We start from the raw sequence: 144,179 nt of genomic DNA, 5'->3' as shown, positions 1-144,179 counted from the left end.
CTCCATCTCTCTCTCTCCCTCCATCTCTCTATCTCCCTCTCTCACTCCCCTCTCCCACAGTGTGGGCCCACGAGTCCCCTGCCATTGGTCACAGGATCTGGCCAGACAGCCTGTAAACTGTTAACACTTTTATTTTTCCCCTCTCTTCTTTTCCAGACTGGTGGGCCTGGTGTCCCCACTTAGATCTAGAGATAATTGTGACAGTGAAGGATGTTAAAAACAACAAGAGGGGATTCTATGAGTATATAGGTCGGAAGAGAGAGGCTGAAGAGAGGATACCTTCTTTGTTAAATGGAAAAACAGGCTTCTCTGTATCTGGCTACAACAGATACAGAGAAGCGTGAAGTACTCCATGAGTTCTTTGCCTCCATCTTCACTGGCAGCTAGAATTCTCACATCTCTGAACATAAACCTCTCAGTGTGAATTTGAAGAGCAAACTCTCTCCCACTGTAAGGGCAGTGCAAGTTCAAGACTGATTCATGAGACTGAATGTGTACAAGTCCATGGGGCCAGGTGACATGCACCTCAGCATCCTGAGAAAGCTGGCTGATGTCATTGCCAAGCCACTGTCTATCATATTTGAAAAGTCATGGCTGTCAGGCAAAGTCCCCAGGAACTGGAAAAAGGGAAACATTGATCCCATGAAGGGGAGGAAGGAGGACCTGGAGAACTACAGGCCAGTGAGCATGAGGCTCTGTGCCCAGGAAGGTTATGGTACAGATCCTCTTGGAAGATGTTTTAATGCACACGAGGGACAAGCAGGTGACCCAAGACAGCCAGCATGGCTTCACCAAGGGAAGGTCATGCCTAACCAATCTGGTGGCCTTCTATGGTGGAACGACAGCATGGGTGGACAAAGGGAAGTCAACTGGTGTCATCCACCTGGATTTCTGCAAGGCCTCTGACATGGTCCCTCACCACACCCTGTCATTGTTTTATGTTTGTTTTTTTTTAATCGGTATTCCGCATCATAACATCATGTAGAGCACAGGGACTGGAGTTAATGCTCCAGTTCCATGGATTGTTGATATTTCCGTGTATCTGGTTCTCAGAAGAGAAAAACTACACATCCCAGAGGACTTTCACTGTTCTGTTTCCGTTTTCCATTTAGAGGGAAAGATAAAACTGCTAAAACTGCTTGCAAGTCACAAGATAGTCCCTTCTTTTCTTTTATTGCTCGTCACTGTGATTGTGGAACAACTCTCTTATGAAGACAGGCTAAAGAAACTGGGCTTGTTCATCCTGGAAAAAAGAATGCTTTGGGAGACCTAATTGCAGCCTTCCAAAATTTAAAGGGAGTTTATAAGCATGAGGAAAATCAACTTTTTACATGGGTAGATAGTGATAGGACAAGTCAGAATGGCTTTAAACTAAATGGGAAGAGACTTCAATTAGATGTCAGGGGGAAGTTCTTTACAGAGAGATTGGTGAGGAACAGATTGCCTGGAGATGTAGTGGATGCCCCATGCCTGGAGGCCAGGTTGGATGGGGCCCTGGGCAACCTGATCTAGTACTCCATCTAGCAGCTGGCAACCCTGCTTTTGACAGGGGGTTGTTAGACCTTGATGATCCTTGAGGTCCCTTCCAAACCAAGTCATTCTATGATGCTATGAACGCAGCAGGCACACCATTAATTCAAGCAGATAGATCCAGGTGGACGTTTATGAAAGCTGCACTGTAATTAATGCACAGCCGTCATGCCATGAAAATGAAGAGTTGTTCAGCCAGCTTATCTGTGTGAATCATCAGATTATGACAAGGGAACTGGGTACAGAGCTGAATATTGGCTCCAGTGCTTTGGAAACAGTTGTGTCAATGCTGGAATATTACAAATTTTTCACTGTGTGGGTCCCACAAATGCTTACACAGGAGCAGAAAGAACACTGCAGGAAAGCTTGTCAGGACCCACTGAACCAATACAGGGCTGAGGGTGACAGTTTTCTGGATCATGTCATTACCAGTGATGAGACATGGTGTCACCTCTGCAAACCAAAGGGTTATAGTGGGTGAAATGATGTGCACTGTCTTTTGGGATAGGAAGGAGGTGATCCTTCTGGACTTCCTGGGACCTGGACAAACCATCAGCTCTGACCACTACATCGCAATGCAGATGAAGCTGAAAGCTTGAATGGAAATTCAATCAGAATCAGGCTCATGAAAAAAGAGACACTTTCTCTGGCAACATGGTAATGCCAGGTACCATACCAGTTTGAAGACCATGGTGCATATTGTCAATCTTGCCTGGGCTGTTCCACAAAACCCACTGTATATTCTGGATTTATTCCCTTTTGGCTTCCTCCTGTTCAGACCAAAGAAAGGTGGACTATGTGGGCAACATTTTTCTAGCAGCAACATCATAAGATCTGTGAAACAGTGGGTCATCTCCACTGGCCTGTTTTTTTATGAGCATGGAATGCAGGCTCTCGTTCATCACTGGTGAAAATACATAGCTAATGTTGGTAACTACATTGAAAAATAGCATCATGTAGCTGAAAATTTGCTCTATCAAACAGTGTTGTTACACTTTTTGCATTTGTTATAGTTTCCATGAAGATAAATAGGAGGCATTACTTGTGGAGCAACCTACATAGAAGACATTAATCTTATTAACAAAACTGATTTAGATGGAATCTTCTATTCAGCACTCACAAATAAACAGTCCGAAAACAGATGTAAGGAGATGTGAAAGTATAAAAAATCTAATTTTACATGAAATAAAAAAGGGTTAAATTAAGGCTAATAATCAGTATGCTATAAATATAAAACATCTGATAAAACAATTTTGATGAGGCCTCTAATATAAATATTTACTCATGTTGTCCTATGGGTTATTGAAATGTTGAATAAGACAGAAAATAAAGATGAAAGAACGTACAGAGTAAGTTATGCACAATGTAATTGGTCATCACTCACTGACCAATGCCCAGCCAGTTCTCAAGCACTGGCAACCCTCCTGCCAACCCTCCTCAATTTTATAGTTCAATGTGATGTCATATGTTATGGAATGATACTTTTGGCCAATTTGGAGTAGCTGTCCTGATTTTGTCCCCTCTCAGCTTTTTGTGCACATTCAGTCTCCTGGGTGGCGAGAGCAATTTGAGAAGCTGTGAAGTCCTTCAATTAGTCGAAGTACTTACCAGTAACAACAAAATATCAGTGCTTTATCAACATTATTTACATCCTAAATTTAAAAAGCTGCACCATACCAGACACTAGGAAGAAAGTTAATCCCACCTAAAACCGGGACAATGATAATCATGTTTTGAAGGAAAGACAATCTTGACATTTAAGTTTTGCAGAACATGATTATACGTCTCAATGGTTATTCTAGTATTACAGCCCTTTTGATTTGGTTTGGTATCAAATTCAAATTAGGATTTGCTCTGACACTTTTATTTTTGGACTTTTATAGTAAAGGCTGTGAGTGACAAAGATTGCAATAATAGGTGATGGAGGAAATGTTTATAATTGGAATGACACATACAGGCACGCTGCCATAAGTACATCAGAAGGATCAGGACTGCAGGAAACAAACATTTATTTTGATAGAGCGTTGGAAGGAAAGGGGACCCAAGAGAGTTAGTTGACATTTTAAGTACCACTTGGATGGTATCCTGGTGTATCAGCGTGTTTGGAATCGAGGATGAGGCACAAAACACATGTTCATGCACATTATCAGCCAAAGTGAGCATTTAAGTGTTTTATTGCATATATACCAATCCACCAGAGATTGGTGCGATTAGCCATAAGGTATGGGATCAGTAGGCTCAGGACCTTGCAGGCATCCCTGCAGAGGCAATGGTCATTACCACCATTCCTGAGTTCTTTCGTCATTTCAGTGTGATTTCCATATACCATACAGTTTGTTCTGCATGTAGGTCTTTGGATAGTTACCAAAGTTAACTATCTTCAGTATGATTACTGCAACTGCAGCCTTGCACGTGACACCAAGGATCATTTCAGTTCAGACATGTAGGTCAGAAGGTACCTTTGGGTGGTCAGACAGTCCATTCACACCTGGGAAGCCTGATCTAGAGGCTGGCAACTCTGCCCATTGGAGAAGGGGTGGAACTAGATGATCTTTAAGGTCATAGAGCCATTCTATGGTTCTATGATTCTTCCAAGCTCATTTAAGCATTTATTCCACCCTCCGCAACTTTGCTGAAGATATGTAGCTGAGTCAAATGGCTGACATACAACAGGATTATGGTACTGCTCAACAGGACTTGGATAGACTGGTGAGTTGGGTGGAGAGGAACCTTATGAAGTTCAACAAATGTAGTGTCCTACACCTGGGGAGGAATAACTGCATGCATCAGTACAGGTTAGGGGGATGGCCTGCTGGAAAGGAAGATGGCCTATGGAGAAGGACTCGTGGGTCCTGGTGGACAACAGCTTGGCCATGAGCCAGCAGTTTTCCCCTTGTGGCCAAGTAGGCCAACGATATTCTGAGGTGCATTAAAAAACTGTGGCTAGCAAGTCAAGGAAGGTTCTCCTACCCCTCAACTCTGCCTTGGTGAGACCCCATCTGGAGTACTGTGTCCAGTTCTGGGCTACTTGCTTAAAAAGACAGGGATCTTCTAAAGAGAATCCAGCAGAGAGCTGTAAAGGTGATGAGGGGCCTGGAGCATCTCTCTTGTAAGTAAAAGCTGAGAGACCTGGTCTCTCCAGTCTGGAGAAGAGAAATCTGAGAGGTGATCTCGTAACTTTAAAAACATATAAAGTGGTGGAGACAAGTGGATGGGACAGACTCTTCAGTGGTGTGCAGTGACAGGACAAGGGACAACAGGCAAAAACTCTAACACAAGAAATTCCATGCAAACATGAGGAAGAACTTCTTTATAGTGGGTGTTACTGAGCACAGGAACAGGTTTCCTAGTGAGGATGTAGAGTCTCCTTATCTAGAGATACTCAAGACCTGACTGAACACCTTCCTATGCACTTACTGTAGGGAACCTACTTTAGCAGAGCTTTTGTCTTGATTCCCAGAGGTCACTTCCAATCTCTGCAATTCTGCGATCTTGGAGAACAATAACTCTAAAAACAGTGCAGTGTAGTTCAAGTTTACTATTACACTTTTCCAATCTGACAGTTGACTTCTAATGAGAAGGCTAAACCTTCTCATCCTGTGGCTAACTTGAAAGCCAGCTATTGTGCTTTTTATTTCCTGAGTTGACAACTCTTTTATGAGGAGGAACATCACACTGCCATCAGCCAATTCTTTATGGTCTTTTAACTCTGTAATCATGCAGTTCAGTTTAGCACTTAGAATACAGTTCAATTTAGCACTTCACAACAGACATCTAGAGAGTCAGTGTTTCCATTGCCCAGGTGTTCATACTAATGGTGTCTGTGGAGATGCTGCAGTAGCTTTCTGTATCTGAAGCAAGGCTTCAGAGGCAATTGGACTGTGCCTCTGCCTTGCAGTCAGAACACATGAAAACAGAAGCTTATGACAACTGTTGCAGATAGTCACTGCCAACAGTGCAGTGTTCTTCATGTGGAATTCTCTGACATTGGAGCCTGGTATAGGGATTGTCCTTTTCTACTCACAGTAACTGAGATTGGTCAGTACAGAAGTTTCCAAAGTGCAAGTCATGTCAGCCAGAGGAGGAGAAGCAGGCTGAGAAACTTCCTAAATGAGATCTGATTATCCTAAGATCTAGTCTCAACAGTTAGAAGTTACAAAGAAACATGGAAAGAAAAAACATATTGTGTTTTAATTTGAGGAATTCTGCATAAAGCTGCTGAATTGTTCAGTACGATAGTTGAAAAAGCCACAGTAGGCAACTTTGAGACTCAGCTTAATTTGTTTCAGCCAGCAAAGCTGGCTGTTTGAGAAGTGATCTTGTTCTAACGTAACAATTAATTTATGAGGAAACACGACAAAGAAATCTACTGCTTCCATCCTTCTCCATCTTGAGTGATACCCAAAACTTTCTGCACGAACCTGAGTGCATTAATAGGCTGTAATTGCTTTGACCCACAACACCTGGGTTGCAACCATGCACGTGCCATTGGTCCAGGGTCTCCAATTAAGTTCAGGTCTGGACTTTTGATACCTACCTGATCTATGTCAGAGGTGTATTTTCTTACAGTTCCATCACAGCTATGCTTGGCTATGGACTTCACTGATTTAAGTTTGCCTCACTTGCACATTGTGAAATCAGGCCCTGGCTAGGAAGTTCTTCACCCTGCCAGTCTTGTTACAGTACTTTGCTTTCTGCCCAAAGGGGGAAATCGCTATTCCCTGATTCTTGCCTGGACAAGGCCCTTGGAAACGTGATTTACCTGTGGAGTTTTTCACTAGTATAGAAAGCTACACCGCCAGAGGACCTTCCCAAACTAAATTTGTTTCTTTTTATTTCTGATTCTGTACTAGCCCAAATTAGAGAATTTGATCTGTAAAAAAAAAAAAACGGGGGAATTAAAAGCTTAGTATATTATTTCTTGCCTTCAGCCTCTACATCCGCTCTTTTCCCTTCTACATTTGCCTGTCTTTATCAGTATGGTGTGTTGTGTGGACACCATGGTACAAGTTCCAATAGTTCATTGTGTTCTACACGAAACACTAAAGGAATGTGAATTGTAACACGTCCCATCTTTTCTGATGATGAAACTGAATGAGATCAACCCCTCCTATGAAAAAGGCCAACTCGTGTTCTGGTGAGTCGAACACTGCTGACTTGGAGCTTTCAGAGTCTTAATTTTTGTTCTTCCTTGTATTGTTTCACATCTCTTGCAGAACTAAATTTTCCATTCTTTCCTTCTCTATAAATTCTTTAATAACAGCCCCATTCTATTTTTCATGCTATTGTTTTCTTTCTCTTTTTTTATCTGGGTAACTTTTACTCTACAGAGAAACAAAGTCACACAGTGCATCTTAAAACCACTCTTGTAAAAGAAAAAGTGTGGAACAAACTTGTCTGTAAGATGAAGGTAGCAATACCAATGTTTGCTCAGTACAGTGGCTTAACTTTTGCATATGTCCCTTCCTCTTTGCCATTGCTAAATCTCTGCACTGTGGGAAACACTAGCTTTCACTCATCATTCAAGTCTTTAAAGCAATTGTGCCCCCAGCCTCTGACAAAATGAATAGCCTCTGTGCTCTGTCAGTAGCTTCTGTCAGGGGAGACAGTACTATAGACTTTAAGCAGTGATATTGCAGATTAATCATTGCCAGGTTGCAAGGTTTAAATTTGTTGTAAAAGTTCTGTTATGTTCAATATGTGTGGAGAACATTTTAGAAACTCATACTGAGTTATTCAAGGAGCAATACCCAGTCAAATGAATAGCAGGTAAAATCATTACAATAGTACAATAGACTGATAGACTTACAATAATACTTTCCTACTATATACTACTTTGCTTTAACTGTGTTTTATTGTTTTGCTGACACAGAGTGCTTAGCAGAAGAAAAAAAAAAAAGAAAGAAAGAAAGAACAAAACAATGCATAATGTGCAATTGTTTTTCCTCTGAAGGAAGGAATGCTTAATGCTGGCAGCCGTTCCTGCCCATTAAGAACCACTTATTGTTGAGCAGCAGTACTGTCTGGTTTCCTTATATACACCCTTCCTGAACGACTCCTGACTTCCCTACTGCACAGTACTGTAGTTACAGTAGAAAGAATAGGGCCTAGCTTCTATCATATTCATGTAGGTTACTATTTTGGGATATGAGAACAGCACAGCTGAATCCCCTCAAGCAAGGAATGTTTAGAATCAGCCTGAAGAAGTACAGTAAGTACTAAGTCAAAAGTTGTTATGCTAAAAGTAAGCATGCTCCTTCTGTTTCTAATTAAAAAACTTTTGACAGTTACATGCCATATTGTTCAATCTGTCTTCTAGATGAGGACACTCAGTGGATGTGCAAAATCAGGGTTTTCTCAGCTTTGTCTGAATTGCAGTTTGCCTGTGCAAACAGTCTGATTCTTCATGTGTCAAGTATCCTAAACACCAGCATTAAGGAAATTTTGCGAACTGAAATCAGGTATGGATTGAATCAAACAATATGCTTGTGTTGTTAACAAGAAAGTAAGTGTGCTTCCTCTATTCTGGCCATGCGTGTGTGTGTGTGTGTGCATAATGTCAAGGATTCCTCTGGGTTGAACATTACTTTATCTTGTAAATTGTCCATCACCATCAGATGAGACTATTTCATCTGTCTGTAGACTCCACAGTGGTTTAGGAGTGACACATAAATCTATCAATTTTACAGCTTCTGTAGATTACAGAACTAATGTCTGAGAATTCAAAAACTAATAAAAACAAAGAAGGAGAAAAAAAGAGTTTCTTCCAAAATGCTGATCATAAAATCCTGAGATGTCTGTTACAGTTCATCTCTCTTCCATTAATTACTGTTATGCTTCTCTGTCAATAGCTGTGATGCAGACAAGTTGAAAACACACACAAAGATAACTGTAAATATATGTGTCTGCTTATAAAGAGATTCTGGGAGGTTCACTTTTATGTATGTGAGTGAGAGACCTCGTTCTGCAGTCTTTTTCCTTGGGCGCTGTCTTTCTTTTCAGTCGAGGAGTTGTAAAACAAAGTCGGAAACAACAATGAAGTTCTATGAACTACACTTTTTCTGTGACAAACTGTCCAATTATTTCTCAATAAAGGGAGGAAATATCTTCTGTGTGTTAGGAAAGTTGGTCAAATTCAATTTGCAAACTGATACGGAACGCCTAATGTAAATGAAACCTCCCTATAACCTAGAGCAGTGTCTACAATTACAACCTCAAATTTGATTATTTACTAAAATTATGTTATATCATGCTTAGATACTAAGTATTTTTATTTCATATATTAAACCAGCCAAATAAATATAAAAACTTATATCTATATTAGATTTACTTTAAAAAAAGCCCCATAATTTTCACAACAGTTGAGAATGCATAGTCACAGTGGATTATTTTTTTTTTTTAACATAAATAGCGTATACCTGACCCTTTTTTGCCATACTATCCTCCAGTAAACTATAGTTGGACAGCTTGATTGCGTATGGTCTGGTGGCATGGTGGTAGTGGGCTGACAGTTGACTTGATAATCTTAGGAGTCCTTTCCAACATTACTGATTCTATGATTCTAAGAAATAAATGGAATTGTTCAGCTGTGGAAGAAGTACAGAGGCAACTGATTCCAGAACGACATCTTCTGGCCATCAAAGAGCATGGAGACAAGAACCAGGTTTCAGTTTATTAAAAAAATAATAATAGTAACTGTAAATCAGTAGCAAATGTAGCTGTGGTGGGTTCCAGGAAAACATAATATGCTGTGGCTGTTTCCTGCTATATAGACTTTGATCACACTTTTACACAGATATTGTATGCTGCAAACTTACTGGCTGAGAAATACTGGTTTGTTTTAGAATTGTTGCCTACACATCTACTAGCACTTGTTTGCACAGCTTTTCTTCAATACTGGCTGATTTTGCCCTACAGGAATAAATGTGCTGTAATGCAGAAGTGAGTGCCGATTTGTGCTGCACACTCATTACACCCTCAGCTGTTTCCTAAACAGTGTGGGATACTGTTTGCAAAGGTTGGGTGCTGAGCATAGCCTTGTAAATCTTCATGGAATATCACCTATTTTGCAACAAGGAAGATGGCCTGAACCAAGGAAATTTGCTTAATTTTACTTTAAACATGTAGAGCATAAACAAGAGGGCACTGTTTTCCCTAGCAGCTCATGTGGCAATGATTTTCTGAAGTCAGACTCAGTAATCCATGGATATAGACATGGTCCCTCAGTGCATACACCCAGAAGTGTTTCAGATTATTAATTCTTAGCAGAGAACTAGAATGATCATGTATTTATCTTTTCTAAATGTAGGTAACTAGAAAACAACTGTTATTTATTGCTGGAAATATTTTGTCACACTGGAATAGAAGTTTTCTCTATTTTTTCCGATATTCATGAGTGCATCGTGTCTACAGTGAAACTAATAAAGTTGTTTTTGTATCTTTGCTTGGTGGTGATCTCTTAAAAATAGTTGGCCATGAAAAGAAAAAGTGTGTATTTTTCTTTAGTTTATTGGCTTAGCTCTCAAATCTTAGTAAATATTTCCAGAAGAACTTGTCAGTACTGACAAAGATAGAAAAAAAGGTGATGCTGCAGAAGTTATATTTGAGTTGCCAAGGTATGTTATTATTTTCTGTCCCTCGAAATAGGTGTTATGGCCAAACTGCAACCTCATAAAGAACTCAACTTTCCTTATATTTTGAAAAAAATGATGAAAACTATAGTTCTGTCACTGATGTGAAGGGGTAACTGTGGCATTACTACTTCTCCTCTCTCTTTTCTTAATGAAAAAGAAATAAATCATCTCTCACAATGACCAACAAACTTTTAACAGGACAGCTTTGTAACATTAAGAGGCCTTTCTTGATGCTAAGATGATCAGAGGGCTGGAGCAGCTCTTCTGTGAGGAAAGGCTGAGGGAACTGGGCTTGTTTAGCTTGGAGAAGAGAAGGCTGTGGAGAGACCTCATGGTGGCCTTCCAGTGCTTGGAGGGAGCGTAGAAACAGGAGGGGGAACGGCTGTTTGTGAGGGTGGATGGTGACAGGACAAGGGGAATGGTTTTAAACTGAGACAGGGGAGGTTTGGGTTGGATATTAGGAGGAAGTTTTTCACCCAGAGGTGGTGAGGCACTGGCACAGGTTGCCCACGGAGGCTGTGGATGCCCCATCCCTGCAGGCATTCAAAGCCAGGCTGGATGTGGCTCTGGGCAGCCTGGGCTACTGGTTGGAGACCCTGCACACAGCAGGGGTTGGAACTGGGTGAGCATGGAGCTCCTTTGCAACCCAGGCCATTCTATGACTCTATGATGATTCTATGACAGAGTGAGGGACTCATTTAAATATTTCACAGTTTTAAGGTATGCAAAATAATGTGTTTTGCCTTCCCACTTCATGTTTGCATAAACTTTCTATTACCTAGATCAACTTAGTATACACTTTCTACTGAAATTGTCTTATATCTATCAGGCTAGGATCTATATCTATCAGCCAGGACATTTTGGCAACCCTCCTGGACATATTGAGTACAGAGTTGGAGACCTATCATGGTGTCCTGGATCTGGCCAATGCATTCTTTGGCAATGCAATTGCTGATGAATTGCAAGACCCATTTGCCTTTAATGGGAGGGTAGGCAGTAGGCCTTCCAGGTCTTACCATAAGGGTACGTGCATTCTCCAAACTTCTGCTACAATTGGGTGGCACATGATTTGGCAGAATGGGATAAATCTAATGATGTAAAACTACATCATTATATTGTTTATTCCTCTTCTTTTTCAGAAGTGCTGGAGAAAGCGGTAGGCTCCTTGTTGCTTACCTGCAGGAGAAAGGATGGTTTACCAGTGCATAGAAAGTCCAAGGGCCTGAACTGTCAGTAAAATTCTTCGGAGTTATTTGGTAAGACTAAAGTCTTACCCAATGCTATTATTGATAAAATTCAAGTATTCCCTGTATCAACCACAGTGAAACAATTAGAGGAATTTCTGGGCATACTGGGATACTGGAGAACCACACTACCTTGTGCAGATCTTAAGACCTCTATATCGATTAACCAAGAAAGGCCAGTTGTGGCATCGGAAATGAGCAGAAAAGGATGCTTTTCGTCAGGCAAAGTTAGTTGTTAAACAAGCAGAGGTGCTTAATATATTTGGTCCAATTCTCCCTGCAAAACTGGATGTACATGTGACTCAGGAAGGGTTTGGTTGGGGATTGTGGCAGCACCGGGTTCTGTTCATACCCCTCTTAGTTTTTGGTCTCAGTTATGGCAAGGAGCAGAAGAGAAATATAGTATGACTGAGTAGCATTTATTGGCTACCTATTCCACACTGCAGGCGGCAGAACCAATAACACAAACAGCAGAGGTAATAGTAAAAACAACACTCCTTAGTCAGGAGTGGGTGAAAGATCTGGCCCATATTGCTAAGAGTGGCCCAGGTTCAAATGGTGGCATGCTGGGTTGCCTATCTGGGGCAACACAGCTGTTTGTCCTCTTTGCCACTGAAGGAAGAACTGCAGAAAACACTTGGCCCAGTGACATACCCCTCCACTCCAGAAGGTTTCCATCATTCCACCAGAGAAGAGTCCCCTACAAAAGGGGAAATATCTGATTCCAGAGAAAGCCTCGTACATGGATGAGCCCAGCAGATGAAATCCAAGTAAATGGTGTGTAGCTGCATATCATTCCTCAACTGAGACAATCTGGTTTGAAGAAGGGGATGGGCAAAGCAGGTCGGCTGAATTATGAGCAGCATGGATGATTTTAACCCAAGAGCCAGGTGATGGTGCGTTGAACATCTGCACAGACAGCTGGGCAGTCTATTGAGGGCCTTGTAGTAACCTGGAAATGAGGAAGTGGCTTGGGTCAGGTGACTAGAAGATTCACCTGCAGAGAACTTTGCTTGCTGGTTGCACAAGAAGTTGTGACATGCCAGACAAAAAGACAATGCAGACAACAGTAAAAGCATGGAGACTGCCTGTCCAAATGTCAGGTATCGTCCAGGTATGTCACAACTGTGAAGTTTGTGCCAGAATGCAACCAAAGCCACTACTGGAGATGATGGACACATTGCCAGAGGACACAAACCCTTGCAGAGATGGCAGATTGACTATATAAATCACCTCCTTCAGCCTGAAGGGGCCAGGTATGCAGAGGGTTGGAGATTCACGATCCTTGAAGTCCCTTCCAACCCAGGTCATTCTGTGATTCTGTGATACAGTAAGTGGACTACTGCAGGGCTAGCCTGTACCTTGAGCAAATCAACCCTACACTGTCAAAGCATACACACCAAGCCTGTGGCAATACATGGTACTCCTCTGGTCATTGAGAGCAACCAAGTGTAACAAAAAGGCAAGTCACAGCCTGAAACAGTGATTGAGCACCTGGTGGGAAGGCAGGGCCAACCCAGGGGAGCTCAGGTGTTTGCAATATCCCTAAATGACTGGAAGGGGTGGAGTCAGCATCTGTCCTTTCCCAGACCTCATTTAAAGGCTGGCAGTGGAGATAAAGGTATCTTAAGCTGGCGATTCTCCCCTACTTGGGGTCTTCAAAAAGGTAAGTAACTCTTTTGTTTCATTTCTGTAGCTGCTGTATTTGGGCCAGGTTGATGCTATACAGGGATTGCCTAGAAAGAAAAGATTACGTGTTGGATGGTCGTTGGGACCCTAAATATGCTGAAAGAAAATCCCCTGGGGGAAAGCCTGGTTTCCCTGTGGTTAAGTGCTGTTCAGGTTGTTGAAGAATGGTGACCTGTAAGGTACAGCAGTCTCATTATTAAACACTCTGCAAAAATTGGCTGTCTTCTTGAACAAATTTAGGACAAGATTTTTGGCAACCAAAGGAAGGATAATAGCAGCATCTGGCAGCTGCTTCTCATTATTAGTGCATATCATTGCTTAGAGGGGGAATTAAAAGATGAAAATGAACTTCTGAAACCTTGCATTAGATGACTGGAAAATAAGATTACATCTTTGACAGAGCAAACTGTGCTACGTTCAAACGGAACTTCCCTTTTGAAATTAAGATCCATATCCTTAGAAGGAAAAGGACTTGGATCAGCAGGATCCTTGGGTCCTACTTGAAAGTTGAACCCAAAAACAAAAAAAAGGCCAAGCAAACTAAAATTTAACTAGAGGATCTGGGAACCTGAGCTCCTCTAGAAATAAGGACAGTGATAACACAAAAGACAAAGAAAATCCAGGACAGAAAGTAGGGTTGGCACCCAAAGAATGGTCTCCTGCACATATGTTACTATGTGTAACAGTATTCCCATGCATCTGTTACAACAACTTAAGCAAAGACCACGAGAGAGCATACTAACTTGGCTGTTGAGACTGTGGGATGTGGGAGCTGAAAGTCTGGTAATTATGTGCCTGAGATTTCCAAACTGCTACCACGCATCTCAGGCAAAGACTATATGTGGCTGTGGTATGCAATGGCAAAACCATTCTCTAATTTGGTGGATAATGGCTGCATATGGAATCACATGGCTGAACAAAAGTAACATTTTGATAAATACTGGTCTATGGACCTCAATGGAAGAACTTCAAAATTATATTAGAGAACTGAGAATGAGTGAGTTAACTTACGATGATGCATTCAGGAGTCCTGACCTTGTCAAATTCTCAGCAGTGATGAGAGATCTCATACTATAACAAGTCCTTCCTCACCAGTATGGCACACTGGTGTCCTTAGAGGCCATCTTCCAGCATGCAGCCCAATTGGTGGCTGAGCTGGGGGAAACAGAGCACCTTGGACACAGACACAATATCTGAACATTGGAAGGGGCCGAGATCTTCCCCATAACTAAAACTAGGAGACCCGCTCTACAGACTCCTCAACTGGGAGTCCAGAAAGCGAATGTTCAATGACCTAATCCAGTCTGGGGTTCAATTTGCTAAAATTGGTTGCCAGCCCAATCATGTCCTCCTTTAGCTATTGAGGCAGTTGGAGGACAAGCAGAAGTTTCAAAAAAAACTCCTAAAAAAGCAGGGGTGAGGATTATTGAACAAGTACCAATAAGAAAATAGAACCTGAAAGATTTCGTACTTACCAATAAATGGAAAAAGCCTCCTCAAGTGACCAGGGTCACTATGCCTGAGCCACCTGAGGAAAAAGAACTGGCAATTGCTCAGTTATTTGCATGACGCAGGATGCCAGCTCCCCTGCACTTAGGGCCTTTGGTCCTGCCAGGGGCTTTTTGTTGAACTATTTTTTGGTCCTGAAAGAATATACAGTGAGTTATGGCAGCTGGTATGGGAGCAGAAATGTCAATTTTACGGTGATCCAACCAAATTCCAGGGAAATAGGGTGATGACTGAGTTTGGTGGACAGACCATCCCTGTAATCCAGACACGGTTGAGGTTGGGGCTTGGGCATCTCCCACCCCTGGGGTATAAGTTATCCGTTGCTCTGGTCTCAGAGTATATCCTGAGCATAGACATACTATGGGGTGTTACTTTCCAGATAACTGTGGGAGAGTTCAGACTGAGAGAGAGATATATTAGTATATGGATGGTGCAGGTGATATTAAGAGGCCATGTGAAACACGAGCTATTTGCTTGCCCAATCCATGCAGGATTGCTAATACTAAACAGTATAGACTCCTGGGGGCAAGAGGAAAGCTCTGGAATGGTGCAGAAGCTAGAAAAAGCAGGGATCATAGGATTTGCACATAGACCATATAATTCCCCCATATGGACAGTACAGAAGTCAGCACATAGAAAGGCAATGGATTTACAGAGAGTTAAATTCAGCCCATTCATGCAGCCATACCTGATATTGCCTCCCTGATGGACACATTGAGTAGGGAGATAGAAACCAACCACTGTGTCCTAGACTCAGTATTCCCATTCATGAAGAATGAAGACCAGTTTGCATTTATGTGGGGAGGCAGGCAGTGGACCTTTCAGGTCCTACCCTATGGCTACGTGCATTCATCAACCTATTGTCATAACTTAGTGGCACACAACCTAGAAGAATGGGAAAATCCTGATAGGTTAAAACATACCACTATACTGATGATCCCATGTTGACAACTGACTCGCATTAGAAGACAGTAGACTCGTTAACTGCTCATTTACAAGAGAAAGGGTGGGCTATAAACCCACAAGAAGCGTGAGGACCAGGTTTGTGGTGAAATTCCTGGGTCAGGAAAGACCAAAATACTCCCCAGTGCAGTGATAGACAAGGTTCAGATGTTCCCAGTCCCTATTGTGCCAAGGCAGCTGCAAGAACTTCTGGGTATGTTGTGGTACTGGTGTTCCTTTATACCTCACTTAGCACAGCTGCTGAGGCCTTTGTATTGACTCACAAAGAAAGGCCAAAGATGGGACAGGGGGAGAATGGAAGGAGAGGCATTCCAGCAAGCAAAATTAGCTGCTAAATAGGACCAGGCACAGGGTATATTCGATCCTACTCTTCCAGCCACACTAGATGTCCATGTAACTCAGGATGGCTTTGGCTGGGACCTATGGCAGTGCCAAAATATCATTTGAACCCCAGTTGGGTTCTGGTTTCAGGTTTGGCATGGAGCAGAATAGAGATACCCCTACATTCACTGGGAAGTTATTGGCTGCCTACTCTGTGCTGTAGCACAGAGGCAGTAAGGCAGTAGAGCCAATAACCGAAACATCTGAAGTCAGTTTACCAATTCATGGGTAGGTGAAAGATCTGACCCACCTTCCTAAGACAGGAGTGGCTCAAACACAGATAGTGGCACAATGGGTCGCCTATCTCAGCCAGAGGAGTAGTCTGCCTTCATCACCATTGAAAGAGCTCCAAAAGATCCTGGGCCCAGTGGCTTATCACAGCAATGCACCAGAAGAGACAATGGCTGTTCCACCAGAGAAGAGTCTGGTTCAGAAAGGAAAATATCCCATTCCTGAAGATGCGTGGTATATGGATGGGTCCAGCAGGGGTAACCCAAGGAGCAGTGGCATACCATATCTGCACTGATACAGCCTTGTTTGAAGAAAGGGATGGTCAGAGTGGCAATGGGCAGAACTGCGAGCCGTGTGGATGGAACCATCAAGGAACCTGGCAATGGTATCCTGAACATCTGCACAGATAGTTGGGCTGTGTACCGGGGTTCACTCTTTGGATTGCACAGTGGGCCTCCTAGAACTGGAGTATTCATGCCTGACCAATCTGGGGCAGAGATATGTGGTTGGATGGACAGAATGTGGTTAAACATGGGACTGGCCACCAACTCCTACATTCACTGGGAAATGATGAATCCAACACATTCATCCAAGTTTGATGGACTGAGGACTCACCATCTGAGAACATCACCAACTGGTTGCATCAGATGTTGCAGCATGCTAAACAAAAGATAGTGTGGGCAGCTGCATGGAGACTGCCCATACAACTATCTGATATTGTCCAGGTATGCTGAGTCTGCAATGCTTGCTCCAAGATGAGACAGACCTTTGCCTGAAACAACAGCCCACCTTGCTAGAGAACACAATCCTCTCCAGCGATGGCAGGTCAATTACATTGGGCCTCTCCCTTGGTCTGATTGGGTGAGATATGCCCCGATCTGCATCGACACTGCAAGTGGGCTACTGCACACCTATCCAGTGCTGAGAGTGAACCAGGCATATACCATCAAGGCACTCATCAAGCTGACGGCTGCCTGTGGGACACCTCAGGTCATTGAGAGCGACCAAGGGACTCATTTTACTGGCACAGTGGTACTACACAGGGTCACAGGCACAACACAATATTGAGCAGTGATTCCACCTGCCATATAATCTGGAGGGATTACTGAATGTTATAATGTTGTAATGATATTCCTAAGGCTGCCATGAAGGCAGACTCTCAGACCTGAATGAAAGGCCTAGAGATGGCAGACCCAGTGCCCTGAAGATGCTACAGACAATGTGGGCCTCCTTGTTTATGATCCCAATTACGGGCACCAGTAATTAGGTAAGATCCCAAACTGACAATGAAAATAATCTTCTGCTCCCTTCTCCCAGAACCTAGAACCAGGTACACATTGAATAGAATGGCTTTGGAAGGTGCAAGTAGCACCTCAATGGTGTGGCCTACTTGCACCTTGGGGAAGATTACTGGAAGTTGGGGGATCGGTAGTCTCCCCATTAATAGGTATACAGCCTGCAGACATTGTGGGCAATGCTCTGGTTTTCATTGTTAAGGGGACCTTAATTATGTCTTATGTCCCTGTGGCAAATCATGATACCTTCCCCTTCTGGTACCCAGTATAGTCATGCAGCTCCATATCAGGCCAAAGGGTATAGTACAGATGGCCAGGACATGCCCCAGTGCAAGCTGAAGTTGACCCAGGACAGGAGCACAGCCTGTATTGTGCTGTGGAAAGCAGACCTACCCCTTCTGGTACCTCTGAAACATCTAAGCTACTCTCTGTGAGTCTCTTTGAGTCCACAGGATCACCAGGAAGAGTGAGGCGACATGAAGATGCTCCAGTTCACTGTAAGATCAGTGTGACACCTGGTGGTGGACTGAATGGGACTGATGGAGTGAGCCAAGCCTTCCCTGGTCTGAGAACTACATGCCTTCAGGAGAACCATTGAACACTGACCCACAAATGAATCTCAACCAAGAACCAATCATCAATCGTCTTATATTTCGTCAATCTACACCACAACAATTGTGACAAAGGATCATGGTGTACTGGATCATGGTGTACTGGAAAGGGCTTACCTTCAATCATTGGTTCATGCCATGAAAGGGTGGAGTGTAGCAGAAATGCAAAGTCATGGCCTGAGGCAGTGATTGAACACCTTGTGGGAAGGCAGGGCCAACTGAATGATTGGAAGGGGTGGAGCCAGGATCCACCCCTTCCCAGATCTCAGTTAAGAGTTGGCAGTGGAGGTGAGGGCATCTCTACCCGAGGCCTTCATTTCCTTCTGTGGCTGCTGTGTTTGGGCTTGTTCTTGTTTGCTGTAGCTGAAGACTTTGCCACAGTGCTACTATCGCAGTACTTTCCATCGCATTATAGCATTACACCGAAGAATATGTTCTATGGGTGTAGCGGTACAGAAGTGGGCTGAGGAAAATCACCAAATGGTGGTACCATCTGCTCCATAATCTGACAGGAGCAGGGCCTGGTGGAGTGGCATAATGGCATTCTAACGGCTGCTCTGAAGATTAACCCCCAGTCCCTGCAGGGTGGACCAAATCACTGCATGAGATGCTGAGAGATTTAAATGGAAGAGCTGACGGCTGAGCCAGTGCCCTGCATGTATTATAAACAACTTGGGCCTTCCCACCTAGGATCTAAATTAAGGGAAACAATGTATGCTTGAAACCCCAAGTTGGTTTGCTGAATAATACTCTGCTCCCTCACCTTGAGCCTGGGAACCGCAAGGTTAAGTGACCGTGGGAGGTGCAGGTAGGACCAAAGAGGAGCAGCCTACTTGCATTGTGAGGGAGGTGACTAGAAAGGAGGGGGGGTCAGTACCTCCACAAGTATTTGGCACATGGACCCCAGAGAAGAAACAGCGATTGTACTGTTTTGGCAGGTCCAAACTCCCTCTCTGGTGCCTGATAGAGTCATCCAACTCTCAGTAGCAGGCCAAAGGGAGTGGTTTGAATGGCCTGGGCATGCCCTGTTCAGGCAGAAATATTGATCTAGGGCAGTACTACCGCTTGTGTTTTTACCTTTGGAGGGTGGACTTCCCAATTTGTACTGGTTAAACATTTGTTTTACTCCCAAGATCTGTGGCCCACAAAACCATCAGCAGGAGCGTATCACTGACCTCTGATATGCTCTGGTCCCACTGCAGAGTCGTCATAGTGTTCTGCATTGCAGTGGTACCTGGTGGTGGAATTCCTTGAGGGGAAAAAAATGGGAAACATCTAATGAATAAACCCTGTAACAACTCTGAGCCTTGTCTGCGATTCTGCAACAACTATGAAGCCTGTGCACACAAGTGAACTGATTTACAGACCTATGTGTATTACACACAGGAATTGTTTATATTGTAATTGCGGTGCATGGGCTTATCTCCAAATGTGCCCAATAGCTGTTCGTGCTGTGAAGGGGTGGAGTGTAGGGGAGCCGTCAGATCACGGTATGAGCTGGTGGCTGAGCACCTGGTGAACAGGTGTGTCTGGCTCGGGGAGCACAGGCAAACTGTTTGTACTGCGCTCTTCCTGTGACCAGAAGGGCTGCACCCAGGGTGGAGGCACCCTGTGCTCATGAAAGGGCCAGCCACTAAAGGAAACGCATCTCTTGGGCCTGCCTTGCTTCCTGAGGAATGTTGTGTAGCCAGAGAGCCCCTTTTACCAGCTGAATGAGTTCAGCTCTTCTTTCTACATACGAGCACTGGCCTGCCTGCGAGTACTTTGTCTGCTATTACCAAGAACCTGTCAGAAGCAATTTGCTTCTTTGTAAACAGAACAACCATACAGCTAACTTAGCTATCTCCAGACTTTATTTATCTGCAAACTAACTGGAAATAACTTTATCAGCAAAACAAAAGCTGCAAGTTTTGTCACATGTTACAAAGTTTAATAGTTCAAGTCTTAATACAGTTACTGATGAAAGCGAAGTTTATTGGCTACTTATTCCTGCCTAGAACAACTGCAGGGGGACAATTGATATTTCTCAGTAAACAAAAGCAAGTCAAGTTTCTTAGATTAACACAGCGATTTAGAGGAATAATTACATGAAGTTGTAGTGGGTCTTGCAAATAAGCTTTTGATGTAGCAATATTCCAATTTCCAATGCAGGAACTGATGCCTGGGTATTTAAGCAGTTACAGAAATAACCCCAAAAACTGTTCAGTCCAGGAATGAAAAAAATGGCTCAGAATAAGAAGGTTAGAATAAATGTTTTCTATTACTAAAAAAATGAAATGTCTGGAATGATGAGTTCTGCAAGTAGATTATATAGGGTGCTAAAGGTAATTAACATAGTAGAAAACCAGGTAAGTTTATCTATCAGTTTAGTCCTGGGGGAAATTAAAGGTATCGTAAGTACATCAGCCTGGTCAAAATTCCATAATTTTCCCCGTAAGCTTAAACTTAATGAATTTAAAAATCATTACAGCCATCTCCAGTCCTGCTTTTCCTGTTCTTGTAAGTCTGCAGCAATTACTGACCACAAGAAGAAACTATGATGTTCTGGGGTAGATGCAGTCTGTGATGGCAATTGAGTAGGACAGCATCCACACAGGTCGTGCCAAACTTGCAAAATATTCTTTCTTTTAGTACGTTATGCCTTTAGATAAGAGTGCAGTGGGAAGAAGCCACATTCCTTCCAACTGGCACTGCAGATTAAAGGCACAGGTAATGTACTTAGAACTATAAAGTCTTAAGGTTCTGTAGAGATGTAGACTGTTCTCTGAAAGAACACTTTTCATTCTTTCAGCTCATCACTGCTACGTAAAAGATCCTTAGCTGGAAAGTACAAATATCTTAAGTGTCACTCCCATTCTAGAAATTCTGTTTTCTCTAAAAATACATCTTTTGATACTAAGGCCTTAAATATGTTAGGATTTATTTCCTGTGTTTATAGATGTAGTGCATTTGTATATTTATATTTAATCATATATTTACATTTAATTGTATATTTATATATACACTCCCAGACATGTGGCCCATATGTCTCACTATAATTCCTGTTAGAACAAGGGATTTTAAAGCTGGGACAAAGTTGATTGTTTATCCTCTCAAAATCAGGAAAGCAGAGGCAAGTAATCTCAGAGAAAGGCGCCAGAAATTACTCAGACTGCTACAGATCTATCCTTTAAACACAGTCTTTGTGAGCCAGACCTACCCTCACAGTTGGACAGGACAAAAAAGCAACATGGGTGGACTAAGCTTCTTATGGAAAAGACTGCACAGAATAAGACTGGGAGGAATGATACAATATCTCTGGCTTGAATGGGCAGAATGAGTGACTTATGGGCTGTGAGAATAGGAAACCTGAGAAAGCAGAAGGAATATCTGAAACCTTAATCTGACTGGGACAGGGAAGCAAGGGAGAAGAGTTGCAGCTGTGACTGTCACATAGACTCTCCCGAGTTCATTTACCTCTACACCCTTCTGTTGGTATTTCTGCAGCACGTAGATTCCACCACTAGCCTTCCAGCTAGGCTAAGTATCTGCCATTTCTCAGTGTCATTTGACCACTGGACACAGCTTATCCTCTGGAATTTATCCTTATATTTCCCTTCCTCACAGGGTCAGTTGGGTTTTGATCAAAAACAAAAGAGTAAAGGTGGTGCACACAATAGACTGCAACCAGAAGAGCTCACTGCCCACATCTGGGTGACCTCCATCTTCTTTCTGCTAGCCTATTCTCTATTCCTATCTGTTTCTGGATCATCCAATTGCTCCAAAAGTTAAAAACAAACTATATGTAATATAATGACACATGTAATCTCTCAGGTCAGCCTTAGGACATTTTTGCTGTTTAACTTTCCCACAGCCATAAAAACCTTTCCAATTTATCAGATCATGCCAACTTCACCAAAAGTATTCTTAGTTATAACTGAAAAACTGTCTCTCTGTCCATCTTTTTTTTTTGTTTTTATTGTTGACTGTAATCTATCCAGATGGCTGATGGCCAGATGGTTTCTGACCTTGTTCTAGTTGCTGGACCAAATCAAGACGCTGTTATTCTCTTCCTTCCTAAACCACTGAATTGCAAACACATTCTGTGTCTTCATTACTCTTATTTGATGCTTGTAAGGCCACTATATTTGTAAGCCCACCATTTAGTTGATGTAATGCCTTCCAGCTTAAGAACTGCTATCCTAGGAACTAGGCCTGTGAACAAGGAATATTCTTGAAGTCACAGATGACTTCTTTGAAGTACTTGTGAGTCCCTAAAAACCAGGGACATCCTGAATGTACCATCCAAAGTTTTCTGACTCAGGTGGTTAGAAGGGATCTCAAGAGTTGATCTGGTCTGCTTACCTGCTAAAAGAATGTCCGCTTATAACGGATTGCTCAGGACCTTGACGGACTAGAACATTTCTGGGCTAACTCTGTGTTTTACCATCTTCATGGTAAAAAAGACTTTGCAGTTATTTCTTGTGTTTCAGCTTGTGCCCATTTCCTTCCATTCTTCTACAGTGGAGTCTTGCTTTATCTTCTCACTCCCCTCTGCTCAGGCACTAGCGGTCACAGTAAGATCTCCCCTGAGTCTCCTGAGGCTGAACAAACCCAGTGCCATCACCTCTCCACGAACGTCATGTGATCAATCTCCTGACCACCTGGTGACTCAGTTTGACCCGGTCTATACAGTACTGGGAAACCTACAGCTATCTATACCCAACACCAGAAAGATCACAAGTGCTGAATAAAAGAGAGCAATCACTTAGGCTCCTACAACAAGGCATCCTACAACAGCAGGATGTTATCTGCCTTTGCCACAAGGGTGCACTGCTAGCTTAAGTTCAACCTGCTAACCACCTGGCACAACTTCCTTTGCCTCCAGTTCTTTTTATACTACATTGACTTCTAGACAACTTGCATAATTTTGTGTTCATTCCCAGGCTTTAACTACATTTATGGTAAAAACTAGAATAATTCCTCTTAGTCTTAGTCCTCTTAGTCCTCTTAGAAAAAAATGGGAGAGCTACAAGATAATAATAACAATAAAATCATTGTTTCAGCCATCAGTCATCATTCTTAAGATCTAGATGTCAGCAAGTAAGATGTAGCATGCCTTCAATAAAGTTATCAGAAATAACAATTAATAATCTACTTCAATGAGATTTCAATGGTGTCAATCTAATACTTGCTTAATTATTGCCTACTTCAATAGAAAATTATTAGAATTGCATAAACTTTTGACTGAAGTTGTTGAATAATCCCTCCTAGGCAATCACACAGACTTAATTAGAAACTTATTTGGTATCTATTTATTTGACACAAAAATACTGAATTTAAGCACCAGCCTAAATCAGTACTTACCCAGGAGTTATGGAGCTAAGACTTTAATTTACACTTCCTGAAATAGCATTTATTAATATCTGTGAGGAGGTACCTAACTTACCAGGTAAGCAGTAAAGTCTGAGACTCCCTGAATTGCTTGTTAAAGACAACAAGACCTTTAAGTGCCTTGAATGGAAAGCACAATCCTTACTACATTGTTTGACAGGGAACTATCCATTACATTCAAACACCAGTTTTCACCACAGACTTTTATTTGCCACCACAACTTAGATTTCTTCAAAAATGTTCCCTAGTAAAACACGTAAACTTATCTTAAGTGTGATTTTTAAACAGAGACAATTCTTTTGTTCTCACCTCCTACAGGAAAATGTCAGATTAATACACATTTTTTCTTAAATGGTTATTAGTTTTGTTTATTACAGCTTCTCATAAAAGAAGCCCTCCAGCTCCTGAATTAGAACAAATTTTCTACACTTCCAGAGAATAAAAGGCGGATACATCAAAAGACTGGACTTTAGAAGCTGAATCATTTACTAGGTGGCAGTTCCTGAACACAATTTCACAAAAGGATACGAGGGCAAGCAAAGCAGATATCCATGCAGGAGACATCTGTTGCCCCTCCTTTATCTCACCAGCGCAAGCAGCAGCAGGTTTGGGATTTTCACACAGAGTATTAAAAATGCTGATGCCTGCTTATCTTCGTGTACAACTTGGTGATGGAAGTCCTTGAGACTGGCATAAAAAGCAGCAGGTGGAGGAGTCTTGTGGCAGCAGAACAATCCTGTTTTGGCTGAAGGCTGTGGGAATGAGCAGAAAAACTGCTCCAGAGCAGAATCTTGAAGGCCACAGTGCCTGGAGTGAGACTTTGCTTCATTAGCCATGAGATTAATACTAAAGTTAACACCCCACTTGTATGACAATGACCTCTTAGAAGAACATGCTAAATAGATATGACTGTAGTGCTCAACTCTCTGCCAGATCATGTTAAACATCACCCAATACGGGAAACAAAGAAGGTTTAGGATATAAGGGGAAGTATGTCATGGGTTGCACAGTGGAGAAGAGGAAGAGAAAGAAGAAACTGAAGGAGAGAAGAGAGCTAAGAGAGGGGAAGCTGTGTTCCTCTTCTTCCACCAAGACAGGGACACTTTCTTTCTAAGCATTACATCTCACCTCTTGGAGAAGACTACCTGAGATATCATGTGTTTTGCTAGCATTATGATTATATATTCACACTATTGGCAGCTAGTGCATTTATCAGCTGCAATACCCAATGTGTTATGTCTACCCCTTACATAAATCTGTTCTTTTTGAACGTTTGTGAAACTGCCCAGTGAAAGTCCTGAGGAGACTCTGTCAGACAGACTTTTGTTCATCTGTCCCATTAAAGTCCTGAAGGGACTCTGACAACTCTGAAATACCAAAACAGAGATTGCAAACAATTTAAAGCACAGAACTTTCAATTTACTTTTATTTCAGCTTTATAAAGAAGGTCATTTGACACCAATAACTTCAAAAAATAAACAAAAACCCAACCAAGTCAAATAAGAATCTTTCAACAAATAACTTACAATTGTTCTAAAACACTTTTCTTATTTTGCTTATTTCATTAGGTGGCAGATATTGTACAGAAGTGCCACAGAAACCGTGGTACTGAGGTCCACTTAAGCATCCTACACAATTTTAGGTTAAACCCAAGCAGTTAATACTCAGAGCACTTTAAACACATTAAACAATATAGGTAATATCACAGCCAAAATGCAAAAATATCTGTTTTATACACAATTTTCAAAGCGCTTCATGAAGTTGCATGAATTCTAACTTACAGCACAAGTTATTTCGAAGGATGCTTACTGCAGAACACCTGCACCAAGTAAGTTTGCAAGAAACAACATCACTCTGCGGGCTGTGGAAAATGGTTAGTATATTCAAGCTCAAGTCTTGGTTACAGTGACATCAGTAAAGATTTTGCTACTGACTTCACTGATCAATGATTGCTGTTATCCATCATTTTTCTGCCAGACAAAGGTGTAAAGGTCTGCTGAAGGAGTTACAAAATAGCTAATTGAAAATTATTTCCATGAGGCACGCGTGCAGTAAGAAGTTCAAAACTACCGGCTTTAGTACTATTCCATGTGAAAGTCACAGACACTGCAGCCAAAGCACATGAGAACAGAGCAAACACCTCTGTTATACATTGCTGAGCTCCTTTTTAAGGCCATGTTACTGTATTCTAGGAAGAAAGACATCCACACTTATTCCTTTTGGTATCATCTCCCTAGATGTACGGTAGATATGTAGTATCATGTTTCAACCAAGTTATTGAAACGCATTGCAAACCAAATGTTTTTCCACGTGTGACTTGATGCATAACTACAGATAAGCTCCAACAGCCATGATTTAAGATGCTTAATATACATATCTACATAAAATTTTTGATATTCATGCAGTTAGATGTATAGTGATGAGTATGACTTCTCAGTATGAACAGATTCAGTGTAGTTACTAGTTTCAACTTGAGAAGCTAAAGATACCTGGGCTTTAGTAAGAACAGTAGCAGAATACTTGACTGCTGAAGTGCATCTCACCAAGTTCATATTTTTATGCCAGATGTAATTTGATTTTTAAAAAAAGGAGTATAATGTTATGGAAGCCTTTTAAGTTTTGTATTTCAAATCAGAAGTACAGATGAGAAGCATCAGCTGCATTCACTTCAGTGTGGGTGAAAAGTTAACACGCTTCAGCCTTATGCTGTTTAATATCAACCAAATCAATTAGGTGTGGTTTTGTTTTTGATGATGCTTTCTTCATACCTACGGTATGCCAACTGCACTGGAGGGATGTGATACACCTTCAGCTCACCAGACATGTGACAGCTCCTGTCCAGAACAAACCTCTGCAGTGTAACTACGTACATTCCCCCTATTGGCAGTTACTAGCTTGGAAATACTAACATAGCTCTGAATTTCTAGACCAAAATTACCCTTTGTCTAGCCATGGTGAGCTGTCACTGCAAGTACTGGGAACAGATACACTCCTCATAATGATGGGATTTGAAGAAATAAATTACTGAAAAGATGCCAAGCAACTTACTTCTTTCACTGAATATAGCAAAGTGCTACACTTTGTAGGATCAAACACTAATTTGCTTAAAAAAATAAGGGCACTATAGGCTTTGTCAATTTATCTTTCATTTCTGTTCACTAAATGTAATACAAAAAATGTGAAAATAGATTTAAACCACTACATGCACATTAAAAGCTCAAGAACTGAGAATCCTTCTGGTAACTGTTCTTATAACAGAAGCATATGCATTTGAGGCATTTAGAAAAACATTTAAGTCGTCTTATGCAAAATAATTAGCACAAAAATTTGCAGTAACATGCATTTTAATTCTGAAAAGGTTTTGGAGGCAGATGAGGTGAATTTGCCGCTGTTTCATATTTCACAATCTCATATCACTGAGAATGAAACGTAGCCACAGAATTCTTCACACTTAAGGTTCGCAGTTTCATGACTGACTCTGTGAATTTAAGCACGGGTTGCTGCCTTGCATTGTCTTGGCAACAAAAGTTAGAGCTGTGCCACTTCTGATCAGACTTACAGTTTTCTCATCCACCCCACCTCATAATCTGGAACAAATCCACCCTCTGTGAAATTGCTTCTTACACCAGACACTCATGGCCTTTTGTTCATGGCATTTCCATGCAAGAAATATCTCCCACTGGCAAAGAGCTAAGACAAATGTTCTTAGAAATTTTACAAATATTGCTCTGACTCTAAACACACTTAGCTCAAACTTCACATATTCCCTTGAGCTCTCACAGTACAGAAGAATATTACAAATAATGAACAAAACCATGCAAAAAAAAAAAAACCCAAGTCCACCAAACTAACTTATCTAAATAAAACATGAACCAAATAGAACACTAAAATAATAATATTAAATATTATCTTGTTTGGTGTCTCAAATAACAGCATCAGCAATTTTCTTTTTCTTGTCTATTTTTTTAATGTCAAATTTGAGATACAACAGAATAAACCTTAATTTTCCACCTTCCTCAAATCTTTTTTCTTCAGATCCAAAAGAAGTCTGTGCTCTTGTGACGTCTAGAGTGTACACTCATAGTTAGTGAATAAGTTTCATATTTCCTTGCACACAGAAGAGTAACTCAAATCCCCAGATTCACCACAGTAACATGGAAGTGAATTAATAACATCAGAAAATGCTTTTTGAATATTCCCATTAATGTTTTTAACAGGTTATTCCTGGTTCATTTTAAACTGCATGAGATACATCAAAATAAATCTGTAAGAATTATTATTCCTATTACCCAAAATAATCTGTTTGATAATTTTCTTTCACTTTCAAGGCATTGATGAAAATTCACATCATTCTGAAAGCATATTAGATTAAAAAAAAGTGCAGACAACCCAGCTTTCAAAAAAAAAAAAAAAAGGTACAACTGTTAGGTACAATGCACTTAGGTAAAGTATTGCAATCCAGCCTCAGATGTTAAACCATGGATATGTTGGACAAGCACTCATTTGACAAGTAACCAAAAGCACCTTCTGCAGTAATTTAGTATCTTCACCTGTGAGCTTCTGTGCCGTAATTCTACATCAATGACTTCAGTCCTGGACATCAAAGTAGTCAATTACTGGCTCTTCTTTTAGTGGTTTGGACAAACCGCTGCTTCCACTATTCCTGAAGTTATAAGAATAGTAGATATTACTCACTGCGCACGAGAAACGAGACAGAAGTAAACTGAAATCACAAATTCTCATAATGTCTCAGGGTGCACTTGCACACTGCATTGGTAGATGGCTGTTCTAAATTATATTCTAATAATTCTGTCGGAAGGGCTGGAGCCTGCCTTCACCTCTCCTAGATCCCATTGAAGTGCTGACTACCAATGGGGAAGGATCTCTTCTGAGATCGCTCCTCTTGGAGTCTTCTCAGCGAGCCCAGGACAAGGGTAAGCTTTCCATCCATTGTTCTTTGGTGTGATCAACTGTTCAGCCTAACTTTCTTGTACATTTCTAAATTATAACGTCCATATATTCATTGATTACACAACTGACCACAGCCCATTTCCTCATGCCAAGAGGGAGGAGGTAGAAGAAAGTGGATAGAAGGAAGAAGATGGTTTTAGTTTCCTTTAACTTCCACTGCTCCAGTCTGTTATCAACAGACAAGTTAATCTACCCTGACATATTTTGCATGCCATTGTAATCGGTGAGTGATCTCCATGTCCTTATCTCAGTCCACAAGCTTTTTTCCCCCATCATATTTTCTCCTCCCATCTTTCTGAGGACGGGGAGTGAGAGAGCAGGATGATGATGCTTAGCTGCTGTCAGTGTTAAACCACAATATGTTAACACGAAATCTAAACACTGTGAAGACTTTTGCCCTAAGACAGTACGAAGTCCTACAGCAGATTTTGTTACATAATTCTAAAGAAGTTTTCTTTCTATTTAAAATAAATGGTGAAAGTCCTTTGCAATTTTGTTACATAATTCACTTTGACTAAGGTCACTGAAGACAGAAATCCTGCAGAATTAAGTGGAAATGAAAGGTAACAAACTGTAGAAAATTCATATTAAGTTACACAGTGAAACAGTTTTTTTCAGACATGTGGCTTGCTCTGATGCTGAATTTTAAAGCAATTTACATCTTTCTCAAAACAGTCTACTACGTATTTCAGCAGCATCTATTTAAGATGCTACTTAATAGCTCCTGCAATAGTTAGTGCAGAATTAACTTGTCCCTTTCTCCAAATAGTTTTTCAGAGGACAAGGATTCAAGTGCTATTGTGGAAATAACTTGGGGAAGATCCCTTAAGAACAAGTATGCACAAAGAATAAGCCACCTACTGAAAATTTTCCTAACTATGAGATGCCTACAGGTGCCCGAAGCTGGCAGGTCATACAAATTAAAGACTGTTCTATTAGACTATTCACCAAGAAGCCCTACATTATATATATTTTATATATATTATTATTATATTATATATACTCCATCTTAAGTAGTTTTCAGTATCTGAGAAAAACACAGTTCCCATTTAGCCACCTGTGGGACTACTATATCCACTAGAGGAAAAATACACATACTCACTGTTCAAATACATAGCCTCTGAAACATCCATACCTTCTTAACTGCCTAGTATTTATATAAAGATTAGATCCACATTTGTTTTATTACTGCTTTTATGTCACATGGTCAACTCTACATTTTGTTAACGCTTCATTTCATGTTCACTTCTTATAGAAAGAATATATTAGTGCAGGCTGAAAGCTCCAAAGTATCACATGGCTTGGGAAAAACGAAGACCCAGGGATTATAAAGTTGAAATCAACACCCTTTCAAATAACTGAGCACAGAATTTTTGAAATAAATTTCTTACTTATCTGTTTGTTTGTAATGAGGAATAGGAGGTGGAGGCCTGCTCTTCATTTCTTTATCCAGCACAGAAGTTAAGGTATTGCTTGGACAAATGGATTTCCCTCTAGAGAAACAATAGAAAAGGTTACTTTGTTAAGTAGGAAGTTACATGCATTAAGAAATTAGGGCAAAAATGTTACATTTTAAAGTAGTGGTTGTGATGTCAGTGTTTATATCTGCATTTAATCTATAAAAATATTTAATTTTCATAGAATCACAAAATATTCTCAGTTGGAAAGGACCCCGAAGGATCACTGAGTCTAACTCCTGGCTCCACACAGTAACACCTAAAAATTAAACCATATACCCAAGAGCGTTCTGCAATGCAAGGGCCACCCTTTTTGAACTGCAAGACTCACAAACCTTCTACTACTGGCATGTTTCCCATTCACAGACTCTTATTCATCATTTGGGGGGGGGAAGTAAACTGAATAAACTGAAATTTTTAAACCTTGTCTAGGTCAGTTTTTTACCCTTTCTGCAGCTTCCTCCTAACCCACACTACTGGCATTTTAAGACCAAACTATTTAGCAGCCATGGTACACTAAACTACAATGCTTTCCTGTTTCTATATGAATGCCTCCTCCTCTAAGGAATGTTTGACTGCCTTCTGTGATGTAGAATCTCCTCTAAATACTATCTGCTAATTACCTTTTAGATGGAGAGTAAATTAGCTTGGCCTCTCCATTTCAGAATAGGTGAATAAATGCTACTTCCTGTCTATTTACATTACATTCTATTCAAACTATTTACATTACATTCATAACTTAATCAAAATCATAGAATCGCAGAATTGCTCAGGTTGGAAAAGACCTTCAAGATCATCAAGTCCAACCACAACCTGACCATACTACCCTAACTCTGACAACCCTCCACTAATTTATGCCCCTGAGCACCACATGAAACGGTTTTTGAACACATCCAGGGATGGTGACTCAGCCACTGCCCTGGGGAGCCTATTCCAGTGCTTAACAACCCTTTCTGTATAGAAGTTTGTCCTGATATCCAACCTAAACCTCCCTCAGGGGCAACTTAAGGCCATTTCCCCTCGTCCTGTCAGCAGTGAGAAGAGACCAGCCTCACTCTTGTTGCAATCACCTTTCAGGAATCTGAAGAGAGCAATAAGGCTTTCCCTCAGCCTCCTCTTTCCCACTGGGAAGAAACATTTGTTTGAATGCCTACTTATGACTTTATCATTTAAAGTAACGTTAGCCTTCCCCATACTTCCATTCTCAAAAATACCATTGCATTTGAAACCACTAGCATACACACAAATAAAATAGAGGATTAATAATGATATTTTCAATTAACATATATACCCTCTAAGGTTGTTTACTTTCATATATAGTAAGTCACTGACTTTCTGGGAAACCCAATCCACAGTTGTTATATATTGTATGAACCTTCTTCCTGGTAATTTTATTTGCACCTGTTATCTTTTCTGGCAAGAGAAGAAAGAGAGAGGATGCATTCTGTACTTGGGCTAAGATTTCAGACACCTTAGTGATAACTCTCCAGTACTATTCCCAAAAAGTTATCTCTTACTACTCTTAACAGTCTTATATAAAGACTGCTCCAAAAGTAGTGTTTCCTATTTTATTATGCTGTCCCATGATATTAGAGGCAGATGTTGGTGGGATAGCAATAGAGGTTGAACCTTCCTGCCAATATTCCACTACGTTTTGTTGTTGTGTGACAGATGGTAGGCAAAGGGGCAGTCTGACAAAATGGCATCTGACACGGATGTGCACATGAAGCAAAGGGGTGGAAATCAATTCCTCGGTGAGGATAAAATGCACCCACTGACATTCACTGATGCTAGCTGAACGTGTATGAAGATCAAATTGTGGATGTTAGCACAGTAAGGTGGTGGATGGTGTGTTTCAGCAGTGGTGACAGTGGGTTACTGCCACTGGTACAGTCTTTACGGTGCAAGCAAGCTCTTGTTCATTGCTGGAAAAAATGCATAGCTAATGGTGGTGACCATGCTGAAAAACAGTGTTTTGTAGCTGAGAATTTGCTCTATCAAGTAGCATTACTGTGCCCTTTGTATCTTTAGTAGTTTCCATGGAAATAAATAAGGCAGAGAAGCCATGGGTAATGGAAGAATACTAAGCACAACATGTAACAAATTGAATAAAACCAGTTGAGCTTTCTGTTAGCCCTGCAGAAGAAGCTGTTGTGAAATACTTAAATTTGAAATCTGAGCTATCGCTTATCTGAGGTGTCAATGACTTTTAATGTCTTGAAGAGAACAAAGGAAAAGACAGTGAAAATAACTTTTGGATGAATACACTGAAGAAACATTGCTAGGCAGCTGAAAAATGTTCCCAGTAGAGCACTCACTGTCATTAAGAACATGAGAAGTAAAACTGTAGCATGTTCGTTCTGCACTGCATGCTCTTCCCTAATAACACATGGGAAGGACCAAGTGTGCAGCTTCTCCTAACACCACAGAAGTCTTCCCATGCTAAATTTGCAGCACATGACACCTTTGCTTTTAAAGCATCGTCATCTATCCCATTCCTTTCTCAACGCTTCATCCGTTTCTGCATTAATTTCTCATCATCCCCCAGCCTCCTTCCTTCTTCTTAAGTAAGCTTTTTCAAAAGTGATTCATCTTATCAACCTCCGTTAGCAGAAATGTGGGTTCATGGAGGGAAATCTTACAGAAATGTCCCAACTCCATCACAAGTACTCAAGATTCTAGCTATGCTTCCAAACCAGCAACAGCCTCAGAAGCAAATAATGGCACTCTCATAGCAGGAAAGGTAAAAAAATATTATTGTTTTTATTATTAACTATAGTCAATATCTATAGTTAGAAACTAGTTAAACTGGTTGTTAAAGAACCACAGTTTGACAGTTCTAAACTAAAAACTGATATGTTAAACTAAATAAACCACTCAGTGATAAACAGAATCAAGAAAGTCATGCTTTCTCCAATACAATAATCTTGCTTCACTTCTTCTACTACGAACTTCCTTTTACAGGCCCTCTCCAAGTATCTCCAGTTTTGCTTAGAAATCTCTTGCAGTAACTCCATCTCCCTTTTTGTCTTTTGTCTTGAGAGAGGATAGGAATTCCTGTGGCAGATTCAGATGGAGCAAATAAGTTCCAATAGCAAGCTTCTGCAAAGAAGGTGCAAATTTGGAAGTGAATTCTCTATCCAGCCGTTAATCTCCATGAAAATTTATCACATTTACTATCTTTGACACTTCTCTCAAATTTAGCTCATGACAAAAAGAAAGTAAGTTAGTGCTGAGGCAAGCTTTCAAAAATGTTGTTTTCCTTGCTTTCTTATTTTTAAACTGGGTTTTCCAGAAGATGTACTCGATGATGAGAAATAGAAGTCTATCAAACTATCAATTGAAAACTGCATTTAAAATTTTTAACAGAAACTACTGCATGTTGCAAATTGCACTGCAAATAAAATCATCCAATTAAGTGATAAATCATACAGTTTCTAGAAAACAGAATTAATTACATACTTGACTGCAGTGATAACAACATTACGCTTTGGCTCGTTGTCGTAGCTCACACTTTCAATGCCATAAACCTGAGCTAATTCGTGGATGATTCTGCGGTGATCTCTGTTCATTGGTGGGTAACAATGACTCTTCTTTGTGTACTTGCCCTGAAGTCAAAAGAAAAAATAAATATGATAAGGTTCCCCTTTAGCAAAGAAAGGCAGGGTGTGAGGAGGAAACAATGAAATGAGAAAGGCTGCTTCTGCCTCGTAAATTTTGCCATTGCGACAAAAAGTACTACAACAAAATGCTACTAAATCAGTATTGATAAAAACTCATCTAAAAATGACAATTCAGTTCTCACCTCAAAGCATTAAGACATGTAAGTATGTACAAATTCTGAATACAGCCTCTCTCCTTACACCCCAAAGAAGCAGGACATTTTTTTCTGAATTTTCCTTTTTCAGACTGTTTCTTACAATGCAGATACTGTAGATTGCTATAAAGGCATCAGATTTAGTTATCACTTCCCTGTACCAAAGCAGCTGTTCATCTGCAAAATCTGTCACGTCATAAAGTCTATCATTATAGACTTGATCATTATAGACTGTATCATTAAAGTAGTTTTAATTTCAGTTACCCGAGACTGATGCTTGATCTGACATTGGCTGCTACATAAAAAGAAAAAAACAACAAAAAAATTGTGCCTCCCTCCTAATGGGTGGTGTGACTTAGTAACATCATGTAAGACACTCAATACTTCAGTCTGTCTCAATGGCTCAAAACACCCTGTTTCAGCCTTTGCCTGATTTGTCACCTAAAGGTATCACAGGATTTTAGGCCTACAGACAGGATTCAAGGGGAAGATAAACTACCAGTTTCAAACAAAGTTTGAGTCAGGGATTGCTAGAGAATTCTGAACATGTACAAGCTTACGGGACTGGATGCAGGGCATTTAATGACACTAAGAGACCAGAATCATCTTTGAAAGGTTGTGGAGTTTGGGGTATGAACCTAACGATTGGAAAAAAAACGACTGTTGTGCCTATGCTCAGGAAGAACAAGAATGACAACAAGAACTACAGACTGGTCATCTGCACAAAGCATTTTAGGCACATGAAGCAGAAGGTCCTTGGGAACAGCCAATTTAAGGAAGCTTTTCACAATTTGAACAACCTGGTCTGACTTTATTGTTGGTTCCTGCTACAAGGAAGAGTTTGCACTAGATGACTTCTTTAGGTCCCTTCTGACCTGAATGACGCTTTCTGACAACCCATACTAGACGTTCAAATAGAAACATTTGATTAATATACATTACAGATTGCAGAATGAGAGTTACTCAGTTACATCAAAAAGTAGCCACGTTACAGATGACATGAGAAGTCTTTTCTAAATCACCACGATGCAGAAAAGCTCACTTCAGAATCTAATAAAAGGACAATTTTGATCAACCTTAAAACATAAGGAAATGTTAGTTCCAGTCTGATTTGGTATTGCCAGAAGTAACTTTGATGCAGCACTGTGTACTCTTTATTTTCTGATAGTCCAGGAAACTATTATTTTAAACTTTAACTGGTTACATTAAGCAAAAGAATAAATGCTCCTCAAAATTATTTAAACTGCAGAAATCAACACACAGAAATATCTGCCTCCTCTCAAACAGTAAATTATGAATAGTAAACAGACCGGAGATTGTGGTCACTCTTTTCCATGTTTATTACTTTTAAGAGTAATCATATGCAATCAGGATAGAATCTTTACTTATCAATAAACAATATCAAACTACCTAGCAACTACAACACTTACAGGTTCTAGACAAATGTTTACATGAAGTGAGCTCTACAAATTCTGCGCCTATTTATGACTTCCTTTAGAAAAGTCATAATAATTCTGGACTCAAGAAAAAAAACATCAGAATTTCTTCTTATATGCAGACAGAGCTGGATGATATGAATATTTTCTGGCTTGTCTGCTTATATACATCAACAGTGACAACTCTGCTGTACTAGATTAGTGCATACAGGTGAATCTAAGGGAACAGATGTTCACGAGGCAAGCGAAGTCATAAAATGACAGATGAGTTTAACGGTATTAATGTGTAGAGTGACCATTCAGTAAATAAGGAAAAGAATGGATATCCTTTTCATTGCTCATTTATCCAGTTAAGCTGAAGTTGTATACAAAGAACAATGCAAACACATAAATAAATCAAAGTAGAAGTATGCAAATATATGTAACAGTAATGTGTACAGGACATAACACTGATATAGGCAGAGCTACCTGAACATTTGATAGGCTAACATGCAAAACACTTTTAATACAACAGAGTAAGCTCTACATCTAGAAATAAAGAATGTAAGTCACATCTTCAACCAGAAAGGATTTAGGACATGGGTGTCTAACCTTTTGGCTTGCCTGGAATGCATTGAGTGCACAGGAATTGTCTTGGCCACAGTCACTCCGAAAGTAATGCCTCCTATTTCCATGGAAACTACTAAAGATACAAAAGGGCACAATAACACTATTTGATAGAGTAAATTCTCAGCTACAAAACACTACTGCTCAACACAGTCATCACCATCAGCTATGCATTTTTGTCAGTGACAAACTAGAGCTTGCATGGTGCGCTCATAAAAATCTGTACCAGGGGAGATAACCCACTGTCGCTGACTGCTGAGACACACCACTACCAAGTCATGTGCTCACATGCACTGTTTGGTCTCCATAAATGTTCAGCAAGTGTTGATGACTGTCAATGGGTGCAATTTTTTTTGCACAGACGAATTCAGTTTCATCCCCTTGCTCCATATACGCTTCCATGTCAGTCAGACTGCCCCCTTGCTGTCATCTGCTGCATGGCAATAAAATGTGAGGGAATATTGGCAGAAAGGTTCAACCTCTATTGCTGTTCCACCAGCATCTGCCTCTGATGCCATGGGCCAACATAGTAAAATGGAAGGCATTACTTCCGGAGAAGCCTTCATAAAATGCATAATATGTTTTCAGTGTACATAAGTAACAAAGCTTACTTTAACCTTCAATATTTTTTATTAAAAGAAAAAAGCAACAAAAACACAAAACTAGTGGGATATCTGACCTTGTTTATCTAATACATCAATCACTGGTTTGATGGAAGTGGTTGCAATTTTAATGAGTTATCAAAGTGATTGCCAGAGATTTTTGATGAAATTTTACTCTTCCTGTAGTTCATTCTTGAAAATAGCTGTTCACAAATGTATGTACTGCCAAAAAGCGATAATGTGAATAAGGTGTGACTGCAAAGCGAGGAACGTTTTCCTCTGTTAAGATAGATCTTATAAAAGTAAAGAGGTATGGCCAAAGTTTTAGGTTGAATATATGATTGTAACCATATAAATTCCATTTGAAAATATGCAGGTAGTGTATTATGTTGATCAAAAACGGAGCTGCAAATATGCAAAAAAAAAAGCCATGGCAATCTTGAAACCTGTTCTCAAATTCCTTTATCAGAATAGAAAACACAGCTGCATATTTTTCTCTATTCATACGACCGTATTTATCCAGTGTATCAAAGTGCATAAAATTATTTGCCATAACTTGAGCTGGAACTGCACTGCATCTTCCAACATAAAAAAATAGGAGGCATTACTTTCGGAGCAGCCCTCATACAGCATTAAATATTCTGATGGAACTCCTCAGGTAACTCTTTGGTTTGCCTTCTAAAGACTTCATGAAAGAAGAATACTTAGCCTGCATGTGTATGATATAGACTCAAAAGCTTAAGAATTCCGTCACTCATCTTTGTTCAGAAAAGAAACCTTTGAAACATAATTTGTCTCTTGGGGATTATTTCTACCTCGCACAATAGCAACAGTGTGAAGTGCAGGGCTGTGCAGAACTCTGCCACGTGACCCTAAGCTGTTCATCTTCATCACAACAGAAACTTAAACAGTGAGCAGTTTGCCTTTTATGTGTGGGAGCTGTCTTGGGCAGAGCAGTAAGAGTTCTCAATCCTTGGTGGAGTCAGAACAGGGCTCAGCAAAACTGCTATGCTGGACTTTCAAGGGAGCAGACCTGGATCTGCTCAGGACATTGGTAGGGAAGGTCCCTTGGACCTTGAAGGTACAGGAGCAGGCTGTCCCAGTGTGCTGTAAGATGAGCCTGAAAGACCAGTATGGCTGAACAGGGAACTTTTGCTGAGACTCCAGGAAAAAAAAAGAAAAAAAGAGTTTACCTCCTGGGGAAGAAAGGACAGGCAACCTGGAGAGAGTACAAGGAAGTTCCCAGTATACGAAGGGAGAAAATCAGCAAGGCTAAAACCTAATATGAGCTCAACCAGGCTACTGCAGTAACGGACAACAAAAAACATCTTCACAAATAAGTATTAACAGTAAGAGGAGAACGAAGAAGTACCCTTTACTGGACATGATGGGGAAAAGGACCACTGGGGATAAGGAAAAGGTTGAGGTTCTCAATGCCTTCCTTACATCTGCCCTTAAGAGTCAGATCAGTTATCCTTGGGGTACACAGCCTCCTGACCAGGAAGTCTGGGGTGGGGAGCAGAATAAACCCCTCATGATTCGGGTGGGAACAGTCAGGAGACCTGCTGCTCCACCTGAACTGTCACAAGTCCACAAGGCCAGATGGGATCTACCCAGAGGTGTGGAGACAGCCGGCAGAGGCAATGGTCAAGCAACTTTCCACCATCTCTCAGTGGTCCTGGACAACAGAAAAGTTCCAGATGACGGGAGACCTGCTAATGTAATCCCCATCTATACGAAGGGTTGTAAGGAGAATCCAGAGAATTACAGGCCTTTCAGCCTGACCTCAGTGGCAGGGAAGGTTATAGAACAGGTCACCCTGTGATCACATGGCATCTGTAAGGCAATCAGGCCTAGCCAGCATGGGTTCATGCAAGACAGGTCCTGCTTGACCAGCCAGATCTCCTTCTATGACCAGGTAACTCACCTAACAGAGGAGGGAAAGGCTGCTGTCATAGTATACCTTAAACAAAGTCCTTGATGCTGTCTCGTGCAGTATTCTCCTGGAGAAGCTGGCAGCCCATGGTTTGGACAGGTATACTCTTTGCTGGGTTAAGAACTGGCTGCCTGGGCCAGGAGAGCAGTGAAGTTGAATGGAGTTAAATCCGGTTGGCAACCGGTCATGAAAAGTGCTCCCCAGGGAGTCATTACTGGGCCCATGTTGTTCGGTATCTTCACTGATGACCTGGATGAGGGGACTGAGGGCACCCTCAGGTAATCTGCAGATGACACCAAGCTGGGGGGAAGCAGCTTGGAGCAGCAACTGAAAAGCTGCGCAGAGGAAAAGGATTTTGGGGTGTTGGCTGACACTCAGCTAAACATGAGCCAGCAGTGTGCCCAGGTGGCCAAGGCAACTAATGACATCCTGGCTTGTATCAGAAACAGCATGGCTAGCAGGACCACGGAGGTGACTGTCCCCCCCATTCACATCTGGTGAGGCCACACCTTGAGCACTGAGTACTGTGCTCAGCTTTGGGCTCCTCACTGCAAGAAAGACACAGCAAAGCCCTGGAGCGTGTCCAGAGAAGGGCAATAAAACAGATTAGGGGTCTGGAGCACAAGGAGCAGCTGAGGGAACTGTGATTGTTTAGTCTGGAGGAGGCTCAGCTGAAAACTTATTCTCCACAACTACCTGAAGGGAGGCTGTGGTGAGGTGGAGGTCAGCCTCTTCTCCCATGTAACGTGCAATAGGACTAGAGGAACCTCACGTTGCACCAGGGGAGGTTCAGGCTGGATATTAGGAAAAACGTCTTCTCTGAAGGAGTGATCAGGCACTGGAACAGGGTGCCCAGAGAGGTGGTTGAGCCATTGTCCCTGGAGGTGTTTAAGGAAAGGGCAGATGTAGTACTTAGGAACACTGTTCAGTGCACGATATTAGTGGTAGGTGGACAGTTGGACTAAATGGTCTTAGAGATCTTTTTGAACCTTAATGATTCTAGGATCCTTTAGGTCAGATAGGGAAAGTATTGTCATGACTGATGTGTTTTACATTTTTCATTCTTTTCTGCATTAGACACTTTCATTAGACACTCAATCTGCTTTGCAGAATCTTAACAGTCGTTTATTGTCACGGTTTTTTGATTTTTGTTGTTGGTATTCCACATCATAACAGCACATAAAGCAGTGGGAGTTAAAGAACTGATGTTCCAGTTCTGCAGACCACTGTTTCTGGCTGCTTTGTTCATGGAGGCCTGAAGGCAGAATTATGCTTTTACTAAAAGCCTATGATTTTGCCTGTACTATAGACCTCTGTAGGTATGCTGGAGTCTGCCAGATAACTGTGGCTGAACCCAAGTTTCCTTCTAGAGCGAGGAGGACTACCACATACATCAAATGCTGGAAAGCATCCATAGATTTACAAGCAACTTCTGCAACAGGGATCAGAAGAACCTAGGGCTTTCATTCTCAAAATCTGAATCTCTGACCTCTGGAGATCATTGAGTCCAACCCCCTGGCTAAAGCCTAGAGCAGGCTACAAAGAAAGGCAAGTTTTGAATACCCATCTACTGGACATCTGCCCTTTAGATATTTCTAAGTGTTGACTGGATCCCCCACCCTGTTTTCTCAAGGCTAAGGACTCCCAAGTCTCTCAGCCTTTCCTCCTAAGAGATGTTCCAGTCCCCTAGTAATCTTTACAAGACTCCACACTGGACTCTCTCCTTTAGGACTGATGCGCTGAAGTCTGGAACTGTTTGAACTTTAAACAAAAAACAAAACAAAAAACAAACTACCACTTTGCTGTGACAGAAGTGATCCCAATACTGTGCATCCTAACTTTTTTCTGTTTATACCAAAAAATATGCATTCTAATAGAGTCAAAAAATAGTGTTAATTCTTACTACTAACATTATCCAGATTCCTCCAAAACTGGACAAAACTGCTCCTTTTAATAACTCAACAAACACCCAAATACTGACCTTATTCACAGCTTCCACAAGCATTCTCATCTCCTTCTCAACGTCGCTGACAAATTTTAAATCTTTCCTGCAAGAACAACATACTAGGTAAATGAGGCAACTGAATGTACAAAGACTTTATTTTTTTTAACATTATTTTTACCAACAACAAAGTTAAAGATCTCAATTAACTGAGGCAAATACAAGAGTTTAGACTGCATTTCAGTTTATACACAACTCAATTGGCATTTTAAAAACGTCAGCACTATTATGAAAATCTTGAATTATTTTCCTTCCAAGCCTTGGAAGACAGCATAAAATTCTACAATACAGCACAAGTGTCTGACAATACAACTCTAAATTTTCAGATCAGTAAAATGAAGGTTTTAAATCTGTCATTTCAGTGGTTTTTCAACCACTTGTCATTAATGCAATCCACGGGTATTACATGATTAGACATAAAAATAAGTACTGGTTTTAAAGAGTCAAATTCTTTTCCAAGATAGAAAAAGTGCACTGGCTGGTGAATTAACGAAAATAATAGAAGAATAAGACTAACTGCAAGGAAACAAAACATTCTTGATATGACATCTTCAGGATTTTTGTAATTAGTTTGCCCTAATTAATCACAGTAGATTGAATCTGTCAGAGTGAGCTTTACACTCTCTTTTTAAATGAGCAGGTAAACTAACTTCAAAAGTAAGGTTAACATTTGTTAGCACATTATCTTCACACAGAAAAAGGGTACCTGAAGATTTCCAACTCAAAGTTAGCAGTAAATAAAGTTACTTCTTCAAAGGCACCACTTCAGAGCAAAACATTATTTCATGAATTACGTCTGAATTTCAGCAGACAAGACATGGATGCCCTACAAAGCTAGATGCTGAAATGAAGGCACGATCCACTTCATATGATCAAGTGGTCTCAAGCAAATATGCAAAATGACAACATTGAGTTGCTTGTCTATCAAAATCACTAAATCAATGGACTCAGATGCTAAAATGGACTCAGCCTATCATTGGAAAACTTTCCAAGTTTTATAACAGGTCCCCATTCATCAAATGAGTACCACGTTGAATGGAGTTATCAGAAATCCTGAATCTTCAGTTGAGAGAAGTATTATACGACTCAGAGAATTCCAAAAAACAGACTGTCGGATTTAACCCTCAGAGTTAGAAATAAAGGTCACTCCAGACACCTATCTATGAAACAAAGTCAGCAGATGCAGCACGAGATGCAGCATTGGAAGAAGTGCTAACACAAAAATCAGTAGCTAAAAAAAGATCTATTCAGAACATACTTAAATCCAGACTCAGAAAGTAAATGAATTAAATGACAGCCATGAACATTCAAATTTTAAGATGAAATGTCCACAGAAGAAAAGAAAATGGAAACAGCAGTCCAATGAGATGGTCTACAAGCACCCGAAATGTCTTTAAAAAGAAAAAAAAAAAAAAAAAAAAAAAAAAAAGAGCACCTGTAAAAGAGTTATTAACTGAAAGTGACCAGCAATATTAAACCAAGTGAGCACTCTTTCAAAAAGAAATTCCAAGACAGTCAAGACTGAAGTAGTCAGGGGAAAAAAGCAGATTTTACCAGCTGACTGAGAATGTTAATTCCCTGCAGTTTAAATGAGTTGGTGAGATGAGCTGTACAGAAACTAATTTAATGGGCATCATCTAAAACCCATAGTTTTACTACTTCCCTAAAAAGCAGAAGCTGGACCTCACTACCTTTTTGGCTTGTTACTTACTGTCATTTGCTGATGACACAAAACCAGGAAGAATGACATGCCAGAAGGCTGTGCTGCCATCCAGCAAGACCTAGACAGGCTGGTGAGCTGGGCAGGGAGAAACGTTATGTTTCATTACAAGGGCAAGTGTAGAGTTTTGCATCTGGGCAAGAACAAGTCCTGGTACCAGTACAGGTTGGGGACTGACCTGCTGGATGCAGCACAGGGGAAAGGGACCTGGGGGTCCTGTGGACAGCAGGATGACCACGAGCCAGCACTGTGCCCTTGTGGCCAAGAAGGCCAACGGCACCGGGGTGTATTAGAAGGGGTGTGGTTAGTAGGTCCAGAGAGGTCCTCCTCCCCTCTACTGCGCCCTGGTGAGAACGCATCTGGAGTACTGTGTCAGTTCAAGGACAGGGAACTGCTGGAGAGAGCCCAGCACAGAGCCACAAAGACGATTAAGGGCGTGGAGCAGCTCCCTTATGAGGAGAGGCTGAGGGAGCTGGGTCTCTAGTTTGGAGGAGAATGAAGGGTGTCCTCGTTAATGTTTATAAGTATGTAAAGGTGAGTGTCAGGAGGATGGAGCCAGGCTCTTCTCAGTGACGTCCAGTGATGGCACAAGGGGCAGTGGGTGCACACAGCAGGTTCCACAAAAATATGAGAAAACTTTCATGGTGAGGATAACAAAAGACTGGACCAGGCTGCTCAGAGAGCTTGTGGGGTCTCCTTCTCTGGAAACATTCAAAACCCACCTGGACATGTTCCTGTGTGAACCTAACCTAGGTGTTCCTGCTCTGGCAGGGGGATTGTAATCAATTTCAGACTAATCTAATTTCAGACCTCTGCCACTAAGGCTGACAAAGCAAGATTTCCTTTAGAGTTTCAAGTTTTCCTTTTATGTCATGAGGTGAAGCTGTGATGAAAAAATAAAAAGTCTCTTCTCAATTCTGCATAGTTTTGTCTACCCAAATTTGGCAGCAAGCATCATAAAACTGTTTTAACTTAATAAGTAAAGGGGAGTGCCAGGTCAATATGCAAGGAAGTACATTCTGTACTGCAAGCTACAGAAAAACATGAACTCACACTGAAGGGTGGGAAGAAGCATGGAGTTAACAAGCAACACTGGCAGGCTCTGATGCTAGCAAAGATTCTGAAATGCCAAGAATAACGAATCCATTAGGAGATGTTAGTTTAATGCAGCAAGATGAAGGCTAGGTGAGATTCAATTGTACTCAAAAGAAAAAGAAAGAGCATACATGTGGGAAATATGTGCAAGATATTTAATGTAGTAAAAAAGTGAAAATCTGTATCTCGGTTTCTGACAGAGAACAGAATCATGATCGATTTTCCATCTTGCTCTCTAAACTGTTTATTTACAACACCCATCACCATTAAAATACATACCTGGCATCTTCTTTTAAAAGATCACTGTACTTTGGTCCAGAAGAACGAGTGTTAAAAGGGTCAGAATTATCATCTATTTCAAGAGCATCGGCAAGGCGCCTAAATTCAACAGTAGGAGAGAAAAAAAGCAAAAACAATAAACAAACACATAAACAACAAAAAAAATTAACCTGGAACATTTTTTCACTGAACAGATGAGTTACCATTACAAATAAACAACATGTAAAAGATCAGATTCTATACATTTGATACTAATATTTAGGACTCTTCAATATACCGTACTACTAAATCTCAGATAGCTCAATACAGATTCCTATTGGTGGTGAGTGTCGTAAAATCCAACTGGCAACTGATCACACGTGGTGCTCCCCAGTGTCAGTGGTAAGACATGTCTTGTTTAGTATCTTTACTGATGACCTGGATGAGGGCATTGAGTGCACTCTCAGTAAGTTTGCAGATGATACCAAGTTGGAAGGAAGTGTTGATCTGCCTGTGGGTAGTAGGTAGGCACTGGATAGACATTATTGAATGGCCAATGGGATGAAGTCCTGTACTTCGGCCACAACAACCCCACACAACATTACATGCTTAAAGCAGAGTGGCTGGAAGTCTGTGTGAAAGAAACAGACCTGGGGGTGTTGGTTGACATGAGCCAGCAGTGTGCTCAGGTGACCAAGATGAATAATGACATCCTGGCCTGTATCAGAAACCGCATAGCCAGCAGGAGCATGGAGGTGATTGTCCCCTCCAATTCACATCTGGTGAAGCCACACCTTGAGCACTGAATACTGTGTTCAGTTTTGGGCCCCTCGCTAAAAGAAAGACATCAAAGCCCTGGAATGAATCCAGAGGAGGGCAGGTGAAGCTGGTGAGGGGTCTGGAGCACAGGCCTTATGAGGAGCAGCTGAGGGAGCTGGGATTGTTTAGTCTGGAAAAGAGCAGGCTCAGAGGAGACCTTATTCCTCTCTACAGCTATACCTGAAGGGAAGAACCTCCAGGGGAGGTTCAGGTTGGACATTAGGAAAAATGTCTTCTCTAAAAGAATGGCCAGGCATTGGAACAGGTTTCCCAGGGAGGTGGTTGAGTAACTGTCCCTGGAGATGTTTAAGGAGAGGGTAGATGTAGTACTTAGGAACACTGTTTAGTGCATCATATTAGTGATAGGCAGACAGTTGGACCAGATGATCTGGGAGGCCTTTTTCAACCTTGGTGATTCCATGATTCTGTAACACAAGAATCACCTCCACATTTGTCAGTTCTGTAGGTCATACAGAAAATAATTTTTTTCCCACATTGCATTGACTTATGAGATTTGGAGTTTTTTGGAAAAAGGCAAGTAAAGTTGTTGCCCACCTGTTCCTCTGAAGAGCTAAACATTCTTCATCGCATTGCAACCTGAATTAAGAAAACAACAATTAGATTCACTAAAAATAAAATAAGTCCTTTTAGTCATTCAGAAAGGAATGCTAACAGCAATCTGAGGAAATTCAGATGAACTCCAAAGAATTTGGGCCTCACGGACAAAAAGTTGAAGTTAGTAATGTGCCTTTGCAACAAGAAAAGCTTATGGTATTCTGAGCTGCATTAAACAAAATATCGCCAACACATCAATGGATGTCATCCCTCCCTTAACTCAGCACTTGTGAGGCTAATCCTGGAGTACTGCATCCAGTTTTGGGTTCCTCTGTACTACAGATATTTCAGCATACCAAAGGGAGTCCAACAAAGGGCTGACTGAATGGACTGCAGTACTTGTCCTGTAGTAAGAACGGCTGAGAGAACTGGGGCTGTTCAGACTAGAGAAGAAGCTTGACAAAGATCTTAACAATTTATCTAAATCCCTCAAGGGATGGTACAAAGAGAACAGACCCAGGCTCTTTTCAGTAGTGTCCAGAGCCAAGGCAGGAGACAATGGGCACATAGTGAGACACAAGAAATTCCTCCTGAACATCAGGAAATACTAATTATGTGTATGTATATATACACACACCACACACACACATACATAATATACATATATACTAATTACATATATATATATATAAATATATATAGGTGCAGGTGACTGAGCACTGGCACAGGTTGTCCAGAGCAGCTGAGCAGTGTCTGTCCTTAGTGCTCTGGCTCTAGACTCTAGAGCAAGGAGTTGGGACTAGCTGACTTTCAGAAGTCCCTTCCAACCTCAATCATTCTGTGATTCTGAGTCTGCTGAGAGAAACTCTGAAACTAATACGATGTTCAGTATGTAATTATAACAAGAAGCTAAGGAATGATAGAGAGCTCATTCTAAAAAAAAAAAACAACAAAATATTAAAAAAAAATAGTAAAACATTCTAATAGCAGTATTAAAGTAGAACTAGGTTATTAAAAGTCTTTTAACCAGAATTCCACTGATAATACTATGCATTTTCCAAGTCACTTACTCTTCATGTACTCACAAGGATTTCATATTTCTACATGCCTGTCCTTACCTGGCCTGCTTCATTTCCTTTTTTGTAATAAGTCTACTGATTTCCACTGAATCTCCAAGCTGCAGATCCGTTAACTTAGTGGCTATAGATATAGCAGCTATTCTGCAAAAGAACAGTATTAGTTTTCATTAGATCTTGGAAATAGTATATAAAGCTCCACACTTAGATATCCAGATAGAAGAAAAGCAAGCATACTTCCTTGTAAGATTACAGAACCGAGATCTAGTTCTAAATCGCCTAGTTTATCTACTTATATAGATTAAAAGGTACCTCTCTCTCATGCAAATAACAACCTTGCTTCTTTATGAAATTATTCAGAACAACAATTCTAAGTCTGAACTAGACAATGTGAATACTCCTTCTTACTTTCTTAATACTAAAACTGTATCTGAACATATTGGTTTAACAATACTTTTTAACTTTCCTGTGATTCTTCTTTATCTGTATGCAACTAAAACCTGTAAATTTATAATTACTTTGAAGTTTACCTAGAAAATATGGCTGATACAAGCCAAAAGGAAAGAATGAAATGCCTAGTGAAAATTCAAATTTTCTTCATAAAAATTCTTCATCGTTCCCATTAATAGCAAACTTTTCTAGTCTCATTTTCTAGCTAAAATTTCTACAAATAAAATACACAGCACATTTTAAAGTGAAATATCCCGTACGTCTCAAAATCCCAGATCTAAAATTCTGGTCTCTGAACTGTCTTTCCTGATAATTCTCAGATAAAAGGATACGTTCGTCTCCAAACTTCACATGACATTCAGAAAACAACTATTCACACATCAAGAAGAATGATCATATGACACTAAGAAAAAGCAGCATTGAGATACACTACCAGCTTCAAATTTATCAGGCTGTGACAGAGAAACAGGCCATCAGATGACAGGACAACAACATCTATATCACATATACAGACAGAGCTCCAGAGCCCCTTTCCCGTTCCCTTGGGCACCCTTTGTGTGATATTAAATAGCTTTGAACTTGGTAAAACACTCTCAGTAACACTTTCGAGAAACCTGGACACTCTATTAGCTTGGTGAACTCTCCACAGCAGTACCACGGGAGCAGTTTGGTTTTCTGTTTAGTCTCAAAAATGAGGATGGTGGAAAAATGCAAACCTAACTCCCATAAAACTGGAGTTTTTTAATGTTTTGGCGATCTGAACAGTTAGAGACACAAAATTAGCAAGCATTAAACGCTGTTTTTGCTAACATCACACGGTTAATTTGTTGGTAATATCAGTCAATTGAACATGTGTGAACCAAGAGATACAAACACTTTAAACTGAACGCTTTGTTTCCTTCCATTGACTTGGCTTATACACACACTCTCACTGACTTCACATATACCATCTTCCCTACACGAGTGTTTTCGGAGTGCCTGAGCCTCAGAAATAGTGGAAATATAACAGGCTTCAAAGACACAAACTTGCAATGCAGTTACCATCCAGCTTATCGTCAGTGACAAGCCCATGCCAATTCTAAATGATAATTCAATGTTGAGCCAATCTTTTGGCTTATATTAGTAGTGGGAAAAAAAAAAGCACAAAATTCCTGTAAGTCTACTTACTATTGTTTCTTAATGCTTCTGATTAATGCATTTTCCCAGAACTAAGGAACCTATTAGGTAGATGCTAAGCCACCTTCTGAAGAATTTAAGTCTGGGCATCAATCAGTAAGAAAAGCAATGCATCCTCAGCTGGGATAGTTCCTCAAATAACAGAGCTGAAAAAATCATTAGGAAGCTTTCTTTGAAAGACAGGAAGCATCTACATCTACTCTCTCCTATAAACTGGTACGTAGAGCACAGTTTTTGTTGCACTTCAACCCTCCAAATTATTTTTTCTATTCCTTCTCAATTGAAGAGTAAAAAGGAGTTTTTATTGTCTCTATTTTGCTATTTCTATTCCATAACTTTCGAAGTTTGACTTGATTCTTGTTTTCCTTGTCCCTTCTTTGCCCTCTGACATAAGATAAAAGTGCAGTTTAGAAATAGGATTTAGAGACCAATTTATTGGGAAAAAAAAAAAAAAAAAAAAAAAAAAAAGTTAGGTAGAACACAGCTTGCATATTGAAAATCAAGATTTAGACATTAAGAACCAAAGCTCTCATTACAGTCCATGAAATCTAAAAAGTTATTCAACTACCTAAATTTAGCTGCCTATGTCAGCTTTATCACTCTTTAAATTCCATCATCTGCACTGACCAGGTTCCATCAGACATCAATGGGAATTTTAACAGCAACTCACATGTGGAGTGTTAGATACCGTCACCTACGTTCAGATGTCTGAATTAGAATTCCACAGATGGAAAATCCAAGCTGTGACATGCCAAGACAGTTACAGACTGACAGCAAATAGAGAAACGTGTCGCAGAACAGCATAGCTGATATGGCGGCTCAGAGGAACAGGGAAAAAGAATCTGTAGGCGTTGAGTGTGAAAAACTTCATGAATGGAATATATTGCCAATACTGAAATCCAATCAAACTGCAAAGATCTAGTAAAAGAAGTAAAATAATTATCATAGTACAAACCTCTGATATGTATTGGATGCTTCTGAGCAAATCATACTCTCCTTTCTTCTTCCACATTCACACTGAAGTTCAACCTGTTGCATTACACAAGACAGCAGCTGGTTTAAACTTTTTTTTTTCCTTTTTTTTTTTTTTGTTCAGGGAGGGAAGTGAGAGAGGTGAACTGTACTCCTACTGGAATACTTTAATACTGAAATACTTTAACGATAAATAATTCTAAAAAGCAAAAGAAACAAGCTCCATGACATTACTTGATATTTGAAGTTATAAGATAGCATGACATTTCTGGTATTAAAAAACAATAACTTTTTGTCAGTAATGTTTTTGGCTGGTAGGTAATCATACTACTTGTCAGTGAATTTGCAATTAATTTTCACTGAGCATCTAACCTTTGCACAGCAGGATGTTGTTGGGCAGGGCGAAGAAGGATGACACGGAGCCATACAGGGATGATTACAATACAGTCTTGGAATAATACATGGCTGTTTACACTCTTCATCTATAAGACATTCCCCTTTATGACAGATTCTTTTACATTTGTGCATTCCACATTTTAACATTTGATTGCAGCGAAGCCCGCAGGAAATGTCAGTGAGATGACAGGGAATATTGCTTCGCAGCTGAAAGAGGGCAGAAAGACAACACGAAAGAAAATCAGTAATTCTAACTGCAAATCTCAAAGCACTTCTGTTGTTAACACCTTTCTTTGGCATTATCCACACAAGAAATGTAATACTAAAGTACTTTGGACAAAGACAGCGTTCTTTATGTCACAGTCCATTAACATCAGTTAGTATGAATACACATGGCATAAAAGATAAGACTTTTCCTATTTAATCGTATTAAATACCAACTCCAATAATATATTCCATTCCAAAGAAGCCGTGAAAATACAACTCAACAGTCTTAGAAGCTGAAACATCACCTGGTTATCCCTTAAGTTACATAAACATAAAAGTACACCCAGAACATCAAGAACTATTTTCAAGGGACACATTATTAAGAATACAGAAACACTAAGACTTACTTCATGTTTGCCCATACACCATTTCTGAGTGAGATAGGTACAGGGTGGACACTTCTCCTCACTATGACACGAGTGGTACACTGCAGCCATAGATTAAAAAACAGTTTTATTACCATACTTCAGCCAAACGCCTTAAAAGAGACACTATGGATTATTACATATGAGCTGGTCATTAGTACACAACTAATGGGAGGAAAGATGCTTCATGCAGGGATCATTTGTTCTTTAAAATAGTCTTTGAAAATTACAATGGCAGATTTTTAGGTGAATAGTCTTCTGCATTTTCAAAACTAAACAGAGAATAGAAAACATTTGTAACTTCTGAGCAGGATTACACTATTAGACAGAATATAACGAAGCATATCTGTCCAACCTGTTAGAGCACAGGCTTTCAGTCAGTGTAATTTCAAGGAACTCAGAAACCAACTATTCACTACTGTTCACTAGATTATTCTACTCTTTCAATAGAGCATGTTCTCTCCAATTAAACGAAACATCCAATGCAAGCATGACCAACGCATGGCCTGCAGGCTGTATGCAGCCCACTCCCCGCTGTAGAGGTGGGAGCTCTTCACCATGGGTGGCTCCAGGCACAACTCATTGCTCAACAACCAAACTACCAGCGCACTGATTTTTATGAGCTTGTGTGCAGGCTCTTGTTCATTGCTGGTAAAAAACACAGCTAACGGCAGTGACTGTGCTGAAAAACAGTGTGATTGTTTTCTTTGTATCAGCTGTAGTTTCCATGGAAATAAATAAGAGGCACTATTTTTGGAGAAACTCATGGATATGCAGCACAAGACAATTCCTCAGCGCAGCCCAGGCAAACCAAAAGGTTGGACACTCATGGTTTAACGTGTTGTGACTATTAATGATGCCTGAATGTTGCTATCTGGATCAGAAAGAATAATGCGTTGTTTTACGAGTTATAAGTACCACTACAGTTACTCATGGCAAAGTTTTAGTTAGTTTTGAAGTATCTTTTGAAAATATTAAGCCACTGCAAAAATAGCTAACAAAAGCGTAATTTTTTTTTTCAAACAGACCCATGTATGTACTATGTTTTGATTTTTTTTTTTTTTTAAATGAATAGCTTGACTTACCTGGATGATCACAGTCATGTGGCCTGGTGCATGTTTTTTTGCACTCTGGTGGCTGAGTGCCACAAGGAACAGGGGGGTAAATCACTGATTCCCCACAGTAACAAGTCAACTCATCAAAACCTGAAAAAGCAAGTCACAAGAGATGTAACTCTGTATCTGTACTTCCCTAAGAGAAATTTTAAAAGAAAATGCAAATGTTATATTCTGGCATCTTTTTTTTTTTTTTTTTATACTAAGAACCACAATAGTGAAATCACCGCCTCCTGTGCCTCCCACAAGATATGAAATGGACTACAGCCATTTCATAACAGCTATGCTTGCTTTTAGAGAGTGGTCTTTTGACAACATCTTAAACTGTAGCAGAAGTAGTGCTCTTGTAAAGTAGAAAGCTGTTCTTGTTCTATCATTGACTCAAAAACAGGGAGATATCTTGAATTCCCTTTCCAAAAGCACAGCATCCAAATTTTGCCTCTCACTCATTCAAAATCCTTTCTACGGCTTGTTTTCCTTCTTTACATATCTGACTCTATTCTGGATTGGAAGAATCTAGTCCGCATTTCTTTCCAGCTCCTGCTAATTTTGAATTTTCATTCTTTTAGCATTCTCTTGTGTGTGAACAGATTTCACCCTTTTGCCCAGACCAGCACATGGTGCTGGGAAGATTTCAGACAAAATTATCAAAAGAGCATCACTCTGTAGAATTTGACGTAGAATCTCTTCTGTATACTTCACGCCATTTAGCGCTATGTGGATCCTCTTAATCAGTTTATGAACTGATGCACCCAGAGCTTGGTACTGGGGCTGCTTCTATTTAACACCTTTACTAATGATCTTGATGAGGGGATTGAGTGCACCCTCAGTAAGTTTGCAGATGACACCAAGTTGGGAGGGAGTGTTGGTCTGCCAGAGGGGAGAAAGGCACTACAGAGGGACCTGGATAGACTGGATCAATGGGCCAAGGCAAACTGGATGAGTGTCAATAGGGCCAAGTGTCAGGTCCTGCATTTTGGTCACAACAACCCCAGGCAACCCTACAGGCCTGGGGAGGAGTGGCTGGAAAGCTGCCTGATGGAAAGGGACCTTGGTGTACTGATGGACAGTGGGCTGAATACGAGCCAGCAGTGTGCCCAGGTGGCCAAGAAGGCCAATGGCATCCTGGCTTGGATCAGGAATGGTGTGGTGAGCAGCACCAGGGAAGTCATCCTGCCCCTGGACTTGACACTGGTGAGCCCTCACCTTGAGTGCTGCATTCAGTTTTGGGCACCTCAGTACAGAAAGGACACTGAGGTGCTGGAGCAGGTCCAAAGAAAGGCAACAAGGCTGGTGAAGGGCTTGGAGAATATGGCCTGTGAGCAGAGACTGAAGGAACTGGGGCTCTTCAGTCTGGGAAAGAGGAGGCTGAGAGGAGACCTTATTGCTCTCTTCCAATATCTGAAAGGTGCTTCAGCGAGAGTGGGGCTGGTCTCTTCTCACTGGTGACAGGAGGAGGGGAAATGGCTTTAAGTGGCACCAGGGTAAGTTTAGGCTGGATATTAGGAAACACTTCTTTAGATAAAGTGTTGTTAAGCACTGGAATAGGTTCCCAAGGGAGGTGGTTGAGTCACCATCCCTGGATGTGTTTAAAAACCATTTGGATGTGGTGCTCAGGGACATGATTTAGGAGAGGGTTGATAGGGTAGTATGGTTAGGTTGTGGTTGGACTTGATGATCTTGAAGCTCTTTTCCAAACTAAGCAATTCTATGATCTTCACAGAAGGAGACTCCACAACCTCTCTGGGCAACTTGTTTCAGTGCTCTGCTACCCTCACCATAAAGGAGTTCTTCTGCACAATAGTACAAAACTTCCTATGATCAAGTTCTAGGTCATTATTCCATGTCCCATCACTACACAACATGAAGAGTCTGGCCTCATCCATATGCCTCCCACCTTCCTTTAGACATTTACAAACATTTATCAGATCCCCTCTCAGTTCTCTTTTTCTCTGGCTGAACATACTCAGGTTACTCAGCCTTTCCTCACAGGAGATGCTCCAGGCCTTTAATCATCTTTGTGGTCCTCCACTAGACTCCTTCTAGGAGATCCCTGTCTTTTTTTGACCTGGGGAGCCCAGATATGGACACAGTAGTCTAAATGTGGCTTCACCATGACAAAGTAGAGAACCTCCCTCAACCTGCTGCCCACACGCTTTTTTTTAATGGGCCCTAGGATACCACTGGCCTTCTTTGCTACAAGGGCACACTGCTGGCTCACGGCCAATCTGCTGTCCACCAGGTCCCCAGTCTATCTCTGCAGAACTCCTCTCCAGCAGGTCACCCCCTAACCTGTACTGATGCATGTGGTTGTTCTTTTGGAATAATTCTGAGGTCTTTTCCCTGCTGCTTCCTAGAGTGACAGTGTCCCCTGGCTCTTCATCATTCAGAAATACATCCCCTTCCCTCCCTGAATCTAGTTCTAAGCTTGCTAATAAATCCAGCCAGCCTGCTGCCCAGAACACTCTTGCCGCACCTGGTCTCTCATGTCACACAATGTCAACACGCTAGATCTCACAAAGGTGAGATCTGATCCCACAGAACCCCAAACTCAGAGCGTGGTATCAGCTCCACAGCCAATCATTCACGTTATCTTTTCTTCCCCTTCCTGAATTCCCACCTTGAACTGGGAGGAGAAAGGAGAACACTACCTGCGCTTCTGATCCATTCAACATCTTTCCAAGGGCCACCAATTCTCTTTTGACTACCTTTGTTCTGCCTTCACTAGACTGAAGTTACTGAAAGGACCTGGCCGATTTTCAGGTTAATATGTTGCTTTTTTAAAAGAGAATGTTTGGACACAGGCTGTGTCACCTGGGAAGAGTACAGGAATGCCGTCCGGACTTGCAGACGTGGGATCAGGGAAGCCAAGGCGCAGGCAGAACTGAACTTGGCAAGGGACGTGAAAAACAATAAGAAAACCTTCTACAGGTACATTGCCCAGAAGAGACAGGCCAAAATGGGCGTACCTACTTTGGTAAATCTAAAAGGAGAACTGGCTTCAACAGATGAAGAGAAAGCTGAGGTGCTGAATGAGTTCTTCACCTCGGTCTTCACTTGTGGCCAGGATTCTAGTCTTTTTCACGTCCCTGAACCCTGCATCACCAAACCTCTATGTGGGGACCAAGGAGGTAAATCCCTCCCCACTGTAAGGGCAGAGCAAGTCCGAGAGTGCCTCCTTAGACTGAATGAATACAAGTCTATGGGGCCAGATGGCGTGCATCCCAGGGTCCTGAAGGAGCTGGCTGAGGTGGTTGCCGAGCCGCTCTCCATCATATTTGAGAAGTCGTGGCTGTCAGGTGAGGTCCCGGATGACTGGAGGAAGGGTCACGTCACTCCCATATACAAGAAGGGGAGCAGGGAGGACCCAGGGAACTACAGGCCGGTGAGTCTCACCTCCGTGCCTGGGAAGATCATGGAACAGATCCTCCTGGACAACATGCTCGGTCACATAAAGAATGAGCATGTGATCCGAGACAGCCAGCACGGCTTCACCAAAGGAAGGTCATGCCTAACTAATCTTGTGGCCTTCTATGATGGAGTGACGGCAATGGTGGACGAAGGAAATGGATCCAAGTTGAAGAAGGGAAGATTTAGGTTGGATGTTAGGGGGAAGTTCTTTACTAGGAGAGTGGTTAGGCCCTGGAACGGGCTGCCCAGGGAGGTTGTGGATGCCCCGTCCTTGGACGTGTTTAAGGCCAGGTTGGACGGGGTCCTGGGCAACCTGATCTGAATGTGTATGTTTGGTGGCCCTGCCAGGCAGGGGGGTTGGAACTACATGATGCTTGGGGTCCCTTCCAACCCGGGTGATTCTGTGATTCTGTGTGATTCTGTGAATAGAATGAAAAATAAACAGATTTAGCATCTTCAAGTTCCAGCGCAAATTTTCCTTCTGATTCCCTAAATGAGTTGTGTATGGCAAAAGAAGGTGATGACAGTGCCTTCAAATCACATACAGGTGATAAAGAAGGAAACAGGCTTACCCCTTCCAGCGACGAGTGTTGACTGAAAAGGAGTGTTATCTTTACCCAAAGATAGCCATTCCCTCAGCTGTTAACCTTTAAATGAGAGTGAGGAGGAGTGGATCCAGGCTCCCCCCCTTCTGGTCACTCAGGTGTGTTGCTTTTACCCGAGTTCCCTGGGTAGCCACCTGGTGCTTAACCATTGGTTCAGGCTGTGACCTGGCAATTTCACTGCATTCCACCCTTTCACAGTACGAACCAATGATTGATTGATTGGTTGGGGGTAAGCTACTGCTGTTTTGGTGACCCGAAGTGCAATGCACATTCAGTCCCTGGCATTGTATAGGATGTTAAGGCACTGAAGGCGATTGCTGACAGTCTTTTTGTTGTTCTGTTGGGCCAGTACTTGATTTCTTTGAAAAAGATACACCTCTAGAAAAACTAGTAGCCACTCAGACTTGCACTTGCTGGTTTAGGTAAATGTTGGGGAAGTTTTTTGCTTAGAGGCTGTTGAGATGCTGGAACAAGTTGCCCAGAGAGGTTGTGGATGCCCTGTCCTCAGAGGTGTTCGAGGACTGGCTGGAGGGGGCATGGGACCTATTCTGGTGCTTGATCTAGCAGTTAGCAGTCCTGCCCATGGCAAGGAGTTAGGGCTAGATGATCTTTGAGGTCCCTTCCAACCTAAGCCATTCTATGATACCAGATTCGGGACCCTTGTAGGCAGGAATCCACTGTAATTAATGGGTCCACCTTGACAGATCCTTGTCTTTGTCACCTGGAGGAGAGAGTTGACCTTTAAAATATCTTCTTATTTCTTCCTAGTGGTTTTGCAATTGCCGGGTTATGACTTCACAGAAGAAAGAAGCCTATTGATTTTATGGTTTAATTTTGCTTTTCTTTTGTGCCTTCCCACAGGACACAGAACATAAATGTTCTTTGGTTTGTGGTCGCAAACTCAACTGTGGACTTCATAGATGTGAAGAGCCTTGTCACCGGGGCAGTTGTCAAACCTGCTGGCAAACAAGTGTGTACAGTGCTTTTTTTCTTACATGTTATAGAAATGTATTCACTTTAATTGATCAGAGTTGGACATAGAATTTGATCAGAGCCTGAAGATCTGTAGTTTGCTCTCATTGTTTTGTTTTGTTTTTTTACAGTGGAAAAGAAAGTTATTCTATTTTAGATGAGTTAGTAACTTTATTAAATTTTACTTGAATTAAAGTGAAATATGTTCAGTTACATTGATCCAGCAATCGCTTAAACTTTGAGGACAATCATGCAAAAGTAAAAATTAAAAAAAAAGTTTAGAATGTCAAAGTTGATGGAACTCTTCTGTTGACAAGTTAGTAAATTTTATAGGTACTGGAATATATAGCAAAATCTGTTTAGGTGTTTAAAAATTAGACTTTCCCATGTTGGTGTGCTAGTGATTTTTCTCTAGACGGACTGTCTGTGGAAGTAGATGCCAGTTGTGTGTCATAGGCTTTTTGGTCATGCCCTAGATGGTGGAAGTACTAAAAAAATTGCTTCAAATAGATAACCATGAGGTACTATTTTGTTATGAACTATTAAGCTACAGATTTGAGCTGATGCAGCAGCTTTATCTGAGTGCGTACTCTGTTAAAGTCTGTGTCAGATTAAGATACTAGTTTTCCACAACTGCTTCTCTCCACTTGATATAGGAAACCATATGACCTTTATAATAGTGAATACTAAGCTTTCTGATCTTGGCCTGAAATGGAAAGAAGAATGCTTTTGTATTTCAGAGTGCATGCTGGTAGGACCTTTCTTTAGAAAACAAATCTTACCGTGTCACAGAATCACAGAATCACCCGGGTTGGAAGGGACCTCAAGGATCATGTAGTTCCAACCCCCCTGCCTAGCAGGGCCACCAAACATACACATTCAGATCAGGTTGCCCAGGACCCCGTCCAACCTGGCCTTAAACACGTCCAAGGACGGGGCATCCACAACCTCCCTGGGCAGCCCGTTCCAGGGCCTAACCACTCTCCTAGTAAAGAACTTCCCCCTAACATCCAACCTAAATCTTCCCTCCTTCAACTTAAAACCATTTCCCCTAGTCCTGCTGTTATCAGCCCTTTGTTTTTATTCAGTATTGTTTAGGCTGCACTTGCAATATTGTTTCCAGTTCTGGGCTCTGTATTAAGAGTTACATTGGCACACACAAGGGATTCCAGCAAAGGATTGAGAAGATTATGAACAAACTAGAATCTCTCTCCTGTGAATAAAGGAGAAGAAAGCTGGGACTCCTTAGACTAGAGAAGAGGAGGCTTGGGAGGGACCTTATCAATTTATGCAGGTCCCTAAAGGATGGAGCTACACTGTTAGTAGTGCCCTGTGCCAAGGCGAGAGGCAATGGGCACAAACTGAGACATGGGACATTCCCCGTGAACATTACTAAATATTCATTGACTGTGCAGGTGACTGACCACTGGCTCAAGTCACCTACAGCTGCTCTGGCGTCTTCATTCCTGGAACTTTTCAGCTGCTGTCTGGACATGATCTTGGGCAAGTGGCTCTGCGTGGCATGGCCTGAGAAGAGGCCAGATGACTCCAGAGGTCCCTTCCAAACTCAACCATTCTGTGATTCTATAACTGTCAAAACTATATACTGAAAAAAACAGCTCAGGCCTGACACATACAACTTTTCATCACAGCAGGTATACACCACTTTCAAAGTTTATCCTGTTAAGATTCCAATTGCGGACTTAAAACTATAATCTATGATGGAGCTAAGTAATATCACACCCTCTCTCATTTTCCTTGGAATCAGTGAACCAACAAAAAGTATCTTTACTTTGATTTTAAAGATTATAGAATCATTAAGCTTGGAAAAGACCAACCATCAATCTATCACCGCTATGCCTATGTTCTCAATTGCCACATCTACGTGTTTCTTGAACATCTACAGGGATGGTGACTCCACTAGTTCCCCGGGCAGCCTGTTGCATCACTTGATCATTCTTCCAGAGGAAAAAAAAGTTTCCTAACACTGAACAAGAACCTCCTCTCACACAACTTGAGGCCTTTATCTATCACCTTTAACTGTATTTAAGCTAAAGCATGTTTTTACAATGCCCATAAAATGAATTTTGCAGAATAAACGCACACACAAACTTTTGGAGCATGACTTGTACTGGAAACAGAGATTCAAAATACACAGAAATGCAAGGGCATAAAAGCAAAAAGTCTTAATTTCACAACAAAACAGAAATGCTTCATTACAAGCAGTTTCTATAAAACCACACTGGGCTTACCACACAGCAAACTTCATTACACTTGTGTCGTCCACACGACCTCTTCTTGTTGCATCGCTTGTCGCACATAAAGGTAATAGCAGCTATTAAAAAAAAATAATCGTGACATAAGTCATGATTTGCTGTTTGCTCACACTGAGAATAAAAGCTTAAGTCACAATATTAGGCTAAGGATGTTCTAAGGTCTGGTCTAGAGAACAGCAGTGTGGGAAGTTAGTGCACAAAAACATACATTAGTTGCACTTCCGCATTAATCCCCCAGGTAAACACTTGCCTTGCTTTAAACAAGCCCTTGTTCAAAAAGATTTTTGGAGAGCAGTTTATTTCACATTATTCTTTGTACCATAAACTCTGCAAACAGAACAGACAAAATAGGACTTCCCGATACACTGATTAGACCACAAATAAACTTACTACTATCCTCAAGCAATGTGAACAACTATTTCTGAGTTCTTAAATGTTTTTACATCTTCATAGCTAGAAGTTCAACTTAGGAAATATGCAGATTACTACATTACTGACCTCGTACTGAGTCCCTCAGTATGACAGGGATCCATCAACTAAAACGTCTGTAGATTGAGATTCTTCAGTTTTAACAATTAAACAGCATACGAACTGCTCCCAATATCAATCACTAAAAAGCAGGATGAGCAATTCTTTGTGTACGCGGTAAATATCTGAACTCTCCAAGCAAGTATCCACATCTTGCTAGAGGGTAAACAACCAGCACAAAAGACAGGCAAAGGCAGCAAAGACTACACTTAGAGAGCTCCTCCAACAGTAGTTTAGCCAGTTACAGTGGATTACTACTATGGTGCAGTTCACTGCTGTTTCAGGTCTCCTATCTTTGTTACATAAATGGAGTGGTGGGAATGGCTAGAAACATCCATTCATTCGTTCATTTCCCTTCCCTAAAGTGATCTCTCTTGCTCATCCACAAGATCAGCAGATACCAGAGGGTGCTCTATGACTATTTTTGTGTTTACAGGGTGACAGCACTACAGTCCCACATAGAGTAGAACTGTGACATCCTTATGTATTTACATTTAGCAGCTCCATGAAATGTTGCCATAATCCAGCTTATAAAACAACTCCTGAGGAAGAATTCTAGTCAAGTGATGCTGACAAAATAATCTTATAATCAAATCCTTTAATTTGATATGCAGACAAAATCCAAACATTCACTCCTGCTTTGATTGAAGGCCTTTCAGAACAGAGTTTTTGGAACAGCTTTCAGGACTTCTAAGTCTTGAAAAACATAATCTGCTTTATTTAACATAAAATACATTAAGTCTCTCTAAAAACTGAAAATATAAAACAACAAAAGACATATCACGATAAAGAACAAATTGCCAAGGAAAATCCTGAACAACCAGAACTCAAAAGAATATGAGGAAAAACTTAAGTGAGCTCAGAAGTTCTACCACCCTCTGAAATTTTGTAGTAGAAAAAAAAACCCACCCAAGACAGAAACATACAGTAGAGATACAAAATCAGCATCAGAAATTGAAGATGACTATTGAATCGCATATTTGGCAACTTCTTGAGTAAAAACCAAATCTAATGAGCTGTCTCATTAAGACTTCAAAACTATTTCATATTATATACTGAACAAATTATAAAACAATACTACCTTTATTCCTGAGTAGAGCACACGGGACTTCCTAGGAAACAAACAGGAAGCAATTATATTGCAACAACTGCAACTTATTCATCTACAAAGTACCTAGTCACATATGACAACAAGTTTTCAGGTGCATAACACTCTAGGACACAAGAAAGGAAAAAGCTGGAAAAATCCTCATCAAATTTATGCATTAGTTCATGTTTTAATCTACATTTTTTTAATCTTGACATTTTAACACTTGACTTTTTTCCCTAGAAATTCAGTAGCAAGAGTTTGTAGTTTAAGATTCCTCACTTAACTCAGTGGATAACACTGTGAAGTAACACATCTGTCCTGGGAAACAAGAAACTTGCATTGAGAAAAACTATGCCCTCCTCAAGTGTACTAATAAAGTTTAAATTTGTGCTTTGAACACTTGTTTCAAAAAAAAAAAAGAAAAAAGAAAAAAGACTGACATTTTTTTAAACAAAAAGTCAAATCTCATGACTGAAAATTTTTACTCAGATAAAATACTTAAACATGAAAATAAAAAGCTCCTGAGATAGTAACCAAAGATTTCAAAGCTATGGTTATGCACAGTATACTTTTAAACTAGGCCACCAATTACTGTATGACAACTGGTGAGGTTCTGCTGTTTCATTACATGAAAGTACAAAGAAAGACTAAAAACCAATATCATCTCCAAAATTTCCTACAAATCTGTAGGCTATCACTATACATTATTTAGCTTTTCCTCTACCTTTCTCTTGTTTACATTACTCTTGGTAAAACTATCATTCTCTGCACCACATCATTACTGCAGGACAATACAGGCTTTGCAGCCAGCTTAAACAATGAAAACTCTATAAGTACTGCAGTAATCCTTCAGAAATTGTATTCATGGTAACTAGCCCACACTGGCCTTTCACAGCATATCTAGCTGATGTCTATCAGTTCTAACATAGCAGACACCCCTGTAACTACGGAGGCAACAACACCTTCTTACCTTCCTTTTCTCCACAGCTTAAAGAAAACAAAAACAAAACCAAAACCCACCAACTACCTGTTTTCCTGGTCAAGCTCTATGCACTCACCTTTTTTTTGAAGCCACACCTACAATAAATATTTGATGTTTGAGAACATGGTTTACAGTCTCCTTCATGGCACAGGCTTTCACATGTATGAAGCAACTCTATCAAAATTAAAGTAAAAAGATTAAAATAAATAAAATGCATGATCAGTAACAAGATATTTATCAGGAGCACCACAGTTTGCAGATACCAAGCCTACTGGCAGCTGGGTTTCCATTCTGACATATGTGCTCAAACAGACAAAAGAGTTCAACGATTTCACAGTTGCTTTTTTTTCTATTATTTGGAACTTTATGATCCTGAATATGTAGACTAAACAGTTAAGTCTGCAATTAACATTGATAATGCACAAATACCTTATACATATTGTATGGGAACTGCTGAGTCACGGCCTGAACCTCTGATTGATCACCTGAGGTGAGCCATGAGTCAGCCAGAGGAGCACAGGTGAAGGCAATTCACCTGTGCTACCGGAAGGGGTGGAGCCAGGCTGCACCCCTCCTGGACCTATTTAAGAGCTGGCTACCAGAGGGGAAGGATCTCTTCTGGAGATCCTCCTCTTTGATATCTTCTAGTGAGCTCAACCTAAGGGTAAGCTCTTCTACTTATTCTCCTTTGTGATCCTTGTTTGCCTTACTCTTTTGATTATATTGCAATTATAACATCTTGGTTATACAGCTTTGCCTTACTCTTTTGATTATATTGCAATTATAACATCTTGGTTATACACGTATATTTTAAATTTGCAAGATAAACATCTTACACAAGTTTCATAAATTTTAAGTACATAATTCTTCCTTCTTGTTCATCCTAAATGAAGAAGACTTATGCATACCTTCATCTTTCACTCCCTGAGTTAACTGCAGTAAATCACACTTCAGTGGAATTTCAAGTATAAGAAGGTATGATTAATTATGTGGTTTTATAAAATTGAAGTGTCATACAGTCTCAGTTAAACATACTTTTATTTAATTAATGCAATCACTGAAGAGACTATTTAGTTCTGTAAATAACTTCTTCCTTTCAACTGCCCAACATCACATTTCACTGCATGGCCTAATGCCACACTTCTCTTTGTGGCCACAGTGAATGAATGCTTAATAACAGCATCTAAAAGTTGTAAGCGAAGTCATTTATCTCTACCAGTCTTCAAATCAGCAATGAAGATCTAGGCGGGCTTTTAAGAGACACAAACAGCAAGAAATTCCTACAGTTCCACCAGTATGAAAGTCTATGGAAACAAAATTTTAGAACTCGCTATTGTAGACGATTCCTTTGAACAAATACAGCCTATCTCACAAGCTCTGCAGTAGCACTCGTACTCAAATCCTTAAAAATACCTTTGACATGAAAGTTGTTTTTTTTAAAAATAATGTGAGATTTTTTTTGATACTCTGATACAGAAAGTTCTCATTACCATAGCTACCACAAGAAAGAGGTTTGCCACACGTTTTTCCACATGATGGGATAGGATCAGTGCATATTTTACGTTCAATACATCCTAGTTCCAGTAACTTGCTAAGAGGAGTCTGACCACAGGGACAGCGATAAACTACTTGTGGAAGTCGCGGACAGAGTTGGCAAGGTTGAGGATGGCATACTTGTGTGCAGTTGTGCCTCCCACAGTTTAATGTTCTGTGAAAAAAAATAACAAAAAAAAAGGGGAATTACAATGACATGACCACTAAGTATGAACAAAATGACCTCTCATTTTTCAGAAGCCTAAATTACAGTGAACTTACTTGCCACACGTATTCTGACACGAGAAACTCCCAAATCCATCATAAAATTCTTCCTTTGTCCCACACAATACTTCTTTGAAGTTTTTCCCACAGTAACACACTAAAAGAAAGCAACGTTACACAGAAAACAATAAAAGTATCAGTGACAAAACACAGCAACAGAGCAAATGCAAAATTGTGAGATGCGAAAAACAGTCCTTTTTTTTTTTTTTCCTAAGTACATGAGATTTAATTCAGAGATGTCTCAATCCTACAGATTCTGAAATACCACTTTTGTTTTGATGAGACAAAAACCAAAGGGGAATCTATAGCTTCACAAAAAGCTTTCATACTGAAGTAGTATACATTACGAGTTAAGTATTATTTAAAAATGACAAGAAAATGAAAATATTTTTTGAATTATTTATTTAGAAAACTGTATTTGCTTTAGTATACTGGAACAAGTATGATATAGTTTCCTTTCCACAACTGAGTTTAGAAAATTTTAAGCAGCACTCATGAGTACTTCGTTGAAAGGTGATTTGTCAGTCTCTATTCTTTTTCCATAGTGTTTAAAGTCTTGGAATGATGTAATCTTAAGTAGGATCATAGGTCAATTCAGGTTGAAACAGTCAGCTAATCCAAACCCTCAAAGCTGAGCCAGCAATGAGATCAGATCACATTACTCACTGTTTTACTCAGCTGGGTCTAAAAAAATCCAAGTTCCCACGTACACACAAAATGTTTTTCGTTACAACCAGTTCAGTTTAGCCTGTTGTCTTGTCCTCTTAACATACATACACAGGCTGGCTCCATCTTCTTGATAATCTCCTGTTAAGCTACTGAAAGACTCTGTCCTTCCTAAGCTTTCTCAACCTAAAGTAACTAGTTCTACCCATCTTCACGGAACGTGTGTTCCAGCATCCTAAACCTCACAGCAGAATTCTTCTAGCCATGTTCGTATTCCTATTTTAATATATAGCAATTCTAATTTTCCAGTCTTTAAATATTCTAGCAACAGATCTTAACTCAAAGTAAAGCCCTGCCTCATGGCAAAGTCCTCTTCCTCCCCACCTCTTGTTTTCCTAGTATACATATATCATGGAGGAAAAGTGTAAGGCATTCTGATACTTACCTTGCTGTACTTTTAGCTGGCAAGGTAAACATTCTCCTGCATGGCACACCTGAGTACATCTGTGCTTGCCACAGTTTAAAGTACTTCCACATACATTAGAACAATGAATTTTTGTTGACTGGCCACAGCGAACTGAATGACTGCAGAAGAATGACACCACATTCTGTCAGCTATCTTAAATCCACAAAGAACTTACTGAAAAGCATAACAGACTTCTGTCAACAAAATGGGGGAAAAAAGACATATTTTGAAACTTGAAGTATGGCTACGCATTGGGCCAAGAGCAGATATTTCCATTACACCATTACACAAATCTTTCCTAAAGCTTTAAATGATCTGAAGTCCACTGGGTACAATGAAGACAGTGATATGAGTATTAATAGTGATGCAGCCTACATTTTTCACAACTAAGAATACTCCCCCCCCGCCCACATCAGTGTAGCTTGAATTTAAATCTCCCAGAGATTGTAGCTGCTTAATCAAGGAAAGGCAGAAGAATTCAAGTTTAAGCTTTTTTGTTTGCTTTTACCTAGGATGCATGCGAATATAACCAACATAAGCTGCATTTTATTATAAAATATTCCGACTCTAAAACTCAAAAATTTCCTGGTCTTTATACAGTTGCAACAACTGACTTTACCCACTATGAGATGTGCAAAATAGCAATTTGAAAATAACTTGAAGTTTGAGGTGCATCTTGGATGCTGATACAGCACGTATGACAAAATGCTACTTAGAATGATGTTTTAAATGTTAAATGCAGCACTATTAAAAAAAAAGCAAACAGCAATTTGCATGCATTTGGGAAAAACAGAATTGCCTCTTCTTTTACTAACTATTCCTTACAATTCAATGAATCAATCTTACGTAAAATAAAATACAGTTATCTACAATTTATCTGTTTTCCCCTGAAGATTAAGTGCCTCCACCTGCGAATAGGACACAGGAATAGGAATGCTAACACTGAATATGTTTTTTTCTTTTGATTCTGAAAACGAACATGGGCAAATATTTTATTACATAGAATCAGTCATAACTTCCTCTCAGAGCAACCGAGCATGAAAGATCACAAAGCATGGGCAGTACAGTCACGCTGCTGAAAATGACAACACATGCATCAGACACGCAAGAAAAAGACAGCCTTCAAGACTGGAATAAACAAAAATTATATAAACATTAATTATAGCTCAGAAAAGAAACACTACTATTACATAAACTTTTGTTTCCATAATAGAAATATTCTCACCTTGTTTGTCCACATTCACATGTTTTTGTCACAAAGGCTGGGCATGAAGGACAAGGTCCTGGATGACACAGGCTTAAAAATGAAACAAAAAAGCAAATGAAATTTTAAAGTAATCTCTACATTTATTACACTCCTGGGGAAATAAAATACAGTTACCCCAAAAATACAGAGAAGTTTTAGGAACCAGTACATTCTCAAAACTCTGGATGCATATAGTTTACTCCTGCAGGATAAGAAATCATTTTAAATCATATAAAAATATTAGAAATGGTTATAGTTGCATCAGTCTCAAAAGTTTTCAGACAGTGAGGCTGAACAAAATATTCCATACTGCTGTTGCTGTCAAGTCAATAACGTCGCTGTTATGTATTTCACATCCTGCATTTCAGCAGATGGCCTGCATCAGCTCAACTGTGCCCATTGGGGTAACACTCCAATATTACATGCACAAATCATTAACACATTCACTTCCCTCAGCAAAAGTTCCCTCACCAAATTTTCCCTGCTACGGTTTCTTCTAACTTAAAAAATAAAAATTCTTCATGGATTGATGGACTGAAGATGCATGCACTCACACACTTCTTATTTAGCAAACAACTACAGTATGATTTGGTTTATGCAGAAGCTATAGTAAAGACAGACAGTGCCTCCACATTTTGGTGTTTTTAAAAGTGAGACAAAAAATACACTTAATTAATGTGTTTGAAACACAATAGAAAATGCAATAAGACAGCAGAGCAGCAAGATCCCGGGCTGCAGCCAAGTGAGGATCCGCTCAGACGTGACAGCATTAAGTCCAGAGAGAAAGCAGCTGCTTACCTTCAGAAAGCCTGTACAAGGCTCCCTGGACACACAGACATCTCCAGAGAGATACCCTTGTCTCCACTGCCAACCCTTGAATGAGGTCTGGGAAGGAGTGGATCCTGGCTCCACTCCTTCAGGTCACTCAGTGCATTGCATGCATCTGAGCTCTCCTGGGTTGGCCCTGCCTTTCCATCAGGTGCTCAATCTCTGCTTCAGGCTATGACAACATTTCCGTTACAGCATTACAAAGTGAATGCAAAAACAGATGCTGAGACCTCAGTATTATGTTCTGTTCAGTGCATTCAGAGTCTTACTTTTATTGAAACTTCATTATTTGTCACTAGCATGGATGATTTTTTCACAAATGATTGCTGGTGCTGCTCCAGAGAACTAACCTACTAGAAGGGTTGGGAGTAAAGGTACAGCTAGACATAAGAAAAAATAACCTATATCTATCTGCTTAGAAGTGTTTTATTTGATAATACAGCCCAAAAGGACTTTCCATAACTGTTGTGAAGATTACAGCACCAAAGACCTATCAGGAAAGACCAGACAGTAAGGTTTAAACTAACAGAGCACGAAGTTTCAGTTACTGCCTTTATAAGAACTTTTTCAGGTGTCCTCAAAAGGCACAGCACAATGCCAGTTGGCAGGGAAATTTCAAAGTCTACACAGATGATTAACTCTTAAAAAAAAGCTGAGGTTTGTCATTACGTTTATTATTTGGAACATTTTATTTCATTTTAAGCTAGATGCTAGACTGATGAAGAACCCAAAAATCTAAAATAGTTTTCAGCATATTTAAATGTGAAGAGAACTAATTTTCTAAAGCATGCCACAGCTGACACAAGCAAATTACTCTCATTTTGAGGAGCTGCTTGCCTGCCCACTGAGCTGTTTATACTAATTATTTCAATAACCTAAGCAAATATTACTCACAGATTCATTATTAAAACACAGTAAGTTAGCCTCGCTCATTTTCACCAAAATGGATTATTTAACGCCACATTTATGCAACAATCCAACTAAATTTTGTCAGTAGCATACTGAAATGCTAACAGCATAGCAAAAGTTAAAGCTCAACCAATGTGATAGCACAGGAAAATAAAAAGCCCAGAACACTATGGAAAGTAGATTAACACAAACAATGTCACCTACACCACTGCACTTAAAAAAAAAAAACAAACATGCATTGAAAATACATGGTTGGGAATCAGTAAACTATTAAAACAAACATATGTGCAGCCAAAAAAAATTCCATAATATGAATTAGTATTCAAAATAGCACTTCAATACAAAGCAATTATCAAATGGATAAACAGATTGGAATAAATTGGCTGTAGACAAAAGTAGGCTGAAGAAATGCTCTCTATAACTTAACTTTTGAAAGAAGAGCACAAATTTCAGACATCCCTTACAATAATAAAAGAGATGGCAAATCCTGAAATCCAAAACCACCAGGGTCACAAAAGCTAAGGAAACACTTCCGATTCTAGCTGAAAGAAAACATGAAAGATGTGTACAGGTTATAATGGGAAAAACTGCCAGCCTGGGAACTAAAAGTATCCTTGAGAAGATTCGGGAAGAACCCAGGGCAGTCCTACGCAGACTTATGCATTTATATTGAAGACATAAAATAACTTGCTATCAACTTATCATGTCCAGCTTGCCATTCACCTGTATTCAAAAGTCCTTTTCAGCAGGGCTGTGTTCTATTCTTTCACACCTTGTATTGATAGTGGAGGGGCTGCCACAACCCAGGTGCAAGGCCCTTGGATTTATTGAAACCTGTGAGGTTCTCCTGGGTCCACTGCTTGAAACTGCCTAGGTCTCTCAAGCTCACCAGACAGCTTGGTGTCTGGTGCAAAATCAATCCCACTGATGAAGATATTAAAGAGCATCATTCCCAGTATCGACCTTTGAGGGACTCTACTTGTTACTGTTCTCCATCTGGACATTAAGCCACGTAAATCTGGACACTGACTATCTGGACATTCACCATCACTTACTGGGTTAGATCTCACAATCAGTTCCTCATCCACTGAAATGTCCATCCATCAAATCCAAATCTTCGCAATTTAGAAAGAAGGATGTTGTAACAGACTATTTCAAAAGCCTTACTGAAGTCCAGACAGGTGCCATCAGTGTCTCTTTGTCCATCAACACAATTATGCCATCATAGAAGGCCACCAGCTTGGTCAGGAAGGACTTGCCCTTGGTGAAGCCACATTGGTTGTCTCTTATCATCTCCCTACCTTCCATGTGCCTTAGCACAGTTTCTAGAAGGATGCACTCCATGATCTTCCTTGATGAGCCCATCAGACTTACCTCACTTCTTGTCTCAACTGGGTTGTCCTTTCTACCATTCTTAAAAACGTCTGCTACACTGCCTTTTTTCCAGTCACCAGGGGCTTCACCCCACTGCCATGACCATTCAAATATCATCAAGAGTGGCTTAGTGACTTCATCAGTCAACTTCCTCAGGACTCTGGGATGCATCTTGTCCATGTACTTATGGATGTTCAGTTTCTTCAAGGGATCATGAACCTGATTTTGTTCCACCAGTTGCTATCTTCCATCCTGTTCACTCAAAGTGTTTATGGAGAACAACTGCCAGTGAAGACTGAGACAAAAAAGTTGCTGAGTACCTCAGTCTTCTCCTTGTCCGTTGTCATCAGTTTGCCTGTACTGCTCACTAGGGAGCTACACCCTCCTGAACATTCCTTTTCTGGTTTACATACTTGTAAAAGCCTTTCTTCCTCTTTGCACTCCTTGCCAAGTCCAGCCTTCCTGACCCATTCCTGCACAGCTAAGTAGCATCCCTATACTCTTACCAGTGTACCTGGTTTTCACTGCCTATGCACTTCCTTCTTGCTCTGTAGTTTGACCAGCAGGTCCTGGTTCAGCCATGCCAGTCTCTTGCCTTCCTGACTTCCTACGCCTGGGTAAGGAGACCTCTTGCTCCCTAAGGAAAGCTTCCTTAAAAAAGATGTGCTATCTCTGCTCTGCTTCCCTGTCTTTGAGGATAGTTTCCAGGGAGTTTTGTTGACTAAGTCCCTGAAGAGCTGGAACGCAGCTTTCCTGAAACTTAGCATTCTGATTTTGTCTGTTATCTATCAAGAGGGTGAACTCCATCCCCGCATGGCCACTACAGCCCAGGCAGCCTCCAATCCTGACATCACGAATCAGTTTACTTGCATTGGTGAGCAACAGGTCCAGTACTGCAGAGGGGGATGCAAGAGGGGATTCCTCGTAGGGCTATCTATTACTTAAAAAGTTAAGCTCAGTGCATTCCAGGAGCCTTCTGGATTGACTGCAGCACACAGCTATTTTTTCCAGCAGGTGTCAGGATGGTCGAAGCCCCCAGTAGGAGAGCCTGCATTTGCAAAAGCCTCCTGTAGCTGCAAAGAGGCTTAAGTTTAAATCACCATTACAAAGGCTAGACTATAACACCTCCTGTGCTCTGCACCTCTCATCTATATGCCAGATAGAGGAAATACAAGCATCCTACTACAAAGCTATGACAATAATGTTCCTCTAATGTCACATATGAGGAGAAAAGGGAATGATGTTTGCACTGGAAATCCTGGTATCGTCTCATCAATTAACTGTAGTGTTGATAGACTACCTGTGGTTTTTGAAAACCCAGGTCTGATCAACTGGAAGGCAATACACTAAAACGGTCTTAAAATGGTAGCACCATGTACTTAACTGTAAAAAGGCTCAGAGAATAGATGGGATTAAATGCTGGAAAAAAGGGGCAATATTGTGAACATCAAAGACTCACGGTGGACAGATCGTTTATGTTAGTCAACCACTTTTTAATTTGAGAAGAGCATGCATAGTTTACTCCTGCAAACTGATCCTCACTTTAGAATATAAGGTGAAAGTCTTGACAGTAAGATGAAAACAGGTTTAAAAAAAAAAAAAAAAGCATTTAAGGTCTCATTGAACAGAAAGGCATTTGTGGTCCAAAGGTCCAAAAACCTAACATCATAAACCTTGACTTCCTGCAGAAGTCTGTGGGAGCAAACCCACAATCTAAATAAATACTAGACAGTTTTCTGAGAGCACCTAAACTCATGCAAGCACAATAACACTGCCTCCTAGCCCAGATGACAAGTATACCTTTGAGAACCCTCTTGAGAAAAACTCGTCTGGACATAGATCATGATCTAGACCTCTACATCCACTGAAGTCTTCAAGCGGAGGATACAGAATGATGAACTACTAACGATCCATTTAGATGATAAAAGTTTCACACCTCTAACTCAATCACTCTGAAGCAGTGAGAGGGAACCAGGTTTCTCTTCGTGTTTTCATAGAGCAGATGGTGGTAGAGTGCATCCTCATTCACACTACAATTACCACATGAAAAGAAGTGTCCAACATATACTGAGGGCTGGAGCAGCTCTCCTATGAAGAAAGGTTGAGGGAACTGGGCTTGTTGAGCTTGGAGAAGAGAAGGCTGTGGGAGACCTCATGGTGGCCTTCCAGTGCTTGAAGGGAGCGTAGAAACAGGAGGGGGAACGGCTGTTTGTGAGGGTGGATGGTGATAGGACAAGGGGAATGGTTTTAAACTCAGACAGGGGAGGTTTAGGTTGGATATGAGGAGGAAGTTTTTCATCCAGAGGGTGGTGAGGCACTGGAACAGGTTGCCCAAGGAGGCTGTGGCAGGCATTCAAGGCTAGGCTGGATGTGGCTCTGGGCAGCCTGGTCTGCTGGTTGGTGCCCCCACCTATGGCAGGGGGTTGATACTAGATGATCATTGAGGTCCTTTTCAACCCAGACCATTCTGTGAGTCTATGATAGTTTCAAATACTTAATTTGAAGAAGTAGAGCATAATATATTTTGTAACTTGTTTTTAGAAGTAGCTGACTTGAAAAAACATAGAAATACCATACTCTTTAGTAGCCTATTTTAGAAATACAGTTGTTAAATTGTCATATTATGTGATTAATTCTTGCTTGCAAAACTGTTGTTAGATGTTGTGAATAGTACAGATGTAGTATTATAGACTAGATAATATGTTGAAGGCTACTTTGTTTTGGTAAGAGACCCTCAGAGAAAGAGTTTTTAGATGCTGAAACACAATAATGAAAGCCAGAGCCTCCACACAAGGCCAAATTGTCTCTCTCTAGGATTACATCAAGATACTCTCTGCTTTCCTCCTGATCTTCTACACCCCCTACACCCCAGTGTACATAATCAAAAGACAGGCTGCCAATCTTATCTCTATCCAAGGACAAGCAGATGTCCAGAAGTAATGAGCAAGTGCCAAGTGGACAACTGTTATGATTTCAGTACCCATACATTACTTACAATAGGCATTCTCCCACAGAGCATGTGTTGATGAAGAAAGTTCATCTAGAGTACAAGTGAGGAAGATCCTTGGATGAAGTAAAAGACTGGTGGTTGGACTGTCATAATGCTGAAAGGACACTAGATGGTGGAGGAGACCACAGAACAGAAGACTAGGAGCCCTCATAAATCACAACCTGACATAGGCCTGTATATGTTAATTGTCTCATGCGTAATTGATGAATATGTACTATCTTTGGAAATATAATGGACTTTGAATCATGTAATATTTGAAGTGCTGATAGTAGAAACATCCCCAGTGCTTCTCAGCACTGTAATTAACATACCTGCTTTATAACCTTATATGAGTTGTAAAGTTTAGTTCCACGCATTGCACTGAAGCTAAAAGTGCATTCCTCTACAGACTATAATCACAAGCCAGATAGCTGCCCAAAAGACAAAAAGCATCCATTCCACATAACAGCATTTGCAGTAAGAGATAAAGAACAAAGCACATTCTTTGCACCTTTGGTCATTTCCATACCTCCAGGGACTGGATAATCTCAGCATGGCTTTACTCATGTGGAACAAGCTGAACGATAACATTTGAAACTGGGAGCAAATCAGGACTTTAAAAGGTACCTTCACAGCTCTTGACGCAGATCAGAATGCCACGGAGTACAAATACACAGCTTGCAGAGACACAAAACTATTGCCATTGATCAAAAACTTCCCAGATAAGAAAATGAACAACTAATGCAGACTGCGACAGGAAAGAAGAGAAAAACAACATCTGTTTCTTCTAAGCACTGTAGAAAGTTCGAAAGTCAGCAACTGCAGTCTGGATGTTCTCAAAGGACTTAAGGCATCTACTTCTTGCAGACCAGTAATAAAGGTCCTCCACAGACTCACACCTCTCCTGAGATAGATCAGGATTCTGCAAGAGAATCAGTATTTCACTGAATCAGAGTATTAGCTAGATCAAGTCTAGTCTGAAAACTGAGCTGTGTTTCAATCACCAGCACTTCAAACCCTACCCTGCAAACCACAGTGAAGAACATCTAGTATGATCCTGAACTACAAAAGCAGCACTATCACTGAAATAACAGTCTGAAAAGAGTCCTACTATAATATTCTCCATATGGGAAAGAAGTATTAAACAATAAAGAAACATTATTTCATTCCGGATTGAATGATTCAATCATTCAATTGATTGAATCATTCAAGACTGAAATGGCTATTCGTAACAGTGCATGTGAAATAAAAAGTTCTATTAAAGTTCTGATTTGGAGAAATTGTAAGATCTCAATGTTAAAAAGACTGAAAAGCTTTTGATTATATACCAGAAGTAGAAAAAAATTCCTTCTGACCATTAAAAATTTCTCAAAACAGAATACAAAAAAGCAGAAGAATGTATCATTCACTTTTATACAATAAAAAACTGGCCTAACTCAGTTAACTTTACAGATATAATATTATCTCTGTACTACCAAAAAAGATCCAAGTAATACAGCCAAAACTGAAAATCAAACTCCTCTTTTTGCCTCACTTCACTGAAATATGACAGATCAACTGTCACGTTTGGATTTTGTGTTGAGGGACATGGTTTAGTGAGTATTGTTGGTGATAAATGGATGGTTGGACTGGATGATCTTGAAGGTCTTTTTCAACCTTGGTGATTCTGTGAATTGTGTCAAAACAAACTAATTCAAGATACAGAGAATGATTAAGATCTCCACAAGGATTATGTTTCAGAAGTCTGGCGGTCTGAACAAATAGTTAAATACATGAAATGCCTTCTTAACCTCAATAATTTGCAAGGTAAAGAAAAGAAAAACAATAGAATTAAATGGACCTCCAGTCAAAACAAGAACCACTGCTGGCAGATTGAGATACACGATTGTTTCTACAGAAAACAAAGCATCTAAAATTTCTGTTGACTACTGGATACACATTTAATTTACTTTATTTCACTATTTTCTTGACTAGAACAATAGCTCTTGAAACAAGTTAAGCTGTAGGTTCAGTTCCTGTAATATGGAAATGCTGCTACAACTATTGGAGCTGACCTCCTGCCCCTCCTCTGCTGTGAACTCACTTTACACATACAAATAACCTTTGCTTCTTTCCCCTTTTCCAATCAGAAAACTTCATCAGACTGCCACAACCTTTCAAACATGACAGGTAGTGTGGCTTGGCAACTTCACCTGCCAGTTCCCTCAGAACCCTTGGATGGATCTCTTTGGGTCCCACAGATTGGTGCACCTTCAGGTTCCTTACATGGTCTCAAACCTGACCTTCACTCACAGCAGGCATATCTTTCTTCTCCAAGTTCTTACCTTCACTTTCTGCAAAATAAATTCTCAATACGTTCACATTACAATTACTTACATATTACATAGATGTGGACAATCCAAACACTGCCTCTTCTTTCCACAGAGTTCCCCACAGCTATGTGGAATTTCATTTCTATTCCATTCTGGATTGTGTACCTTACCTAAAGAAAAGGTCAAAGCCAAAAACATGTTTACTGACTTGAGTGCAATACTGAACCTGGGAGAAATATCAGACCAGAAACAAGTAGTTTCATTGTCAACACTGATTTAAAAAAGGCTTTCTTTGGGGGGCGGGGGGTAAAAAAAAAAAAACATGAGATGTTATGCTTTTTTTCTTTTTCCAACTTTTATTGCTGATGAGTACTTAACATCATTTAAAATAAATTCCACTGGATTAACAAGCTTCAGATTATTTTCTTCTATACTCTTGGCAGACCCTTAATTAGCAGATATTTTACTTTAAATTAGACTAATAAAATAAAACGCAAAGAAATGAAAATCTTCCTTTAGTTCATAAGTCTGTTAGTACACAGGAGAACTTAAGAATGTAACTGCCTTGCTGTCTCAACACAGAAAAATAAAGATACCACTGTCAATAAGAAAGATCTAGCTACTAAGGAAATGGGGAATGCATGAAATGACTATGCAAATTACGAAAGTCACTTCTCTAAAGGGAATCTGACTCTACACAAACTTAAGCACTACACGTCGACGTTTTGATGAATGCAGCAGGAAGTTCTAAACAAGGAGTGATATATCCTTTAAGTTATCCTCAAGTTATTTCTGGTTTTTTTTCAGATGACTATTGAAACTACATTTTAATTCACGTGATGCATTCTTAGCAAATCTTGTATCTAACAACAATCACACAAATACATTTGTGTGATTAACTACCACTGTAATTAACTTTAACCCTGACAAATGTACTTGTCTTTCTGTAAGAGAAGCAACTTGAGCTAGTATTACAAATTGGAGTCGTAACAAGTAAAAAAAAAATTTCAGTGACAAATTACTTCATCTCATTTATTACATCTTCATTTGCAGTGTAATTAGAAACTTAGGAAAACTGAATAAACAATATGGATTGCTTAATTCACCTGGGCATTCTTCCAGAGAAAAAAAACCTGACAATTAGAAGATTCAAAAGAAAAGTAAGCTAGGAATTTCTCCACGCAATCAAGGGAACAAAAACCCCAAAAATCAATAAGTCAGACCACACTCAACACAAATTTAGTATTCTGCAACAAATACAAGATAACTTTACATAAGCAACTGCTTAAACCAAATGCCACTTAATATATAATTATGCATAGATTAAAGATTTGTTTTCTAACAGTGTTCCGCTAATGTTGACAATGCAGACAATGTGAGGTTCCTCCTGCAGATGTCCCAAAACTATTCAACAGTTTAAGTAGAATCTCCTTTTTATTTCACAGATGGATGGTGTATGGGAACTGCTGAGTCACGGCCTGAACCTCTGATTGATCACCTGAGGTGAGCCATGAGTCAGCCAGAGGAGCACAGGTGAAGGCAATTCAGCTGTGCTGCCGGAAGGGGTGGAGCCAGGCTGCACCCCTCCTGGACCTATTTAAGAGCTGGCTACCAGAGGGGAAGGATCTCTTCTGAAGATCCCCTCTATTGGTATCTTCTGGTGAGCTCAACCCAAGGGTAAGCTCTTCCACTTATTCTCTTTTTGTTATTGTTGTCTGCTTTGCCTTACTCTCTTGATTATATTGCAATTATAACATCTTGATATCTATTGATTATACACAATTATATTGTGATTATAACATCTTGGTTATACAGATGGCCTATATTATAACTTTCATTTGGAAAAAAAATCCAAAAACTTGTATTCTACCTATACTTGTAAGGTTTCACACATTTCAAACAACTGTCATACAATAACTCGAAGTATTTACCTGTAGTTACACTGCTCTTAATTGACACACTGAAGCCTTCAGATAAGGAGAACAGTAGATAAAACTGTTACCTATGACAGCATAGGCTTAGTTTCTTAAGGGCAAGTTCATTAACTCCCAGTTACTGGCTTACCTCAAAGAAGCCTACTTGGTAGGAAGTAGGTTGAAAATTATCAGTGACACGTAAACTGAAAAAAATTAAACACATATCTACATAAAACTGAATAGTCCCAGTACTCTTTTCTATTAAGTCTGTACGTGTCTTTGATCAACACAAATGACAAACTTGCTAAGTAATTATTACAAGTTCACATAGTCAATTTGTATTCTTATAGTAACATCAGTTTGAACTGTGTATTATTCTGGTGTGTTGTGCCACAGAAATGAGACACAAGTTCTTTCAAACCTACAGAAAGAAAGCTTTCAGGTTGAAAGCCCAATTCTAGTAGGCGTTTTTATATAACTACATGGAAACATGATTCTCTCCTTCTTTAGTTTGGATCTTTTAAGCAACAGATACAGACATGATTCTTTGTGCAGCAGCCTTCCCGTATCAATAGTAATAAGCAAAGTTAAATTTCAAGGATGTAGGCAAAGATGCAACAGTGTCAGAATTTAAATAACAAATAAAAACAAAGAATCAAAAGGACACAACTTGTTCTTTGCAAAAGCAATCAAGAAACTCACCACAGAAACAAGTGTAAGTTTTAGGAACTTGTGTAGAAGCATTCTGACAAGCTGGACATCTCCAACCGCTGTTACTATCTGTAGATAAAAAACAAAAGCATATGAAGTAATTAAGAGACCTAACTTGTGAATCTATAAGAGCTAGAAAACAGGTAAAAAAAACCTGTTTTTGAGAGTAAGAGCTGAGAAAACAGGTTAATAAAAATATCTATGATATTGAGTTAAACACAGCAATAGTACTTCATTTGAGCTGAAAGGACTCCTGCTTCACAAAGAAGCAAGAACAAATTTTTTAAATTCTATTTTTTCTATCAATATATACTGTTATAAGAAGAAAAACCGACTTTACAGAATATAGACAGTCACCTCCTGTTAGGACTTTACATGCCTTACAGAAGACCAGTTTAGTACTGCTTCACCACATGGAAAAAATTAGAGTGATATAAATCACAATAATTTGCTTTATTTAAGTAGTCACTATGCCTAGCTATTAACAAGGACACTACTTTTTTAAGTTGGTATATTATAGTACATACTTCTTTAGATTTAATTAAACACACTTGTGTGTTTCAGAAGCTTGTTGTTTGGCAGTAATGAAGGATGGTGACGGAAGGAAAGAAACATTGATGAAAATATGAACTGCAGTGTGAGGAAAGATACATTCATAAAGATGTGTACCAATGTCTGGATAGGAAGATATGCAGGTCACTCTGAAAGTAATGCCTCTTGTATAGGGAACTGCTAGGTGCAGCCTGAACCTGTGACTGAGCACGTGGTGATGGGCACAGCCAGCCTTGGGAGCACAGGTGGAAACAATTCATCTGTGCTATTGGAAGGGGCGGACCCTGGCTCCACTCCTCCCTCACCTCATTTAAGAGCTGGCAGCTGCAAGGGAAGCAGCTCTACTTGGAGATCAACCTCCTCTACAGTGTTCAGCAAGCCCTGATCCTCAGAAAGGGGAAACTGATTCCTTCCTTATTATCAGACTGGGACCTCTAACTTTCTTGGGCAATCTGAAACTGGTTTCAAACAGCCATGACTACTATCACTTATCCTTACACTCTTTTTCATTTCCATGAAAACTACTACAAAGAACGCACTAACATTGTTTGATAGAGTGAATTATCAGCTACAAAACACCTTTTTAACATTGTCACCATCACTAGCTATGTGTTTTTGCCAGGATTAACAAGATAAACAAGAGCCTGTATGCTATACTTATAAAGCTGGACCAGTGGAGATGACCTACTGTCACTACTGCTGAAACACACTACCCACTGCCTTACTGTGCTTACATCCACTCTTTAGTCTCCATATTCATTCAGCAAGCATTGATGAATGTCAGAGGGTGCAATTTTTCTAAATGGTGGAATTCAGTTCCCTGTCTTTGCTTCATATGCACTTCTATGTCAGACTGCCCCTCACTGCCATCTGCTGCACAGCAACAAAATGCAAAGGTTAACCCTACTGCCATCCTATCAACACCCACTTCTGATATTATAGGCCAACATAATAAAATAGGAAGCACTGCTTTCAAAGCAGACCTCCTAGAATCACTTAGGTTGGAAAAGACCTCCAAGATCATCCAGCCCAGATATGAACCTGATGCATTACCATCACTAAACCATGTCCTGTGGGTGATCTTGTACGAAAGAACTTGTGAACAAAAATTCTATGTGTCTACCTCAATATATAAGCTGATCAGACCTCGCTGTCTCTCTTCACCAATATGTTCAGATGATGTTATGAGCATACTTTCACGTTCATGTTGTAGACAAACTTCTGTTTCCTGATGAAGATATTTTTATTTAACAATAAATTGAAACATCTCAGAGAGATGTTAAAAGCTGCTGGTAAAAATTGGGAGCAGTGGATTAAAAGATGTGAGCACCTTATCTGGCTGCTCCCACATAAGCTAACATACTAAACCCTAAGGGACTCCATATACTATTACTTTGTACTGCACACTATTACATTAACAATTTCCATTTTTCATTGTTATTTCATGTTATTTCTTTCAAAAGCTGTGAAGGCAAGGCTATGAAAGCTCCAGGAGGCTGACAGAAAGCCTCTCTCAGCAATCTCTCCTGGATGAGGGATGAGCAAGCTGTACAAGTAACTGCTTCTCTAACAGCATATTTGTCGACCTTGTAAATCAGGTCCCTTAACAAAGAAAACAGTCTTCTAAGATGCCTCAAGGAACATACATGGTTGCTTCTTCCAAAAACTCAAGATTGTTAAGGTTTTCTCACTGGATTCCAGTGTAATTACACTAGGATAGAATAATGACTTCTAGTATCCACGTTCCTGTTACCTCTCTTCATAAATCCTGCTTCCTAAAGAAATGAAGAATGAAGATGATCGTACAGAACTAATGCTCCATTCTCACAAGAAAGAAAAGTAGGAGGAGGCAAAATTCCAACTGGCTGCACCAGAAAGCAACGGTCTACATGAAATACACACAGATCTCTGCCTTTTAATAGACAAGTATTTTATTATTTGTCATCCTCTCCTTCATCCTGAGATAAGAAAAAAATCTCTATCTGTCAATATGAAAATATGGAAAAATGTGAGTAAATATTGTCAGCAGCCCTATTCATAGCATTTTCAGACAAAATTTTTGTTTGTGGTGGTATGCCCAGATCCTGCCCACTTCTACTGCATGGTTGTGGTTGTAAAAGCACAGTGAAGTGCCTCCTCATTTTCCAGAATCCTAAAGGATGAAAGAGGCTCAAAAGAATCTCGAGTAGGAAGAGCTAGGAATACATGTATTGAAACCAGGGATCTTTAAGTGCAGTTTCAAACATGCAACTCTTTCTTTCTTACATGCTTATCTAGATGAGTCACAGGGGATTACATAAGCAATGAACAAAAAATATCTTCTGGAATAAAGAATGAATGCTAAAAAAAAGTATTTCTCAAGGCAGCAATAGAGCAGGAAATTTTAATGTGCACACAACGTTACATATGTCGAGAGACATCAAAAAGAACATTTCAGTCTCTTGAGCTGTAGAACGTACTAGAGTCAAGATAGGTAGTTTCATTTTACCATTTCTGAAAGGTCAATATTATATAGTAATCTGTATCAGAAAACACTCACCTTAACCTCTCAGCTAGATATCATCAAAAGTTTTCATCCTAGTTGCAAAAGCAGAAAGTAACAAAATGTGTAATATCTAATGCACACAGATTAGCTTTGGCTCACGAACAGCACAGCTTACAAAACGAGAAAAAAAAGGCAAGTAGATCCACAGAAACTCAGAAGCTACCTTAGGAGCTATCTTTGGTTCGGTACAGACCACAACCTCATCTGTAAGTAGAAGGCAGCAGGGGGAGCAGAATAGAAAGACACAGTTCTAGCAACTCAAATCTCTCCCATCTTTCCAGACAAATTGAAAATATCAAGAGAAGTAAATATCTGATCTGCAAAGGGAGCACGTGGATTGAACTCTTGTTCTGTCACTATGAGGATGCACACCATATACCTTCAAAGAATCAGTTTGCAAAAGAAGCAGAAGAGGGCAACATTAAGTATGTTTATGAAGAAAAAATTGCTGTAAAACATCTAGGGTGCAATACAGATATTTCTATTCAGATTGACTTAAGCTGAGAAGCACCTAAGGGTCACATTCTGCCAAAGGTAATTCAAAACATGGAGTAAAACTTGCTGAGGAGAACGTTAGGCTCCTCCTTATAAGAACTTTTTTTTTTCCACGTATTGACAAACTGCTGCATAGCAAAGCTCCTTTTCCTCCTATCGACCAGGATGTCTCTAAATAAAGGACATCTATTACCTAGGTCTGAGCACTGCTGACTGTAATAATACTGAACACTGGATGTCAACAAGTCTAACGAAAATAGACCAAGTCTACAGTAATGTACTGTATGTACACATTCAGATTCTTAGACATGGCTTTGCAATACTGTGTTTTATTTTTCAGGTGATCCTGACAGCAAAAAAAGGCAAAGAAAATCAGTCTCTGAAGGAAGACATCCTCAATAAGACATATCTGAGAAAGTCTGTAAGAATAGAAATACCCATTACTCTTGATTGGGAAGACTGAATTAAGCGAGAAGATACCCCAGCAAATATGGTTGTCCAAGCACTCTGAATTTCTCTCAGATATTCTACAATGCCATGACCACCAAAAAAAAAAAAAACAAACTGAGAAATTATGCACACATACTTGGCACTTTCAATCTCCCATTATGCTTTACAAGAATGACAGATGCTGTAAAACCAAACGGAGGGACACTTTCACTGAAACATTTGGTTGCTTCAAAAACACTGAGGAAAGAACACTCAATATTGATGTTCATGAAATAAAGATTCTCACTAAGCCAGACATGCAGTGCAGCAGCTCCAAAGTTCAGGTGCTGGTATTAGATGACCCATCCTAGAATTTCTACTTAGTTCTGCACATTCAAAATAAATCACCACCACAAAAACACCAGTTTCCTTCTTCTAAAAAAACACCATACTGTTGAGGTAAGTAGATGACTGTCCTATTTCTCTTATGATACAGAATAATTATTGCTGGAATTCTGTTGAATTCATCAACATCATACAAAGCTTGAAAAATAGACTCTATACTGAAGTAGCCTACTATAAAGAAACTATACTCTGAAGCAAAATTCTTCATCATGAACACAAGTAAAAATTCTTAATCCTGAGAGTACAGCATCAATCCTTACTGCAGCTATAGAATCTGTTCTACTGACACCATATCTTTAACCATGTCTGTTTGTGATTACCTCTAGTTCTCTCACACACAAGATCCAGTGACATACATACTTCACAAATTCTTAAAAGAAAAGCAAATGGCTAAACAATAGGATCAACTGAAATGCTGACAGTATTCAAAGCACCCTTCTCACTATCTTGAGAAACAAGGAAAACCTCCTTTGCACAGTTAGTGCACTGATCAATCAAGCTGATAAGAGAAAGGATAAGAGAAAGGGATTTCTTTGCGTGTAGGAAAGCAGCCAGTTTTGCATCTAGATGCACTGATTTCATTGAGTATCATTCATTCATGTATCCAAACCTAGAAATAAGCTTTAGTCAGAGTACTAGAAAGAAAATAGCCAAGAGGATTATATAAAGCATCCAAAAAACCCTGAAAAACATTTCTAATTTAAAACTTGCTTTGTTTTCTGCTTACTAGTTACCTTGATCAGGAAACATTTTGAACCAGTTTTATATATAGAAAACAAATTTTACTATTATACATATTTGAGAGAAAACGTGCACAGAGAACACCTACCTTCAGCTTGAGAAGCTGGTGATCTTGCCCACTTCTTAATACAATTCAGGTGAAATACATGGTAGCAATTCTGGCAGCTCCACACAGGTGCTACTATTCGGACGACCTCACAACATACCATACATTCATACTTCTCTGTTGTCAGCTGCTCAATCAAAGACCCTGCAAATAAAATATGTTACTTGCATACAAAGCTTCAGTTATCTGAGAAATAAAATTCCAAGACTTTATGTAAATATTAACATAACTTCTTTTTCCTTTGTGGCTATAAGTAAGGTAATAGCTTACTTCTGGAATACACTTGATTTCTCTAGCTTAGAGCAGGGAAAGGTAGTACGAGACTCCCACAGCACTGGTAACAGTAATTCTTGCTGATGAAATGAATCACAACAATTGTGTTGTGATCTTACAAAACAAAAAAAAATAATAGTCTTAAACTTGCAAGAAGTATTTTACTCACTTTATATAGAAAGTCTAATTTCGTATAAAGTTTACAACAAAAATCTTGAAGCTTATGAACTACAGAAGTCTCAAAATTAAATTATCATCCTCTCTGGAAGACTACACAACTAATACTGGAAGTAACATTACAGAAACCTTCATAAATCACTTTAGGGGTGGAACTGCTGGGAGACAATGGCCAAAATATGAGGCTCTTAGAGCCAAACGAAAGAACATGAAAAAGCATTTTAAAAATAAAGCAAGATTTCTAAATGAAAGATGAAAGCCTGAAACTTAGATGAGTTGTAACTTTATTGTATTTGCTTAACTCAATTCTGCCAGATTAACACTCCTATCAAGATGAGGCTACCACATACTTATGAAAAATGTGGCTTATGTTCGCAGAATTTCAATTATGTATTGTTTACATAGTACCAATACGAGGGAAGTTAGAACCCACAACAAAGAAGAAAAATGAAACTGACATAAGAAAAATGACTAGAAATTCAGAAGTGTTTTGTACCGCACAACTGATAGCACAGCTATGGATTTCTGGAAACTTGCAATCACTAGGAGTGTTTGCCATCCTTAATAGGATATATTCTTTCAAGCATCTCTTCTAGCCATCCTGTATCAAGCACCACAAGATTTAGAATTAACAGACATTTCCACATTCAGTACCCTATGAATTTTAGCTGCTGCAAAAGAAAACATCCTTACCAAAACCTACTTCCTTACTTACCTCTGTGAGAGCAAAACTATATTGTCCACAGACAGGATGGCTGTCCTTTAAACAGCTAGAAAGACTGTCCCTAAAAACAGTGGCAGTATATAGTGTTTTCCAAAACAGCTCCCAATTCAGGCAAGCAAAGAAATGCTGCAACTGTGGAAAGATCCTTAAACTTCCAGTAGAAGACCACTGCCTTTTTCTGGTTATTACATAGTATGTTTTTCATTTAAGAATAAGGCCAGGAGAAAGACTGAGACATCTGCAATTTTATGATTCAAGTAGATCATCAGGCTCCTGCAGAGTTACAAAGGATCAAGGAAGCTTCTGATTTTTGAGCATCTCTCAAAGGATGAGAGCCTCTTACTGGAGTTACCTTGCACTTCATCTTTTAAGTTCCTAACCGTTTGAGATGGCACAAAATTCAATTAGGGAGCAAAAATGTAAGAGTGCACTTCCCACTATCAACTGCACATGATTCTGCTCTCAAACAACAAGAAAATAGTCAGACACATTCTCTATTTCTAATTAGCTTTTCATACTACCATTCCAAATAAATACAGCAAGAAAAAAAGTTATGAACAGAACGCAGTCGTCCTCAGATACTCCTGCTCTTACATAAAACATAAGACAAATTATTGTGCAAAAAATGAATTTCAGGACTGCTCCTCTCAAGACTCAAAATGTTCAGAAACTTTTCTTGTACTTTTTTTTTTTTTTTTTTTTTTTAACATGACACCTGATAGGCATCACTTGCATTCTGGTAGAAGAAAAATATTTAAAAACATACATGTTCTTTTCTACAAAATTTACAAACCACCTGCCTACACAGAAGCCCCACATTTACCCCAAGAAATTGATACTACACTCACATGAAATAACAAGCAACATCAACTAGTCAAATTTGAAGGCAGAATAAATTACTTAAGATTGAATCTTTAATACCTGAGTACAAGATGATTTATAAAGGTTACCTGTATGAGTTTCTTTGTTTTTTGGTATATCACTTTGTTTTTTCCAGTACTGGGTCCAGCTGAAATTAAGGGAAGGCGCTTGATCCCCCTTCAGCAAGAACTTTCTTCCATTACATCTGGCAGACTCAAGCAATTCATTTCTGATCTCACTGGTCACGTTTTCATCATTTTTGTGGTCAGAGAATTCTTTCTTCCTCTCATTTTTATCTTTTGCAGTACATGCAAGAGAAGACTTCTTACTCGCTTTTGTATTTTTGCTATGGTGAGAATCATGTCTCTTCTGATACTCTTTCTCCATCGGGGGTTTATTCCACATAGGCTTCCGGGGATATCTTTTGTTTACGTAATTGTAGCCTTTCTGCTCATCCCCACTACCAATTGGTGCCTCACTGAATGCCTTCCCAGCAGAAGATTCTGAAGAGTCCGACTGAGTCAAATCCAAAGATGGAGTATTTTCAAAAAGCTCTACTTTCTGTTTAGAGCTCATTCTCTTCTCTCGCTCATGCACTTGCTTTCCCTTCTCCCTGAAACCTCTTCCAGGTGCATGTACCAGGTGTGACTTCTTTGGCTTTGCTCCTCGGCTATCTGCATTAGCTACTTCCCTGTCACTCTCTGAGGAGATAAATTCATTGTATCCTTTAATAGGCGCTCTTCTTCCAGGTAGCTTTGCAGCATCTGAAATTCCAGGACAAGCAGCAGCCTCTGCAGTACTTTGTCTTACCTTACTTTTAGTACATGTGGTATCGTTCCTTGATCTGTGCCACCTCTGATTTTGAAAACTACGATTCTTTGAACTTCTGGTACCAAAATATTGGTGAAAATCTTCAGAATTCCCATACCGACTTTCTGGATTATAAACGTCATAATGCTTTGTGGAAGAGCTTCCATAATCTGTAACTTTTTCAGATAGAGTAGGACATAATAAACTTCTTCTATTTTGATTCCTACTACATTCTTTCCTATCTTTCTTCATCCAATTTATATCTGTAGATAGTCTTTCTCCTGAAATGGAATCATCAGCATCAGGATTCAGATTCAACGCACCTAAAAAGTACAAATAATAAAGACAAAAGATTTAAAAAATAAACATCCCTTAAAAATAAGATTACCATACAGGCAAAGGCCTGAACAATTCCATGCTAGACAGAAAAATTACAAATCTATTTTAGAAACTAGAGCTGAGATATACAGATTCTCTTGCCTTTTTTAAACACAGATGGCGATGACCTACAAAATGGTGGAGTTCTTGACTAATGGTAAAGTTGGGAAGGAGATCGGTATAATTGCTACCTTGGACCTCCTGAAGGCAGATATTGAACCACAGGATTCAGTCCTGATGGGTGAAGGGAGCCAGGAAGACTGGAAACCCCTCAAGAAGGAAGTCTTATGGACACAGAAGCAGGCTGTCCCCACCTGAATTAAGACAAGCCTAGCAAAGCTGGAAGCCCATGGCTTGGACGGGTACACTCTTTGCTGCATAAAGAACTGGCTGGATGGCCAGGACCAGAGAATGGTGGTGGATGGAGTTAAATTCAGCTGGTGACTGGTCACAAGTGGGGCTCTCCACGGACTGGTCCTGTTCAATATCTTTATTAATGACCTGAATGAGAGCATTCAGTGCACCCTCAGTAAGTGTGCAGATGACACATGCTGGGAGGAGGCACTGATCTGCCTAGTGATAGGAAGGCCCTACCGAGGGATCTGGACTCATACCTCCCTACAACTACCTGAAAGGAGGTGGTGGCAAGGTAGAGGTCAGTCGCTTCTCCTGTGCAACCAGGGATAGGGCTAAAGGGAATGGCCTCAAGTTGTGCTAGAAGAGACTGAGGTTGGACATCAAGAAAAATTTCTTCTCCAAAAGAGTGTTTAGGCACAGGAATGGACTACCCAGGGATTTGAGTCACCATCCCTGGAGGAGTTCTAGAAACATATAGATTTTGTGCTAAGGGACGTGGTTTGGTGGGGAAATATTAGTGAAATGTGGTGGATTGGATTAGATGACACGGAGATCTTTTCCAACCTTGGTGATCCTATGATTCTACAGGAAAGAACAAAAAAGAAATAATAGAAAAAACAACTGAAGCAGCACAGTATGTAAGCATACAGTACAGTGCCAATCAGTTTAACATGGGCATAAGTCACCACTATCATGATTACATACGTTGCACACACCATAAGAAAAAGTCTTTTGCATACAATTTCAAATTTTAATATTACAAAGAATTTGAAATATAAATAAAAACCCATCATCTCAAGAGTAACAATAGATTTGCATGAACCCTGATTATACTCATCTGTAAACAAACATACTGAACGGTACAATGATTACAGAAGACATTCTGTTTTTCTATTATGACAAGCATGTCCAACCTGCAGGCTGCACACAATCTAGCACAGCTCACCACGCAGCCTGCCCAGTGCAATCCAGGCTATCTGTCTTCCACAAGGAGTGGGCCTGCCCAGCCCTGCCCATGCACCCACCAACAATCAAACATCAACGTGTGACTGGCACTCTGTGGGCTGAAACAAGAACACAGGCAAGGTGCACTGCAGGGCTGACGCTTCTTGCGCCTTCTCTCACGTTCTGCTGCACTGAAATCCATATGCATTCAATGAGGCATGTGCTTGTGCTGCTTGATGAGTAAAAAGCTGATGGCCAATACTAGTATTTCAACCTGTTTAATGGTATCTCAAAAGCAGAAGGAAGATGAAGGAAGAGTATTCAACAAAATATGGACAGATGAGTACTTTCATCAAGACAAGTAATATGGCACTGCGCTTAATGTCTAAGGAAATAGTATCAGTTTTCAAAGATCACTATTTTAAAAGATACATACAGAAACATGCTGTCAAACGCAATAATATCAAGGAATGCTTCATTAAGACAAAATAGTGGAACTGAAAAAAAGTCTGTCATCTCAACAAAACCATCTTTAAAAAGTTAAAACTCCAACGAACTCTGATATAAAAGTTAGTTACAGGGTAGTAAATCAGATTGAAAAAGAAAAATCAAAACTATTTACTGATGGTGAGCTTATTAAACAATGTATGGAAAGTATGGTATACGTGCGTCCTGAGAAAGGCAATGGATTTTTCTAAGATCATGTCTCAGCAGACATGTAGCCAGAAGAAATAGAAGAACCTATCAAAAGAAATTTGGAGGGTAAAGCTGCCTAATTTCAAATGTTATGTCTTGGTGCTGGATGAAAGTACTGATGCTACAGATACGGTTCACCTGGCCATTTTTTTTTTTTAGTTATTATTAATATATTTCACTAAAGAAATAGTTCCTTTGGTACCATTAAAAGACACAAATAAACCTGGTGATCTGTAAGAAGCAGTAAAAAGTGTACTAGAGCAATTTTCTTTAACCCTTTACAAAGTATCTGGTAGCACTACTCACAGTGCCCTTGTGATGGCTGATAAAAAAGGAGGAAATTATAAAGTTAGAAGACAATGCAATTGCCACCAGTCACTAACATTTGATGAAATAAAACTGTGTCACACAACATGAAAACTTATGTGTGAATGCTTTAAAAATGGGTAATGTCAAACAAATGATCATTAAATCCGTGAATTTCATCAAGTCCAAAGGATTAAATCATTATCAATTCCAGCAGTTCTACAGAAGTATGGATGCTGATTACGGGAACATCATTTACTTTTCTGAAAGAAGGTAGTTAAGGTAAAGTAAAAGGCTAAAATGATTTTGTGATTTGTGAAATGAAATCAAGTCACTTACAGAATCAAATGGAAAATTTGTGCCAGAACTTAAAGACACTAAATCTGTGAGTCATTCTTCATTTTTGGTAGATTTGACCACTTAATCAATATGTGTTTCAAGGTGAAAATCACCTGTGCTATGTTTCAAATCATAACAACATTTGAATTAAAACTTAAACTATGGCAGGCTAAAGTTAAGGCAAATAACTTCATGCATTTTGATGTGCTGGCTAAACACAATCCTGCAAACAGTAAAAAACATGCAGCTAGGCTTTTTATTTTGATACAGGAATTTGAGAATAGGTTTCAAGACCATTAAAAAATAATCAATTTTTTCATATATTTATCATCATTACTTCATATATATTTTCACATTATATAAATACATTATCCATAAATTTTCACATGGAACGTATAGAATTCCAGTCAGACATTCAACTGAAAGAAATACCCGGTCATTTTGTAAGACCTATCTTAACAGAGAAAAACATCACAGAATCCTTAGAGTTGGAAGGGACCTGTGAAGGCCACCTAGTCCAACTCCCCTGCAATGAACAGGGCCTTATCCAGCCTCACCTTGAAAGTCTACAGGGATGGGGCACCTGTTCCAATGCTTCACCACTCTCACTGTAAAAGATTTCTTGCTTGTATCTAATCTAAATCTACCCTCCCTGAGCTTGAAGCCAGCTCCCCTTGTTCTATCACTACAGACCTTACTAAAGAGCCTGCCTCTTCCTTTCCTGTAGCTCCCCTTTAGATACTGAAAGGCTCTCACTTAACAATCGTGCCTTATTCATGCCATCTCTTTTTTGGTAGTAAAAATATTTGTTCTTAAGGATGAAGCACAGGACAAGTAAAATGTCATCAAAAATCCATAATGAACACATTTGGGAATTCACTAAAGAACTGCAGCCACTTCCACTGAACCAGACTGATGCACTGTTTTCACAGAAACAGGTCAAAACCTCCACTTGTTTTACGTTTTCACTGCTCTGGTGAGTACCTTGAGTACTGTGTCCAGTTTTGGGCCCCTCACTGCAAGAAAGACATCGAGGCCCTGGAGCGGGTTCAAAGGAGGGCAACAAAGCTGTGAGGGGTCTGGAGCACAGGCCATATGAGGAGAGGCTGAAGGAGCTGGGAATGTTCAGCTTGGAAAAGAGGAGGCTCAGGGAAGACCTCATTGCTCTTTATAACTACCTGAAGGGAGGTCGTAGTAGAGCTGGGGGTCGGCCTCTTCTCTCGTGTAACTGGTGATAGGACTGGAGGGAATGGTTTCAAGCTGCACCAGGGGAGATTCAGGCTGGATGTTAGGAAATGCTACTTCTCTGAAAGAGTGGTCAGGCACTGGAATGGGCTGCACAGGGAGCTGTGGAGTCACCGACCCTGGAGATGTTCAAGGAACGTTTGGATGCTGTGTTGAGGGACATGGTTTAGTGAGAGCTATTGGTGATGAGTGGATGGTTGGACTGGGTGATCTTCTAGGTCTTTTCCAACCTTGGAGATTCTGCAATTCTGTAATGTTTACATAAAAATACATTAAAAAAATTGATACTTAGATATGTATTTCAGGGTATGCTCGGATGTCTCAGGAGTGGAGGCAAGCAAGCACACATACAAGGCAGCACAGAGGGTTACAAGTTTTGCTTGTCACACACACACACAGGCATTCACTTTAGATAATCCCAGGAAGTGGCAAGCAGAAACTCCTAAGCAAGTGCAGTATGAACCTTAGTAAGCTAAAACAGAAGCTCCCTAAGCAAGCACACTATTACTTACCTTGAGAGAGACAAAACACCAGGTAGGAGAAGGAACATGTCAGCAGTGGATTCAATATGTAGTGTCAGCAGGGCATCCCTACTTCAAAGCGCACTTTTCCTCACTCGATCACCACAGCTCCCCTCCTGGTTTATCCTCTCCAGGATCTGCAGAGTTTTGTTTTTTTTTTTTTGTTTGTTTGTCTGTTTTTTCCCCAACTTGCACGCTGCACCCACATGGCCAACACATGATACAGAGCGCAAGTGGAACACCTGCTTGCCAACAAGTTCTTGCAAAGCAGGATAAACTAGCAAGGTCAGCTCCCCACAAAACAAGATAAATGGCTGTAGCTGAAAATATCACTTCCCTTAAAACTGTCAGAATACTTAGTTCCATCTCAGGATCATTCTTCAGTCAGGAACCTTTAGGTCCCTGACACACATACATTAACTATATTACATATTTTATATGCAGCTAAGACAATTCCTGCACACTCAGTGCAGCCCAGGCAAGCAAAAAATTGTATAGCCACGTACTGACACAAAAAAATGAACCATTCTTCTAATAGAGAGGTCTTCTTTTGTCATTTTTTATGCTCCAAGCATTGAGACCTATTTTAGAAATCTAGTCAGGATCAATTGTGAGCCACATCCTCAACTCAAAGGATCTTCTTAGCGATGGGAAGGCCAAAGGCAGTTTTGACTGCAGTGAACTTGAAGATAGGAAGGAGGGTGAAAAGCAAAACCGTGTCTCTGGATTTCAGGAGGGCAGACTTCAACTTCTTCAAGGATCTGCTTGGAAGAATCCTATGGAATAATGCCCTGAAAAGAAGAGGAGCCCAAGAAAGCTCAGAGACCATTCAGGAATCAGGTCCTCTAAGTTCAGGATTGGTCCATCCTGATGAGCAGTATGTTCGGCAGAAACGTCAGGCGGATTGCATAGATGTACAAGGAGCCCACAGAAAGGAAGCATAAGGAGGATGGAAGTGAGAACAGGAAGCCTTGGGAGGAGCACAGAGAAACTGTCCAAACATCCAGGGTTGAAGTTAGGAATCCTAAAGCTCAAAGTGCAAACAAATCTATCAGAAATGTCAAAGACAACAAGGGCTTCCATAACTACTACAGGTGATAAAAGGAAGGCTAGGGAAAATGCATACCTAACTCTGAACAACAGGGGAAGATGAAGACCTATTACACAGGACAGAAAAAAGGCTAAGGTACTGAAAGCCTTTGCCTCAGTCTTTACTACAAAGACTTGCCTTCTGGAATCCCTGCTCCTCGAGACAAGAAGGAAAAACTGCAGCAAGGAACCCATGCTCAAGGGAAGCAAAATAAGGCAGGGAATACTTAAGTAAGCAAAATATATACTTCCATGGGCCCTGACTGAATGCACACACAAGTGCTGAATGAGCTGCCTGATGTCACTGTGAAGCCACTCTCAATAATTCTTGATTGATCGTGGTGATTTGGAGAAGTGCCTGGAGACTAGAGGGAAAGCAAACATCACTATCATCCTCAAGAAGAGGGACAAAAAACTACAGGTCGTAACACTATAATGCAATGGAAAGCACACCAATAGCAGAGTAGTGATCAGTGGCACAGAGTCTAAGTGGAGGCCACTAACTAGGAACGTACCCCAGGGGTCAGGATTGGGTCCAGTCCAGATCCTAGATGATGGAGCAGGTGACACAGAACTGGGAACAATGGCTGATATGCCACAGGGTCATGCTGTTACCCAGAGGGACCTCGACAGGCTGAAGAAATGGCTGACAGAAACTTCATGTAATTTCACAAGGGGAAGCAAAAAATTTTGCACCTCTGAAGGGAACAACCCCAGGCACAAAGTCATACAAAGTGCCACCCAGCAGGAAAGCAGCTTTGCAGAAAGAGACTTGGGGATCCTGATGGATGCCAAGTTGGGCATGAGTCAGCAATGTGCATCTGCCCCTATGAAATCTAAGAGTATTCTGGGCTGTAGCAGGTAAATTCTACCAGCAGGTGGACAGCAGTGATCCTTACCTTTTACTTTGCTCTGATTAGGCCACACCTGGAATACTGCTTTCAGTTCTGGGCTCCCTAGCAGAAAAGGGACGTGGACATATCAGAGTCTAACCAAAGACCATGAAGATGATTGATGTCTGGAATATCCCCCCCTTTGAATCAAGGCTGAGAGCTGGGACACTTTAGCTGAGGTTAGATCTCATCGGTGTAGCTCTGAAGCAAGGGTGTAACAAGGACAGAGATAAGGTCTATTAAGCTGTGTTCAGAGAGAGAACAAGAGGCAATGAGCACAGACACAGGACATTATGTCTGAACATTAGCAAACACTCCTTTACAGTGTGGGGGCTTTTAAAAGCACCTCCCAAATAATATATAAGTTTAAAGAAGCAGATGGGAAGCCAGGAACCAGATATTTAAACGCACCTCCAAAAATATGAATAATTCATTAAGATATTTTATGTTACCCATGAATAGAAATCTTATTCTTACTGCCAGCTTTTACATTCTTTAAAAAATTGCATACAAGTGGTAAATTCAAATAAAAATCAAATACAACTGATCTCTCTCTGCCATGACCAGAAACAGCAGAATACATACACATGTACAATAATCAATAACTAACAATGACTCAGATATCCTCTGGTATACCTATATGTACGTACGCAAAAGTCCCATGAAAAAAAAAGAAATACTCAGAGCTAAATTCCAGCCTGTATTTCCACAAAATAATCGAAATTCCATACCTTCAGCAAGCTAAAGTAAACTGAAGAAACATTACACAAGGTGCTTTAATGCATCCTGCAGATGCTGTATTAAGTAGATGATTATGAATGGAAAATTATAAAGTCCTGTCCAAAAAAAATAATCTACTGGCTAAAAGAGTCCACCATGTAGACTTCTAGGTGTCAGGGGTGGTACTTCTCTTCCTGAATTCAGTTGTACCTCCTGGATGGGGAAACAAAACAACAACAAAAAAAAACACAACAAAACTAGATTTTCCTTCTGAAGTTTCAGATAATCACAAAATCGATACTAAACATACTACCCTGATTAGTACCAGTCTTTCTGACTTCTGACTAAACAAGCACTCGTAATTTATAAACTATGCGAGCTTAAGACTCTTTCTGTGCCATCAGGTCACTGCCTGTGGATTTGGCTTATAGAGGCTCCACAAAGGACACAGCAGAGGTAAAATAAAAAAGGACGTCAGGGTCTGGGGTAAAGCTGTATTACTAGCAGTAGGAAGCTATTCATCTGTTTGTACTGTCATCCATTAAGATCCTGAAAGTTTTGAGATGAGCAAAGGAAACATCACAGAATCACAGAATGTCAGGGATTGGAAGGTACCTCAAAAGATCATCTAGTCCAATCCCTGCCAGAGCAGGAACACCTAGGTTAGGTCACACAAGAACTCGAGGCGGGTTTTGAATGTCTCCAGAGAAGGAGACCCCACAAGCTCTCTGAGCAGCCTAGTCCAGTGTTCTGTTATCCTCACCATGCAGGTTTTCCCATATTTTTGTGGAACCTGCTGTGTTCCAGCTTGCACCCACTGCCCCTTGTGCCATCACTGGATGTCACTGAGAAGAGCCTGGCTCCATCCTCCTGACACTCACCTTTACATACTTACAAACATTAACGAGGACACCCTTCATTCTCCTCCAAACTAGAGACCCAGCTCCCTCAGCCTCTCCTCATAAGGGAGCTGCTCCACACCCTTAATCGTCTTTGTGGCTCTGTGCTGGGCTCTCTCCAGCAGTTCCCTGTCCTTGAACTGACACAGTACTCCAGATATGCTCTCACCAGGGCGCAGCAGAGGGGAGGAGGACCTCTCTGGACCTACTAACCACACCCCTTCTAATACACCCCGGTGCCGTTGGCCTTCTTGGCCACAAGGGCACAGTGCTGGCTCGTGGTCATCCTGCTGTCCACAGGACCCCCAGGTCCCTTTCCCCTGTGCTGCATCCAGCAGGTCAGTCCCCAACCCGTACTGGTACCAGGACTTGTTCTTGCCCAGATGCAAAACTCTACACTTGCCCTTGTAATGAAACATAACGTTTCTCCCTGCCCAGCTCACCAGCCTGTCTAGGTCTTGCTGGATGGCAGCACAGCCTTCTGGCATGTCAGCAACTCCTCCCAGTTCTGTGTCATCAGCAAACTTGCTGACTGTGCACTCTATTCCTTCAGCCAATGAATATATGCTGATGAATATATTGCACTGCACCAGTCCCTCTACCAACCCTTGGAGGACTACACTCGACACAGGCCTCCAACTAGACTCTGTCCCATTGACCACAGCTCTCTGGCTTCTTTCCTCAGCCAGTTCACAATCCATCTCACTACCCAATCATCCAGACCGCATTACCTCAGTTTAGTTGTGAGAGCGCTGTGGGAGACAATATCAAATGCTTTACTAAAGTCAAGATAGACCACATCCACTGCTTTACTGCCATCTATCTACCTGGTTATTTCTTCATAAAAGGCTATCAGGTCAGTTAAGCATGATTTCCCCTTGGTGAAGCCATGCTGACTGTCCCTAGGAACCCTCTTATCCTTGATATGCCTAGAGACAGTGCCAAGGATAAGTTGTTCCATCACCTTTCTAGGGATGGAGGTGAGGCTGACTGGTATGTAGTTACTGAATACCAAATTAAATCTAAAGACACAGAATATGATAGAAGTAGAAATTCTCAAAGATCCATCCAACACTTAGATATGTTAGCACATAACTAGAACACTCTGCTTACTAACTTTGAGCTCACATGTATAGGTTTCGGGCAAAACATATTTCTTCCATAATCACTTATTATTGTATTGGTTGAACTTCATCTTCTTCAACTGCAGTCAAATGTACCAGAACTATCTACAAGTGGAAACAAACAGCCTTGAAGATAATTTAGCAGACAACTGAGCAATCACTAATCATTTCAAATTCTGCTTATATTCTCACTTCCACAAGTCCCAGTAAACTGAACGTACCTGTCCAGAAATCAAAACAATTAGAATTCTGAAAGAATAATTACTTCTGGAGACAGTGGCAGTAGAGAGCGTGCATACATTAATTTACTTGTGTCAGATCTCCACGTATCCAGATACAAAATGGTCTGATCAGCTGAATTCAATGCACACTCTATAAAGAAAACACTCCATGCAGATTTTATAGCACCTGTATTACACTGTAGCAGGAAAAGAAACAACAACAAAAAAAAAAAAGCCACCATGAATAGCACATTATAGAAATTCTGAGGCTTCCCAATTTGTGAGGAAAAGGTTTAACGCCCCCAGAACAACCACCTTAATATTTTCTGCCTTCTCTGGACATTTTATGTAACAGTATTCACCTACTGCATGCTATAATTTACAGAGAATGTGCAGATTGACAGAAGGTTGGATTTCTTCTTTAATAGCACTCAGATTGTTTCAGGCTTGAAGAATCAAGAAGTGCAATCTATTTTCATGCAAAATGATCTGCCTGTCCAAAACTCACTGTTCATTCCAATCGTGATAGGTGGCCAGCAGGGAGAGGGAGGTGATCGTCCCCCTCTGCTCGGCTCTTGTGAGGCCCCATCTGCAGCGCTGCGTCCAGGCCTGGGGCCCCCAGCACAAGAAAGATGCAGAGCTCTTGGAACAAGTCCATGGGAGGGCCACTAAGATGAGCAGAGGGCTGGAGCAGCTCTGCTGTGAAGAAAGGCTGAGGGAACTGGGCTTGTTGAGCTTGGAGAAGAGAAGGCTGTGGGAGACCTCATGGTGGCCTTCCAGTGCTTGGAAGGAGCGTAGAAACAGGAGGGGGAACGGCTGTTTGTGAGGGTGGATGGTGATAGGACAAGGGGAATGGTTTTAAACTGAGACAGGGGAGGTTTAGGTTGGATATGAGGAGGAAGTTTTTCCCCCAGAGGGTGGTGAGGCACTGGAACAGGTTGCCCAAGGAGGCTGTGGATGCCCCATCCCTGCAGGCATTCAAGGCCAGGCTGGATGTGGCTCTGGGCAGCCTGGTCTGCTGGTTGGCGACCTACACACAGCAGGGGTTGGAACTGGATGATCATTGAGCTCCTTTTCAACCCAGGCCATTCTATGACTTAATAAAGAGATATGCTCCCTTCCCACAATTCTTACCAGAAATTTAAAAAAGAATAACATACAAAATATCATTATCACAGAATTACTGAATGGTTGAGGTTGGAAAGGAATTCTCCAGACCATCGACAACCCAAACACTCCTTTCAAACTGTTCAATCATGATTCAAGTATCTCCAAGGATAAATATTTCACAGCCTCTCTACAACCTCTTCTAAGGTTTGACAACCCACACAGTGAAAAGTGTTCTTGTGTTCAGACAAAATTTCATGCCAATTTGTACCTCTTACTTCTTACCATTTCACTCAGTAACACTCAGAAGAATTTGAATCCCTATTCTTTACTCCCTCTGTGCAAGCCTTCTCTCCTCCAGACTGAACAGTCCCAGCTCTGTCAGACCATCTTCTTATGAAAGTGTTCGTATGCCTCCAGCTCCATGGCCCTGTGCTGGATGTGAGTCTCCAGTAAGCCCCATCTTCCTTGTACTGGGAGCCCACAGCTGGATACAGCATTCCAGACACTGCCTCATCAGCACTGAGTAGAGAAAGGATCATTTCCCTTGACCTGCTGGCAACATTCTTTCTAAGGCAGTTTAGGTTACTGTTGGTCATCTTTGCAGCACGTTTTCATTTCTGGCTCATATTCAGCTTATTGTCTACCAAGGACCCCAAGATTCCTCTCTGTCGAGCTGCCTGACAGCCAGTTTGTACCCAAAGTGTATTCGTGCATGTTGCTGTGTTTTTGTCATTTTATGTATTTGTCCAAATTCAGTGCATCCACATTTTAAATGAAACATGAAGTTTTGGCCAGTCCATTTGAAGACTAAATGGGAGAAATATTAAGTTGGGATAAGATATGAAACCTCACAAGTCTAAGAGTATCTACTACAGAATAAGTTTTTCCTAAGGATGAAATGCATGATGAGCTTTCACTTCCTGTTCACCACCACTGTATGCTCAGCACTTTATAGCACCTCCTGATACCTTTATTTTAATACCATGCTGTATGAGAAAACAAAACTAGTTGTCATTGTGAAAGCAAAAGCATTAAGCTACAACCAAAAGCAACTACAGCTACTCATGGGGAAGAAATCTGTAATGACTATTAAATAATATAACCTCTCATTTGGGATATGCCTTCTAGGTGCACAAGGCTGGAAACTAGAATCAGAATCACAGAAGTGTAGGGGCTGGAAGGGACCTCCAGAGATTGTCGAGTCCAACCCCCCAAAGGAAAGGTATATAAATGTAAATAATCACCACACAACTGCTTTGTTTCTTACACTCTTCTTATCCTCTGGGTCTCAATAACCATTTACTATTAGCAAAATGTCTTATACAGGTTACACATCTAAACAGGCCCCAAACAGCTGTTCTTTGACCTCAACTGCTTTCGTGATACAATTTGTGACTGAAAATATTTTTCACATTTCAGGTCTTAAAATCATACACTCAATCCAGGGCAAAAGCTAGTTTGCATGCTAATCCACGTAAGCACAACCAAAAATACCTAAGAGTCAGGCTTGATAACACGATATTACTCTAAAATGGAAAAAACATCAAAACATCAAAAATGAACACAGATTACCTTTCCCTCTTCACAGCCTGGGTGCTAAGAACAGAAAAGACTGAAGATAGTATCTGAAATATAAACTAATGATATGCTTAATCTGAATTAACTTCAGAGTGCTGCAAACGCAGAGACTTGTATTTTCTTCTTCATCCCCAGCCATTTGAGTCCAGCACTCAGTACCTGACAGAAACTTAACAACCTCATTAATGCTGAGAGGAGGTAGGCAGCTCATCGGGTGAGCCCAAAGTGATACTGATTAACCAATAAGTCTATCCAAATCACAAGAGAAACAGAAGATGTGATGAAAGCAGTAAGTAGCATGAACGTCTCCATGCATGCATTATTTTTATTTACATACCCAAGACACAATTGCATAAGAATTCTTCTACTAAGTGCCCGTAAGACACCACAGGTCGTTAAATGCTAAGCTGGAATAGGCATCTTGAAGGGTCGTTCCTCCTCCACAGCAACCACGTCCAGTAAAAACAAAAAGTTAATCTAATCCTGCACCTTAAAAACCAGCATTGGACACAAACAAACGAAAAAACAATTTTTTCTTCTTGTGGCATTCAATTCCATCCCAGGTTGGGTTCCTAACCCCTCTTCACGTGGCACTCGCTCTGCTTTGTCACCCGCAGGGCACTGGAGGGGACAGGAATACTCACCAGCAGCACCTCAGACATCTCTTGAACCCGTGCAAGACTACACACGGAAACACCCTGCACACCACAGTGCTACGAATGGCCGTGCAACAGGAGCAGGTCAGTAGCACCGCCCTCTGCAGAGCACGGCAAGCACGGGGAGCAACGGGGGGATAATGGCGGCCTGAGAAGCAGTAAGTTTTCCAGAAATCAAACGGCTTTTTTCTTTTCTTTTTTTGGAGTCCTGTTTACTCGTCACATACTTGAAACTCGCACGGTTGCTCCCGGCCAAAGTTTTCCCAGAGCATCCTGCGGAACACGCGCAGCGCAGCCACCTTCAGTACGGCAGGCTGCGCAAGGCTGCGGTGCGGTGCGGGCGGCGCGTAACAACAGGTGCTGCTCCGCCCGGACAACCCGACAGCCGGCGTTCGACTGCCAAGCCCGCAGCTCTGCCCTCCGCCCGCCAACGCTGCCGCGGAGCGACGCGTGCTCCTCCTCCCCGCGTTCCGCTCAGCCCGCCGGCCCCTTCCCCGACCCCCCCACCCCCACCCCCCGAACGCAATAACCACACTTACCTGTATTGGGCCGCGCCTCCGCCATGCCAACGCTTTCCTCCCACTCCCGCCCCCCACCCAAGGTCCAGCTTCCTGGCGGCCGCGCACGCGCCCCGGCACAGCCAACTCCCCCTCGGCTGACCGGAGCCGAGCGCGCAGCCGCACTGAAAGGGCGGGCACGAGGGGCGGTGCGAGGGGTAAGGGCGGGCCGGGGAGAGAGTTCGAGGGCGGGGCCGGGCGCTCGCCGGAGTCCTCAGGGCGAAGCGGGCCGTGTCTGCCGGCACCGTAATGAACGGAAAGTCGGGAGTTTTGAGACTGACAGGGAGCAAGAAAGGAACCGTAACAGCGACAAAGCAATGCATAGCGCTAGCAGTTAGTCGGCTGCTTGCTCGGCAATGTGCTTCACAGCTGTGTCTCCTCCCTGTACCGGCCGCATTTCAGAGCCTATTGGTCAAGCAGAAGGGAAAGAACAGAATGGTCCTGTGCTTTGGGCTCGGTGTGCAAAAGAGGTGTTTTTTCTGGAGAGTGTAAAGTAGGAATGTAGCAGCTGGCTGTCTATTGCATCCTGCCTGACTACTGCAGGGAGGTGGTAGTGACATGTGCTTCTGATCCTGAATGAGTACTGGAACTTCAGCTTCTGTTGGAAAGCCCACACGTGGATTTCCATAATATAGTCTGTGCTGCAGACAAACCTGGTAATGCTCCAGCTACAATTGCTCCGTAGAACTACATGCTTTGTCATACTGCAGCGTTCAACGTGAACAGAACCGTGGTATGATTCACACCTCTCTGCAGAGGTTTACAGTGTCATGGTTACAGTACGTCTGCAGAGCAGTTCTATACTTCTCCCACTGCAATGGAGCTAGCTACAGAGTCCTTACAGAGCTGCCAATCTTTTCAGATAGCAAGTAACTTCAGAGTACCATAGCAACTGCAGCTCAGAAAAATGGCGCTTCTGAGGAACACTACTGGCACAGTCTGCATTCCATTCTCTGCACCCTTATCACGAAATTCTCTGATCAAAGTTCCATCTGCAGAATAGTTCTTCCCATCCTAGTCATCAAAGTTCATGGCTCCAAAGCTCTTAAAGAAAGTGTGGGCTTCTTTTGCAGAAATTCTAGTCACTGGTATGCAGCCCAGATTCCTGCCACTGCTGCAAAGGAAGCACACAAGCCACTACAGCAACAGCCTTATGAAGATGCTACTACATGCTTGGATTATGAATACAATATTAAGCGTTTTGCTTTATGTAAGTATTTTTCTCATCTAAGCTGGCAAAGAAGAGCATGTGGCAGCAGCAGAGTTAATGCATCCTTTCAGAGGTGATGCATGGTTTTCCTACTGCTGAATAGAAACTTGAGGTAGACCTCTGACTCATGTTCTTCTCTCTCACTGCTATAGAGACATACCCATAACATTCACAGAACTACTACTTTTTTTTTTTTTTTTAATACCACTTTACATGCATACTACAGCACTACCACTTCACTATTCACACTCTTTGCTACCATCAAAAAGCGCAGTTGTGGTATGGATAGCACTATAATAATTTGCACCTATGTGTGCTGCTGCAAAAATGTCAGTTTCTAGGTCAACACATATTTTCCTTGGTTACACCTTTTTGTCTAAAGAGTTCTGTGTTGTTGTTTTCCTTAATTTTGCGCTGGGCAAATTCCATTCACTCATGATAGCCTGACATAATTTTCCAGCATTTCTGTACAGGCATGAGATTTAATTCTTTTCTTTCTTGGCCACAATCGTCTTTTTAGCTTTTCCTAATCTTTTCTCACTTTCGACGCAAGGATAGGAGCAAGGATCTTCCCATTAAAACTTACTTGATTGGTTGAAACATATATATATGTTCTTCTACTTCATCCTCCTTTAATATTTCTCTCTCCTTCCCTGTGCCATTTATTACTTGTATCTTCTCCCAGCAGCTGCTTTTGGCCATCTGACCTGTACGACTGTTAGGAAGCAGCAGGGACACATTGCTCCATATGTAACATACAGGCATTTGGACCTGGTGGGTGCCAACCCTGCTCATGGCAGTGGGGTTGGAACTAGATGATCTTTAAGGTTCCTTCCAACCCATTCTGTGATTGTGGAGCTGAGAGCTGAGAAGTCAGCAAATTCCACAATACAAAAGCAAGAAGAGCAGAATAATTTCAATAATAGCTCATATTCAATTATAGTTCAGGCAACAATCCATATTTCCAGCAAACCTGTAGCAAGAGGGTAGCTCAAACCAGAAATCAAGCCAGATGGTGAAGATCAGACAATTTAGGCACAAGCATACCTGTAACGTAGGTAACCCACAAATACAAAAGGGGAGAGCATGAATTTTAAAGCAGCTCAGGAGAGGAGGGAAAGTCACCCTTTGAGGAGTCTCAAGACCTAACAGTTGATTTATAAGTTAGTGTTGAACCCATAAAGACAAACCTCCAGGATGGTAAGGGAATACAAGATGCCCTAGAGACCCCAACAGCCACAGATCTATATGCTTCAGGGGTGCTGGTGAATAGCATTTCTATCAGGGGGTGAGGGGGAAATGATGTAGAGATGAGGAAGAAGAAGGAAGGGAATCCCTTGACATGATCAGAACAAGATTACCAAGAAGCAGAGATTTTGGTGAGGAAGATGAAATAGGCTCTAGCCACTCGGCTGCAGTATGAGTCTCCTGCATAAATCCAATATCCTCTTGTGCAAAGGATTTACTGGAGTCCCTGCACTTTAAAGAAGCTCTTCTCAGGTGTTTCCAAATGCTTTTGAGGTTATAATCTCCATGGCAAGAAGCAATAGTATGATTCAGTAACATGTATCCTTCCAGTAGGCAAATGAAGAGTTCTAAGGTGCTGTGCACACGGTCAGCTGCAGCACAGAGATGTTCTGTTTCTATTGACTTTTCATTCATTACATAAGACCCTTACAGACAGCCAAAAAAAGTCCACTGATACGTGTGTTCATTAAAAATAAAGAAATGACAATAACAAAAAAACAACCTAAAAATGAAGAAATTTCTTAAAAATAGAGGGGCAGCTAAAATAACTGTGTTTGAGGTCTACAGGGAGACTATAAGGATACCATTTTGGAGAGTGAGCAAATGTTTATCAGGGGAAAAGGAACCTGCGGTGGTTAAGCAGCAGAGACAAGGGAGACTGTTGCTAGGGACTTCTTTTCAGAAGCGTTCCTCCAAAAGATAAATTTGGGTCTAAAATTGAAAATAGAATCCTAACTTCTGACAGATGAAATGTAAACCACGCCATGAGACAGGCCACAAGGGTTTGAGGAACAATTGCATAAGGCCTGCAATCAAATAATAAATCCCTTTTAGAACACTTCAGGCTCTGGAAGTTTACCAGATAGTCTGTACCACCAGGAAAATTGAAAGAAATTTAAAGGAGCATACTGAGAAAAGTAATGTGAAATCTAAAGGAATTACTTACATCTGTTTTCACTACGGCACAGCCTAGATGAAATTCCAAAGACAGACCCTTATTTATGGTGAGACTCAACAGGGGTTCTGTCTTGGAAGGGTCAGTAAGAGAGGTTACTGAACATATAAGCAAAATGAATAGTAGCAAGTAATAGGGACCAGATTTCGTACACTGAAAAATTCTGAAATGATTCTGGGCCAAACTACAAACTTTCATGTACATGCAATTAATAGAAAACTGCTTTGGTAGCAGGAGAATGGGATGTGTTAACTGTAATGTCAATTTTTTAAAAGGATGCCATAAGAAACTCTGGAAAACTACAGGTCCGATGTCTATGGCAGGGAATTTAACAAAAACTCTATGATAGATTAGAATTAGCAAGCATATGCATAATGGGGATGAGTCAAAATGGCTTTTCTTAAAGGAAGAATTGCCTTACAATTCTACTGAAATTAGTAGGAGTCAATAAGTTTGTGGCCAAGAGAGATAAAATTGAACATGGATTTTCAGAAGGTATTTCATAAGGTCATTAATTAAAAGCTCTTAAAAATTACACTGCCAGGAAACAAATAACTGCAGAGGTAAATAACTGGTTAAAAGGCAGGAAATAAGAAAGTAGGAGTCCATAGTCCATTTTCATGATAAAAGGGATTCAAGAGTAAAGACCCATATGGATAATTCTGGAACCTAATTGTGCAACACATTTATCAAGGATCTGGAAGCAGTGTCAAAGTATGTTCGTGGTATGATGCTTTTTAGAGAGGTGTAGGCAGGCTGAGGAGAACTACAATCAGAAAAGTCTTGGGCAAAAAATGGAAGATAGAATCCAGGAAAGCTAAATGTAAAGGAGTGCATATGGGAAGAAACAGTCCTAGCTTCACATTTAAAATAGAACAGCCCTCAGTTATTGCAACAGTTATTACAGATAGTTGCATGCAAATATCTTCTTTGTGAAATATATCTTCTTTTTCTGTGAAAAAATATCATCTCTGTAGTGTGAAAGAAAGCACTTGTAAGAAAGGAGAAAAAGATGAAACAGAGAAAACATCAAGACAGTCTATAAATTGATAAATAGTGCACAAACGTGGTTTCACCCTACATCTCAAAAGAAAAATGGGGAAATGTTCAAGGAAGGGCAAGAAAAAGAGAATTAAAAGAATGCAATGGCTTCTGTACACCAAATGACTTACATAAACAAGTCTTCTGAAAAAGAAAGTGTATGTAAGTGGGGATGTAACAGAGACCTGTAACTTGTAGAGCAGCACAAAGGGAGGAAAAAAACTAAGGACTGAGCCTATCATCTTCTGACAGTTGATGTCAAATAAAGGATTGTTTGCAGTATAGTTGTCTAGGCAGGACTGGATAAAGTAAAATGTCAAGTTTGTACTGCACTTGGTCTGAACAAATATGAGGGCCTTGGTGATTCAAACAAATAAGAAACTGAATGAAAGTATACTGGTGGAGTGTTACATTAGTATGCTAATATCACATGATATTAGTAATAGAATCACTATTCATCTTCAGAAGATCATAGAATCACAGAATGGCCTGGGTTGCAAAGGAGTACAATGCTCACCCAGTTCCAACCCCTGCTGTGTGCAGGTCACCAACCAGCAGCCCAGGCTGCCCAGAGCCACATCCAGCCTGGCCTTGGATGCCTGCAGGGATGGGGCATCCACAGCCTCCTTGGGCAACCTGTTCCAGTGCCTCACCACCTCTGGGGGGAAAACTTCCTCCTAATATCCAACCCAAACCTCCCGTCTCAGTTTAAAACCATTCCCCTTGTCCTATCACTGTCCACCCTCACAAACAGCCATTCCCCCTCCTGTTTCTATGCTCCCTCCAAGCACTGGAAGGCCACCATGAGGTCTCCCACAGCCTTCTCTTCTCCAAGCTCAACAAGCCCAGTTCCCCCAGCCTTTCCTCACACAGAGCTGCTCCAGCCCTCTGCTCATCTCAGTGCCTCCTCTGGCCCCGCTCCCAGAGCTCCACGTCCTTCCTGTGCTGGGGGCCCCAGGCCTGGACGCAGCGCTGCAGATGGGGCCTCACAAGAGCCGAGCAGAGGGGGACGATCACCTCCCTCTCCCTGCTGGCCGCCCCTTTTTCATGCAGCCCAGAACACAGCTGGCCTTCCGGGCTGCAGGCGCACACTGCTGCCTCATGGCCAGCTTCTCGTCCACCAGGACCCCAAGTCCTTCTGCGCAGGGCTGCTCTCAAGGAGATCTGCCCCCAGTCTGTATCAATACCTGGGATTGCCCCAGCACCTTGCACTTGGCCCTGTTGAATCTCATTAGGTTTTCACGGGCCCACTTCTCCATCCTGCCCAGGTCCCTCTGGATGCTTCCCTTCCCTCCAATGCATCGACTGCACCGCTCAGCTTGGTGCCATCTGCAGACTTGCTGAGGCTGCACTCGATGCCATCGTCTGTCACTGATGAAGATGTTGAAGAGCACCGGTCCCAAGACCGACCCCAGAGGGACACCGCTGGTGACCGGCCTCCACCCTGACACAGAACGATTGATCACAACCTTTTGGCTGCATCCAGCCAGCCAGTTCCTAATCCATCCAACTGTCCATCCTTTAAATCCACACCTCTCCAGTCGAGAGATATGGATGTGGTGGGATCATGTCAAAGGCTTTGCAGAAGTCCAGGAAGATACATCCATCACCCTTCCCTTGTCCACCAAAGCCATCATAGAAGGCCATCAGATTGATCAGGCAAGATCTGCCCCTGGTGAACTGATGCTGGCTGTCTCAGACCACCTCCTTGTTTTGTATGTGCCTTAACGTAGCTTCTAGGAGGATCTGCTCCAAGATCTTCCCAGGTACAGAGGTGAGGCTCACTGGCCTGTAGTTCCCCAAGTCTTCCTTTCTCCCTTTCTTAAAAATGGGAGTAATATTTCCTATTTTCCAGTCACCAGGGACTTCACCTGACAGCCACAATTTTTCAAATATGATGGAGAGTGGCTCATCAATCACATCAGACATCTCTCTCAGAACCCTAGAATGGATATCATCTGGCCCCATGGGCTTAAATAAATTCAGTTGTGTGAGGAGGTCTCAGACATGTTCCACTGTTACAGTGGGATGGAATCTGCTCCCCACACCCTCACCTAGAGGTTCAGAGTCCTGGCAGACTCAGTAAGCCTGACCACCCGTGAAGACTGAGGCAAAGCACTCATTGAGTACCTCAGCCTTTTCTGTTCTGAGGAAGCCAGCTCTCCATTACCTTTTATGAGAGGGGAACACTCCTCTTAGCCAGTCTCTTCCTGCCTATGTACTTGTAGAACCCCTTTCTTGTTATCTTTCACATCCCTTGCCAAGTTCAGCTCCATCTGTGCTTTGGCTTTCCTGATCCTGCAGACAACAGTCCTGTATTCCTCCCAGGATACACAACCCTGCTTCCATTTCCTGTACATTTCCCTCTTTTCCCTCAGTTTAAGCTGCAGATCCTTGCACAGCCATGCTGATCGCCTGCCTCCCCTGCTCGACTTCTTCTGCTGGGGGATAGAGAGCTGTTGCGCTCTCAGAAGGGTGTCCTTAAAGAGCTGCCAGCTCTGTACCTGTGTCCTTAATGTCAGTTTCCCAGGTGATCCCATCCAGCAATTCCTTGAGAAGCCAAAAGTTTGCTTTCCTGATGCACAGGGTCCTAACTCCGCTTTTTGCCAGAGTTCTTCAAGATCACAAACTCCACCAAGGCATGGTCACTACAGCCCAGGCTGCCTCCAGTCTTAACATCCCTAATGCTCTCCTCTGCATTAGCGAGCACCAGGTCGAGCAAGGCTGCACCATGGGTTGGCCCATCTAATACCTGGACTAGGAAGGTCTAAGCATGGACACACAGAAAAGTTCTTCAGAAGAAGAACTTTTTCAGAAGAAGAAGAGTGCTATGTGCTGCATCTGGAATGGAGTAATGCTGGACACAGGTGCAGAATGGAAAATGAGTATGCAGCGTGTTAAACTTAACCCAGGAGTAATGTTGTATAATGCGTATGAGTAATGTTGTTCATAATGCCACCACCTCCGTAGAAGAAGCTCGTGCTAAGATGAAAAAAATTGTCAGACTTCTGAACTGTCCCAACCACTCTAACCAAAAGACTGGTTCAAGGGACTCTAACCTAGATGCTGGTTTACCACTTTTTTACAGTCCTTGGGACTTATCAGGTATGGAAAATGGCTGGCACAAATTGGACTAACCTTGTAAATTGGATTGGTATTTTTGATGATTAGCATAACTATTTTTAGATATATGATCACTTTGCTTCTTTCTTCTGTCTCTTCTGTCTTTATTTCTTCTGTTATGTTCGTGTCACTACTCTTGAACTTTAGACCCTTATGTCTGCTATTTGTTGTTTGAACCAGAAGGTGGTGTCTGAGACTAATGAGGAACTTGGCCTGTGCTGATTCAAACAACATGAGCAGAAAGGTCTGAAAAAGGAGAGCCAGGAGAAGGATGGATGGAGACCTGCAGACGCAGAGCAGCAACCAGCTTTTCTCTGCTTCCTCTTGCAGACAGCATCTACTTTCTGTCATGGACAGCATCTGTTTCCTCTTATGACTAAAAACATCAGCTGATTAAAAACATCAGTTTGAGTAATTCTACTGGTTGAAAGCTATTGGTTTGAGCAGCTCACTGAGGAGGGATCACTGAATCTTCTGGAATCAGCTAGCTGCACACACACAAGGGAGTTTCCATCCCAAGGATGTTCCTGGACAAACTGAACTATATACAAGTGAGCACACATTTACCTTTCATGATCCGCCACCAAAGCTCCTCAATTCAAGACAACGCTGGATCCAAGTAATGGTGAAACCTTGTTTTTCTCTCTCCCTCTCTCTTCTCTATATAGTTGCTGAATTGTGTGATTATTCTTGCTTGCAAAACTGCAATAGTTTGTAAATGTTCCAAATAGTATACGTATAGTATTATGGACTAGAAAGCATACTGTAGGGCTGTTCTGTTTGGATAAGAGACCCTCAGCAACAGAAAAAAAGACTTAACAAACATCAAAGAAGCCAGGGCCTCTACGCAAGGCTTGCCTTGCTCTGTGGGTAGGCTGGGATGCAACAGGCAGGCATCAAGATACTCCCTCTGTCCTCCTTCTCTATGCAAGAGAAGCAGATGTCCAGAAACAACGACCAAGTGTTGAATGAGCAGATGTGAGAACTTAACTAATTAGCGATATATGCTTAGCTAGCAACAATTTATGTTTATCCAGCATCTGTATGTTTACTTGAGTGTCGGGAAGATTGTGATCCTGAAGTACTCAGCCAACGAGGAACCAGAGGAGAAAGAGATAAGCATTAGGCAATAGGGCATAAAAGATGGAACGCTGTTTTCTGCGTGCTCTCCTGCTTGCAGGAGGCCCAACATTGCAATTGCGAATAAAATCTGCTTTATCAGAGATACTGTCCTGATAAATTATTGGTTATTTCCAACACTGGTGATCCAGTAGTCTGATGTGGCTGCCTGTACACCAATTCATATGGACTGACGTGCTGCCCGCCTCGAGGCTAGACTCCGGATCTCAACAAGACATAAGGTAAAGCCCGAGTCCAGTGCATAGACTTATATTTTGCTCAGCAGCGTTTTAAGCGTTTGAATCATTCTTTCCACTTTCCCACCTACACCGGGGTCCGTAAGCGGGGCGCAGCTTCCACGCAAGCCTACGACGCACGACACCCCCAGCCATTCAGCTCCTCCTTCGAGCCCAAACAGCCTCTCCACAGCGGCGCCTGCACTCGCGCCCGAACGGCGGCGGCGCCGCGCAGGAACGGGCATACCGACAAAGCAAAACAGCACCGTTCCTCAGCCGGCGCCGAGCCGCACGCCCCGTTCGCAGCACGGCACGCTGGGTCTTTCCGCCGCCAGCAGTCAGGCAGCGGCGCAGCCACGCTCGGGTCCTGTCTGTGCCGGCGGCGCGCTGTGTGACGCCGTGCCCTCGTCGCCGGCGGAGCTGCGCGTAGGAGGCGTGCGCGGGGCGCGGCGGGGACTATGATGCCTGGGGAGACGCAGCCGCCGCCCGCGGGGACCGCTGCCGCCGTGCCCTGCAAGAACTGCGCCGTTCTCCAGCAGGTAGCGGTGGCCGCGTCGTGCCGGAGTGCCCGGGCGGGGTTTTTGAGCGGTTTGAGCGGGCCGGGCCGTTGTGGGGTGAGGAACGCTGGGTTCCGCGTCCCTCCTCCCGGTGCTACGTGAGCTCGGACGGTGAATGTGGCGTGCGGGGTCTGGGCAGGTAGCAGCAGAGCCGAGCCTTATGTGCTCGAAATGCGGCGTTTGGTAGAAAAGTGTCTCCCGTCGGTGCAATTAAACCGCGGTTTGGCTAGAGACCGATGAGTTTGTAGTATCCCTTTGAGGTTGCTTCGATGCAGTGGAAGAAAGATGCTTGCCTTTGCGAGAACGTTACGCGGTATAACGCTTGGAACAAGCTTTGTTTGCCCTCTAAACGAGAGCTCGCAGAGTGGGAAAGATCATCAGGAGCACCCAGAACTGACGTGAATTATATATACATGGGCTATCTGTAGCCTGAAAAGAGCTGGCCAGTGTTTATTCAAACATCTTTCCTAAGTCTAGTTTGATTTTGAGAGAGCAATTATGATGAATTTTGTACGTATTCTCCTGTACTTGCAAAGCTGAGAGAACTTTTTCCCTGTCCTGAGCGTACACGTTGTCATGTGGAATCTGCATTCTTAACACGTATTTGTATGCATACCTTAACACAAATATTTATTCAGTAAATAAGCAGGCTGTTTTATAAGATAAAATTTAAAAAGGCAGATTATTTTACAATGTAAAACATTCCTAGTCAGATTAGGAGCCATTTACAGTGCTTGGTACCATTTTGGGTGAAACATGTTGACCACCTTGATGCTCTTCCTTACAGAATATAAATGAATATGTAGCTGCGTTAGTTGCACTGAAGCAAAAAATGATTCATGGCGAGTAAGTACAATTGCACAAGTGTGCATTCTGTGTATATTTGCTATTCTTAACTAATTAATAGACTGGACATGAGCTTTGGGATGTAGATGTTCACTTAATGCACAAAAGTAAACTCTCAAAGTAGAAGAAACTTCTTTAGTGACAAATCTTAAATCTAGATTTAAAGGCTTCATTATAACTTAAAATGTCTTTGTGTGAAAATAAAAACAGGGATGTTTTGTGTGGTTTTATTATTCTGAATAGGTAGCTAGCAGAAGCAGCTCTTTGAAGAGATTTACTGATTTACTTCTTTTTATAGATTGCTAACCATGTGTTTGAACAGAAAGCTGAGCACAGATGTATTAAAACCTTTCCAGGAAAACTTCATCCCAGCATTAAGATGTGAAATGCTGCTGGAGTTAAATACCAGAATATGCCGTGATGCTGTAAAATGGTTAGACACTAATATTCCAAAATCTTCTTATAATTTGCTTTATCTTTTGGGACCATTTCTACCACTTTTCAACAACCATCCGCATAAAATTCTATGAAAGAAAGTATTGTGGTATGTTTTGTGATGCTCCATACCATGGCCAGATACACTTGCTACATCTCCTAATTACAGTGGTTTGTTTCTTATGTACTGTTCTCCAAATACGTGTCAATCAGCCTTTAGCTAATCTAGTTTCCAGAAGAATTTAGGAGAGCCCTGCTGCTTTACTTTGAGACCCTCTTCTACTAAACTCCTTTACTCTGTGCTTCCATAGAGCACTTTTCCTATGTCCAGACTTTGTGTCCTCCTTCCTCTGACCTGTGCACTCATTTCCTCTGTGAATTACCTCTGCTCTATCTACTTGCAATTCAGCCCTTTATTTTTTGTCTGACTTGACAAGTCTTTACCTGCTGCAGGAGAAGGTAATGGAGGCCTTTCTGGAGTATCTATCACTGAACTTCTCACTTTTGCCCTTTCTTCTCTCCATTCATAAGACTTAAATTTGAAGAAAGGAGGAAATAGCTCTTGTTGATGCCATCCCTTGGCTCACTGGTCAGAGCAGCGTTTACATGCTTAAGGTTTCTAGGATAATAATATAAAGATTAAGGCCATAGAGTTGTCTGGACTATTTTTCTTCCATTTGTGTTTTCTTTCCTTGGAAGGTATTAAGTTTGGAAACTAGGGCTTAACTTTGCAATAAACTCATAGATACACACATACTGCTTACCCAAATGCTATGTTTTCTATTTTTTTACAAAAGCAGCAAATAGTTATAAGTAAGTTCCTGTAGCTATTAGTTTAGTTGTATTTTCTTTTCATTTTGTGGAAGTCTGGTTTGAGATTTGAAAGGCTTAATGAAACAAAAGTATTGACTTCTATCAGAAAATGGGAACTAATCACCTATTTTCTGCATTTATCTGTAAAGCAAAAGGAAAAGCATCTTAGGATGTATTGGTTAAAATCTGTTTAGAAAATGAGTAATGTAATTGGCTTTTGTGAATAATATTTTTATCTTTCTCTTGCAGCCGTTTGCTGACGGAGTATCAACAGAAATGCACTGATATCCTTTGTGTTTCTATTAGTGCTCTCACAGAAGTGGTACATCAGCGTTCCTCATGAGGGCCTGAGGCTTTTTATTTAAGGCTTAAGTTAAGGGAGTGTGCCGTTCTGTAGTAAAGAACAGACTGGTTGGACTTAAAAATAAAGGGGGCTTCAAAACTAAACATCTATGTGTCTAATATACACTTTAACAGGAACTACTTCAAATCTGCATTGCTGAGAATTATTTTGTCAAAGAAAAGCTCTGCTTATTCACTTCAAACACATTGAAATGTCTCAGTTAAACTTGCAAAATGAAGTGTTTGCTTGTTGGTTGGAAGTCATTAGATTTTTTCTGCAAGTGGTGATTGGACTGAAATATACTTCAGGAAGTAGAATAAGTTATCTTAAATGTCTACCTTAACGAGAGATTACAGCTTCAATTTGCTGAAAGGTAAGCTTGATCTGATTGACTAGTTTTAAAAGTACCTGTGTGTTTTTGAAATCTTTTATAATTTAAATTACATTTCCTGTTGCAGGGAGATCTCTGCTCTACGTTGTCAAGTGGAACAGATGCTACAGAAAATCCTGCCTTTGGAAAAGGATCAGAAAGAGTTGGGTTCCTTAAAAGCAGAGTTGGAAGAGAAAAAGGTGTGCTTTTAGGTTTAAATAACTTGCACTTAGTCTGTTGAAAGAAGCAAACATTTAATACTTATCTTAGTGACTTGAGTTATAATGAGCCCAATTATTGCCAGATTGTTGGGACAAGCAGTGCTGGTTCTAGGTGAAATCAAATAAATGACAGCAAGTTTGAGATAGGAACTACCTGAACTTTTGCTCTATGATTTTTTTTTTAATCATATTATTTGGTTATTATTATTTAGGAAAGGAGGAGTTATATTCGAATTCCTTTGCTTTTCTGTTCTATAGATTACTAATCTAACTAGATTACTGAATTCTTCATAACCTGTACTAAAAAGGTGCAAAGAGAGTCTGTCTGAACTAACTAGTATTTTGTTTCTTTTGCAGTTTTGAATGTATGCTTCTACATTATTAGCTACTAGGTTTTATTCCTAATTTCTCTCCTGCCTCTTACCTAATTCTTCTGCAGAAGAAAATTTGACTGTTCAAATCCTCAAAGTATGCTTATTTACTAAAGAATCACAGAATTGCTCAGGTTGGAGGAGACCTTAAAGATCACCGAGTCCAACCACAACCTAACCATACCACCCTAACTCCATCAACCCACCACTAAATCATGTCTCTGAGCACCACATCCAAATGGTTTTTAAACACATCCAGGGATGGTGACTCAACCACCTCCCTGGGGAGCCAAGTCCAGTGCTTAACAACCCTTTCTGTAAATAACTGTTTCCTGATATCCAACCTAAACTTACCCTGGCACTTCTTCTGGGCTTGAAGGACGTGGTCCTTAAGTACTGACCGACTTTCTTGGGCCCCTCTTCCTTCCAGGGCTTTCTCCCATGTCACCCTCCCATGCAGTTCCCTCAAGAGTTCAAAGTCTGTTTTCCTGCAGTCCAGAGTAGTAAGGTTGCTATACACCTTCTTTGACACCCTAAGAATTTTGAACTCCATCAGGTTGTGGTCACTGCAACCAAATCTGCCCTTGTGCTTTGCGTTACTCACCAGCCTCTCCTTGTTGGTGAAGATGAGGTCCAGCATAGCACCTTTTCTTGTGGATTCCTGTACCACTAGGAAGAGGAAGTTATCACCGATGCATTCCAGGAACCTCTATGATTTCTGGTGCCCTGTTGTGTTATTCCTCCAACAGACATCAGGGTGGTTGAAGTTCCCTCTGAGGACCATGTTTTGTGAATGCGAAGCTCTCTTATTTGTTTATAGAGGGCTTTATCCACTTGGTCTTCCTGATCAGGCACTCTGTAGCAGACCCTCACTGTGATGTCTCCTTCCCCTGCCTCCCCTTTAACCGGAACCTCTAAGCTCTCTGTCAGCTCCTCATACATTCCTGGGTGGAGCTCCATGGACTCCAGGTGGTCACTGATGTAGAGGACATCACCCTCTCCTCTTCTCCCCTGCCTGTCTTTCCTAAAGAGTTTATACCTATCTATTCCTAGTTTCCTGTTGTAAGAGTCATTTCACTACATCTCAGTGATGCTAAAGACATCGTAGCCCTGTGGGCACGCACGTATCTGCATCTCCTCTGACTCGTTCCCTGTGCTCAAGTGCCTGTGCTCCATAACTGATATCCTGATTGCTTTTCCTGAGTGCGTGCCAGGTTGTATACATGCTGTATATTAGCTTTGCTCTCAACTGCAGCTTTGAGTTCCTATTCAGATTTTCAGACCTTGGAAATGTATGCTCAGAAGATAGATTCTTTTTTGTTGTAACTTTTGCTTTTTAAGTGCAAGAGAGACCTTTCAATGTGCTTCTTTTCTTATTGAATGTACTTTTTTGTCTATGCAACAGTTCTCACTAGAATAGCTAAAATGTCTGCTATGTTTTTACTTTTTTCCTCACATCCCCACCCTCCCCACACCCAGGAAGGACATGCTTTAATTATGTTTTTTTTTTCCCACAGAGTTCTCTCAAGATTTATCAGGAGAGCCAACTGGAATGTGTTAGACTTAAAGAAGAAATAGTTAGAAGTGATGCTGTGTGAGTGATATTTCTGCTTTTTTTTTTTTTTTCCACCTTTTTTCTTTTCTGCTCATTCTTCCAGAGCTTGATCTTGTACCTTACCTACTTACACTTTTCATTTTGCTGACATGTAGTTAGCTTGTAGTTTCATAGAACAGGGAGTGGATGGGAGAGTTGTCTTAAACTGTGTAGCAAACTCTCTAAAAAGTAATGTTAGATTACTTAGTATTCTGTTTTGAAGTGGCTTCTGGTGGTTGTTAGTGAATGATTTTAAGAGCAACGTGAAGTTGGAGAAGAAAGTCTAATTTCTCTGCTTTAAGTGGTTCTTCTTGTTTTGTTTTGTTTTTCTTATTGCCTTCCATTTTCCTTGTGTTGATGAGTATCTGGGCCCAATGCATAAATGATATTATCAGTGTAATTTGCTTTTATAAACAGTTATTGTAATGTTGACTTTTAAGAAAGCAATTGAGCAGATGCTGACCTGACTGTCATGGTTGGAAATGAACAAAAAGGATATGGCCCCAAAAAACAGAGAAGCTGTTTTTGCTCACGTAGTACATGACACTGTGAAACACTGCCTTGGTAATTCCCATCATTTGTTCTTAAAGTAACCAGTCACTCACAGGCTTCCTCAGCTGGAGCTTTTGCGTTTATCATCTTTGTGAAGAATTTGTCTTTTGCTTTTTAACTCTTATACTCCTAGCATTAAATCAGTTGTGGCTGGGAACAGTGATTTGTCAGTGTTGTGTGGAAAGCTTCTGATGATCTCAAAAAGGAATCACCTTGTGTACAGCTAGATGTTGTGAGTTTGTAATTGTAATTTTCTTCCATGTGCATCACTTTGCATTTATCAACACTAATGCTTGTTGTCTAATTATAAAAAACTGTTTTGCTTTTTTTTTCTTGCCAGCTTTTATTTCTGATATATACAGCACACATACCAGTGGGACTTTACTGGCTATTCCCTTCTTTGTAAACTAGTGTTAATAAAAAATTTAGGGAAGACATTCTCCCTCCTTATTTTTTTTTCCTTTTTCTTTATTTTTTTATGCTTATTTTATAGCACTACTGAGGCAGGCCATACTTGGAGCAGTTTGTTCTGTGCTCCCCAGTGCAATACAGACATGAGCATGCTGGAAAGAGTTCCAGTGAATATCCATAGAGGCAATTAAGGGACTGGCAGTTTTTCTCCTATGAAATACCCTTGTACCTTTGTGTGCCTTGAGAAACACATGGATAATCACAAGCACAACAGTGTGCTGTAGCAGACTGATAGTGTTGTCACTTGCTGTTTTCACTTCTGCCAGACTGCTCTTCTTTTGCGTATAAGTTCTTTGTCCTGTAAGATTGAAGGAATGTGTAGCCTCCTATCCAAGCAGCAGGGAGTAGCAACACCACTGCTGCAATGCCTCAGGAGAAAAGTCATTAATATGCTGGCATAAATACACTTTTATGTCCTGTCCCCTGTTTGTCTTTCCTATCTTCAGGAAGGGCAAGAAGGAGGACCCAGGGAAATACAGGCTTCTCACATCAATTGCTAGAAAGATAGTGAACCTACTACTCCTGGAAATCATTTCCAGGCATGTGAAGGATGAGAAAATCATTGGGATTAGTCACCATGGATTCACTAAGGGGAACAAGGAGAACACAAAGCATTGTTCCAAGTGAAATGTGGGAAGGCTACTCTGAAAAAGTTAAGCAGCTGATAGCCCAGCTGAAATGCCCTTACACCAATGCATGCAGACTGGGAGACAAGTTGGAGGAGTTTGGTATCATGGTGCAGTTAGAAAAGTATGATCTTGATGCTATAATGGAAACATAGTGGGATAAATGGCAGAAGTGAAACAGTGCAGTTGAGGACTACAAGCTTTTTAGATGAGATAGCAGGGCAGAAGGGGCAGTGGTGGTGTTCTATTATGTTGCTATATTAACAAAGGGATGGATTGCAAAGTCTTGCTTCTGAGCAACAGCAACAGAGAAGTTAGGAGCTTGTGGGTGAAAATTAAGGAATGGATCAACAAAAGATGTCTGGTAGGCAGCGTCTTCTACAGGCTACCTGATGAAGGAGAGTCTGTTGACTAGGACTTCTTGTTTCAGCTGCACTGCACTTGCAGGTTCTCATCCTGATGGGGCATTTCAACTTCAACCATCTAGATGTTTGCTGGGAAAGCAACACAGTCAGCTGTAAGCAATCCAGAAGACTCCTGGGATGCACTGAAGAGAACTTCTATTTATTGATTGATTGATTGATTTATTCTTTTTTAAAGTATGTTACTAGAGAGATGATAGCAGTGTCACTGATAAACTCACCTCTGGTCTGAAATGGATCTGTTTTGGAGCTGATTGGAACTACTCTTTTCTCAAGGAGGCTTCCCCACCCTGCTTCCAAAAACCTTACCAGCCAAGACCCCGCACAGCACTGTGTGCACAGAAGTGCAGAAAACAGAAGCCAGTTTTCTTAGAATGCTTTTTTTTGCTGAAAGCTTTAGCTGAATGTATATTTATATGCAGAGATTAGTGGACTGGCTCTCTTAAGTAAACTGTTGCTGTAACAGATAAATCTGTTGATCTGGGAATGTCAGCAGCATGTCACTGATTTAAGCTTTCAAATTCAGGGACACAGGCCTGAAGTCTGTGAAGTCATTTCTCTGAAATGTCTGGATTTATTTTCTGGTAATTTTTCACGCAATGTAATTGTATACAGAAATTATATATTAATGCTTTCTTTTTAACAGGAGAAAGAAACTGGAAGCAAAAGTGAAAAAACTTGAAGGTAACTGTTTACACTGTGTTACCAGTGCTGTTGTCCTCTTACATCTTTTAATTCTTTTGGTACCCAGAGAGGTAATTGGAAAAGTTAAAGAAAAACTCTGTAATTCTGAAGTCCCAGAGAGCAAGGCGAGTGTGATGCTCAGCCTCTGAATCACATCTGCCATTCTGCAGAACGTTTTCAGTAGGTTATTGTAGGCTCATGACCTAAACTAAGTTATAAGGGAACTTGAAAACCGTGAAGAATAGAGGCTGACCAGCCTGTCCAGGCAATCTGATCCACTACCTGACAGCCCTTGTCGTTAAGAATCTTTTTCTTGTATTCAGTTAGAACCTCTTATTTCCTTCCACTTAACAGACTGGTTCCATTGTCTTGATATGGTGTAGGTATAGAAAAGCTGCTCTTAACTCCCTTCAGAACTTTTTCTAGTCAAGCTAACCAAGTCAAGTTCCTTGAAGTTCCTGGAGATGACAGGGCTTGTGCTCCAGCACACCAAGTAATCTTGACAGGATTCATCTAGTCATGTTTATATTCATATTTCAATGTATAGTGGCCCTGGCACTTTTTTTTTAAATTTAAAATGTTCTGGCAATTTGATTGTTGCTTTTTGTTGTTGTATTTTTTTAAAAGCACTTACCTCATGGCAGTCTTTCCCTTCCCCATATTCTCCGTTCATTATTCTTTTTGCTAGTGGAGAGTGGATATGCTTAAAGCATTGATGAACTGTCAGTTTGCAGGGCAAACATTTTCCTGTGTGGCATACATGGGTACAGTTTGAATTTCCATATACGTTAAAACATTAAGTTTTTTAGCTAGCCACTACAAACTGAATGACTTGTATCTTAATTTTAGAAACCCTCCAAATCCTGATGTAAAATATAGTTACATTATGTTCATTTTGATTAATGTTTTAGAGTTCTTCTAGAATGGCAGGATGTTTTTTAAATCCTTCAACCCCAAATGCAAATTCTGGGAGAGCTAGAACAAAATACTGTGAGGAAGTTTGTATTTTTTCCAGTTTGATTTGTTCTTTTTGTATTTGTTACATGTCCCACTCTCCATCCTTTAGGTTGGTATCTTTTGTCAATCCAGTTTTCTTTCTTTCCCTCTAATCACTTTTGTTGGACTGCCATCTGAGCTGCCTTTCAGTGTGCTTGCTTTTGATCTGCTGTGTTCTGTGACCTCATCTGATCAGAAGACAAGTTCCATCTGTCTCTGCTCTCTGTATATAAATCATTAAGCTGGTATTTCACCAAGCTTTCAAGCATCTCTCTTCCTTGTGGATTTCCCCAGGAACCTCAAATTCAGTCCCCATTTACCTGCCATGCAACTGTTTATTTCTTCCCTTCTGCATTCTCTCAAGGTTTATGCTGGACTCTGAGAGTTACAGCATTCTTATCTACATCTATCTGCACTGTCTGTGGTAATGCTTATCTACATTTTTCTAATGCAGTTGGCTATAGTGTTTTTACCCTTAAGCTAGAACCTCAGTTCTAAATTACAGAATGAAGCACACAAAGGGCACTGCACCTCATTCTTATTTTTTTTTCCCTTTAATATTAGATGTGCAGACAAAGCATACTCACGTGCATGAATAGTACGTTAAGTTTGAAGTATTAATGTGCTAAAATATAACTTGGGTAGATTTTTATTTCACACTATCTACTTTTTCTCATAATGTGATTTGCAAATTGCTAACTTGTATAAATTAAATTAGTTACCTCTTTTTATTTCTAACTTGAATTTTGATTTTGTTTTTTGAAGAGGCTGCCACAAAACATACACAAGACTTCAAACAACTGAAAATTGAGAAGAAAAAACTTGAGAAAGAGTTAAAGAAGGCACAGGTAAAACTTTCCTGTTTGATAAACTAGACTGAGTTTTCTGGGAAAAAAAATAAGGAAATTATTTGTAATACAGGTATTGAAATAGTGTAATGACATTTGGGGATAATCAGTGGATAAACATAGCAGTTTTATGAGATTGTAAATTTTCAAACTGAAGTATCATGTTTGAAGTGTAGATTTAGATTTCAGTTTAATTTAGAGCGGATTCTCTGCAGACAGTGTATTGCATGAATAATTAATATTTAATTTTTACAGGGAAAACTTGATGGTGTACCTAAAGAGAAGTGCAGGAAGGGTATGTACTCAGCTTTTATGACCTTCAGATTTGTGTGGTAATGTTTCATTTGAACGCTTCCTTTTTTCCCTGCTTTTCAGCAGTTAAACATGCAGAGACCCAGAGTACAAATGAAGTTCTTGCAGCAGATATAGATAAAGGTAAGATTTTTTTCAAGATCTTTCTCTGTGCAGACCAAACCATTATGAATATTACGTCTTACAGGCATTTGATTATTTTCCTTCCTGAATTTACTTTTTTTTTTTTTTTTTTTTTTTTGTGAGAGCATTTGGAGAGCTTGAGATGGCACATTGGCAAGAGAGCAACAGAATTGTTCTAAGAGCAGATGTTGTTGACTGATAGAAATATGTTATATTGATGTGGGAATAATGTAATAGATGACAACTGTCTTCAGTTTTGCAATAAGGAAGATATTTGTTAAAATGACTACCTCTACTCTTGCAGAGTGTGGCAGATTGATTTGCAATTATAAAACAAAGCAAGCAATAAGAAAAATAGAAACACTTCTGTTATTTTTGAAAATCAAACAGATTGTGAAGGAAGTATGCATAGCAAAAGAGACAAGATAGGAGTGCAGTCTGTAACCATGTGAGGCTCCCTGCTTAATTAAAGCAGAAATCCACAATAAACAGTTGTCTTATCCAACTGATGTATTTCACGTTTTTGTTTTTTTTCTAATAATCTACAATATTTCCTACAAATTATCCAATCATAACTTCAAAATGAAGCTAACGCATTGAAAACTTCCTCTAAAGAACTGAGGATAGAAGAGGCTTAACTTGAAGCTGCTACATTTTTTTCACTTCTAAAAATCCTAGCTTTGATTTTTTTTTTTTTTTTTAAACTGTCTAGAAGGCAATTTTCAGGCAAAAGAAGAAGTTCTATTTTCTATTTCCTGCTTTGCAGTACTTGTATATGAAATTTGTTGGCAAAATTAAACTATTGTGAAAAAGACATTGTCAATGCTTATGGGTGTTGGTAGGTTTTTGTTTCCTCTTGGATTGAATTAACTTAGTATCCAATCTCATCATTTAATTTTTCATTTAGTTTTCTCTTTCTTTAAGGTAAATTGCCCATTTTTCTTAATCTTTTTGTATATATTGTTATAGGTATGTCTGTTTGGTGTAAGAACAGAGAAACAAGTTCTTGGTTCTCCAAGCTAATTTTCATTACTTTACAAAAATATTTCCTTTAACAGAAAAAATAAAATTCTTGTTGGAAGAACTCTGGATGTGCATTGACAGTGCAAAAGAGAAAGGAGAGAAGCAGGAAAATGATCCCATCTTGGGTGAGATGACATATGAAGTCTTGAAATTCTCTTGAAGCTGTCTCTTTTTTTAATTAAAAAAAACATTTGTTTGTACTTTTTTATTCAGTTTCTGCTCAGGACAAGGCATGGCCTGGGAAAAGAAGGCTGTCTGTTACAAAAGGTAGGTTCTAGTAAATGTGAATATATTAATATGCAAGTGTGTTGATTTTAACCATACTGGAACATCATCAGATTGGGTACTATTTGTGTAACTGTTTTTGGATGGCCGTAAATACTTTACTTTGAGACTGCTTGATCAAGTACATGTGTGATTAGGATATTTGAAAATCACTGCAAATTTTGATTTGGACAGCCAACTGGGCTAAAATGTGGAAAATACCACAGATTAGGTTCGAGTTTCATGGGGAGCACTGGATTTTTGAGATTGTTGGTTCTTATGGTTTTATCGGAGATCAGTGTTTCTCTTTGTGGAATCATAGAATTTAAATCGGATAAAGCCAGGCCATCTTTCCATTGTTAAAACTATTTAGTGCAATTATAATTAATATTTGAGTTCTTTGTCATTATTGTTTAGGCTTTCCTAGGGCAATATCTTTTATCTGCATACGTAAAAAATGGGTTACTTTGTAATAATAACGCATGTGGTTTGAAAAGGAACAAAACAAAAACATAATCAAGGGAACCACAGAGAGCATTTATGCATTCTTGCTGCTAGAATAACTTTATAAACTGGTGTAATTGTCTGTAATCTTGGAAGAGTTCTTACTCTCTCAGTGTCTTGTTTGGTGTTACAAACTCCTTTTTGCATAGGTATATTTAAAAACACAAACAAAAACAAAACATAAACCTAACCACCTCACTTCTAGGAAGGTTTTCTTTAAGGGTTCAGCTTAAACTAAGTCACACCGTTATAGACAGAATCTTATACAGGTGGACTGAAGACTGAAATTTAAAGAATGAATGCTTTAAAACATGCATATTGCATCATAAAGCTAGATGTATGGTAAGAACTCTGTTTGTAGCAGTATATAGTTGACTGACACATTATGCTTTAAACGTGGAAGTGCAGCTTCTGGCTCAAAGCTAGAAATTGCTTTAAGCAGAAAGTTAGTGCTTGAATGGGAATTGTTACTGCGTGCTTATCTTGCTTTTCTGGAACATCAGTTATAAGGCTAAAAATGGAAATAAATTGCTGGACTGTATGGCCCTTCAGTGCAACCCAAGTATAGCCATTTCTGGTAGGAAAACCTGGAGAAAATAGTCTTAATCATCGAAGTCAGAAAGTATTTTTTTGAGTGGGACTTTTTTGTACATCCATATAGCTTATTTATGAGAAAAGGCCATTTGTGAACAATAAGATGTGATCTCCTGGAAACGTGAGAAAAACAGCACGTGGAAAATATTTCTGGAAGTCATCTTAAGTGTTTGTTTTTATCGTCTGTGGGAATATCACTTGAAAAGATGATAATTCAGTCTTATTGTATTAACTGTATAAAGAAAAATGGGGAGGGAAAAAGTCATAATTTCTTAACAATGTTTTTGTCTCTTAGAAACTGTACAGACCCACCAAAAGAACGGGAAGCATGGTGGTAAAACACTGCCTTGGCATTCTTCAATAGGAAGTGCTGGAAAGCAAAATTCTGTAACAGCTCTGCAACAAGTGGATACTGAGCCTCTTGGAAGTGACTGTCTTGAGAACAGGACTACTGAAGATTATCTGCAAGGTTGTGAGGATAAAACTAGAGATGTGATAGTGCAGAGAGATGGAACGCACAATAGTTCAGCCTTATCTGATCAGGAGCAAAAGGGCCAAGGTGGAAATGTGATGGATATATTGAACTGGGTCAGGCCTCTCCCTGCTCTACTTTCTCCAGTACGGCTTTCACCAGTAGCTACACAGGTAAGTTTGAGGGTATGTCTGACAACTCGGCATTAACTTGATTGTATAATTACAACAGAAATAATAAATTGGTATTCTTGGGCTTTTGGGGTTGTTTACTCATACACTGAAAAGATGTCTGAGCATTTAGATTTGTAAATGTATTTTTTTCATTCTAGCATACTGCATGTGGAAGGCTGCAAAAGGCAATTTTCTGAAGTATATTTAAGTGAAGTTGGCCATGTCTTACTCAAATGCTATTTTTCAGTAATCTTAGAATAGAATTAGGTAAGCAAAGAAGTACCAGTTTTCACGAAGATGCTTTCTGTTAACTGTGAAGAGTAATGATGTAGAAAGACGTAATTCTGCTGGTCCCAATCTCTCAAAACCACTGCTTGCTAGGGCCATTGGTGTATTTGCTTAGAAAAATAGAGCTCTTAAAAATGAAAACTAATTTTGTATTTTTCATTAAAGGATACGTTGTTCGGAGAGCTCACAGGTTCTAGCGATGAAGAAATGGATTGCATTGCTTCTGCAGAGGAGTGTATCTTACAAGAAGACCAAGTTCAGTCTCAAAATTGTTATAATGTATTCAAACAGAATGAAGAATGTAACAGATGGAACAAACCACGTGGGCATAGTCTTGATACAGAAATTTCGTATAACTTGAGTAGAACAGAAAAGATTGTTCATATCAGCCCTGCGACGTTAATCAAAGAGGAGAGAAATACAAAGCAATGTGAAGTTGCTACTTCAGTTACAAATATAGAATCTAATAGAGATTGTTTGGAGAATTCTGAGAATATGGAAGCTGTGAAGAGAGATCTAATGGAAGCAACAGCATGTGAATTGGAAGCCGAAGAAGAACAGAAAGGAGATATCAAGGAGATGCACAAGGAAGAAAAGGCCTCTTCAATTCATTCTATGCTACACAGTTTCAACCTTCAGAATCAAATAGAAAGAAGTGGTGAGGTTGAGCAAACAGAGGTGAATGCAGTCTTAATCAGAGCTGGTGGTTACAACAGTGCACATGAAAAGTATGGAGAGATAATGAAAGCGGAGCATGAAAGAGAAATTCCCAAGGCAGTAACCATTCCTCAGAACGTTACTAATTTGCCTCCTGAACAATACCATGTTGTACTTCAAAGAAAAGATTCTGAGGAGAAATCTGGTATGTTGATAGAGAGTGAAGTGGTTGAAAATGAACGCAAGGATGCAATAAGGATAACCAATACAGCAATTAATGTTGAGGAAAATATCAAACAAGTGGTAAGTGGAGAGGAAGCAGCAGCTACAATACAGATGCAAGGGCTCTGTGCAGAGCCTAACAATGGGAGAGAGCTCTCTGAAAATGTATTGTACAATTTCAGTAGCTCTAAATCCTCCTGTGAAGCCAAGCGTCCTGAAGACCTAATAATACAGTATGATGGTGAGGGAATAGTTATGGAGACTGACGTATGCACTGAATCTACTGTTCACTCTCAGTGCTCTGAAATAAGACATGACAGTGAAAAGATACTGGAGGAACAATGCAAACATACACTAAAGTGTGAAATAGTCAGAAAATGTGAACTGGAGACACCTGAGGTCTCTCAGTGTTACTCACCTGTGTCTGCTGTTGAAGGAGTTGAACATTCACTGTACATGGATGATACAGAGAAAAAAGCATGTGTGGTGGGAAGTGCTTCATTGGCCTTTCCAGAAGATGATGGACAGCTCAAAATTCAAGACAAAAATATAATCAGACCCAAATCTGTTGAACAAACTATGAAATTGAACAAAGAAAGTGTTCTTGAAATAGCTGAATCATCAGGGCTACTCCATAGTGCAGAAAATGGAAAATTACTGTATGAAAAGGAAAGGGAAGGTTTGGAAGGTAAAAATCATCAGGAAGAAAGTTTCAGTCATTTTTTCCAAGGGAAGTCAAATTTGGAAAGTATACCTGCAGTGCCAAAGATGGCATGTGTTACTGATGCAGAAAGTGGCGTAGCTAAGTGTGAATCATTTGTGTTGGATTCTACAGAAAGAAATGGTGAAATAAATCAACCTGAAAATCTGTGTAGTACCATAGAATGTGAGTTGTCCAAAACTCAGAACTTTGGAGTGATTGAATCTCAAGAGTCTGAATTCAAAGTTAATCAAGAAGATTTTATAGGGGATAGTAGTAAACTGTTAGAAAAAGTGGATACCATCCAATCTGTCTTAGTAGAAAGTAATCTTACTTCTCAAACACAATTTGCAGAACCTCAGAATCAGTTCTTGATGACTACAGATGCTAAATGTGATGAAACAAAAGCAGAATTAAACAAACAAAGCAAGGAATTGATTGAAGCCTGTCCCAGTTCATTTAAGGAGGAAAAGAATGTTGTGAAAAAAAATAATGTTTCAGAGATCATACAAGAGCCTTCTTCAGAAATGGATTTTAGTAGTGGCTTTGCTCTGTGTTCTCAGATGGACTTGAAGACAGACTGTATGAATTCTAAAGAAACAGGTTCCCCTATTCAAGTGAGAAATGGTTTGGAATCTACAGTGCCTAGTGGTCTAAATTTCAGTCTTCAGAAAGTTGTGAGAGTTGTTGAAACTGATTTCACAAAAAATTCTGATTTTTCCCCTACATGGAAAAAAAAAGGAGACAAAAATTGCATTGTGAGTAGTGCATTTAATTGTTCTTTAGAAGGCTTTAAGAAAGGTGCTGAGGTCATGTCTTCTGAAAAAGATAACATGTGCAAAGAACTGGACCCCTGCTCTGAGAAGTACATACACAAAAATGAAGGGGGAGTTCCAGGTGAGAAGGAGTTGCCAATAGATAAAGTACCCGAGACCTCTGTTGAATTACAAATCCTGCATGCAGACTCTCATAAAAAGAGTACTTCAACTTTACAAAACATTATTTGTCAAGAATCGGAATGCAAGACTTCTACTTGGGAAACTAGAACAGATTCTTCTAGAACTTGTTCAATAACAGCTGGGGAGGAAAGCAAAGGGTTGAATAGGCTTGAGGCACCTGAGGAAAATAGCGTTGAAAGGTCTGAAAATGCCTTTGATGTTGCAGAGCAGAGTAATGAATCTAAGGAGAAGGACTGTCCTCTACAAAAAGTCCAATGTGTGAAATGTTCTGAATGTGTTGCCAAGCTCAGAAAGGAACTGAGAGCATCAACAAGAATTTTAGTGGATGCTCTGGAAACTGGTGCAATTGTTGATGCTGGTGACCAACTGTGTGAACTTCATTCAACAACGCAGTCAGGAAATACAGTGACAGGTAGTCATCTAAAACCAGATGCAGGAATGGATATGGATATACATTGTGAAAGAGGCTCTTCTCCAAATGCGGCAAGTGAGAAGTCAGGTGAGGTTGAGGAGGGTTATCCTAAAGACTATTCTACTTTGAAAAGAAGATGTACATTATTAGCCTCTGAAAATACTGATGGTGCTAGTGAATTCAGCATAGATAATAGCACAACTGGATGGATGAACGACAGTAGGGAAGATCTGTTAGAAACTGGGACATCCAAAGGAAGCCCTGTGATGCTGAGTGCTTCAAAAAGTAGATTACCACTATGCCAGATGTTAACCACATTCTCAGAAGCTTACAAAATAGCTGTAAAACACAGTAAATTAAATACAAGAATGTTAGCACTTGGCGATGTCATAGAAGAAAATTATTCTGAGAAGTTTGAGTCAAATGTGCAACAAAAATTACCACACAGTGTTGATATGGACATTTCAATTTTTGAAGAATATAATCATAATCAGAATTGCTCTGCTTGCAACTCAGGAGAACATAACGCTAATTTAATGTTAGATGGGTTACAGCCTTCTTGTTGTTTTAGTGGTACAACGTGGAAAGGCTTTCTGGATAATGGAAGAAAAAACTTCATTGTTAAGTATTTTGCAAATCCAGCCCTATCTGACATAGACTGTAATTCTCAAATGGTTAATCAGGCTCCTAAGCCACAAAAAGTGGCATTTGAGGACTCATGTATGCTGGAGTCAGAGTCTTGTGTGGATGTTGCTCTTAAAAAGACTAATACATTGAAGTGCAAAGGGCAAGAACAGTCAGAAGTCTTGAGTGTTTCAACCAAGGCAGCTGTCCAAGTAGTGCATGGCAGACTATCAAAAAAACTGTTTCAAGGTAAAAGCAAAACAAATGCTCTTGAAGTTAAAGTAACTGAGCCAGTTCTTGCAAATGCTGACACTTCTATGCCAACAAAAAGTTTATCTGAGACTATAAACAAAATCAGGCAAGAGATGGGCCCTCCTCTGCCGCCCCTGCTGCTGCCTTTGATTGCTACTCCTCCAAGAGCCACTACCTGTTCTATGGGCCCAGTGATGTCTTCTGCTGATCGATCCTCTTTGCTTTCCCCTCTTGATGAACTGATATCGCCTCTACGTGAATCCCCTGTTCCTCCTCTGATGTCTCCCCTGACAGATACTCCAACAGTCAAATCTGCCCTTCTGTTTTCCTCTCCATCACCTTCAGAAATGGCAGTAGGTAAAAGGATTCTCTCCTCACCTTTGCAGTTTTGTACTTCTATTCCAAAGCACGCGCTTCCTGTCCCAGGAAGACTTCCTCTGTGCGCAACAGATGGTGCTGCTACTGGTGCTCCTCAGGAGAACTCTGTGAAAATATTGGACACTATGTATCCAGAGCTATCTGCAAGGGCAAGGACATTAAACATTCTAAAGGGCAATATTCAGCTTAACCTGTGTGCTCTTTCAGATAGCCAGAGTTCCCCTGGACCTGTGGCTCAAATAGGCAGTTTCAAAACAATAGCATCTACATCAACTGCTTTTGTTAAAACTGGGAGCAATTTGAAGTCTGACGATAGCAAAGATCAGGACACAAATGTGAAAAATCAGCAATTGATTTCAAGCTCATCAAGTCGTCTTGAAAAAAGGACGTTATTGCCAGTACCTATGCCTCGAAGTGCAAAGAGGCTGAGGTTAGACAGTGAACCACCAAAGCTGGAGCCCACTGGTATTGCTGTTATCGGAAACGATCAAAATATGGACTCTGAAATAGAGGAGAATTCCGATGACAAGAGCTGTGAAATCAGTGATTCAGCACACGGTTCCAGTTTAGAAACATCTTTCCCAGTAAAGCAAATCATTGATCCTGACTGCCAGAAAGTTGAGTTGGCATTGAAGAAAATTGCTGAATCCTGCTTTGACTTGTTACCAGTAATTCAAAGTCATTTGGGCAATATCTCAAAGATTCCAATAATGAGAGATGAAGAGAAAGAAGTTGTCAATGAATTTGGTATAAAAAACAGGGTAAGTAGCATCATTTTGAGTTTTGTATTTTAATAGTGTCTCCTGTGCAAATGAAGTAGCGAGCATGTAGTAGTTGAATTCTCAATTGCTCAGGCAATCTGTAGTGACAGTGTAGTGTTGAAAGATAATCATACATGTGAACTTTTATAAGTTTTTAATTGAGAGTGTGGTAAGGTGATGGGACAGGTTGCCCAGAGAGCAGGGATGCTCCCTCCCTGGGGTTTTCAGAGCCAGTCTAGATGGGCTCGTAGGCAGCTGTTGTAGTGTTTGATCCTAGTAGTTTGCAGCCCTGCCTTGAGCAGGGGGGTTAGAAATAAGTATTTTTGAGGTCCCTTCCAGCCCAAGTTGTTCTGTGAATCAACAAACAAAACAGAAGTTACTGTTCAGTGGTGTCCAAGATTCAAAACTATGTGTAGATGCTTTATGCACACATAAGAAAAGCAGTATTTTATTTATACTGCATTATTTGTAGTGGGTAATGTAAGAGAAGTTTCCTTCCTTTAAAGGTGAGGCTTGATTATTGTTTTTAGCTTTTTTTTTTCTTCAATGAAACAAGATAAACAGTGCTATATATGATAGTGGTTTAGCCTTTTATTCTGTGTTTATCTTAATTCTGTACCAAGTTGCTCAAGTTAATTTTAGTGGAAAAATTTTTCATTATTTGGTGTCTCAGAACTTGCTTGGTTTCAGAGTTGAAAAAATTCACTTTATTTGATGTCATTCTCGTAGATGGTTTATAGTCTGCAGCAGGGCAATTAAACAGTTGATTTGCGGCAGCATTTTGCCTTGTTCCAGTTCATAAAATGAAATTAGATCAGAATACTGATCTCTCAGTTATCCTCAGAAGGTGTATACAGAGTTCTTGGGTCATCTTTGTTAGGAATTGCTGTATTTGCTAACTTTAAAGAAGGAAGACTGTGACAACATTCCTTCCAGGTCCAGCAAGTAGCAATGTTGAGTATTTACTCCTAGTAGACATTTAGTCTGTCCAGTAGGTGGCTCGTATTTCTCCCCTCTTGTCTCAGGCATCCTTAAACACGTGGTCTTGTGCATGTTGACTTACAGAATGGCACAAACAAATGCATATTGCTGCAATAGCTAGAACAGACTTTTGACATTACCAGAACCCTCAGATTCACACGTACTTGGACTTTTGGTTTCTCCAGAAGCCACCATTCGGGCTTTTGATGTCTGCAGGTTACCAGCCTAAACTCAAGGCCCCTCCAGAGCACTCGTTCCTAAGCTTCTCAATTGTTTCATACTTTCAGCCCTCTAAACATCTTTTAGTAAGTCTTGCACAATCCAAATTTTCTTCTATCCTGCTCATTTTGTATTTCATATCCCTGTAGACAGTTAGACCCCCCTCCTTACCTTCTCAAGGGAACATCAGATGATCCGTGGGGAACCTCTGCTGTTGAATAATCTGGTAAAACTTGCACCTGGACAATGGGCTGCTTGTCTTCCTGTGACAGCTCTGGGAGCAGCCAAGTTAAGATGCTCCATTTGCACTTATTAAGTTATTGGGGTCCTTTATTGCTGTCTCACTTTTTGTTTATGGAAGATAGGTTTTAGTCATATAACATAACTACACAATTCATTTCTAAAGAAGAGTAGTCCCGTTCTGTCTCTCTTTAAAGGCATGTGCGTTCAGAGAAGTTTCTACTCACTTTTCTTCTTTCTTTTGGTGGTTCCTCTGATTTAATTATGTGCATTCTTTTGTATATATACCTGCAATCTATGCTCTTACAGGTAGTTCTCTTGTCATACTGTTATAATGCTATTAAATGTTCTCAAATATTGTACAGTCTAATAACTATTTTTTATGCCTTATAGCATTTAGCGGAGTCATTGCTGCACGTTATTCTCAATAAACTCAAGGCTCAGAAAATGGCCTCGACTTACAGTTTCAATCAAGCTCTTTGTCGAGTTTATACAGGAGTTTGTCGACAGCTGGGAGATTTGGAAAGAGCCCGCCTCTTCTGCTATAGCTTACTGAAAGAAGGTATAGTGTGTCTTGGTGGCCTCGTGTTTTTAACGATGTGATGTGTCTGTGCTATAGTGTTACAGAATGATTGCCTCTGAAAGCAAATACTAAAAAAAAAAATCCTTCTGTGAAAGAGACGCTTTCCTTAGACCTTTCATCTACAGTACAGAGATACAGACCATTCTAGAAGAAATTTGTTTGGTTCCTCTACCTCTGTATCTCTGTATCTCAGCTTGGTGCTCTTACTGGTCAACTCATTTTTCAAATAAATACTCTGTGCTTTCATTTTTGCCCTGTCATCTCCAAAATGATACTATGATGCCAGGGAATTTTGTACTTTTTGCTTATTATTGTTTTTACCAAATAAAGGCTGATATCTGAAACTTTTTTTTTTAGTTTTTGGCTTAAAACAGTGTCAGGAGTTGGACAACAACACCAGGATCAAAACCAGTGCATTTATGTAACATGTCCTCCTTAATGTTTTGCCGTCGTCTATTGTCCAAAGCCTTGCTTGGTTGAGAGGTTTTGATTGGTGTTTTTTGTTTTCCTCCATTTGTTTCCATTATCTTGAGTGATAAAGTAACAAAGGTAATTAAACATAAATGGTATCACTAGTAGCTGAGAACTCTGTAGTAGTTCTGGAAGGGCTTCACTTAACTTCAAAATCTGTGACCATCTGGAGATCAAAAGCAGTATATTGGTATCTGCATGCCAAATTCAGATTGAAAAAATAGCAACTGGGGTGCACTGCAGGGCTAAATTGCACAGCTATTGAAGCGTAAGGTATTTCTTTTGTTTTAAAATAAAGATTATGATTTTATTCTGTTCTTAAGTATTTTTCCTCTCTTTTTCTTTTTTGTAACTCTTGTTTTCTTACCTGCCTTTCTTTCTATCAACGTCAATCATCATCATTCTATTTTTTCATCTTATTAATCTTATTACTCTACTGTGTCTACTTTTTCTTAGTCTAGCAATTAAGTCTTTTATTTTGCAGTATCTTGGTACTTTACCTTTTTGTAGGCCCTTACAAATTTCTAAAAGTTCACTTTTTTCAGGGGGAGGAAGTAAGATCTAAACACCAGTAGCTAATTGCAAACTATGTTGAATGATTTTCTATTGTTACTTAGAATTACATGAATTCCTGTTGTGTATGTTCTGTGTTTTTATTATTAATTTTGAATGTGAAAAGTTATAAACATATCTTGGAGTTTTTTCATTCATTTCACATAATCATAGGGATTGGAAGGGACCTCCTGAGATCATCAACCCTCCTGCTAACACAGGCTCCTTAGAGTAGGTTGCACATGAAAGTGTCCAGGTGGGTTTTGACGATCTCCAGAGAAGGAGACTCCACAACTTCCCTGGGCAGCTTTCTGCTGTTCACCTTCAGACTAAAGTTTGAAGTTTAGTCCTCATGTTTGAACAGAACTTCATGTTTTCCAGTTTGTGCCCATTGCCTCTTGTCCTATCACAAGGCACTACTGAAAATAGCCTGGCCTTGCTCATCCATTGGACATTTATTATAAGCATTCATAAAGATCCCCTCTCAGTCTTCTTCAGGCTAAACAGTCACAGGTCTCTCAGCTTTTCCTTATGAGGCAGATGCTCCAGGCCCCTAGTCATCTTCTCAGCCCTCTACTGGACACTCTCTTGTCTCCCCTTCCCTTTTCTCCTGTTCTAGAAGCTCAGGGGAGAATTCTGGGGAGCCCTGAACTGTGTACTCCACATGTGGTCTCACCAGGGCAGAGTAGAGGGGGAGGAGAACCTCCCTTGAACTTGCTGGCCAAGCTCTTTTTAAGGCATCCCAGGACATCATTGTCCTTCTTGCTTACAAGAGCGCACTGCTGGGTCTTGGTCAAGCTGTTACCCACCAGAACACCTGGTCCTGCAGAACTCCTTTCCAGCAGATCAATCTCTAAACTATACTGATGCTTACAGTTATTCCTCACCAGGTGCAGGATTTTCTGTTTTTGAACCTCATCAGGTTCCTTTCCACCCAGGTCTCCAGCCTGTCCAGGTCTCACTGAATGCCAGCATAGCATTCTCATGTGTCATCTGCTCCTCCCAACTTTGTATCATTAGCAGACTTTCTGGGGATAAACTGTCCCTTCATCCAGACCACTGATGATGGTGTTAGACAAGACTGGACCAATACTGACTGCTTGAGGAACACCAGTAGCTACAGGCTTCCAACCAGGCTGTGCTGCTGATCACAACCTTCTGAACTATGCCAGTCAGCCAGCTTTCAGTCTACTTCAGTGTCCAGTCATCTGTCCTCACGGTTCCTGCACTTACCTATGAGGATGTTGGAGGAGACAGTGTCAAAGTCTTACTGAAGTCAAGGTGGACAACACGCGCTTCTCTGCACTCATCTGCCCAGCGGATCATGGAAGGCTATCATGATCGTGATTTCGCCTTGGTGAACCCATGTTGACTACTCCTGATAATCTTTTCTTCCATGCTGTAGATGGCATCAAGAATTTATTTTTATTTGATTACCAATGCATTTATTTTGAGATTTTATCATCAATATAGTTTCACATATTAATTCTTGTCAGAAACTTGGCAATGAGAGTGAACTATGTTTCTTCTACACATCTGCCAGATTGTCTGTAAGTAGTCAGTACTGCCTTTTTAGACTTGCATCATTTGTTCTCTTGACTTCCTGTCCATCTATTTTTGTTACATTCTCCTTTCAGGTATTCTGTATTAAATAACTCACTTCTGCTGTTCTTGTCATCTTCTTCCTTTTTCTTTCTTCTTTTTTTTTTTTTATTTCATGACTATCTTTGGCTTGATGCAGTGATCTGAGTATCCATTTGTGACTGGAGTGTACTAGGCAGGATTCTGGAGCGCATGTTCCAATTTAATGTTATCATAAAAGAATCCAGTTTCTGTGCTCCAAGACCACTCAGTAAACTAAATAGCAGTAAGAAGAATAAAAGGAGACAAAACTTAAAAGACAAAAGAACTGTGGTCACTATTGTTACTCAGCCAAGTCTGGCGATGCCATAACTGGCCTACTGACTAAAACACTCTCTTTTTGGAAAGAAAAAATAAAAAAGACTATTACAGTGGGAGAGGTGGCTTTTTTGTTTGATTCCTCCCCTTTCACATCAATTTAAGGAAAGGACTGAGGTGTGACAGTATGACTCCCTTTCACTGGTCTGCAGTTGTTAAGTGACTTCTGCCTTTTCTCCTTGTTGTCTTGTTGTGGAATGTACTAGCTTTTAATGTCTGAGTATACTTTTAACTTGCTTTTAATAAATGTTGAAAACTTATGTTCTCTTTTTTTTTCTTCTTAGACTTTCCAGACTCAGTGAAATTGATTATATTCATCACAAATATATGGCCTGACATATTTTTCTTCCAAGGTGCAATCAACAAAGCTATGCAATTAATTATCAGGCAGAATGCAAATGACAGTGTCCTGGCCTGTTTGAATGCCTGTCTCAGCTGGGAGCAGGTAACTTCTCCTTTCACTAACAGTGTCAGCTTTCATCTGCTTTGTTCCCCTTGCAGGCTGTATAAAACCAAGAAGGTTCTGGTGAAGGATGTAAAAATGCTCAGTGAATATCTTATGGAGTTTGTAAAGTTGCACAACTAATGCTACTTAAGTCTTTCTTTCTGTGGTTATCTAAGTCCTGTCAAAACACAACATTGTTTTGGTTCTTTTCCATGTTATTACTAATCCCTCTATTAAACGTTTAAGGTAAACATCGATTTTATATTTTAACTTTCTCTATTTAAGCATTCTTGAACCAGGGAATTATATGCCTCTGTGGAACTGTGATTTTCTTTTTTCTTTTTTTTTTTTTTTCATGTTCCTTTAGGTCATTTCTTGTTTGGTTTATTTTGTGGGGTATTGTTTTGTTTTCAGTTTTATTGAGCTTGTCTGTCTTTAATTGTAATGGGAAGTTGTTTATCACACTTATTTTCAGGATAGACATGTCTCATCTTACATGCGATCTTTCTGTGAGGTACACTGTAAGTAACCACTTATTGCCCTCAAAAATGTTGACAAATCTGATTTCACAAGTAGTTACAATCAAGTTCAAGTATGAGCCCGGGACTTCATGTGTGATCCTGGACAAGTCATTTAATTTCTGTCAGTTTTAAGCAGGCACATATTGCTATCCTAAAAGGAATGTTGCAAAGTGGAAAAACTGGATCATCCTTGATATCTGTAAGAGCAAATTTACATAATGCAGATGAGAAGCTGGAGATACTTTGCTTCTGGATAAAAAGTTTGTGTAACAAGTTTGAGTGCTTGCTAAAAGCCACTGCCCTAGTAGTTTTGAAGACCGATATTAATACCAGGCTTGCATGGTGGAAGAGCTATAGTTCTGTAAAATACCAAGTGAAAAAAGTCATCTTGATTTCTCATTCCTAAGCATGTTGTTTGATATCTGTCATTGGAACTACAAGTAGGTTTACAGTTATCAGTGTGGCCTTTGTGTTGTACCCACTGGAAAAGCATGTATTTTTTGTATGGTAAGAGTAGAGTTACAACCCCTATAAATGCTCTGTTCCAGGCTTACATTGGAATGAGATAGGAGGTTGTGGATTTGTATGTGTTTCTTTTTTGTTTGGATGTACACAAAGCTATGGTGATCAATCAGAGTAATGCAGAACTACAATCCCCCCTTGCAAAGGAATTATACTCTCCTTTTTGTTAGGTTATTGCTTTCAATCTTGTGCCAGTAGAGATACATGTACATATGCCATAGTAAATGTCCCCGGAACCATTAGTTCTGTATACTCTCGCTACCTACTTTATGGCTTGGAGTTCCATAAAATATGAGAAGTGCTGCAGATGGGGAGAAAAATCTCAGGAGCTTCTATTGATGAGGGCTAATCACGTCACCTTTTCTGTAAGATGGAAATACAGGGAGGAATTTCCATTGGTCCATGATTGACAGTGTGTTATAAAAGATCACATTCATAAAAATCACGTGCCTTAAAACAAGCTGGAAGGGAGCAAGGCCAATTTGGCTGAATGTGAAGCTTTCATTGAGAATCAAAGGGGGATAAGAGAGTTTGCTACTTTTGGAAGAAGAAGGGTTAGGCAACTTAGGAAGAGTACAAGGATTTTGCTGTAATTAGAAAGGCAATAGCCTGGCTAGAGCTAGGCTGTCCATCGTGTAAAAGTGAACAAAAACTGTTACAAATACATGAAAAGGAAAAGGAGGTCCAGGGAGAATCTCCCTCCTTTATTGGATGCAGCAGGAAATATCACCACCAAGGGATGAGGAAAAGTCAGAGGTACACAACACCTTCTTCTGACTTTATGAATCAGATAATTATCCTCAGGGTATTCAGCCCCCTGAGCTGCTAGGCAGGGGTGAGAAGCAGAGTAAATGCCCCACAGTTCAGAAAAGCAGCAACCTACTATTCTGTTTAGACTGTCACAAGACTGTTGGGCCAGATGGGATCCAACTGAGGGTACTGAGGAAGCTGACAGAAGTGCTTGCCAAGCCACTTTCCATTTTTATCAGCAGTCCTGGTCAACCAGTCCCAGGTGACTGGAGATTCCCAGTGTGACACTCACCTCCAAGAAGGATTGGAGGGATAGTCTAGGGAACTACAGGCCAATTGGCCTGACCTTGATATTGAGGAAGGTTATGGAGCAAATCATCACATGGCATCACATGGCATGTACAAGACAGCCAGGGGATCAGGCCTAACCAGGTACACGTTCATGAAAGACAGGTCTTGCTTGACCAATCTGATTTTCTCCTAGGACTGGATGACCTTCTTGTGGATGTAGTCTGCATAGGCTTTAGTAAAGCCTTTGATGCTGTATCTTCTACAGCATTTAGGGTTAGGGTTAGGGTTAAGTTAGGGTGTTGGTCTCGATCTCTGGAGGTCCCTTCCAACCCCTACGATTCTGTGTGATTCTGTGTGTGATTTTCCTGGAAAAGCTGATAGCCCTTGACTTAGATGAACGTATGCTTCATAGGGTTAAAAACTGACTGAATGGCTAGGCCCAGAAAGTGGTGGCAAATGGAGTGAAATCCATCTGGCAAACAGCCACAATTGGTATTCCCCAGCGATCAGTACTGAGGCCAGTTCTTTTTCATATCTCTATTGATGATCTGGACAGGGGGATTCATTGCGTCCTCAATAAGTTTGCAGATGACACGAGGTTGAGTGGAGGTGTTTGTCTGCTTGAGGGTAGGAAGCCTCTACAAAGAAATCTGGGTGGGCTGAATCAATGGGCTGAGGCTAATTTTATGAGATTCCACAAGGCCAAGTGCTAGGTCCTGCACTTTGCTCATAACAATCCTGTGCAGTTTCTACAGGCTTGGGCGAAAGTGGCTGGAAAGCTGTACAGTGCAGAAGGATCTGAGGGTGTTGGCTGACAGCCATCTTAACATGAGCCAGCAGTGTGCCCAGGTGTCCAAGAAGACCAGTGGCATTCTGGCTAGTATCAGAAGTAGCGAGACTAGGGAAGTGATAGTCCCCCTATACTCAGTACTGGTGAGGCTTCACCTTGAGTACTGTGTTTAGCTTTGGGCTTGAAGTACCTTCAGTTGGTACCTGAAGGGAAGCTGTAGTGAAATGAGGGTGAGAGGTAATGGCATCAAGTTGTGCTGGTGAGATTCAAGTTGGATATTAATTCAAATTTCTCTGAAATAGTGGTCAAGCATTGGAAGAGGCTGCCCATGGAAGTGGTGGAGTCACTGTCCCTGGAAGTGTTCAAGGAAAACGTAGATATGGCACTTAAAGATATGGTGTAATGGGCATGGTAGTGTTGGTTTGATGATTGGACCTGATGATTTTAGAGGTCTTTTCCACATTAATGATTCTGTAATTCTATGATCTCAGTATTAAGATGACTCTACGTGTGACAGAAAAGCTTGTGTAGCATGGAGATTTTGTTCTCAGCTGAAGTATGCCAATTTTAGTGACATTGCAGAATATCCTATTTATATGGTCTTAAGTACCAAGAAATTAAGCAGCCACTATGTCTGTGTTATGTGCCTAAATGTTTTGTCTTATTTCTTAAGGTTTTCAAAGGATGTTTGTCTTTAAATTTCCTTGCTTACTCTAGCTTTTTAATTAGCAGAACAATGTTATGTGACATTTTTTCAGTCATTATTACTTCAGATATTGAAAGTACTTGCTTTGAAATTAAACCCTAATGAGTGATAATCAATAACAAATTTTAGCATCGTAAAATTAAAAAAAAAAAAAAAAATCTCAAAGCGAGTATTACTGGTGTAATCTTACATTGGATAAGGGCTCTTCTAACCTTAAAGTGTTGCCAAGAGAAATAAAAATCTCCAAATTGTGGAAGCAGAAGGAAGAGTATGGTTTGTGGTCATGTTTGTTTACTCAAACTGCTCTTATTTAAACCATCAAGAAGAATATTGAGAATTAGAAGGTATTGGTTCACTGTGTTTTGTTTGTGTTAAGTCAAGCTCAAAAGTTGGATTTGTGGTGTAAGATGATCTCCAGTGGTTGCTGTACATAGTCAGAATCTATTATTTGTAAAGAGTATGGTTCTAGGTTGTAACTTTTCATTCATTAAGGTCATCAACTTCTGCATTTCCAGGGTTCATCTTCAGATGCTGGTATTATGGTCTCAAACCTGCTTTTAGAAATGCAGTCATGTCCAAAGGTAGAATTTCAGCTGAATGAGCAGTATGGAGAAGATCTGAGTGACGATGCTTGGCAGTACATATTTGCTATTGATCTACTTTGCTCTCACCTTAAATGGGATTGGACACATGACAATGTTATAAGGTATTGTGGCAAGCAGTTTGTCCAGACATTTTTACGTGCTTTTTTGTTGCTGTTTGGTTGGTGACTTTTTGTTTTTGTTTGTTGGTTGTGTTGTTAATCTTTTTTTTTTCTTTTTTCCAAAACAAGCATCGGATCCTATTTGTAACATAAAAACTTTTAATTTTCAGTGATAGAATAAACTTGTATAATATCTTGACATTTCAAAAGTGTACAAGTCATATCCAAATACAGATGTAAAAAGTCAGTGGAGTACCCTCAGGACTTCATGTAGAGAAGCAGAATGTTGCAAAGAAATGGTCCCCCTCTGCTCGGCTCTTGTGAGGCCCCATCTGCAGCGCTGCGTCCAGGCCTGGGGCCCCCAGCACAGGAAGGACGTGGAGCTCTGGGAGCGGCGGGGCCAGAGGAGGCACTGAGATGAGCAGAGGGCTGGAGCAGCTCTGCTGTGAGGAAAGGCTGAGGGAACTGGGCTTGTTGAGCTTGGAGAAGAGAAGGCTGTGGGAGACCTCATGGTGGCCTTCCAGTGCTTGGAGGGATTCTATGAATTAAAGATATAAATGGAATTGGGGAAATCCATGATAAGCAAAAGAATCATTTGTTATTCTATAAATACCACCCCCTCATGCAGTATCAAATTTTCAAATTAATTCATCTTTCACAGCAAAGTGCTTTGGCCTTCTATGGATAAATGGATAAAGAAGAGAAAAGACCGTGAAACTGCACTATCTGTTCCTGACAGTATTATAGCATTGACACTCAGGCTAATTGGTAAGTAATCTAAATTTTTCTTTGAACTTCTGCTTAATGTATGTCCTTGAAAAAGGTCAGTCCAGTGTGGAAAGTAATTTGAAGTATTTTTGCTTCTTTTTTTTTTTTTTTTTATTTCCTCAAAAGATTTTTCACCTTGAAAGACAAACTGTTACAATCTCATGCGAGTATTTTCTGTTTGCCATCCTGTGAAAAGCATGTACTTAGGTTCTGAGAGATGTTACTATGATTTAATGATAGTAAATATCAATATATTTTATGTATTTGAAATGAAGATGTATCCTTGGTAGCTGCATGTTTTTATACCAAAGTATATAAAATAAGGCTTTGCCACTTGTGAAGTTAAAGTCCTTAATTTGCTCTCTAGATGGCGTTCAGCATAAATCAATGAACTTTGGATTCCACTAGATGTTTTTAGTTACATAATGTTTAACAGAAGTTGCATTCTTCAAGAGTTTATTCTTTCAAACTGTATGAAAAATACCTTGGGATCTGTGGTCAGAAGAGGAATAGGACTGCTGTTGTTCCCAAGACAGATGCAGTAACAAGAGGGAGGATTTCGGGTTTTTATTTTGTTGGGATTTCTTTTGTTTTTTTCAGGTCGCTTGGGACAAATAGGTTTGAAGGAAGGATATCTTTCTGCTGTGAAGAATATTAGTTCTGTAATTGGACTGTTTGTACAGCATGCAAAAGAGGAAGGTAATGTCTGTTCAGAAGAACTTTAATATAAAATCTGCAATAAACAGAATGAGTACAAATTAGGACATTTGTGCCAGAACAGCCTGCTTGTGCAATTTTATGTTAGTAAGGAACAGAACAGACAGGTTTCAGTTTGAGCCCCTGGCTCTTCCAAAGATAATGAAGCCTGGCTATTAATATTTTTCTCAGTCAGGGAGCTTCTTGGAGGTATTCTCAGACAACTTGAAATTATTCTGTTTCACCTAATGTACCAGCTGCCTCAGAGTACATTTTGACGCAAGCAAGAATTGTTTGTTTGCTACCTGAGCAGCTCATACTGTTCTAAATTCTTGACTGAGACAAAGCGAGACAGGAAGAGCAGCAGAGATATGCAGTACTAAGTTATTCTGGATACTAAGTTTATTTTGCAGTGGAACATTCACTGCTGTGAGAGAATTATTTGACCTACAGCTTCTCTCTCTTGAGTCTCAGGCTTTTCCAAGTAAGTGGATGGACACATCTGTAACTGTATTTTTCTCTCTCTGGGTAAATCTGTTTGTTTTTATACAGTTTAATCACCCTGCACTAGAGTACAATTACTGGATGCTCAAATCCTTTGTGTCCATTGAATACTAAAACCCTGCTGAATTCAGAGAACTGGGAAGTGCAAGTATAAAATGAGATGTTAAGGAATTTTAGTGCAGATTGTCTTCTTGCTACTTTCAGGCTGTAGATATCTCACCTGTTGATGTTTTTATTCCAGTTTTTGAACTAACAATTTCCCCCAGAATTGCTGCATATTCAAGTTGATAGAAGCTAATTTGTGTTAACTTTTTGCAGATGTTCCATGGGGTGTGCAGCTGGCAGCCATATATTCACTGTGCGACTTGGGTTCAAGCAATCCATCCGGTATTGTTGGGGCCATCCATGCTTGGAAAGCTACAGTTCTTAACAGCATCCCTTTTGCGGTCACAAGAGGCCTAGCTGAAGTCAGTTCTTTGTGTAAAATGGACCTACCCTAAAGTGTAGTTAAATGGTCCTGTCTGAAGAAGTGCCTTACTTTACTAAGCAGAAATTGGTTCCAGATAAGAGCAATACAGAGTGGTGTCTTCTTCTTAAAAGAATGTCTGGTCATACAAAGCAAGCTTAACTGTTTTATTTGGCTTTTCTGCTTGAGGGCAGAGTTTTAAAAGGAGTAAAAAGGCTTGCATTTCCAAATAACTCATCAGTGATCTTGAAAACCAGTATGGTTTTGATTTCCAAGACATTTCTGGCGTAATGTCAATAATAATCAGTAGTTCAATTTGGAGCATGGGCATTTCGCTACAGCAGAAGATTGAGCTTGGCTGAAACTTGGCTCTATTCTTTTGTATTATATTTGTAAAGTAGCTGTTCAGATAGCAGAATTTTGCCCAGATTCTGCTTTGTGTTCCTTGAGTAATTTCATCAACTTAATATTAAATACTTGTGTAAAGGAGGTAGAACTTGTGTTACAGTCACTTATAGAGTAACAGAGGTATGAAATCTCTGAACTTGTATATATGGTATATCCCGATAATGTGTTTTTTACATTTGATATTGTTCCACTTGGGGAATTTTGTGAATGTAAATAGAAAGTTGGTTCAGAAGAAGTTTAAACTTCTAATGATAGCTTCACTACACTCTGCATTTTTATATCTTCCATAATAAAAGAAGCAAACACTGTTATGTTCTTGTTGGTCTTTTCAAATAACACACTGGGAATGAACTGTTGTTTCTAGTTTAAATAAGTACTGATTTGAGGGGAAGAGTTTTCAGTGGGATTGTCTGCAGTCAGTTCAGTATCTTTCAGTTGCAGCATTTCAATTTCTTCTGGATCTCTTAAGTCTTTCTGGCACCTGAGGATCAGGTTCTGTTTACTGGTCCTATGAACGGTTTCCCAGTCGCTTCATGAGCCACATGGTCCCATCCTTTTTCCTGCATGTTCTGCCTTAGCGGACAGCTCTTTAAAGAAAGAGGAATTCCCACCTCCTTGATGTTCTGCTTCACTTAGATGCTGCTGTCTTCAACAGAGTATGCACGCTGTTTTTGGTATTGCCTGTGGTACCAATGCCTGATGCATCATACATTTAGACACCAGCTTTAGCTTATTCTGCCTTTCCAGTTTGTGTTTGCATCTACTTCAGATTGTCTAAATCTACTGTTTCTGGGATGAATGCAATTTAATAAGAACATCCCTTGAATGTTATGCTTCTTATTCTAGACTTCTTGATAAAGACTAAAGAAGTAACACCAATTCACTAATGTGTGTGAATATTCATTGGAAATGTAAAATCATGGATTGGAATAGCTGGTATTAATAGCTCAAAAATTGTGTTTTGTAAAATACAAATACTAAGTTGTATAGTTTGTGTCAATATACATTTTATACAAAATGTATGAGTACTTTGTTTCTAAAGAAATTGCTCTACATTCTTGCTTATCTATCTGTAGAAGCAAGTTCTTAGTCTGACTACACTTTAATATAATAGTGTGTGTTTGCCAAAATAATCTCTATTTGGGATGACTGACATGTAATATACATTCTTTAATATGGGAGAAAAAAAGAAGGAGCAGACGTTGGAGCTTTTCCAATAGGAATTCAACAGCACAATAAGAGGCACATTCCCCCCAAAACAATGCTGTGGTCTTAACAAAAAAGAGGGAAAAAAAGTGTATTTCTGCATAGTTTCACTTCAGAGTAAAGAATCTTTCAAATGACTTGGAAAACTGCATTGGTGAAGTCAGTCTCCAAAGAGCTGTAAAAATCACAGCGCTTATCAACTCCAGCTTTCACCAAAGGGAATGATGGTAGCAGCATTGGCAGCAGGAGTAAAAACAAAGTTGAATGTTTCTATACCATCATGAGTGTCTGAACTTGGGGCTTGCCCGGGGCTGCATACACAAAGGTTGCTCCAAAAGTAATGCTTCTTATTTATTTCCATGGAAGCTATGACTAGGTCAGGACACATCTCTATTTGCACTGCTTCTAATGACACTTATTTTTCTGCTGGCTTGCATGGTACCTGCTATAGGACTTTCTATATCTTGTGACTCAGGTCACAGGTTACAACAGTTTATAGGTATCAGCATCATAATCTCTTCCCTGCTGGCTTTGTACTAGTCTACAGTAATTAACATTGTAATGAACTCCTCACCTTGCCTCTGGCCTGGCTAGCAACAAGGAGTTCCAGTTATAATGTTTCTGTAACAGGCAACTTAAATAATGGGTTACAAAAATGCAAAAGCTTAACAATTACAATCTGCACCCTTCATCATTTTGTGCCAGGCCATAGGTCTTAACATTGCAATGAACTCCTGCCCTTGCCCATGCTCCACTCTGGGCTTGATCTTTGGCCATACTTGCTTGGAAGTGTGCCTCTACTTGTGTGTCCCTCTACTCTGCCCTGGTGAGGCCTCCCCTGGAGCACTGCATCCAGATGTGGAGTCTTTAGTGCAGGAGAGGAAATTCTGCTCTGAGGCAAGCTCTTTGACTTTCACTTTGGGTTAATGTCACTGTTCAGAATAGCAACTGACAAGGCTCCACTTCTGTGTGATTCTACACAGGCAGAATTTGCAATGGTTTCTGTCACAGAAATCTGGGAATTAAACTCACTAACCCTAATGCTAACATTACTGCATTGCAGCACTGGGTGCATGGGAGATGGCAGATTGTATACACTCAACTTGTGAATATTCATGCAATTTCCATGAAGTGCCTAGAATTGCTATGCATATTAAAATCTAATATTACGCACTGTATCTAATATAATCTAATATTACCTGCACTATGGTAATACATGGTTCTTGCAAGGGATCTTAGGTGGTCATGGAGTTCCACTGGGAGTTGCTGTCTAGCCAAATGTTGTGTGTTAAGTAGGTCAGATCCCATATTTGATCAATAAATTATTTATTAAAAAATCGGCTTCTGGCCAAGCTTCTAATGGTCACATTGGCCTTGCTGTAGTGCCTGTATTATCACACCTCCTCACGGCTTGTGGAACTCTGCTTTCGGAACTGACGTGTCCTGCTTATCTAGGAAAACAGCCCTCCCCGCATAGAAGGTCGGTTTGCTGAATCAATTATATGCCGAAGATATCAATCAATTGCCAGGTGTCGCTTCCGCACAGCGCACTGTGGCTGAAATCGTTGCTTCTCGCGTAGGGCTCGGGCCAGAAGCCGCTCTTTCCCAGGCTGTGCCGTGCCGTGCCGTAACACTCTGCTCCGGTCCCGCCCGCTCCGCTCCGCTCCGGGCTTTCCGTCCGATCCTCGCTTCCCGCCGGCGCAAGGCCCCGTCCCCGCCCGCAGCCGCGCAGTCGGAGCGGCGCGGCGTTGCCGCGGTTGCCGTGGGTCGCTATGCGCTTTAGGGCTAAGATCGTGGATCTCGCCTGTCTCAACCACTTCAGCCGTGAGTATGCCGTGCCGAGGGCACGGGGTGGCCGCGCCGCGGCTGAGCGGCTCGGGCTGCCTTTCCCGAGGGCGCGGAAGAGGAAGGGCTGCGCTTGCCGGCGGTGTCCGGTCGCCGTGCCGCGGGCGGGCCGGCGTGAAGCTGCGCGCTTTGCCGTGCGGGGGCGCGGCGTTTCTGTGGCGGTTTGGGCTGCAGAGGTTCTGCCCTGCCGCCGCGGTGCACAGCACGGAGCGGCTCTGCTCTTCCCTCCGCCCCGCCAGGTGTAATTAACACGATCGCGAAATTAGCCAAGAGCTGCACCCTGCGTCTGACAGAGAGCAAGCTGTACTTCATCCTGTCTGACAGAGTTGCTAATGGAGGAGTCAGCATGTGGGGCGAGCTGTGCCAGGTGAGCCGGGGAGGTTCGGTGCTTAGGCAGTGAGAAGTAGTGCCCGCGGCCAGGTGTCTTTCACGAAGCGTTCCTTATAAATACGGCCCTTACCAGAGGTGTCTCGGAGCTCTCGTGCCGCTCAAGGCGGCCTGTTTTGCACCGATGCCTTATCGCAGTGCAGGGCTGGGGTTTGTGGCTAATGCCGCTTTTCTTCGGTCGTCCGTTCTAATTAAGGATTCCATGTGTGCTGGCCTGCCCAGAACTGGAAGCAGTAAAGCGTAACTCGCCCTTCTGCCGTGTATTTTGAGGTGCTGGGGGACGATCTGAAGCTAATAGCTTCACCTCTGAAGCAGTGAGTCTCCATCTTCACGCACTGGTTCCTGCAGGTGGTGCTGGGCGCAGGATACCTGCTGTAACCAACTAAGGGCTGTGGAGTCCAACTTGACCCTCCTTTTTTTTTTTTAATTTGCTTTGTTTTCTCAAATTTCAAACCTTGCAGGGGAATTTCTTTGATGAATATCAGATGGAAGGAGTAGCTGTAGATCACAATGAAATATATTTAGAGCTCATGCCTGAGAACCTGTCAAGAGCATTAAAAACAGCCCAGAGTGCAAAGGCAGTGAAGATCAAGTTGACTAACAAACATTCTCCCTGTCTCAGAGTTGCTGTGGAGCTAGTAAGTGCCATAATGCTTTTATTATGTTAAAATTGTTCAAAATTCAGTGTCTTTCTGTAGGTCGAATTGTAGCTCTGGTAGTCTTTGGTATAATTCTAGAAAACGAAATAAAGAAAAATCTTGGCGTTTTTTCCCCTTACTGGCCTTTCCTACCATCAAGGCTGGTAACAGATAATACCAGAATTATATTTTCCAAAAGATAAGAAGGAAGTAGGGGAGGAATGAAAGCCATGTGGCCAAAACATCTTTGTCCAATATCTTTGTCACCTGCTACCTTTCTCCATTTCTTCATTCTCTACATTTTCTGTGGTCTGTTGCCTTCTTATTGAAGGCAGTTTAAGGTTAGCTCATAGGTACTAATGACTCTTAAACTCTTCTGAACTCAAAGTCAGCTTAATAGAGAACCTGTGGAAAAATAGAGAAATGGAACTGGGTATCTGGGGTAGTTGGATCTAGTTTTTCCCAGACTGGAAGTGAAAAATTTGGATTCAGAATTGAACCTGTTTCTTACTTAAAAGATATGCTCTGTCTCTCTCAAGCCATCCTTATCAAGCAGCAGTAGGATTGTGACACATGACATTCCTGTGAAGGTTATTCCCAGAAGACTATGGAATGACTTCAGAGAGCCCAGTGTGCCAGACTTTGATGTAAGCCTCTGTTTTGTATTTCCTATGGAGTGAGAAGGTTTATACTGCTATGGGGTATGCTGGCAGTGGGTTTTGGAGAGGAGAAGGGGCAGAAAAGGGAAAGCTGGAGGTTTGGGGATGTTGCGTCTTGACAAGAGCCCCAAATAAGTAAAAACGGAGCAGATAGTTGTAATTTGCTGCTGCATTATTTGGGATGGGACAGTGGAGAAGCAAAGGACTTGCATAGCTTTGTACAGGAGTGTCTCCAAAACACTAAGGTTTGTGATTACTTCATATGATTTAACTGCTTAGGTACCAAGTAGCCCCAGTAATCTGCTGTCTGGAATTTCTAGCCTACCTGGCTGAGTTACTTGTATGTTTTTCCTCCTGTTTCTTTTATAAATATCCTTTTAATATCCTTTTTAACTTTCAGCAGAACTGCAACAAAAGGTCCTTGTGCAAATTGTGTTCCTGCTTGAAGATATAGTTCTCTGTTACCTCCATAGCTAAAATTATTTCAAATCAGAAGATGTAAGACACAGTAGAAACATGATGCGTTCTGTTATTTCAGATTTACACGGATGTGGTTTCAAAGGTTATCAGCTGTAGTAACTTTGACTATTCAGTTACACAGATGTAGGTTCACATGAGAATCTTACCTGCCCTCTATTTTCAACGTGGCTTTGGGATGGTGTGTCTGAAGCAATTGCTAGAGGGATGGCCTGTTACTGGAATGGGAAAGAGTTCTTTTGTTCTTGGATTGTTTGCTGAATTTAGTTAAGTATCGTGTTCCTTCCACTCAGTGTGTAGCTGAGGTGTCCAAATAAGGATGTTCTTGAAGGGGAAACTAGAACGTTACAGATAAAATACCGTCATGACTATGGTTGGTCTTTTTTGTCTTTCTAGGTCAGTATTTACCTACCAGCACTGAAAACAATGAAGAATATTGTGGAGAGAATGAAGAATATCAGCAATTGTATTGTAAGTTAAGGCGCTTAAGTCTGTGTCCTACAGACCTCTTGGTTGTAACACTTGCTGTTTTCCCTGTTGCCTGATCTGATGCCTCTGTTATATTTTGTCTTTTGTATGGGATGGATTTTGAGTTAAAGGTACCTGAAGATTGTGTAGGGGCTGAAGAGAAGTGACGAAGGGAATGATGGAATTTGTTTTAGGACTGGCAGTCCTAAAACTTGTCCAGGACCTCATAGAACATCCTCTTTTTTTGCACTGAGTTCCAGAAAGAACATGATATTATGTTGCTGCATAATACGTACAAGTCACTCTTTACAGGTGGAAAGAAATTGCAGTCTTTCATGAAGTGTGCTGGACACTTTGTAGTGATTACATTAAAAAGAATGCCCTATTAAGTGAGTCTTTTTTTTATAAATGATCTTTTGGTGAACTTGAGATATGATTTGGAGGAAATCTTTTTAATGGCTCATGGATGTCAGCCTGTGCTTTAGATTCTGACATGGTGAGTTTCTGGAGGCTGGTAAGCCTTTCATTGGAGGAAGCTTTGTGCAGGAGGTCTAAACATTGATTGATTTACTTTTTGTTTGTTTATTTAGTTTCTCCAAAACTGAAAATCACTAAAATTTACTAGCATTGAAGTGAGTAAGCAGCTACAGATCTTTGGAAAGGTTTTGGAACTGTACATGACAATTTTGATAAATGGGGTTGTTTTTTTTTTTTTTTCGTAAAT

The 144,179-nt window shown here is 40.6% G+C and overlaps 3 protein-coding genes across 8 annotated transcripts in view; 2 read left to right on the top strand and 1 right to left on the bottom strand.

The window, feature by feature from the left end:
- Positions 1-24,856: 24,856 nt before the first annotated feature.
- On the bottom strand, positions 24,857-97,452 carry NFX1 (nuclear transcription factor, X-box binding 1). Its single transcript, XM_042870003.1, has 24 exons — positions 97,384-97,452; positions 83,047-84,090; positions 80,905-81,066; positions 75,641-75,718; positions 73,087-73,192; positions 64,590-64,661; positions 63,344-63,483; positions 62,230-62,329; positions 61,905-62,122; positions 60,491-60,588; positions 59,424-59,454; positions 57,791-57,873; positions 55,753-55,774; positions 50,521-50,640; positions 49,418-49,497; positions 48,780-49,010; positions 48,391-48,464; positions 45,852-45,953; positions 44,734-44,775; positions 43,381-43,479; positions 40,266-40,332; positions 33,350-33,495; positions 29,822-29,923; positions 24,857-28,122 (listed from the first exon to the last, which is right to left on the bottom strand). Exons 1-24 carry the CDS (start codon positions 97,406-97,408, stop codon positions 28,047-28,049), a joined length of 3,318 nt encoding a protein of 1,105 aa, XP_042725937.1. The 5' UTR covers positions 97,409-97,452; the 3' UTR covers positions 24,857-28,046.
- A 9,322-nt stretch (positions 97,453-106,774) lies between these two features.
- Positions 106,775-138,086, top strand: ICE1 (interactor of little elongation complex ELL subunit 1). Of its 2 annotated transcripts, none has more exons than XM_042869296.1 (20): positions 106,775-106,872; positions 107,678-107,736; positions 109,234-109,268; positions 109,682-109,700; positions 109,786-109,897; positions 111,807-111,883; positions 114,601-114,638; positions 116,400-116,482; positions 116,738-116,777; positions 116,861-116,917; positions 117,976-118,065; positions 118,154-118,207; positions 119,598-119,947; positions 120,401-125,200; positions 127,034-127,202; positions 130,490-130,650; positions 134,746-134,936; positions 135,595-135,701; positions 136,302-136,400; positions 137,220-138,086. In XM_042869296.1, the coding sequence occupies exons 1-20, from the start codon at positions 106,792-106,794 to the stop codon at positions 137,399-137,401; spliced, it is 6,804 nt and encodes a 2,267-aa protein (XP_042725230.1). In that variant the 5' UTR covers positions 106,775-106,791; the 3' UTR covers positions 137,402-138,086. The 2 variants fall into 2 exon arrangements, with proteins under 2 accessions (XP_042725230.1, XP_042725229.1); XM_042869295.1 differs by having other exon boundaries at positions 116,858-116,917.
- A 2,610-nt stretch (positions 138,087-140,696) lies between these two features.
- The window catches only part of HUS1 (HUS1 checkpoint clamp component), a 31,173-nt gene continuing 27,690 nt past the window's right edge, over positions 140,697-144,179 (top strand). For all 5 annotated transcript variants that reach the window (XR_006178447.1, XR_006178448.1, XM_042869085.1 and 2 more), the window contains exons 1-5: positions 140,697-140,805; positions 141,066-141,193; positions 141,675-141,851; positions 142,391-142,498; positions 143,384-143,458. Coding sequence is in view for 3 of the 5 variants with exons in the window: in XM_042869085.1 (XP_042725019.1) it covers positions 140,754-140,805; positions 141,066-141,193; positions 141,675-141,851; positions 142,391-142,498; positions 143,384-143,458 (540 nt within the window). In the remaining 2 variants the exon portion in view is untranslated. The remainder of the gene's footprint in view (positions 140,806-141,065; positions 141,194-141,674; positions 141,852-142,390; positions 142,499-143,383; positions 143,459-144,179) is intronic.

Source organism: Lagopus leucura, unplaced genomic scaffold (assembly GCF_019238085.1).
Source record: "Lagopus leucura isolate 7727_CA_CO unplaced genomic scaffold, USGS_WTPT01 Super-Scaffold_100002, whole genome shotgun sequence".
NCBI classification, from domain to species: domain Eukaryota; kingdom Metazoa; phylum Chordata; class Aves; order Galliformes; family Phasianidae; genus Lagopus; species Lagopus leucura.
The sequence above is the reverse complement of the archived record's forward strand: the minus strand, read 5'-3'. Positions and strand labels throughout refer to the sequence as shown.

Bases quoted from the DNA above. Each gene is read 5' to 3' on its own strand.
- NFX1 (XM_042870003.1), bottom strand. From the start codon at position 97,408: ATGGCGGAGGCGCGGCCCAATACAG. The intron at 50,641-55,752 runs GTAACTGAACAT...TTGCTTTTTCAG, and splicing joins TAAGCGATTGCTGGATCAAT to GTTTTGATGAGTTGACTTGT. The intron at 29,924-33,349 runs GTATGTAATTAA...TTGTTTCTCTAG, and splicing joins GTTGTTATCACTGCAGTCAA to AGGGAAATCCATTTGTCCAA.
- ICE1 (XM_042869295.1), top strand. From the start codon at position 106,792: ATGATGCCTGGGGAGACGCAGCCGCCGCCCGCGGGGACCGCTGCCGCC. The intron at 106,873-107,677 runs GTAGCGGTGGCC...TCTTCCTTACAG, and splicing joins ACTGCGCCGTTCTCCAGCAG to AATATAAATGAATATGTAGC. The intron at 116,483-116,737 runs GTAAAACTTTCC...TAATTTTTACAG, and splicing joins AAGAGTTAAAGAAGGCACAG to GGAAAACTTGATGGTGTACC.